This window comes from Amblyomma maculatum, chromosome 6 (genome assembly GCF_055883805.1).
Source record: "Amblyomma maculatum isolate TAMU_Amacu chromosome 6, ASM5588380v1, whole genome shotgun sequence".
Taxonomy (NCBI): domain Eukaryota; kingdom Metazoa; phylum Arthropoda; class Arachnida; order Ixodida; family Ixodidae; genus Amblyomma; species Amblyomma maculatum.
Genome location: NC_139349.1, coordinates 122,146,894 through 122,291,072, shown reverse-complemented (window position 1 = coordinate 122,291,072; position 144,179 = coordinate 122,146,894). Strand labels below are relative to the sequence as shown.

The following is a 144,179-nucleotide window of genomic DNA, read 5'->3' as shown; positions in this document are numbered from 1 at the left end:
CAGATAGCCAGGCTCCAGCAGACTCCTACGGGGCGCTCGCTTCTTAGGCGACTGGGGCTAGGTGCAACTGCGGAAATCGAGAATCGTACGGCGAGCATACCGGACGCAATTCGCCAGACGCTAAAGGTTAGCTCCCTTCCCCGGAACATGGACCCCAACTTGCATGCGGCCCGTAGAGAAGCCCGGGCGAAGTATGTACAACTAAATTTAGTTACAAGATCCACCACGGTATACACGAACGCGGCTCCGTATACAGGAAGCTCACATAATAACGCAGTGGCGGTAGTTATTGATTCCAACCTAAAGGAACTAGCTAGCGCCTCAGTCAGGGAATGCACGGTAACCGAAGGGGAGGAGCTGGCCGTTGCTCTTGCGGTGGTAGCCGGGTATCGATGCAACACGTCCCTTACCATTCTTACAGATTCTAGAGAAGCGTGCCGTAACTACATGAATGGCCGCATAGGTCGCGCCGACCTCAGGCTCCTCCATAGCACGACCCCATCAAAAGTCAAACACAACATCTACTGGGTGCCAGGACACACCGACATAGCGGGGAACGAACGCGCCGATCAGGTAGCTCGAGGGTACACGAGCCGAGCTTCCTCCCAATCGGACGATCTACCCCAGCGAGTCGGCCCTACGTACTCCGACATTCTTAACTACTATAAGGGGGTACGGATCCGCTATCCGCCGCCTCATCGGGATCTAAAACAACAAGAGGCCGTGTACTGGCGAAGACTGCAGACAGGAACATTCCTTAACCTGCATACCCTGAGCAAAATTTACCCGTCGCAATAACAAGACACCTGCCCATGGTGTGGTAGCAAACCTTCGCTATACCACATCACGTGGCAATGTAAAAATAACGACAGCTTTCGCAAAGACCCGAGTGCGGAACAGTGGGAGAGCCGGCTCTCCAGCGGCGATTTGGATTGCCAACTAGGTTTAATCCAGCACGCCCAGCGAGCAGCGAAGCTCAGCGGAGCCCTGGAATAGGCGCACCGACCCTGTGAGAAGACGGAAGATGGAACTCTTCCGCTACTAGCACAAGACCCTCCTAAAGAAACTAACGTATTTACTATCCTATCCTATCCTATCCTATCCTATTTCTGAGCAAAAGCGGCATCCACCCCAGTGGACAAAATTGAGTTCAATTGATTGCTGTGAAGAATATTGATTTAATATGTAATAAAGCCAAAGTACCATCTAAAATCTTTTCCTGTATTAGTCTATTATGAAACAAATATATTTCGATCTTTCACTGAGACATATGCCCTCGTCAATATTTCTGTTGCATGAAATAACCTGAGCACATGTCTCTGTTCAAGAAGTAGATGCGCTCGTGTGAGACGCTCGTGTCTATGTTGGAGTTCTGCACCGGCCGCTTCTAACTCCTCTTGGCGTTCTTCTGCCAAAGAACAAAACGTTGAACATGGCCTACCGTATTTGTCGTATGATGTAGCCATCTGGTAAGGTCCAATGATTCTGAACACGTGTCTAAAAGTAAAAGAGCTTGATAAGAAAAAACGTCGAAAAAGTGCGGAAACTTGAAGAAAGGAGAAAGGAAGCTTTTCTACCAAGCCAGTGAAAATCGGTCAGGAAATAAGCAAACCAGCAATGAAAACTATAACATATCCAGGTATGGCACGGGTAAAAGTTCGAATGCACCCAAATTCTACTCAGCCTAACGAAGCTAAATCATTCTGCACTTTATAGTTTGAGTGAAGCTAAAAATGTCTCAATCAAACATCGAGCAGCACACTTCTAAATACTGCATCAGGGCGACAGTTAAATGTTTCCAGAATAAATCAAAACAGCAGGAAATATTGGGATTATCTTCTATATTATGTAGTAGAGTAGCCGTTCTGATAGGGTTTGAAATATTCGCACCTTCAAGAACTGTTATGTTCAATTCGTGGCTCTTGCGTAAGATTCACAGCAAAAGCAGAAGCAAACTACATTGCACCAGAGGTGTATCCAATAGACTTTATAGCTAAAGTGACTAGCTGCTGGTATTAATCAGCGAAAGCTGTTACACCTTTGGTGCAGTCAATTATCTGCGCAGGAGTTTCACGATCATTTCATCCCTCGAAAAGGGATGGCATCACTGAGGCCACTAGAGACGAAATCACAGCGCCAGCTTCATCGCTTCTTGCTATTGTTTCCTTCCTTTTCGTCATCTTCAAGTACGTCAAGCGTCGATTGTAGCCTCTGGCAGGTCGTATGCCTTTGACTACCACCCTAACGCTTTGTATTCATTCTCTCGCGTTCGAGCCTCCACCGTCGAAAGTAGCCCCTCTACGGCTTCTTTCTTTAATAAGTGCTGCCGGCTTCTCCCCTGAACTGGAGAGGGGCACATTTCTCTTTCTCTGCTGCTACTCGGCAATGACAAGACTATGCAAATGGTTCTACATTTGCTTTAAATTCAATTCAAGTCAATTGATTCACTGTGTGTAAAAATGAAAGTATAAAATCGTTACGTAGTACACTTATTATGGCTAACATTGTATTGGGGCAGAATATGATGGAGGCCTGCATAGTTCGGTATAAATTTTCACTGCAAAACAAAATCGTGGGTGTTAAAATTTAATCTAGTGGAGTTAGAGTTCTGAACATAGCAATTTCAACAACCTTTCCTTCATTTAGTTTTCTTAATTGCGGTAATCAAAGTTGTCTATTTCGCATTGTACACGCAGTGATCCTTGTTGTTTGATTTTTACATACCTGTGAAATTTTTAAATAATACAGAATTATTTACAAGTTTCGCTTCCTCCTAAAATACCGAAATATTAAACGAAAAGGACAAAAAAGACCTTCAGCCGAAAGGAAAATTCAAGAGCTGAATGAGTACAAGTGAAAAGCTTGAAATAGTTCTTCCCTTCCTGTTCATGAAGAACCAAAATGGACATTTATTTGTAGTGTTAAATGAAAGTAAACAGAAAACATAGCTTGTTTTCTGTAGAAGGAAGATGGCAGAAATTCACGTGTATGAGTGTCACCTGCCAATTATTCCAAGTTCACTGCTGCTTTGTCTCTGCCAAAGCACGAACTACGCTTTGTGTGTCCTCTCGTTCTCAGTCCCTCGTCTTGTGTGCGCTACAGCTTGGAAGTAGGAACTACAGTTTGTTTGTATTCAGCAAGTCTTGGAAATAGATGTGCAGCAGTACCTGTACGATCGCGTGCAATATTGCATCTTTGCATTGAATCACGCCATTTGAGCTTCATCAAGAAGGTGAGAAACTTGCTGAGAGGAAGTTAAATTATGACACAATAGAGCTCGAAAGACCAGAAATGAAAACAAAAGCGGGGAATACCTTCTAATTTACTTTCGTTTGTCTTTCCTCTTTGGTGTCTTCTTCCAGTAGCATTAATTTTCATCTCGCTTAGGTCGACATGCTGCGAGTGTCTTTGTCTATTACTTAAGTCGGTTGGGGATCGAAGTAGAACGAGAGGAAGAACATGGACATTACGTTATGAAATAGCACTGAACAAAGGTAGAGGGGGGAAGCCTCAGTTCGCAGGTCGAGCCAATGTTTCGACAAGTGTACTTGTCTTTGTCTGGGCAGGGTCGATTGGTAAACTCATGCATTACATGCCGCTGTATACAGAAGCAATCTGTCAAACGTGAATCAGATGGTTATCGTTAGTTGTTCAAAATCAAAGAACAGCGCGAAACTTTGCTGTTGTTTGAGCTCTGCCAAATTGCACATGTTACAATAAAAGGAGTCAGCAAAAGCAAGGGAGCAAACATGGGCCAATTTTCCACCTAAAGACTGCTTTTGTTCACATCAAGAAAACTTCGCGTTCCAGGTGAAAGCAAAAGAAGCGCAATACCAATAAAAACAAGTATAGAAAGTCCCGAGCCTATTAGGCGCGGTAACGTTACACACAGTATGCAAAATAAAGTCCATCTTGTTCCAACATTCAGCGCCAATCTCTTTTCTTTGTGAATATTTCAGCACACATTTTGGACCTTGAATATCTGAATTCGTAGCAACAAGATATGCAACGATTTGTCATAGATGTGAGTATGATTTCTTTCACATTCCAGTTCAAAAAGGCTCCACTGGATAGGAAACATCTCTTTGATCTCTCTGAAAAAAGGGGCTTGTTAGCGGAGCAGTGGCTTTTGATGCGCAGTGGCGTTGTTAAGGCCGCATAAAACTATAAACTAAAATTACAAAGGTTGCCCAAAAAGGGAAGGGCAATACCCTGCAAAAGCATTCGATGTTCGACCAAAAGATGACATTGCTCTATCTTCAGTGAGCCAGTGTCCTTTCTTGTCATTAGGAGATTATGGAGCAGTGGCTTTTGGTACGCAGTGGCGTTGTTAGGGCCGCATAAAACTATGAACTAAAATTATAAAGCTTGCACAAAAGGAGAAGGCCAATGTTCTGCAAAAGAATTGGATGTTCGGCCAAAAGATGGCATTGCTCTATCTTCAGTGAGCCAGTGTCCTTTCATGTCATTAGGGGCGTATTAACGGTGATGCTCGCATGCAAGAAAACCAAGAAAAGGAGGTTAAGAAATGACAACATAATTATGCCATCTTCTCTCCTTCTAACGACGTGGAGTATGTCGCTCGCAAAATTCAGACATGTTATTCTTTTATAAATACGCGAAAGTTTGTATCATTCTTGGATGAAGGCACTCGTGAGAACACCCTGTTGTGTATCATTGTTTCCTGTTCGAGTGGTGAAAGAACTGCCAACATATTATATCGTTACGGGGATATGGATTTAATATTTACAAAATATACGGGAAATGCATGAAAGCTACGCACAGTAAATCTCAAGCACAGGCTCAGTAAAGCAAATACTATGGAGATTGTACTTTAACTGCGATACTAAGAGAAAGTATGTTGTGTTGCTTTGGGAAAGTGACGTTAGACAGTGCAGGTGACGGCATTTAGCCGATATAAATTTTAGACAGTGTGCGTTTTGAGGACAAGAGCGCTAAGGGTCCCACTCAGAGAAAAACTGAGCGTCACCGCAGTGTGTTTTGTCGTGCGGAGCTCAAGGCCTTACCCTTGTCTGTTTTATTCTCAATATTGCGTTGTCGCGAGTCTTGACCATATATTTGCAGCGCAGTGGGGCTTGGTATTGTTGGTTTCCTAGAAGATTTATCATCTATCAGGAATGAATTGATTTTTTAGGATAGACAGGATTTATCACTCGTCGGGCGAGGGTATGGTTCACGGACCTTCTTAAGCGAAAAACTTCACTAGGCTAGTACTCCGAGTCTCGCGCGTGCTCCGTCGTTATCTACACATAAAGCCCCGCTTTAACCAAGCCATATGAACGTGCCTTAACGGCCTATAGGCGTAACGTGAATACCAGGGTCCTGGCAGGCTGAGTGACATAACCGACTCATGTGAAACGAGAGACCCAAGTTGGCAGCTCCTGCCAGGGGACCACGGTCATGGACACGAACAGGAACACTGTACACAGGGACGAGCGGTTAAACCTGGTGTAGTATTGCTTTCGCAATAAAAGCCACAGCTGCGCATGCTCCAACCACGTGACGTCACAGGAGGGGCGCTGGTGGTCGGAGCCGCCGCTGCCGCCGTAACCACCGCCGCGACTCCGCCGGTGACCTTTAGCGGGTGCCGTGCGTGTTCACCGGGTTTTGTTTATGTCTATACAGAAGTGTAACGTTTATGGTGATGTGGAATCGGAATAAATTTTAATATTATGTGATGTACGGCTGTAATCAATGTTTCACCGTGATAATAAGCCATGGAGCATAAATAAATTTCAACCGTGAACCGTGAAGTCAAAAGGGCACGCCAGCAGGGCTTGTACGCAGATGGCTCATCCGTTCGTCTTCTTTCCGCAGATAATTGCCAGCCTGCTGCTGATACCAGCGGGACATCAAGAAGTATATCAGCCTGTCGTGATCTTCCCCGCGCATGTGCTACAGAACAGCAGCTTTTTGCCGACTCCTATTTTGCATCCCGCGGATGGGAACCCAACATCGTCTACTTCCAGCGACAGGACACTCTTCAAGCCATCCACCGTGGCGCTTCACACTTCTCGGGACATAAAAGCCGACCGCGAGCTACCAGTTACCAAAGGGCACGGCAGCAGGGCTTGTACGCAGATGGCTCATCCGTTCGTCTTCTTTCCGCAGGTAAGAAGGTGCTATGGAAAATGTTTTCGCTCCAGTGAGCGTTGTCTCGTCGTGCTGCCGTGCCCTACGGTACTTCTCGGTTCTCTCAGTGACATAGTGTATCTTGCAAATTTACTATTGCTTTCCGGTGATGTAGAGACCAATCCCGGGCCCGACTTGTCAGATCTTGCCGAACAACTTACTCAAATCGCCGCAGACATAAAGACAATAAAAGAAGAACGACTGACATCTATCGATAATAAACTAGAACGCTTAGCATGCCTTGAAAAGAATGTTTCAGCCTGCACTGAACAAGTCGCTAGCTTGCAAAAAACTAACTTCCTTAGAGCTAAGATTAGACGATCTAGAGAATCGCTCTAGAAGATCGAACCTTATTGTGTACGGCATACCGGAAGACGAGGAAGAAAATTACGAATCACTGGAACGCGCATTAAATGAAAATGTCATTAAGCATACCTTGCAACTAGAGGAAGTGGCTATTGAACGTATACATAGGCTAGGAAAACCAATGGCAAACAAAACTAGGCCAGTAATCTTTAAATTGTTAGACTGCCGAGAGAAAACTAAAATTTTGCACAACTGTCGCAAAATCAAAGATAGTGCCTACACCATTAGCGAGGACTTTTCACCGCGTGTTCGAAACATTAGGAAGAAATTGTGGGAATATGGAAAACCAAGGAAGGATTCCGGTGGTAAGGTGTCATTGGTGTACGACAAACTAAAGATTAATAGTTGTCTTTATTTTTGGGACGAGGAAAAGAATGACGTGTCACCCGTAACGTCAAATTCAAACGACACAAAAAACCAGGACATCGGTGCACGGACCCTCCGTCCGCGCCGCACACAACGTCCAAAATAAGCTTCGCTAATATTAATGCTCGAAGTGTCATTGGTAAACTCGGTCCCCTCGAATCAATATTGATAGCTTACGAACCGGCATTTATAGGAATAACAGAAACCTGGCTAAACAAAGACATCAAAGATTTAGAAATTACTCCCCCAAACTACGTCATTGTTCGCAAAGATCGTTTAACTCGAGGCGGAGGCGTTGCATTACTGATAAAAAAATAAATCCCTTTCGTTACACTGCCTGAGGTCGAAGGAGTTGAAGCCGTTTTTTGCAAACTTTGCCTTACTAATAGCACCTTCATTGTGGGATGCATTTACCGTAGTCCATCTCCTGATTTGAATGTTCTACAATCATTGCACGTGTATATGCAGCAGTATGTGAAGGGAAACAAGGTGATACTATTAGGCGATTTCAATCTACCCGATATCAACTGGCACACACTACACCACCACTCACCTTGCGCAGATACCTTATTAGACATCATGCTCTCTTTTAATCTAACCCAGATAGTAACTGAACCCACTCGCGTACAAGGATCCAGCTGTAACATTTTAGATCTAGTATTTCTAAGTGATCATTTTCCCAGTCATAAAGCTAAAATCGAAGTGTCATCTAGCCTGTCGGACCACAAACTAGTAGTATGTGCGGTACCATATCACGATTCGCTACCTTCGCAATCAACAAAAACATACAAAGACTACAGCAGAGCTGACGATACAAGCATCATTGATACACTGTCTCATGAATGTCGTCATTCAATGAACTCTCACATGATGCAAGCACAGACATAGAAATTTTATGGCAACGGTTCAAATCAGTTGTGTGACATTGCATCGCTAACTACGTCCCATTGAAGACTAAGAAAACGCACAAACACAACCCCTGGATAACTCGAACCGTTATCCACGCAAAAAGAAAAGTTCGCCGGCTCAGAAGAAACCAAAAAAGCCATCCGTCGCAACGCACAGTACAAAAATTAACTTCCGTCATTGACGAATTGAAATCAAAGATAAAGAGAGCCAAATCATACTACTTTACAAAAACACTTCCGAATTTCCTGAAGAATGCTCCCCAAAAATTCTGGCGTTATATTTAAACCCTAAAAAACGAGATGAAAGACCAACATCTACCGAAGATAACAAACATACTGCGATTACTCTGAACAACTACTTCTGCTCCATTTTTACAAGAGATAATGGAAAACTTCCCACAATGAACTCTTGCACAGGTATGAAGATGGAACCTATAATTATAACAGAAACTGGAGCATTAAATCTATTACTAAATTTAGACACTAAGAAAGGACCAGGGCCAGATAATATTCCTAACATTTTTCTGCATCGATATGCTGAGTGGGTGGCCAAATTCCTTTTTCTACTCTTTAACAAATCATTATCCACTTGCACCCTTCCCAGGGAATGGAAATCAGCAAAAATAACCACTGTACACAAATCGGGAAATAAATCTGACCCCTCGAATTTCAGACCATTATCATTAACCAGCACAGTATGCAAGCTACTAGAGCATATTATCTTGAAACACATAAATGCCTTCCTAGAAGTAAATGATATTTTAACTGCCTGCCAACATGGTTTTCGTAAGGGCCTTTCCACCATTACTCAGTTAATTGAATTAACACATGATATATCCTTGAGCATTGATAACCAGAAACAGATAGACCTCATATTTCTACACTTTTCTAAAGCATTTGACCGCGTATCACACACAAAACTTCTGGTAAAACTCGAGCTAACTTTGGGAACTGGTCCTGTTCTAGATTGGATCAAAAATTATCTTAGTAATCGCACACAGTTTGTTGAAATTAACAACTAGAAATCCGCTTTAACTACTGTTTCATCAGGCGTACCCCAAGGAAGTGTCCTAGCTCCAGTATTATTTTTAATTTTTATAAATGACTTACCAGCTTACGCTTCACATAATATTAAACTTTTTGCTGATGATTGTGTTCTCTATCAGGAAATTAACTCCATTGATGATCATCTAACCTTAAACAACGACATAATAGCAGTATACCAGTGGTGCCAGGATTGGCAAATGAATATCAATTTAAAAAAGTCAGTTCTTTTATCTATAACAAGAAAAAAGCATTCATCAGCATTTCAGTACACCCTTAACAACATTCCCCTTGGATCTGTTCATGAGCACAAGTATCTTGGTGTGACACTAACTTCTGACTTCCGGTGGAACTCTCACGTTAACAACATCACGTCAACCGCCCTAAAACAGCTATTCTTTATTAAAAGGCGTCTTAAACTAGCACCACCTGAAACAAAGTTACTTGCATATAAAACACTTGTCAGACCGGTATTAGAGTACGCTAATACCGTTTGGTTCCCGTTTACTAAACAGCTCATTAAAAAACTGGAGGCAGTACAAAGAAAGGCACTAAGATTTATATACAATAAACACTCCATTACAGACTCACCAACAGAATTACTTAAACATGAAGAATTACTAACCTTAGAAAACAGAGCTTACCTTGCAAGACTTAAAATCATATGCGAGATAATACACAATCAACTAAAACTGCCTATTACAAAGTACATGCCGACGTCCTCGAACAGATTAACCCGTTATAACCTTACGCATACATTAGGCGAATTCTCATTTCATACTGATATTTTCAAATACTCATTTTTTCCAAGGGCAACACGAGAATGGAACAATCTACACACGAGCATTACTAACACCAAGTCATTAGCTGAGTTTTGTTCCCTTGTTGCAGATGAATTATACCCATTGCAGTAACAATTATATTCCTTATTTTTATGCTTCCTTGTTCTCTTGGTATTTTTTCTTGCCTGTTGTGCCTGAGTCAAGTTGTGAATTAATTATAGTCGATTTTCTCTTTTTTAGTATTTCAAACCTTGATTGTGCCTTGACTGTTAATTACAACTAATACTGATCCCCTCGCTGTATCATCTGTAGTCATGTAATTAATATAAGTGATATTATCTGTGTTATTTGATTGTTGTAAGCTGCATGTAACACTCGACACCATGTATTATTGTGTATGTTTTTATGCTGTAGTATAATATGCTCACAGCCCTTCCTGTTACAATCCCTGATGGGATTCACAGTATCAAATAAAAAAAAATAAAAAAAAAACACAAGGGAAGCCACAACTACGCCGCTAAGCCATGGCATCGCCGAAGCTTTTTGCTCCTGATATCCAGGCTTAACCAAGCTAAGCCACTACTATTTTTTTCATTCACCTGACGGTGTGGTTCAGGCGCGCAGAAAAAGGTGCGACAAATACTGCACATTTCCTTTCCTGTAAACCGATAAATGAATGAATGAACTATTACTAGTGAAGGAAAACCAGAGGTCGTTATCAGAGGATAAGGAATAAGGGGAAAATCGTTGGTTAGGTAATAATAGTTCAACTCCAAGTCATAAGACACACGCCGCACCAAGTTTAGAAAACTTCACTAAGCAAGGCGGGATGCGCCACCTCACACTTTTTGTATCAGGCCACGTCGTCTACCATAGACAGTAGGCTCCTTCTTAAGCTGTTAAGTTCGAGAGAAAGATTTTGATTGAAGGCGATAGGATCTGTGCGTGTACTGTGTTCGGTAACTAAGGCGTCCCTGCCTCGATTAAAGAAGGGCAGTGCCATATTAAATGAAATAGGTCTGGCTTGCATTTAAGCTGGCATTACGGACATTTCAGTAAGCTGCGGTCTTGAGAAATTGACAGTAGTGATGGCGGACGATGCGGTGCTAGCCAATTGTGAAGAATGTGAGAAGTGTGCACAATGCTTATTTATGAAAACTTCTTCCGCCCGAGAGAGCTTGAAGGTGCCTGCGAGAAAACCCTGAGGGGTGGGGTCATGAATCCGAGGCGACAAGCGCTCTATAGGTTGTCCGATCGAAAACGGAGGATGGAATTGTTCATCGGGTCGCATGGAGTTTTTGGAGCCACGCATGGGATGTCTTCATTAATAGGGTCCAGCTAAGGAGTTAAGTGAGTAGAGGCTGCTTGGCTGCTTCATGAGCGGACTCATTGCCGGTCCCAGCATCACTGCGGCCTGGAGTCCATACGACAAGAACGCAATGGACACGATCTTCGAACATGGACGCAGTGCGATTGAGCGTGGTCACGACTAGGTTGGTAGTAGTAGGTTCATTTAGTTCAAGTGTGGCGACATGACATTCTGTGGTGAGTCTGATTTGGAATTAGGTTTTGCCCATAGCTAATATAGAGCTTTACTAGATATTTTGGCGCTTCATAGAGCCCAAGTAGCTTACCGTCGGTTAGAGTCAACCATGGGGCGTAAAGAGTGCGAGAATCATTGAAAGACGGGTACTCTGGGAAATTCCAGGCTGTTGCTAGCCCGTCGTCGTTTTGTGATGCGTCTACATAAATGTTCATTCCGTCTATCGCTATCGATCGATAGCGTAGCTGGTGTCAGATGGCGTGCGTCACGCTCTCTCCTGTTGACCGAGAAAAAATCAGCGTCACGCTCCTACGTCGCCTTGGAGGCGATATGAACGCTAGACAAGGAGAACTAAGGTATGTTTCTCACGTGCCTGGCGTCACGTATTCAGTTAACGTGCTCGGCTGGTGGTGGCGAAAACGTTTAATATAATATATACAAAGAGGAGTTGGGTGTAGTCGCTTGAAAGGTCGCACACTTGCAGTTGTTACGTCCCATTGGCGATTTCAGCAATCAGGGCGCGCTGAGTTGAGGCCTAGAGAATGCAGCAGCCAAACAAGGTCACCTGTCAGTTATCACGGTTTGGATTGGAGGTAGGGGGTAAATGGTGAGGTAAGATTTGTATTCCCGCTGCAGGATGATTTTTTTCGTAAAGGTTAGCCATAACCTCTCTAATATTCCGTTGAATCTCGCGGACACATACAACGGAGAGTCTCGCCCCAGCGAGATTTTCACCATGAGCCAAGTATGACTTTCGCCTGAACAGACTCGAAGGGAGTATTATAGACCGCCTCCAGGGGAGGATAATGCATTGCTGTGTGGTCCTCTGTAATTACATGCAAGCGCATTACCGCACCGTCGTTAGGGGACACTTCACGTTTAAGATCACTCGACATGCCTATATTCTCTTTTTTATTCAAAAGACGTCCATGTCAACGGTTTAGTCGCTACAACACATGGCACACATGCTCGGCTTGAGAACTTGCGTGACCTAGTTTGTGCAATAAAGCAAAAAAAAAAAACGTTTGAGCTTGAGAACTTGCGTGACCTAGTTTGTGCAATAAAGCAAAAAAAAAAAACGTTTGAGCTTTTCGATGGTTTTTTAGCTCGAAATTCAAGGGTTAGTCCCAACGTCGCCTAAGAAGTGAAATTCTTGAATATCCCATCCTACACCTACTACCATTTTCCCCCTCCCACTACGACAATTCCTGATCCTTTACTGTTTCATTCTTTTCCCGCGGCTCTTTACAATGTAATATTGTGCTACCTAAATTTTTGAACAGTGTTTTTCATCAAAATTTATTGCCGCGTGCTTTTCTTTTGGGTATAACTCTTAAAAGGAAAGATTAACAGCCCTAACAAATAGAAACTCACAAATAGGCCCACATGGCAGATGCTGACACTGCAACTTCGTTTTCGAAACACCACATAGAAACATCTTCAACAACCAAGTGCTCATGCAGCGTAAATATGTGACAGCAAAATCTTTGCAAAACACAAATATTAGATGTTTTTCAGGATTGCGGAGGAAAGTGTAAAGTTCACGTCAGACATACCGGAGCATGACTGCTTGCCTTTTTTTAAACCTTAATCTTAAGGTAACACAAGAAGATGTCTGCTGGTGCTATTTCCCAAGCGTTTTTAAGGATTTACTGCCTTATGATTCGGCCCACTCAAAGATTATTAAGCTAGCGATCACTATGCAAGCGTCAAAGGGTGCTTTTTAGAGATCTTGCTGTCAGACGATGAAAGACAGCTTCGGTAATCAGATAAAAAGGTTTCTATCAGCGGGCTATCCTGAACACCTAACCCCGCCGGGGTGGCGCAGTGGTTACGACGCTCGACTACTGTTCCCAAGGACGCGGGATCGAATCCCGGCCTCGGCGGCAGCTTTTCGGTGGAGGCGAAAAGCAAGGCGTCCGTGTGCTGTGCGATGTCAGTGCACGTTAAAGAACCCCAGGTGGTCGAAATTTCCGGAGTCCTCCACTACGGCGTCTCTCATAGCCTGAGTTGCTTTGGGACGTTAAACCCCACAAACCAACCTGAACACCTAGCGGTGCCCGTGACGGAATCAGTGTCGCAGAATATGAGGGAATACAAACGTTTGCATAAAAGACGCCTTAACGGGAAGGTCAGATCCAGACCTATTGCCGTCAATTATATACATAAGGTGGCACATAATATTGTAGCGTGTGCAACAGCAGCCGCTAGGCGGCTGCTCATCGAGAGTCTCGTGCGCGGACTCGAAGTGCCCCGTGGCGTTCGAGGAGAAGCTGAAGTTAGCTGCCGTCTCTCGGTGCTCCTTACCTGCTCTTCTGCGCCTACTAGCTCAACCCCCCGTTAAAACCCAACCTTCTGGTTACGGGCCTAAACGGCTACGTGACACTGGTGGAGGTGAGACCTTGAACTACATGTCTCAGGCCTCTCGCAGCCGCTCATCGAGTCCCAACTGGCTTCCGCTCGTATCTACACCCGTTCATCGCTGCAGCCGTCGCCTCCGGGGTCTGGCGCCGGAATTCGGTCTTCTACCTGAACCGACGCCAGCTGACCAGCAGTTGGAGACTTCTGCAATGGCCCAGGCAAGTCAGCATCAGTTGCTGCTTCAGCAGCCTCGTACGCCCCCCAGTTTCCATGGCGGTACTGGGGAAGATGTCGACGACTGAATCGACCAGTTCGAGCGAGTGGCGCAATTTAATCAGTGGAACCCGGCTCAGAAGCTGCGCAATGTATATTTCGCGCTTGAAGACTGTGCTAAAACGTGGTATGAGAATAGGGAGGCCAGTCTTCAAAACTGGCATTCCTTTCGCCAGCAGCTGCGGGAAACCTTTGCCAACCACGACTGCCGTGATCGCGCACGCCGCCTCCTAGAAGCTCGTGTGCAACTACCTAACGAAAGTGCGGCCATGTTCGCCGAGGACGTGACGCGTCTTTGCCGACGGGCTGATCCCTACATGACGGAATCAGCGAAGTTGCGCCACCTGATGCAGGGCGTAAAAGAATCCCTCTTCGCTGGTCTGGTTCGGAGTCCACTTCAAACCGTCACGGACTTCATCAATGAAGCTACCCTCATTGAGCGAGCCCTGCAGCAAAGATACCGGCTCACGGAGTCTGCCTGTGATCAGCCCTTCAGCAGTGTGGCCACATTGAACGTGTCCACTGACGATCACTCTCTGCGTGAGCTGATCCGCGAGGTAGTTCGCGAGGAGCTCCTCAAGTTCAATCTTGGATCGCCTAACCCGACTGCCGTGGCTGTCACCGAAGCCGGGAGGGAAGAAATACGTCAAACATTCTCACCGCCTGAGTCACTGTCGGAGCCACGTTCTATGAACTACGCACCGGCTCTTCGTCGGCCTGCAGTGCCCCCTGCGCAACAGCTTCGTTTCGAAGCACAGCCGCCGCCCACTTTGCAGCCACCGTTCTACCAACCGTCCTACCAGCCGCCATCCCAGCAGAGCCTCGTCATGCAGCCGTCCGCTCTTCAGCCACTGTTCTACCAGCCGCCATCCCAGCAGAGCCCCGTCATTCGGCAACCGGTTCGGAAGGCAGACGTCTGGCGCACTCCTCGCCAACGGCCGCTGTGCTACCACTGCGGAGAACCCGGCCACTTGTACCGTCGTTGTCCATACCGTGAACTCGGTCTCCGGGGTTTTGCTCGTGATTCCCCGCGTCCCCGAGTCGGCGAACGCCCTCCAGAAATCGAAGAATATCTGGCAACTCGTGCAACCTCTTCGAGCGACAGTACAGTCTTCTCTCGTGCGCTACTCGTCACCCGGACGCCGTGAGTTTAATCATGTGCCGAGGCACCGGTCACCAAGCCCACACCGGGGAAACTGAAGGCGGCGACCTCAGGGGGGCAGGTTGCTGACGAACGGAATCAATGTCCCGAAGACCCTCCCGTGACGACTCAGCCCGATGCTGTAACTACGATGCCTCCGCCGCCGCATGAACCCGAAACTCCAAATCAACCTCAAGCCGATCCCGTTGTCAGCGCGGACCTTTCCGTTCTCGTCGACGGACACCCAGTAACCGCTTTGTTAGACACCGGAGCAGACTTTTCAATAATAAGCAAGAATTTCGCAGATCGGCTCTCCAAGGTTAAAACTGAATGGCTGGGTCCGCAAATTCGTACTGCTGGCGGTCACCTTATGACGCCGATCGGACGATGCACTGCCCGAGTAACCGTCGCCGATTCAGCCTTTGTAGCCGTTTTTGTTATCCTGCCGCACTGCTGCAAGGACCTCATACTCGGCATGGACTTTTTACGTGAGCATGGGGCCATTATTAATGTTCCTCGCCGTACTGTCACGTTTTCGATGCCTGCAACGACGACCGCTGACTCCGAATGACGCCACGCACCTTTACGCATCGTTGACGCGGATGTATCCATGTCGCTACGTTCGTCTGCTCTCGTCACAGTCAGGTGCGACGACCAGTCCTGTGCTGCGGGTGTTGCCGAACAGAACACAGACCTTCTGTGACATCATGGAGTCTGTGTTGCACGCGGTATAGTTCATCTGACTAATGGTCTAGCTCACGTGCTGATTACGAACTTCGGGAACGAACGGCAACGCATCGCTAAAGGCACCACGGTAGCCTACTTTGAAGGTGTCGCAGAAGCAGCCCACGACTGCTTTGTTCTTGAGACCAACAAGTCTGCCAGCCAAACGCCCAACTTCGACCCTAGACCCCTCCGGACGCCTTGCACGATGGAGTTTACGGCTACAGGAGTTCGACATGACCATCGTGTATAAGTCTGGACGTCAGCACAACGACGCCGACTGCTTGTCTCGTTCACCTGTCGAGGCTGCGCGGGAAGACGAAGAACCAGACTTCCCCCTTATCGCAGCCGTCGACGCGCTCACTGTTTCGCAGCAGCAACGTGACGACCCGGCTCTCGCACCACTTATCAATTTTCTGGAAGCGCGCTCTACAGAAGTTCCCCGTCTCTTCGCCAGAACGCATTCATCGTTTTGCAAGCGAAACAATGTCTTATAAAAGATCAACTTTGCTCCGACGATAAGAGATTACCTCCTCGTCGTACCAGAGTCTCTTCGCAAAGAAATCTTACAGGCATGTCATGACGAGCCCACCGCGGGTCACCTGGGGTATGCTCGAACTCTGGCCCGAATTAAAAAGAGTTATTACTGGCCAAACCTTGCGGCCGCAGTACGACATTACGTGAGGACATGCCATGATTGCCAGCGACAGAAAACACCGCCTGTGAAACCGCCCGGTTTACTGCATCCTGTTCAAGTGCCAAGATACCCATTCGAACAAGTTGGCATGGATCTGTTGGGTCCTTTTCCAATTTCTGATTCGGGCAACAGGTGGATAATTGTCGCTACAGATTACCTCACGCGTTACGCTGAAACGAAGGCTCTCCAGCGCGGTACAGCAATCGAGGCAGCGAAATTTTTCATCGAACGCATCGTCCTGAGGCACGGCGCCCCGACAGTTATAATAACGGACCGAGGCACTGCTTTCACTGCCAAGCTACTGGAATCTGTCATGCAACTAAGCGGCACTACCCATCGCAGGTCAACCGCCTACCATCCACAAACTAATGGCTTGACAGAACGTCTGAACAAAACTCTCGCCGACATGATGTCCATATACGTGGATGTTGAACATCGATCTTAGGATGACGTCCTGCCGTACGTCACGTTTGCGTACAACACGGCGCAGCAGGAAACAACGCAAATGACGCCGTTCTCCTTATTGTATGGCCGCGAAGTTTCGAAAATGCTCGAAGCCATGTTGCCCCACGACGGCCGTGACCTCGAAGCTGGCGCTGAGGAGTTCACTCAACGCGCAGAAAAAGCACGACAGCTGGCGAGGGCACGCATCCAGAACCAGCAAAGTCGAGACACCCAGCGTTACGATCACCGCCACCGTGTAGTGACTTTCGAACCGGGCGATAGAGTGTGGCTTTGGACTCCGAATCGACGTCGGGGACTATCCGAAAAACTTCTGAAGCAGTACTTTGGCCCATACAAAGTGCTCCGTCAGCTGAGCGACGTCACGTAAGAGGTGCTTCCGGACGGCTTTTCTTCTACTCGTCGCCAGCAGAAATCCGACGTTGTCCATGTCGTGCGCATGAAGCCGTACTTTTCGCGAGGAAATTAGCGCACCGCCTACCGCATGTTTCTTGCTTTATTTTTTTATCTCTGCTTTCGAATTCATCAAGTTGACATTTATTTTTTTTAGAGAGGCAAGTAATGTAGCCTGTGCAACAGCAGCCGCTAGGCGGCTGCTCATCGAGAGTCTCGTGCGCGGACTCGAAGATGTGCCCCGTGGCGTTCGAGAAGAAGCTGAAGTTAGCTGCCGCCCCTCGGTGCTCCGGACCTGCTCTTCTGCGCCTGCTAGCTCAACCCCCCGTTAAAACCCAACCTTCTGGTTGCGGGCCTAAACCGCTACGTGACAATATGAAGAAAGTCGCCAACACGGCGCCAGAATGGTCTTCTCCGCCCGCCCCAAAATTGGCTGGCACGTGCGAACGAGTCACGGGTGATGTCAATAAAAAACAAGGCTGCACTAAAAAGCACGTTAAGCTCTACTTCAAGTGCATCACAGGGGTTATTTATAAAATCCTCTTAACCTGTGGCAAGGTATACATCAGGGAAACTGGCCGATGTGTGAACGATGGGACTGCAGAGCATAGGCGTTCTCTGAAAAACAGTTAAAATTTACATCTACCTGTTCGTTGCCAATCGTGCGATCTCAAGTCAAATTGTGTACGAAGTTCGCAGAAATTAAGATTTAAGGCAGAAGCAGGGACAGTCTTGCCCGCGAGCTGCTAGAAGCCTCTTACATGCAAAGACTTGGTTTGAAACGTACCAGTAAATCATCTGTATATCTAGTTAGTAGTGAAAGCCATCTTTTGAGTTTTAGTAAGGTAGAGTAGGCCTAAACTGCTATGCATATGTTGCCGACTCTGTAAGAGCATTTGGTTGTTGAAGACGTTTGTATGTAGTGTTGTTTGGAAAGCGAAGTTGGCGTGCCAGCGCCTTTCCTGTGGGCCTGTTATTGAGTGTCTATTTGTTAGCGCTGCAAATCAATCCGTTTAGAGCAATGCACCAACTAGCCCAGCAATTAATTTTACTTTCCTTTGGGTATATTTACTGTGTTACGTATCACCCACTTCCGGCTGTAGATCTGTGTCTTTAGGGCAAAATAATAATCAATAAATAGGCAAATATACTAAACTAAAGTTAATTAATTCAATTGCGTGAGTCATACAGGTTTTCGAATTCAGATTACATGTCATGTTTTAACTATTTTGAATGCTTGATATTGTGTTTACCATAAGCGTTTCGGTGCTTCGGAATTCCTGTCCCAAGTCACGTATCTACGACTTCCTTACCGATCCTGCACATCAGTGCAGGTAACGGTATCACAGTATTTTGATATTACAAAGCATTGGTAGCCAAGGCCCCGCTGTCTTCTGCACGGGACTCTCACGCTAACACGTAATGTTGCCTCCAATGATACCACTTGAACTTAGTTTTTCTATGAAGGCGCGAAGTTTGCAGAAGTAAGGTCACTTGCAGATCTCTGGCAGCCCCACACTGGCAAAAAAGGATATCGCACACAAAGATCAGAGCATTTACCATGTTTGTTTCATCGCCCAATATAGGAAAACTGCCCATAACATGAAACAATATCGCACAGTTATTATTTAGAAGCATCTGCATGCGTACTCGCTATTCACACACTAGTGCCTAATCTAACACGATTTTAAATTGTTTCAGCATCATCCTTTCTCGCATTCAGAATTCTCACAGAATAACGGTGGCGACACCTTGAAAGTCTGCAAAAATCAAAGAACGACTGGAAATCCAGCTTGCAGCTTCTCGTAGCCTTTCCAATGTTTTTTTACGAAGGAAGCCAGTTGCAGACTTCGAAAAACCCGTATTCCTGTTCACCTAAGAAATAAAGAAGAGGCAATCGTAGAAAGGATTTGATGTGAAATCTTGTTTGTGTCAAATGAAGTTTATTCAGCGCCTACTTTAAACAAACAGAGCCTCGCTGCCGTCGTTGCCCTTCTTCATCTTCCTTTTTTTTTTTCAAGAAACTTCTGCTCCCACCCCCTCCCCCTTAAATAAGCCGTTTGTTTACAGTCCTCCAGTTTCGAAAATGAAGACAAGAATGCCCACTTCCGCACGTGGCCCGAATAAAAGTGTTGGAACTCCGCTTCGCAGCTCAAGTAAATCCACCTTTCCTGTTCCCTGTTTGAACGCCCGGTCACGTTTCCCTGGGTCTACACAGAGCCTCGCGTCGAAGCTGTGGCCTCGGGGCGAGCGACGCAGAGCGGAGAATACCGTTTTTATCTTTCTATATTTGTGCTATTTCGCCTTCTCTCCGGAAACTTCTGTACGGTGAGACGAAAATTGTCTACATAGAGAATGTTTACATACAAAATATATACATCGGTACGCGCCATAATCATCACGGGCATTTGATATGAGTTAAGTGATGACATCATCCGAATGCCGAGTAACTTCAACACAGTTATGCGAAACATTCTCCAGAACGTACAGGTGCCAGCAGTGTTCTTTCTTTTTTTCCGGCTCCTTTATTCTGGAAGATACCTTGGAAGTTTGGAAAAGATCGTATTTAAGAAAATAGTAATTCGAAGGTGCTCTAAAGAAGAACTTTTTTCCAGTTAATAATAACAGGACAAAAGACAACAGGAGTGCAATCAAATTCGAAGACCTTGGCAGCCGTAATATCGATCTGAGCTTCTGAGAAGAACAGGTGACTTGTGATCGCGTTGAAAGATGTTTTTAATAACCTGACTTCCACGAGAGTGATCTAACTTATCTGCAACCGTCCATAATGGAATTTCGTAGTATCTAACTTTCCGCTTTTGTGTACCGCAAGGTAGTGTGCTGAGGCCCTTGTTGTTTAATGCCTTATTAACGGTACTATTAACGTATCACACTCCGTTGTGTTACATATAAACATTATATGTCATATAGCAAACATGTGCTGATGCAAACGAACTGCTAGCCTTTGGTATTGACCTAAACCATGTAATGATGAAGTTCAATACAACTATAGGTAGATCATCACTCAGATGCCGTTTAAATCGAATTAAATTATAAGCAGCTAAAATTAAAGCAATAATGTTTCGTGTCAAGCATAAACGCATGCTCCACAGTTCTATGTTCTGTTTTTTAGCTCAGGGGATTGACTTTGTTTAAGGGAATGGCAGAATGGGATTATATTTTTCACCTGAGTTGAGGTGGTAAAGACATCCCTTATTTTACAAAAAAAAAAAAAAAAAACATTCTTTAGTTGTAGGTGCACTGCTACAGTGTCGCAGCAGCGGCAGTCTGCCTTTAAAATGTACAGATTAGATTTATTCGCACTCTTCCTTTACCGTTTAAAATATTGCAATCAGCCTTTTTCAGAAGGTATGACGCCCTTTGGGTAGTGGTTGAAAATTCGTCATCTATTTGTTGCAAGCGGCCTTGGGAGACTCATCCGGGTGCGAAGTGCTGTATATTTACTTGACAGCAACCGCCATCTGTCGCAAGCCTTTCGCGAATATGAACTGCGCATGGCCTCCGGGATCGCCTGCGGCTGCGCCGATTATGGAGGCCAAGAACTGGGCTTTTCACTGGGAAAGCGCGCATGCGCAAAGGAGTATCTTGAAAAAGGCGGATTTGGCATGGGTCACGACAACAAAGACCAATATGGATAAATTAAAATTACTACGAAACAGAATCATTTGCCTAACAGGTAATCTTGTAAGGTTATGTCCTACAACAGATATTTTTCTAACACATAAAATTATCCGGTTCGACAATATATATGAATTCCGTCCTTTGCAAACAATCTATTCTGCTCCAACTAATAACAGCAATTAACTAGCACCTTTAGTATCCTTAGAATTGCGCCACACTTCGGTGAACAAAAGAAATCAGCATGTACCGGCAATACTATTTTACAAAACAACTACAAATTACAGGCTTTACTTCACAACGTTCTCTGTACTCCTAATACATTTATTAAGTACTGGCTATACCAGAAAGGAAAACGTGAGCTATTTTTTTTAATTATAAGTGAATGTGTGCTTCTTTGTTTTGTGTACCAATGCCTTATTTGTGACTGCACTGTGTCATCATTGTGCAACTGGGTGTCCGGTTCTTTATTCTTGTTGATTTGCTTTACTGTAGCAGTCTTTAATTTTATTTATTTACGATTTTCAGCAGAGTAACATTTGTACGAAAAATGATTTTATGCTGATGTTAATTCCTTATCTCTCTTCTTCAGTGCATATTAGGACTTTCAATATATTTGTATATATTCATAATTGCATTTTGTTGTCACTTTGTGCGGTATACGCCGTGTCTTTTAACGGTTTCTTGGACATAGTCAAGCTGCTCCAGCAGTTTTTATCCAGAAACTTTGCCAGCCAAAGTTGCAAAAAAAAAAGCAGAATAGAACTGAATACTCGGCGCAAGTTGCACTTTTAACATCCAATGCGCACGAGAAGTACAAGCAATTTTCAACGGCTGGTGGAGTATGATCAGCTTAATTAGCGCTGCGCTATCACTGCGTACAGCAAGATAGAGCGCACAGTTCAACAGGTCGAATCGCGGAAGAAGCTACCTTACAACTTCCACGAAAAGCATACGTAGGCGTCAGAACTTTCAACGTAATAAAATTGGCTGGTACTTAAGCACCTAAGGCGCTTATGAGTCCATGAGCCACCTTACTTGGAACGCACGGGCGTCCATACAAGCGTCTCCATCATTGCACCTATGTTTAAAAATATCAAGGGAACGGATCCTCACCTTGTTTTGTATAGTCTTTCATACTCCGCGCCGGTTTTCAGAGGAGCGGAGACTCTCATGCTTACATTTGCGCGGACATGTGTGTGCGATTGTGCCACATTGTCCGCAGCAATGGCTAAGAAACAGTGAATACTTGCTTGCTTGTGAACGTACAGAGCTGAACTATGTTTTTAGGTTGCTTTAAACGAAATTATATGCCTGCCGCCAGCTTCATACCTGGAATGCACTTTTTTAATACAAGCTACCTGAGACATTATAAATCGCTAATTACTGCGTGGTTCCACAAGTGCAATGAAAATCACTAGGGGGAGACGCAGTAAGGCTGCTATAACGGCCCCATGCCTGCGTAGAGAGGCCCGCGTATACTCCCCAGATCACTTCTGAGAAATGGCACATCGGGTAGGGATTAAGAGCGAAGGAAAAGTGGTTCCTAAAAATGACATTACAGGGGACAATATAAAAGGCGAACATGACCCTAGAACTAGTTTTACGCCTGCCAAACTGGCTATCTCCGTAGATTGAGAGCGGTGGCCAACTCTATTGTTCCGCCCCGCCATCCCACTTTCGCCGGAGTTCGTTTGTCAGGCAAAGCCACAACTTACTTTCGTGCGCGCAGTGTAAAAATTATGTGCGCAGTGCACGGTTCATTGCTAAATGAAATTTCGTAGTGAGGACATTGCGCTCCGGTGTATCAAGTATCGGCAAAGCCGAGCACACAAACAATGAGTGCTGAAGGTGAGGTCAGCCTCACGTCGATTGTTTTGGCGCTTCTAGGGCGCTTGGCATAAAGATGTCAATTTCTAGAATATTAGGGTTGAACTAAGACTAGAAACTACCTTTTGCTCGCACCTATATAAACAACGAACATTTTTCTAGCATATACTTTTTTTATTTTTGTCTTTTAAGAAGCAAATTTGTTTTTGACATAGAGAAGTGGTAGTGGAGACATCTCGAGTTACGTTCCAATTTCAGTTGAATCTCTGTCAACATCCTTATGTTCCTGCAGCTAGATGATTATTATGGAGAAGGATTAAAATGCGGTCACAGCCTTTATTCTGGATGTTATGCTATTTTGTCAAGGTCGCAATAATTCAGTACTTCATATGTTTGGAAGCTGCTGGTGATTGTTGCGTTTGGAAACCATAGTATCAAACGTAGCAATAAATTGCATAATGCTGTACAAAGAATTAAAAATTGTGCCTACTCATGTCACTAAATGGTCGCATCAGATAAAATATAACTAGATGCCACCAAATCCGAACAAGCTTCAGTAAAGTACAAGGTACATGCTCAATTTAGAGGCATGGAAAGAAGTGGCACTGCAAAATTGGAAATTGCAGTACATCGGTGCCACAGAAAAATGGATGCTGAAATGATTACTGATTCTAGAAGAACGAATGCTTGGTTTGATTTGACCGTATTCATAGACCGTGATGAATAAAAAACTGCGGTTTTGGGTAGCATTAAAATCATCAGAAAAACAACGCCATCGAGACTGTTTCCTTCAAATGAAGACTAGCAGAAATTTTAGTATTTATAGAACGTTCGCTGGTTGCTGTCCAAACTGTGCTTTGTAACAAGCAGGAGAAATTCAGCTCGTTAGCTTCTAAACACTTGACCCTGTAGCTTTTCAAATTGTTTCACGTCTATAAAGCTGCTTCGCTTTACCTCAGGCCGTCTCGTGCTTTCACTGTGCATTTATTGATAGCTTCAAACAGATTTCCAGGCTTGGTTGCAATTAACTTGTAAGAAAACGTAAAATAAATTCCGCTACTGATGCTGTTTGTTAATGTTGCGATGAACTGTACTAAAGGTTCTGAGTTTTATCTCTGAGTTGCCATTCATCACAGTTCGGCGGGTCCAAAAGCACCACTTTCGTGGTAGTTATTCTATAGCAAGAACTGTATGGTTTTTACTCTGTTATGTTTATACCAAGGACGCTGTAGCTAAGGTTGGAAGCATTGTCCAAGATAATCCTGAATCGAGAGATATACAAAGATATATCTAAATACTAATTCTTTGTGTTAAATATATGGCTCAAAAGTTTGTTTATAATTTCAGCTGTGGCGATGGCAGTGTTCATTCAGCATCAGAATTAATAGAACAGTAGTTGAACCCTTTATTTCTCTCAATCATCTATCGCAAAAATACACCACATATATTTATGTCTTTAAAATATAATTGAACTTACAAAACGGCTAGCTGTGAAGTTTTGTTCCCTGTAGGTTCTAAAAAGATAACTGGTCTCTACCAAAGGGTGTTTGATTTGCCCACTAAGCAGCGAAGCCATGTGATGATGGTAAAGTCTGAGTGCCTAAAACAGGGCGTTATGGATTGGATCTGCAGCTGTTAACCAGCCCGATGCTCTTGTCATGTTTCACGCTCATGTAACCGCATGTTTAATCCAATCATAAAACGCATAAAGAGAAAGAAAAGTACGAGAGAAAAATAGTATAAAACTCAGGCACACATTACGCCTATAAGGACTTATTGCGTTTGCCAGCTACCTGTGCCAAAGTTGTTTTCGGCCATTGAAGTTTCAAAAACGAGAGTCCAGCGATTGCTTTCCTTTTAACGACCCATCGTATGTCTTCGCAGAAAATACCACAAAGCCTTCGTGAGCGCTTGTTAGAATCCGAGATCTTACTGAGACATATACGTCCGGGGGGGTCGGAAAGACTGGCGGATGACGTGAGGTTGTCGTCGTTCTTCTTTGAAGATAGACAGACTAAAAGGACTCTAAATCATTACAGAACTGCAGGTGCCAGGCGGACTGAAATACCTGTTTTTGCCTCCATGTATTTCTGCTAGTGTGGACTGGGCAGGCCAAGGCGATTACCGAGGAGAAAGCTAGCGTTCGGACGTGCGCAGCGACCCCATTCCTCTTAATGGATTCTTTTCTCCCACACTCCTAAATGTGAGAGGGACAAGCTTTGTCTTTTTTCGACGAGAGCTGTATTGCTTCTGTCTGCGTACGTTATTTAGGCGACAATAGCGGGTAAAGGTGCTTTGTTTGTCATAGTGCGCCACCCTTTTGCTATTGTTGGGGCACATATTCGTCCATCAATAGCAGTTAATACTGACAACTATCGAGGTACTGACAAGTTGCAAGGTTTCCACTATTAAATATTTTGTTTGTTTCTTTTTATTGATCTATGGACTCTAAGGAAGAGATGAGCATGGTGTGTACGCAAAGCTAGAGAACAATTCCAAGCTGAAAGGAATGCAGCTACACATATTACTTACCTGTTCTGTTCACTACAGCAGCGTGGTTTTCCGAAAATGTTTGGCTGAAATACTTTTGTAACATTTATTTGGCGTTTGTTTGACTAATTGGTTACGAATCTCGAATAGAGTGTAGATCAGTAAAAAACAAAAGATTTCCTTTGAAGGTTTCATGTCAAAGAAAACTTTAATCGAGGATCATCTCCTGCTTTAAAATGGTCGTAAAAATGTTCTTTATTTGCCACTTAAGCTTTCACTAGTCCTTGCAATATTTTTTATTCCGGGTACTAAGGCCAAATTCAATGAGAAAGAGTGACGGTGAAAGTATGTTAACCACTGCAATCAATGCATAGCTGGCACAGCGGCAAGATTTATGCTCACGAGTCATGTCATACTTCAGTCGATGTAGCTGTAATTAGTCAGAGTGAACTTCGTCTTCTCGACGCTTCGGGCAGCGCACGCAATGCTCAGCTCCAATAGCAGCTTCGATCCCGAACCACAATACTGACATGAAACCTTGTTAAAACACTCGGTATATTATCTATAAACAGTTTTCAGGACTTTATCTACACATGATATTGCGATAACAGATACAGCATTCAGTCGAGCATATTCCAATTCTAATGTTAATTATACGTGGCCTTGGGCTCAAATCATTGAATTGGGCACATTTAACACGTAATGCTCAGACCTAAGACAGCAAACCAGACGAGGAAACTAATAAAAAAAAAAGCCGCCTGAGTGAATCGTGGTATATGTTTAGCAACTTGCATTGCGCGAGTTTGCTATATTAATGGTGACTTGCTTCAACAAAAGCCGTAATGGTTTGCTGCTTTAATGCCAGCCCTAACGAAGACATGAATAACAGCAAAATAAACTAATGAAGCTAAAGATAATAAATAAACTGCGACGTCCTAAGGCAGAGCATGGTATAAAATATATATGTTTAAGTTTCTCAAGTCCGATTTGCTGCATTTGGAGCAGAGACACTATTATAAAACGTGGTGCAGGTTAACATGCAGGAAACTCTGGGCATATGGTTAGAGACCTCTATTTAAAACCTTACCGGTAAAAGCTTACCGGTATCGCTAAAGAGGAAAGTATACAACAATTGCATCGTACCTGTACCTACCTACGGTGCTGAAACGTGGAGGCTAACCAAGAGAGTTCTACTTAAGTTGAGGACAACCCAGAGGGCTATGGAACGAAAAATGGTAGGGGTAACATTAAGAGATAGGAAGCGTGCAGAGTGGGTCAGAGAAATAACTCAGGTTACCGACATTCTAGTAGAAATTAAGAAGAAGAAATGGACATGTGCAGGACATGTAGTGCAAAGAGAGGATAACCGATGGTCGCTGAGAGTAACAAACTGGATTCCAAGGGAAGGAAAGCGTAGCAGGGGCAGCAGAAAGTTAGGTGGGCGGATGAGATTAAGAAGTTCGCAGGGGTCAAGTCGATGCAGCTAGCACAGAACCGGGTTAAGTGGAGATATATGGGAGAGGCCTTCGCCCTGCAGTGGGTACAGTCAGGCTGATGATGATGATGATTTAAAACATTATTTAAAGAGCCGTACACTTTTAGCGTCATCAAGGTCGCTGTCGTGAAAGCACTATGATGTCCGACATCGCTGCGGCTTGAAGCCAAGGCGCAGTCAATGAGAGGCAGCACGACCACGACTCTTTTGTGCCTGCATAATTTTTGTTTTGCGTATGCGGCCGCACCCAATGCAATGACACTTTGAAAACAGATCTTTTGCTCAAACCTAGAGTGAACGAGCTAGTTTCTGCGTGTGCTAGCGAACAGCAGCTTGACATAAAGCATCTCCTCTCTCTCCTTGGCAATTACACGAAGGCGGAGGTTTCATTCGCCATACAGTGTCACGATCAGTCGCACGTAATCCCTTTATCTCTGTAGCAACACACTGCACAAGTGCGTCAGAAAGAAGTGTACCGTTATTATTAGTAAAGAAGTCCATTCTTCTGGCTAACTTCAGCCCTCAGAACCGGCCAGACAACTATAATGAAGGACATTTTGCCCAACTAGGTCGCTGATTTCTACGTTTCTGCAACCAGCTTATTACAGCATGGCATTACTAAGAGCAGCAGCAATTTGCAGGCAAGTGCCGGTTCAGACCACAAGAAGAAGCCGGAAACAAGATTCAATTTTGTGCGCGCTCACCCTTCCATTTCCTCCGCCCGCAGCGCCTTCTTCTGGAAGAGCAAGGCTATTCATCCTCGCTGATTAATGGTGGCGACGTTGGATAGCGGCCGGCACACCGTGCATCATTGCCCCCGTTTGCCTCGAGAGTGCGTCTTCTAGTCTCCTCGTCGGCCTGCAACCCCTCTTTTGGCCTGAGCCACCAACCCTGCTCTCCAGCGCTGCCGCTCGCTAATATCTTGAGAAGCCTGCCTTGAAACCTTATCTACTCGAAGAGCTACGCCACGCAGCCTTAACTGGTCGGTACACAACCTCTAATGAGTGCTCACGTCTCTCCCCTTATCACCCGTGCTGAACGCGAGTTTCGCGGTTCGCTTTAGGCGACCATAGAGCGCGCCTACAAGACAATGTGGATGCGGTGATAAGGTGCAAATATGCATTGTACATTAAATTATTTTTTGTAACTGTGTAAGAACCGTTCTACTCCAAAAGCAGGCAAGCTTATTTAAAATGTCTTAAATGACAACCACAACTCCTTTCAGAAATGGTCGTTTCATTAAATGGCAGTTATCGAACATTAATTTTTTACCATATTGGACACTGTGGGTGTGAAGAAGCGGCAGACTTAGACACGTTGTTAGAGCCTGCATTGCAAGCCATACCAATAACTGTCCATAAAAACGTCGATTGGTAAGCTTGTGGAAAACAAAACAGGTATAGATTTGTTTTAAGGAAAACGTGAATTTGCTGTGTTTCTGAAGAAATATGCTGAATTTCAGTTTAGAAGGCTATGGTATTGCCTATATTAAGGCTCATGAAACGACATCCCGTGCGCAAGCGTTGTGCGCGAGATTTGTGCGTGAAATCTGTACGCGAGATCTGTCATATTCCGTGAGATTCCGCGAGATGTGCTCTTGTCTAGCGTTCCTACCATCTACAATCCCACATTGAATGCCCGCCAAGGAACGCCACCTGACAAGACCGATGGTCCACCGTCTAAACTCACACTTGACGTATATAGCGTGACCGATACTGCACCTTGCCTTTCCTGTAAAGCAATCATAACTATATGTGGCACTGCAACGAATGATGATAATGGGCAAACGATGTTAGGCAAATTATAAGAGAAGAAGGGTAGGCTTTCGCCATTCTCCTCTTGGCAGACATCTGAGAGAGCCTCTAGTTTTGTATTTTTTTTTTCAATATCGTTTCAAACGGATCTATAACTGGGCTCAAACATATTACTGTGCTGAAAACAAATATCCTTTTAACGAAGCCCTTTATCTAAAAAAGCCATGTAGATTATTATCTTTACCCAAGCGAATCTTCAATTGAGTCCATGTGAGTTGCAGTGTACCGAACATCAAATACTGTGATTTCACAAGGCGTCGCACAGTAGTTCTTCAAATGGAAGAGATTTTAGTATGGACAGTACTCGAATGCAGCGGTGCAGCTGAGATTAAACCCAGCTCAGAGCATTCATCTACAGCTAAATAGCTAATATATGTTTCTGGATGTCTTAATAACCTATCACCGAAAAGCAACTTTGATGAGGTTGATAGGGACGCGATAAAGGCTTGGGAGGCGAGCTTTATTCTCGGTTAAAGGCACCTACTTCAATCAAAGAACGCGAATCTGCCTGCCCTCATTATTCGTGCATTTACGTCTTATGTACGTGGCCAAATTTCAGTCAGTCACATGCAAGAGTACTGATATGTTTCCGCTTAAACATCTACGGTGCACGCAGGGCTGTCATCGGAAGCTTATTTCTCGCACGCTCATTGTATTTCTTTCTTTTCAAAACGTTAACGAAATGCTAAACTTATAAATTGGTTAATAGTAAGAATTTCTTGATAAAGCAAAGATACAGCTTAAATGATAAAGCATGGGTGAACGTTGTTACTCTAAAACATGCTTTAACCAGCTGTATGAATCAATAAACTAACGTGCTTCCTTTCTCACAAAATGGGTGCCGTGGTAACAAAGGAATAGTAAGCATTTTCTGCTCAAGGGTTTGCTTTGGACAAATTAGTATTCAGTTTCCGTTCCATTGATTGCATTGGCGATCACTTCAAAGGGTCTCTTTTATGTATACGTAGAAAGAGCGTCAAAGTATACTTTGTACTTCAAGACTCAAACATGAAATTGTCATGACTCCAAGCGGTGCGCATAATTATCGAACACCATTACTGTAACTACAAAACCAATCATATAGCAAGCAGAAGCAAGTAGGAACGGCCCAAGGCCATAGTTGGTTTACTCTTTTATTTAGCTACTGTACAGTTGCTTGCACAGGTAAGCCGAAATGTCTCGATTTCTCGCTGAACAGGAAAGGTGACAGGTAGAACTTGCATTCCCGGGCATCAACTGGCAGATCTGCAACGGTGACCAGACGCATACAGCGAGTTGAATCATGAGAGCCCATTCCAGGCTACAGAAAAAAGTTTGATGAAAATTCTACAAGCAAGGATTCAGTGAGGGCTTGAAGACAAACGCGCGTGACCAGTTCTCTATTCACTAAATATGTGCCACTTTACTTAATAATGCATGCGACTCCAGAAACCAAGACAACAAAATATATCTTTGCGACTGTTTCTGAAACCTTGAATGCATTTCTTGCTCCTAGGAGGGGAAGCCTGCTTGACATAAAACGCTTCTTTCTCCTATATGGAGCCAAATCTGTATGACATTCGCGGGTACCATTTTGCCTGCTGGAATAGCATACCAGGAACAGGCCGGCCCTGACTGCATGCTAAACGCTTTCCACAAGTGCACGGTAGCGGCATGAGCTTGATGTTAGCATCATGACACCTGCACCTGTCTGGGCTATGCACTGCCACAAGAGTACTACGTTGAGAATGTTTTCTTGAGAAACAGATCTGTACACGTCCATACGTAAGTTCAGATTACCTGTTTACATGACTCTTTCATTAAATGTGGCGGCAGTCAGATCCAACCTTTAGCGTCAGTGAATCGAACATGGAATATTTGGGCAGCAATGAACGCCATTCTTCAGAGCGTCACTTTGACCCCGCACCTGTGGTGCGGCGGTTATGGCGCTCGACGTCGGTTCCCTTTTATGCTGAATCGAATAAAGGCCACAGCGGCTGATTTTTTTCAATAGAGAGCAAAAGTTTATGCAGCCGTGTGCGTTGCCTTGTCAGTGCACGATAATGAACTCCAGCAGTCGAAATTTACCAAGCCCTCCACTACAGCGTCTCAGATAGCTTGAGTCGTTCCCAAGCATTAAGCCCCATAAACCAAATAAACCAAAACCTACGAATCACTGCGTCACCAAGATGTATTCAGGCGCCTTCTTTTTATGGCCACTGAATCTTAAGGGATATATTCATACTAAAGGTGTACTTAAAATAGACTTTCACCCTTGACTGACAGTGATCGTGCACGAAAAATAAAAATAATAGTAATTGGTTCCCGTTAAAGAAAGGCCAAGTATATGTCACAATTGTTCTGTGGACACCTGAGCCGCGGCGTAGAGAGAGGTGCGAGTGAAAGTGGAAGTGGAAGGATAGAAAGAGGAGCCGTATTGGATTGCTACGTTTTAATTCCGGCCATTTGGGGATCTTTAACCCACACTGACGTCGCACATTAAAGCTCCCAAGGTGTGTGGAAATGACACCGCAGCTCTCCACTACGGCTCTTTTCTCTCTCCTTGTACCAGGTTGTGAGATTGAGTCATCTGTAACGCCGCCATCGAATAAGTATATTAGGAATGCTGGCGGCAATGTCTTGGCAACGTTTCCAAACGACATGCTCAAGATATTTGCCCGATCGTCGAAAGTGCGAAGAAGTGGCAAGGAACGCATTCCTACATTAAAAACAAGCACGGTAGTAGTTGTCTTAAAGATTGAACTAAGGGATCAAAATTAATGACGCCGTTAAAAACCATTTAGAGTTCTTTCGACTACTTTATAGCTGTTGTTTGATAACTAGTATCTATTTAAGCTCATGGTTTGTATATTTACCGCGCTCTGATAATTTTGGTTTACTGCCATATGCCGCTTTCTACCGTGCACGCATAAAACAACTTTTGCCAACTAGGTTACTATAGCATGCTGCCAATTAAAATAATCTTTATTCTTCACTATGAAACACTGAGGGCTGCGTTTTTCTTCTAACATGAAACAGACGTTTGCAATATGCGTCAGAGACATCAAGGCTTGTTTTTTAATGACGTGAATAAAACCGCTTTTAAGCTTAGAAAAGCACTTGGTCATATGAAATCGTCTTTTCGTTCGCTCGAAATGGATCGCTGTCTTCCAAATGTCTTAATATACAGGTGTTCTTGGGAGGTCTGCATCGCACATTTACGTCACAGGAACAAAGCAGAAGCAAACACTGGGAAGTCTCACCATCGATCTGCATTTTCATGGGCCCGCCGAATTTGTAGGGGCCGGCCAGTCTTTCCCGGTTGTACTGAAATGTCCTGTTGCCTTTGCAAGTCCACGTAACCTCGACGCCGAAATATCCACGCTTGCCAGAGTGGTCCCATTGAAGAAGTGCAGTGCGTCCTTTCGGCGTGACTGTGGCATCTGTTATCGTGGAAGGACCTGAAATCCGGAATTTATCAAAATATCATAACTAGTGCGAGCACATAGCGTACAGGGCATGTCCTGACTTAGAATATAGCGCTAGGCGGCTGATAATACCGCACTTCGGCATTTGTTTTGGCGTATGAGCATTATAAAAACAGATGCCACCGGTGCTTGTTGCTGAAATGAAAGCCGCTGCTGTGGCATTTAATTCCCCAAAATGATTTTCAGTATCTTTCTTTTTATTAACCTCTCAGTATTATTACTTCTATAACCGAATTTTTATGACCTTAAAAATCTACTGCTGTCATGTCTCAGTACTTTTAGAGCAGTAACTAAAAGTTCATAATTCAGTGGTACAAATATGCAATACTACAACTTTTTCTAAAAGGGGCAGCGGCAAATAAAATGCGCCAAAAAGCCTCGTGACCTTTGCTTGATGCTCCTTTAAGGTTACGAGAATATAAAGTGTCCTTTTTTTAAACCAAAACTGATAAGAAAAGTGTAGATCTGCTGCTTAATTGGAGACAGAAATTGTAGCTTTCCCGTTATATACAATGTTAATCCAATAGCGTTCGCATAGATTTGAATGTGGGAAGGCTGCCACAAATATTTAACTCTTGTCCTAATAGTCGTAGAACATTGGGAGCGATTTGTGAAGAACCAATACTACCGCAGGTGTATATGGCTAACTTTTGGAGTAAAATCTATTTCGCTTAAATGAAGCAGCGCAAATCTTTCAGGAGAGGGTAGAGCGCAAATTTGGTTTGTTAAGGCTATTAGCGTTACGTTAAATAAAGTGAAAATTCGCGTTTTCTTACCGATGGCAAAGGTGAATTGCCTAAAAGTTCACGTGAGGACGCCTAACAGACCATAGCACGTATGAGTCGTTGCCTCTGAGGACAGGAATCAAGGCAAGGTTACTAGGCGTCTCTAAGCCTTCCTTCTTCGTCCAGTCCTAGAGAGGCCAGTTATGCGCATTGCAAAGCTTCCACGCGAGTGGACAAGGTAGCGCTACTGAACCCTTCATCCAGCGCATACTGAGGGCTTATGGATGGTGCCAGCGCCACTGTGGGCAGATTGCTTTAATCAGGTGACAAAAAAAAAATACCACGGCGAGCTTTATTGTAAACTTTTTTTTTGATTTGTCGATAGATATTGCTAGGTAAGTAACACGCCTCGAATGAGTTCACCTATTTCCAAAATAGTGTATTTGGTTTCTTAGAGTAGTCGAAATAGATGGTATTCGATAACGTGCCCAAAACTGTGAGAATAATTGTGCAGCCCTACTCATCAACGTCAGCCAGTGACATGTGACGAGAGCAGCACGGGAACCCTCGCACTATTCACATTGAAAATTACTAGATTCGTTCCCATACATGTTTTCAGCCGGGGATTACATGATACTCTTCTGTTTTACGTGGCGAGTGTGACGGTGGATCTATATAACTTTCGGCACTGAAAATGAAACTACTGCAAGTCCATATACGGCGTGGCATTGCTAACACACTCAATGGACTCTTAACCAAGCAATAGGATGACGCTGCAGGCATCTCGGCCACAACCCACAGTGCAATCTATATGGCACCAGAGCTTCTTGAGCTTCAGATTCTAGCGAAATGGCACCAGAGCTTCTTGAGCTTCAGTTTCTAGCGAAAATGATACTGCAGGAGTAAACATTGCTTACCAGAGGCCAGAACAATATCATCTGGCTGAGATCATTTTCCAACCCCAACATTCTTCGCAGAGAGTGCCAAAAGCGACGTCTCCCTAGATCCCCATTAAGCGTTTAATTCTTTTTTGTAGCTACGCCAAGTGACATTTGTTGACCCAGCAGCTCTAGAGACAGCACAAATCTAGCCACTGAGCTTTAGTATCCGGTTAATTTATCCCTTGTTATGCAGGCTTTGGTGCTCGGAGCAGCTTTAGTATAGGCAAACACATAAACTTAATTCTACATTCCAGATGCCACTACAATGCTGTGGCGCTCATAACCACTCATAACCACAGTTTTAATACTGTTACATTGGGAACAACACTGGGAACATTGTTATCCGTATGCGCATGCATCAAGATATGAAAACTCTTTAATCGTCTTCTGAAATATTTGCATAGTTTTCCGTCCAACGAACAATGCCTACACAGTGAGCTTATCTTAGGAAAGAAGATATCCTTTCATAGGACCGTCCTGCATGTAAATACTTAATAGTTGGCTTTCACGAAAAACATTTTGCGGCGTTAACGCGTAAGTTCTGTCGTTGGAAATGAATTTTGCTTCTTTACAGCGCGGTTGTTGGTGGTGAGCGTGGGAAAAGGACTAAGGCTTGGTAAATAGCTACTTAAACACTAAACGTTACACCTAGTAATATTAATAACTTAATGGTAATTAAAATATAATAATAGCTTACTACTAGTAAAACAAAATAAGTGTTCAGAATGCTCAAAATTTGGTTCGCATAAGTGCTGGAAGGAATTGCTGGTTCCGCCCAGAAGTGCCAGTCAAGCGCCTGAGATTGTGTGGACAAGGGTGCCTCGCGTGGTAGCATTCGTTCGCTGACTTTATACGTTCTTGTATAGACGTTTTTACGAGTAATGTGACGTAGTGCGCTTCTTTTTTTTTTTGTTAAGTGTCGTACTTTTTACAGCTGCTACTTCCACCCAGCAAAAAATAGCGCCTTTGGCATTTCATAGTATTTTGCGTCTATACCGCAAATCTACTAACAGGCGATAAGTATATAGAATGCTATCAAAACATCCCTTAGAATGCATACTTAAGGGACGAAGCAAATTGTGGGAGAAAATTACAGAGACCATATCTTTAAATCGTTTGGAAAGTTGCTTTTAATGAGAATTGCGCATATGTGTAGTTTATTCATCACTAAGAACTATTAGAAAGTGCCCCACTGGATAATAGGTTTTGTATTGTTTTCTTTTCGACGACATTCCTTCTTCCTTCAATCGATTTTTTTTTAAAACTGCTTTCATTCAGCCATGTTTGATTGCCAAAGAAAACAACAATGATACGGTAGCAACTTTTCTCTCCACCTACCCAATGCAGCCCCTCGTATATTGCGAATTATATATCTTCATTTTTTTTTCAGGCAGTACCTTTGCATTAGTCAGACACAGTTAAGGGACATTGCTCAAATTTAAGAGACAAAGAGAAAACAAAACTAAGCCGAGCACTAAAGAAATCTAGCGATGACTACCTGTGACAGGTCGGTCGACGATGATACTTCGTCCTTGTCCGCAGCCGTACCTATTGCAGCCGCGCAGAGACGCTATATGAAGCGACTTGTCTTTGTGGGTCACTCGTAAGTAACCGCTTGTTCGAGTAACATTACGCCCGTATTTTATGGTCACATCACAACTTGAAGATTTGTTGCAGGTCCTCCACGGCTCATTGTACTTGAACCTATACTGCACATTGAAAAGATACTGTATGAAGAAGCGTTACAAAGGATGCCCTTTAACCAGCATTTCATTGGTAATTTTTCTCGTTTATCTATCACTATTATAGGAAAGGAATAAGTCACTCAGCGAACGTTTCTTCTTCAGGCAATTATAATTTTATTTTATTTCAAGTTTGATTTCAAGGACGTCAGTGGGTCTCGAAAAGAATGTGATCCACCAGCGAAGGTGAAAGACAAACACACAGATCTATCGCTGTTGTAAAGCGCCAGATGCATAAACAATAAACGGCCACTCATCCGTACTTGTTAAATGTAATTTTATATGATTTGTCTAAAAATATGCGTATTTTGTAGACAAAATTTCCATTGTGGAGCATTCACAAGCATAGGTTTCTCTGTGTTGTCTAACAACATTTTCTTCGAGGATGTTGTACCAAGCAGAGATTTCCAGAAAACATGTATTTTCCATGCACTACTCATTATGCATGCTTTTGCTGTTCTGGGCGCCGCAGCCTGTGTTTGAAATGGTGTGTCCACCAAAGAAAGATGGCCGCGTGACTGACATAATTTGCCTGATTGGTGAGAATGTAGTTTGAAGCTTCAATATATCACAAGGCGTTTTCTATTTTTATGTACATGGTAGAATCAAGCAACCCCTTAACATGGACTCGCCTTTATATCGTATGGTTTGCAGGCCACATTTTATCCATCCGGTGTGTGGCTCACTCATCAAGCCTCTCGAGTGATGAATATGAGTCGTGGTTGTGGTGCGCGGTTGCGGCGACAACATTTTATATTGGTGAAGCGTAAGGCATTTGTATAATCGCTACCCTGATGATAGCGCTGCATCTCCTCGACGGTTTTGTCCGTCTTCATGTTTCCTTTGTGTTATTCTTAATCGTGAATGTATATTGTACAGCATTAGTACACGTAAGAGCACCAAGTGGTCAAAAGATGTCTAAAGCCCGCAACTACTTCGTCCCTGATTATTGATATCAATTTGGGCGAGGTAATTAAGTCACTGATTTTCGAAAGGCGATATTAAAAGATTTCAGTTCGCACGCGACAAATATCCTGCGTTTTATTTTATAATAATGTATTCCAAACCGGAGGTTTTACAGTCCTGGCCATTGTCTGAAAAGGGACGCCAGCAAATAAATTTCTTCGGCAGCTCCAAAATTTTCACCCGGCTATTCGTAGTCGAATGTTAGAACTGAGAGTGGAGTACGGCATTTATACCTTGAATAATAGTGCATCCATAGAGATAACTTCTACAGGTAATACAAAAAAAAAAAACACCATCAATAAATAGAGGACCGAGCGTGCCTTTTTAGCTAATCGCCTTGCAACGAACATGGGTCACTTATAACAAAGAAGAACTACGGTAAAGTATAGAACTTGAGAGTAACCCTAAAATTTCTATTTGATTACTCTTTTAATTTCATTATGGTAATGCGAAAATATTTCGTTTATCTAGGTTCTGCACTTGCATCTAATTCCGGTAGGTTAAATATTCTGAGAGCACTGTGGAATCTACACTGCACAAATGCGAAAGCCTAAGCGTTGATGGGGCACACGTGCATTACAGTTGCTCTCATTCTCATTTATGAACTAAATGCACAGCCATTATTATTGTAATGTCATCCTTTTCATTATCACTAATTGCATCGTAAATGTCATCGCTACTATCATCCTCACGGTAGACAAGGAGAATTGTGATGAGCGTTTTACGATGATGAGTGGAAATCACAATGTGCGTCCCCAGGCTGGTTACCAACGTTTGACCACTTCACTTCCCTCAAGCATTTTTATTATAATACGTGAGTCTTCGTGCAACAACTCTTTTAAATTTTATTACCAGTGTGCCTTCTAAGCTATAAAACAAAAATGTGTCTTTTCTGTCTTCTTGTTCTGTACTGATGTCGCCGGCAATAAAGAAAAAAAAAATCCGGGTGTGTGGCGTAGTTGGTTGAAGTAATCGACTGGGAATCAAGGGGACGGTAGTTCGATTCCCGGTGGAAAAAGGATTTACTTATTCATTTATTTTTAACTCCTCACGGTAGACAAGAAGAATTATGATATGTGTATCGCAATCCCGAGCGTGGCGCATACGGTTAAAAAGCTCGGCTGGGGATCCAACGGAGGGGGGCTCGATTCGCGGTGCAAACGGGATTTTTATTTTTTTTGATGACGTCATCATGACGTCATTTGATTGACAGCTAGTGTCGTCGAGAAAGCGCCGACAGTAATAGCCATTAAAGGCGCTCGCCTTAAAATCGCCATAGCCTACGGATCAAACTGACTGAAAGAATTCACTTCATCTTGGCGTCTATGTGTAGGATTTCCCCCTCTTATTACGAACACAAGACCAAAAGGTCGCATTTTTCAAAGTGTCTTTGTATTAGACGAGGCCCTATATCGAAGCAAAGTAGCGCAAGTACAAGGTGGGCAAACAAAGCATGACCTGACACTTCGCTCGAATGAGTAGCCCAATCGGGCTAAGCGGCGCTTTGAAGAGAGCAACCACACATTCTCGTGCTCGCCCTAAAAATAAGTGACCCAGAACGGTCCAAATTTTCATTGTTTTTGTTGTGTTTTTTAATTTTTTAAGCGCGGCATTTCTACTATGAAGCAACAACTAACGCTCGTTCTTCTGTTCTCGCTAATTTCAATTCGTTCACGCTTTTTGATTTGACGCTTAAATTGTTAAAGCTCCTCTTTTGGTAGGGAACTTACTTCCAAAGAACCAGATGCTGAAAAGAGTTTTTTTTTGTTTTCACTCGCGTCCACACGCTACTGAAATATAAAATTTCCTGAAGAATTTTCCAAATTCTCTAGCTCATATGAATTTTGTGAAGGTAGCCACGGTGGCTACTATAAACAAAAATACTGGATAAACAAAAAAATGACAAGAGTTCAACGCTGCTGAACCAAATATTGAGTGAAAGCATTAGGTGTGGGTGGCCAACTGTTCTTCTCTTTTCTTCTTCCTCAGCCCACATACAAAGCCCTGCCTTAACCAAGCCGTATAAACGTGGCTTAGTGGCCTATAGGGGTAACGTGAATGCCAGGATCCTAGCAGCCTGATTCTGACATAATCGTACCATGTAAAACGGGAGACCCAATTTGTCAGCTGCTGCCAACTGTGCCGTGGCTCCGACCCTGCCACGCCGACCGCTTGAGTTGGGAGCCCATCTCTCGCGTTTGTGTCACGTTGGGTGTGACGTCACAGCGTCACGTGGGTAAGACGTAGGTACCGCCGCGCTACGCCGACCGTTTGAGTTGGTAGCGCACCTGTCACCTTAGTGTCACGTGGGGTGTGACGTCACAGCCTCATGTGGGTAAGACGTACGTGGCTACCGCCGCGCTACGCTGAAGGCTTGAAACCTAGAGTAGTATTGCTTTCACAACAAAAACAAGCAACACTTGCTCGTGACTACATAATAAGTGGCTTCTTTTTATCTTACCTCAAGGTAATCTACGCTGCTCTTTGTGCAACTCCAATAGAGGAAGCATGTGCTTACATCATCTTCAATGTTGACTCCCTTCTCAATATGTACCACGGGAACTGCAGTAAGAAAGAATGTGTCGATGTTATTTTGCAAAAACAAGAAAAAAAGGAGATGCGATTCAAGAAGGCTGATCTAGTTACGCAGATCAGATGCTCGGTTAAGAATTGCTGGATGCATTTGTGGCGCTCGGTTTAAACTTATTCTTGATACTTGCTTCCACGAAGCCAGCGAGCGCCGACGGCTAAGAGCATGACTTCTACAACGTAGGGGTGCCGCGAGTCACCTGGTATCACGTCATGGACACCTTCGCTGCGCAACCGGGTGAGAGGATAAAGCGGTGCGGCTCCCCACAGAAAACCTTTAGAGGAGAGGTGCGGCGAGTCACGCGGTATGACGTCACAGACACTCCGCTGCGCCGCATGAGAGTCAAACTCTCGTTGCTAGGGGACCTTAAGGTTTGGCATTGGAGAGTATAGCTTGCCCTCTAATAAAATTTTCTTCGTCGTCGCCTAAGATCTTTCACGTCCGAAAATTCTCAACACTTGCAGGTATAGTGACTCAGGTAAATTTTGCAATTTTACAGGAAATCTTGTTAATGGCCTTACATAGAGCAGTCTGCGGAGCTTGCTGTGAGATCGCGCACTGTTTGGAAGAAATGCATGGCTCTAGACCAATGGCTATGCTTGCATGCAAATCTAATCAGCGCTTGTGTAGGCTCTTGAACTATGGATAGCAAAGAAGCACTCTGACAATTTTTATTCTAGGATGAAATAGCCGATGGACTAAGCTAACTGTGGTAACTAGAGCTGGTCGTCTTCGGGACTCGGCAATGAAATGAGGAAATAAAAAAAAACAAGAAATGCAAAAGAAGCATGGTGAATAAGATTTATGCCACTTATGTTTGGCTGTTTCAACGCTTTCTCTACGATTGTGTTTTGCTAAATTTCATCAAGAACCAAAACTATAAGTTAAGCCTGATTACCTGATTCTAGAGGCGGATTCACCTAAATGTCCTTGTTTCTTTCACTGTATCAATATAGACGACATTCACATGATATAAGAACTCTAGAACAAAAAATACGAGTCGGATGTTTGTATTTATTTATCTATTTATTCTTAGCGCAAATGCCCTTGTTCCAGCATTGAATGAGGGGTGGCGTGTTACAATTCTTTGGCGAGCCTTTCAATGAATGCTTTGTAGAGTGCGGGCTGGATGAGCGTACTACTCTGCGTCGGCGAGAAGGCGATTCCAGTCCTTTGCTGTCATGCACGAAGAAAGCCTCTAGATGCACAGTAGTATTTACGTATGTCGGGTATACTACTTTATTGTGATTACGTGTATGGGATACGTGGTGACAAGGTATCGTGGCACATTTTCCAAGTGACGAGTAGTAAAACTTATGGTAAAGACAGCCGGGCTAATCTTCTACGTGCTTCAAGGCCAAGGAGATTAGATTTTGTCTTCAGATTAATAACCACTTGTATAAAATGAATAGTCTGAATGAATAAACCTTGCTACACGATTTTGTATCAATCTGAGGGTGAGGGAAAGGTTTGACTGGTGAAGGTCCCAAACAGCACATGCGTATTCCAGTTTGAGACATACGAGCGTTAAATAGGCCAACAGTTTTAAGCGTTTTTCGGCGTTTAGATTTGGTTTCAGCTTGCCGTGCAAATATTTCGACATTACTAGCGACATTGAAGCCAGCGTGTGCCTCATATGATCGCATACGCATATATCATGTCACTATCGTTTTTCGGCTACTAAACATAACTAGATATGCACTGTATAGGAAGTTGATGTATAAATCATTTAACCGGTGTAAGCTAATTTAGCGCTGTGATAATTTTACAATGATACCAGGAACAGCAAATGAATAAAATAACTTAAATGCCTATTTCCCTCTTTGGAAGAATGAGAATGGCTTCAAAAACGCTATTAGAAGCCTAATAATATTTGTATCTTTATATCGGGGGCACAACTAGTCCCCAAACAAAATCTTATTCTTGTGAATTATAGTAAGAGTAATTTCACCTAGGAAAGCAGAAACATGTTACATGATTTCCTGAATATTTTGCTCCAGTAGCTTCACCTTTTTGCTCGACAGACTGAATTTTACGCGCACGAGGCCGAACAGGAGGAGTAAATATTTGTAAAACATCGTGACGTGTATTGCAAACAAATTGAAATCAATAGTATTTTAATAATTAATTCGCTAAACAATATTATTGTTTGGCAATTAGCTGTGCGTCTATATTGTTAATTACTGGAGTAATGTGAGCAACTTATCAGTAGAAAGGTTTTGTTACCATGTTCCATCTGTCACAAAATCAGCCGATTGGTTATTGACCACTGCCATGCTGAATATGAACACTTCACATACTCACGGTTAGTCCACGTCTTAACGACTGATGTAGCTTCAGGGCCTAGCACTTCCTTCGCTGCCGAGTCTGTGAACACTGCGCGCACTTCGATTCTGGTATTGCTTGCTGGTTTAAGACTGCTTACAGTCATATTCTTTTCTTTGGTGTAGACCAAGACACATCCGGTGAAGTTAATCGTGCAGTACCGCACCCGGAAGCCGTTGTAGAGGCGCTGGTCACGCTGAGGAAACTGCCAGGCAAACTCGAATGAACTCGCGCCTGTGACTTCTGTGCGGGTGATTATCGGCTTCGGGATAGCTGAAAGAAACAAGTGGGCTGCGTTACGTACGTAGCAATTGCAGGGCACATTGCGTATAGAAGGTAAATAGAAGGTAAATAGAAGGTAGCTTAGTCCAGTGGCACAAAAGGACAATGAGGCTCATACCGTATAAACCCATGACAATATTGCTCAGACTAGATTTAGTCTCTCATACTTGGACTTTTTCGTTCGGTTTCTGATGCCAGGGGGAGGACCTCCGATTAGTACCGAGCCGCGAGACTGAGATTAGTGGAAATTCTAAAATACCGGTGTGATGTGTATTATACATTTGCATTCATATCACCAGCAATTATGACCATATGAATGTAGTCAATTTTGCCGTCTAACCATCTAGCTATCTTTCCTTCTAGCTGCTAGCTGAATCTCCGGAGTGACAGGTACCATGTAAGAACACTTTTTTCATTTCCTCCTGTAGTGCTCGCTCGAACACGCATTTGAAAGAAGGTTGGTTAGTCTCCGTTTGCTATAGTGCTATATTTTTTTTTATGTTTTTTCCCCATCTATTTTATCCCTAAATTCTGTACCGTATATTGTGCTGCTCATACTTAAAATTTCTGACCCCTTTTCACTTGATTACTAACCTCAATGGTTATTTATAGTTCTCTTGTTTACTTCGAAGGACTGGAATGAATACTACTGTGTAGCGGAAATATTTCCTTTTTGTCTTATACCCTAACCTCTGCGTCACGTTCGCTCTAATATTTACGTCGTCTTTCCCTAAAATATTCTCGAATAATGTACTCACTCTTCTGATTTAGTAGTGATATTGACGGAATCTAATTAATGAGGTAGACACTTCCACTTCGTCGGTAACACGTCGCTACAAAAATCAGTGGATGAAATGACACTGCCTTTATGACACACACACACACACACACACACACACACACACACACACACACACACACACACACACACACACACACACACACACACACACACACACACACACACACACACACACACACACACACACACACACACACACACACACACACACACACACACACACACACACACACACACACACACACACACACACACACACACACACACACACACACACACACACACACACACACACACACACACACACACACACACACACACACACACACACACACACACACACACACACACACACACACACACACACACACACACACACACACACACACACACACACACACACACACACACACACACACACACACACACACACACACACACACACACACACACACACACACACACACACACACACACACACACACACACACACACACACACACACACACACACACACACACACACACACACACACACACACACACACACACACACACACACACACACACACACACACACACACACACACACACACACACACACACACACACACACACACACACACACACACACACACACACACACACACACACACACACACACACACACACACACACACACACACACACACACACACACACACACACACACACACACACACACACACACACACACACACACACACACACACACACACACACACACACACACACACACACACACACACACACACACACACACACACACACACACACACACACACACACACACACACACACACACACACACACACACACACACACGCTATCCAGGTGACCACCTCAGTCGCAGCGCAATACAGGGCAGCTATTTTCTACAGATAAAAAATTGGAATATTTCACAATCTTTTTAAGTAGCGTCAGCAGTAGTTACAATGTTCCGAATATGGATGGTGTAGACTTAGGGTCACATTGCAGACTGATTACAGAAATTTATTGAGTGCACCTTTCCTGACCTCTTCTAGCAGCTTGCTGCAGCTGCAAATGTCATGCTTCATGTGCGTTTGCAACGTGTCGGCGAACGAGTCATTTCTATGTTAGAAGCCGTGGTTTCATCTCGCTAGAGATAAGCGAACGTGCCGCTTTTGTTGCACTATTTTTGTTCACGCGCGAAGTTACATTCTAGCGTTTTCCACAATACTGACATCAAAAAGGCAAGCTGCATTTGTGGGGTGCATTGAGGAGGCCTGGATTCGTTCTGCGCAAGTACTGCATCACCATTAGATTTGATAGGCTCATTCAGGATGAAGATTCGTCATCATTTAGTGGCTCTGGTTAAAGCGGTTATAGAGAGGCATCTTTTGTAGCGCCACTGTAGTCTCCCGTTAAGCGAAAGATGCCCGGGGCCTTGGATGGCACCTCACCTACTGCGTAATTTTTGTTTGAGGAAGGTCAGGACTAAAGATCTATGACGGAAGTGGACACGCAAGGAGGAAGGTAAGATGTTCGCACATCATTTCCCACTTAGCACCACTGCTTATCTTGGTTCATTATTTCAGCGGAGATGACACTGCACGTCACATAATTCCAAACGTTATGCGCATCTAAGCATAAAGCTTTAAATATGCTAGATATCAACAAATTTTGATGTTGATGTACATTCTTCTTAAGAAAACCAAGAATTTCATTGATATATTTTATAAAATGTAGGGAACAGATCAACAAATGAGAATTTCTAAAGCTATCCAGCTAGTGTTTCGTCATTTCCTGCTACGGTGACCGAAGCAGCCGTCGATGCTATCAGGGTTTATCTGCATTCGTGTACGCGTTGCAAATACGTTAGTGAATGTCCCGTTAGAAATGCAAATGTTTAGAGGCTTATGCTTACCTTTTGGTGGTGTTCGAAACGTTGCTTTAACAGCCTTGTTACAGCTTTCTTCGGAGCAGCCTTCCAGACTTACCTCGTAGTAACCCCATTCTTGAAGGTCGGTAGGTAGGAAGCTTTGCGTCGTATTAATTGTATGCTTTCCGTCAAATTTTTCGGTGCCAAAGATGCGAAAGTCGCTCCTGCCCTGAATGGAACAGATGATCGCCGTGTGAAGACAATACTACAGTAATGCAAAACTTCATCACAGTGTCACCATTTTAGGGAGCCTTGCGAAAACACTAAGCGGAGATAAATGCCTAAAATAAAATATTATTAGAGATAGAAAAATTTTGATCGACGATATTAGGTGATGTTAGTCTTCAGCAGAATAATACAAGCTAAAAAATCGTTCAAGTTTCTTCGCTGCAGTATGCGCTTCAAGTTATTAGATTATTTGTGTTCTCAGATGTGTGTTTTTATACGAATAAATAAGAAATCTTCATTTAACCATTTTGGAGAAAAATATTTCGTAATATTCATCAGCGCTTGTATACCTAAATTATCCAGAAGTTTGTTTGTTGCTGCTGTTACTTGAAACGCAGTAGTAGATGACAAGTTTCCCGGAATTATCGTCTCTTGGTGGCAGCACTTGTTCGGAGATGACTGTGCAGTCATAAGATGAAATTGTAAAGGATAACTTCTTTTGGGGAGTTGGCTATGACTGCGAAAATCCAACAACCAATCTTTCACGCTCTGCGTGGCAAAGAAGATGGAACCATTGCAAGCAATAATGAATTTTCCAACGAAACCTTCATCGTCTGAGTGATTCATGATCAAATATAGCCTTCCGAAGAGGTCAAAGTTTCGCACCGTTAATCGCCATCAGCTAAGTACCTATACGCTATAATAGTATTTTGAGATATCCTGTTTTAGTACGTTGCGTCATTCAAAAAGGACGCTTTAGTGGGTTTATTTTGCCCGATAAAAAAACTAACAGTTCCTCTAACAGATCTGCTAGAGCTGGGGCCTTCATGTAAAGCTTTACGCTCAAACAAAACCTCGGCTCATACAGGATGTGTAAAGTCGCTTGTGCGACGCATTTTCGCAACTTCACTCCACATGGCTGAATGTTCTCATCGATTATATGGACGCATCATAGCGAACTGTATACCTGCATATCGTTCTATGGCTTCATATTACTCATCACAATGAAGGAAAGTGATGACAATGTCCGAAACATGTGGCGAAATTCTAGGCGTATAAATATTAATTGGACAAAGGCAAACCTTTGGTGAACAGTTTTGAACATTAGTTTTAGTTCTGAGAAATCTGTGGGAGATTGTAAGTTACTGTCACGCATCTATTGCTTGGAATTATGTTTTCTTCCCTTAACATGAACATAATGCTTAAGAAAGAGGGCGTGTGCCATTTGTGAGGAGTTAAAACTACTAAGCAAACAAACTGCTTGAGTTATCTCTAAAATCGCAGAAACGCAGAATGGTCCCTAGGGTGCATATTTAGATATTTTTACTATAATGGCCACTCTTAATATTTAAAACAATATAATGTCAGCAAACAAGAGCCGCGTAATATATTTGCTAGCTCGTAAACGTTGGTGATGCTTTACTGTTCTTAATGCCGTATTACCACGGTAGAAAAGTCCACGTACTCACTTCATCAATGTAGGTGGTTACCTGAAATCAAAGACATCAATATAATTACGAAAAAATTTGGATTGTTATTCGGCGATTAGCTAGTCAAAGCAACATTTCACGACGCTATTGCGGCAGCTCATCTAATTGAAAACAACAAGAGTAAAGCTGTCGACTTATATTAGTAGTGCGGTCTCGACATAAGGTTTCAAGCAACGTGGGGAAAGGTTGAGGAATTTAGCAAGAGAGGGGCAAGTAAACATAGATTATGATTGTAATTTATATTTTTCTGGCAGCCTCATAAATATAATGCTGGAACACAATATAAAACAGGGAAAAACTGGAATATAAAATAGAACTATGAAATGGGAAATGCAATAACACATACTATGTAGTACGTTATGAAACAACATCAGTGACGCTTTCAGCACACCATTATCAAGTTCTTGCAATAGGAAATAGTTCGTCGCAGGAATGGCATTTAAAGCAGTTAATAAATAGCGGAAAGTAGGCGATGTTAGATGGTAGCTTATTTACACAACAAACCAAACAAATCTGTGAGTTCAGTTGTGCAGTATTTTGATCATACAGGTACTACATGAATTAATATGGCAGTTTTCTCTCAGATATTGTAAGGTGGGGTTTGCTTAAAATATATCTTGCTGATAAGAAATCTTCGGAAATACTTATATGAACCAAATATTGAATTTATTCCTGCCTTTTTGCACTAACTCGTTCCCTTCAACCGCGGTGAAAGATATGCGACACAACAGCAGAAGGCATACGCCCAATGATTCGCCTTTGAAGGGACGAGTATACTCGCCGTGGAAGCTAATCCCTTAAAGAGCCCCCACGTTAAGTCAGGGTACATCAGGCTCAAAGCGACGACGGTGAACATGATTATGAAAACGCTACCCTTCGCCTGCCTAATGGACTCCAGCACATGTTGAGAAAGAGAAAGCGAAAGACACTACCGGCCCAAATGGGCTCGCATATCAGTTACCCCTGATTACTAGACCGAAAGGTTAGATTAAATTAATTTTTTAGTGAGTGTTAGCATTCATGATAGTTTTCTTTCGAAACCTAAGCAGGCGGGCTTGCGAGCAATTTCTGTTTTAGTTGTAACGTGTTACTGATGTTCCTGGCAGTTATAATGATATATTTTCCAAGCAGCAATTTTTTTATGCCTCTCTATGTACGCCATATTCAGTTGAATGAATGGGTCACACGATGCCTGCATGATTTCAGGTAGACAGAACTATATGTTTGTAGGCAAGGAGGCGGATAGATTGGATGAACAACCGCAAATAGTCTTCTCATAAAAACAACTTATGAAAAGCGTTACACATTCCGATACAAATATGTCTATTCCAGCTAAGATCGTTAGAGTTACAGAGCCTTAGATTTTCATGAAAACATCTAGGTATAGTCGGCAATGACTGCCCTAAATATTTCATCCTGAGCCTTAAGGTGTCGCAAAAAGCGAATTTTAAAATTTTAAGCCTCATCCCGTACGCTTTGGCTCAGAGTGTAGAGCGCTTGACGTCTGAACCCGGATATCCAGAAGTGCACGTGTATGAATGCCATGTGTTTAACACTATCCGGCGTGCTTCAGTGCCGCTGCCCCGATGTTCTGAATTTCTTTGTGGCCGTAAACCCAACGAACAAACAATTTTACTCAACGGAAACTCTCTTGCACAAAGCTCATTTCTTGCCCCCGCTCTTCTCGTGAAGAGGGATTAGCACAAGATATATACTGCAGTCACCTGTTTCTGAATGACTGCTCAGTGTACGCTTTTAAATGAAAGTCCTTAAGAAAACCGGTCACACATTTAAAAATTTTAAGTAATAAATTTAATTTCAAACAAACTAAACATGTTAATATATTGTCCATAATGTTACCTCGTCTTAATAGATGGTTTTGGGAGGCTCCGATATGAGCTGCCTGCCATAAAAATTTTATACAGGCGTCGCTTCATTATTTAAACTTAGAAGTTTGTTGACTATCAATAGTGGTTGGAAAGCGAAATTGAGGTACGTACAAGTTCTTGTCCCTGAATTATCTTAACTCTATTCTTTTAGTAACAGCTGAACAAAGCTTATGGGCGGTAGTTTTTTCGAAATTAGTTGTCACATCTGAATACGCTCATCACATTCGTTTCCATGTGTAGCTGCCAGTTCTTTTTGTCTGTACCGTATGATACTCAAATATGTTCACTTGATGGGGCTGAGAGACTGAGTTATTGATGGTTTGATGTGTGCCCGGATGGCCACTAAGGACAAGACCAACCGCGAGTAGCAAGAAGTTTCAGCTGAAAGACTTTTGGACTCAACAAAAATACTGACTTTTTTTTGTGTAAGAAGTCGTGACCAAAGGGCCAATCTTTTTTTACCCTAAAAAATTTTGATCAAATGAACTTCTGCCAATGACACTAACAAACTAAAAAAATTATTGATCCTTAACAAAGTAGAACTTGACAAGTGAAGCAATGCAGTATCATCATTTTAGACTGGGACAAGATGATATCAAAGGATATATGTATCAGGTCTTCGTTACTGAAAGTTTTTCAAAGCACGGGGATTGAATATGCGGGCAGGAGGGATAGCTTTCTCAGCTGAAGGAAATATTGGACTGTTTTGCTAAACTACAAGGTAAAATATTTTGTTTAATTGAATAAGACACCCGAATATAAGTGTACTTTCAGCAAATTATTTGTTCATGTCGAAATTCACGCGATCATCATCACATAGCAAGGTAAAAAAAAGTATAGAGGTGACTCAAATACGTCTTATGGTTAAGGAGTTCAACTTTTAATATTGCCAGTAGCACAGATTCTTTTGATGAGAATTGCTTTTTCGTTTGTAGCAATTAGAACAATAACAAAAGAGTACCTGGATAGATCTAAATGGCTTGAAACATTAGACTGCTGCTTTATTACCATGGCAGCGGAAATGATGTAGCTGTCTTTATTCAGCACCTCGCTCTTTCGATGTGTCCCTTCCTTTTCGTTTGCTTTCCAATCAGTTACAGGACAACCTTTGTTGATATTTGGCTGGTTAATCCCTTTTTAGTATACCCTAAGATGAAGTAACAGTTTAGTGAAACGAAGAAAATTACCTGATATAAACTGAAGAAAAAAATATTATCAGGCATGCACTGATCCCATTGCAGGACCGGCCGAGAAAGACAACGCAGGTTTCAAAACATCACCGAGAGTAAATGAGAAGGAATGAAGAGTGCCTTTGTGCAAAATATTTTAATTACACCAAAATAACACAGCAAAATGAATGCATGGATTTATAGAAACTTGCGATAATGCACACCAACAGAATGAAAACAGTATGTTCGTTATTATGGCTTACTTTGAATATGTCCACTGACTTCGAGGCACGCCAAGAGACGACTGCCTCAGTAGAATCAAGAGCATATGCCCACACGTCGTAACCATCTGTAAATGGCGAACTGAAAATTAACTGCTGTAAACGCCTTGATCTAAAAACAAGTATTACACTTTTGTCTTGAATATATTTTTTCCGGTTTATATATGGCTGGAGGTGCACAATAATTAAAGTGGGGTTTAAAAAGCATACATTACTTTGTCTTTTATACTCAATGCTTCTATTGTGGATAAGGTCTACTCTCTACCACTTTATTCGTTCAGAAAAAAGGAGATAAAGTCTCTCGTCACAAAACGTTGTTTTGAACACTTTACCAGCCGACATAAATCATACTCCTCTGTATTATGATGGCATAAAAAGAATGGGTTTTGGGGAAAGTAGTAATTTCGTGGTGTGCGGGTCTTACCAACAGGGACGTCTTCCTCGATCTCCAATGCTGGCCCTCTCACTGCTTGCCCCGAGGCGTCGGTACTCATGCAGTTGACGGATATCCGGTATATCATGCCTCCAGGCAGGGGCAACGTGGCGTTCACTGCGTTCACCTCGGCAGACACCGGAATATCGAGCTCTCCGCGTGGCCCATAGTGCTCTCTGGCTGCTTTCCAGCTGACGTGGAAGCCCACTGGGTTCCCATTCCAGGCCGGTGGACCAACGATGTAGATCACTACCTTGCGTTGCTCGGACGACAGGACTGATAGAAAGCGGGGCTCCTGCGACTCTGCAGGGGGGGAATTTCCAGGCTGTATTCCTCCCACTTTCGACTACGATTCGTGTCAGGGTTTATTGATAAATATTTCCCCTCTACTTCAGTCTCTCTCTCGCTCTGCTTTCACTCAGCTTGCCGAGCGGTATTATTATCCCTTCAATTATTTTGTCAGTTATACCACATAGATGAAAGTTACTGTTCAAGACGAGCTTTAAATAAAAATGTAGGTTTAAAGATGACATCGACCTTTGTAGGCATATTGCGGCCAGTTTGCCCATATTTTAATTTCCTATTTACTCTTCAATTTGCGGTGCATACAGTCGTGTGTATAAGCCCTACTCGCCGGCAGTATACTGCCACCAACTATGTTGCCCTCAAAACATCGCACTGACAGCAAACATTCGGCCGTCCTGGTGGGTGGTGCTGGGTTGGTTCACAGGAAGGGAAAGGCGCAGTATCTGTCACACTTGCTCTGTGGGCACCTCAACCGCTCCGGTAGGGAAGGGAGGAAGGTGAGAGGGAAAGTGGAAAGAGAGAATGAGGAGTCGGAGTGGAGGGCTGCGGAGTAATTTCGATCACCTAGGGATCTTTAACGTGCGCTCACATAGTGCGGTGATATAAAAAACAGTCTTCTTATGAGTAGCGTTATCAATTAACATCAAAGAAGCATTTCACACTTTCCTAAGGCTTTCAGATGCTATTTAAGTGAGAAAAAATTCTCCACAATACACCCAATTCGCAGTGCACCATCTGGTTGCAATCTGCATCGAAAAAATATCACCACGCGTTTAGCCGGCGTTTCGGCGTGGTTATCGGCTCTTACCTACAAAATTACTCAAAGCGGTCCTACGTGTAACCTAGGATAGCATGAAATATCCTCTGAAAATGGCTTGCTACTTCGAACGGGACACTGCGTTTAATATCTGTAGTAATGAGAGACCCCCTCACACTCTCATTTGGTTTGCCGACTCTAGGTGGAGACTTGAAGCCTCTTTTTTTAGTGGCAGCTAAAATAGCTGGTGACTGAACTGAGTTGCCGGAGTCTATAAGACGGCTATCCTTTCGAAGCTATTCCCTTTCTAATCGTATTGCGGCCCTCGTATTGCGTATTCCTATGTAGTAGGAAAGTAGCTCGCAGTGAAGTTTACACCTAGGCCGCCTGCAGTGCAGTGAGCACGAGTGGTGATTCAAAATTTGTCTTCAAGAAATACAAGCGCTTCAGTGCCATCTAAATTAAACAAAATTGCAGAAAAAAACAGCCTTCGAAGCATGCACTTACCCGTCGTATTCAGAAGAATGAAAAGGAGAACCAAGCACTCTACGCGCATCTCGTTCTCAAAGGACACGTCCGCACGCTTTGTCAGCTGCAGTGAATCCAGAGAACTGGTGACGCTTCTCTGGCGAGCCGGTGATGTCAAAACAAGAGTAAACGTCCAGAGGCACGTAGCTTCTAGCTCTTAGAGATAGTCCGCGAGTTAGACGGGAAGATGACACTAGTATGTTTTCGCAGACAGCCGTGTCGCCAAGACAGACGGAGATGCGTCTGGTGTATCCAATTTCGCCCCACCCGTTTTAAGCGATAGGGTAAGGAGCTCGATCTGCTGGAAACCCGGCATCCTCGTTCTTTGTCGGGCTATGTTAGTCACTAAAAATGACAGAAACTTGAAATATACCTCACGAATTGGGGGAAGGTTTTTTAATTATTACAAATTTGTGAAGAGGCTCCTTCAATAGTAGTATTTCAGAAAAAGTTACTTCCTTTTTAAAAGACGACTTGCATTGGAAACTGACCAGGAACCTTCGTTCCAGGCGGGCGCAAAGAGCCGTTGGTTGCAGCTTGATAGAAGCGCACAGACTGCGCAATTGTGCTGCGTATGACTTACTAACGGGCATTTCAAGAGTTCTGGTTTTAGAGTAATGTTAATAAAATAAATTAAACAATAAATCAGATAAATAATCTTGAAATAAAAAGGCTGCGTTATTGGCCTTTAGTGGACGAAAAAAATTGTGTTTTCGTAACCGAGCGTGTATTGGCATGGCTTGGAATAAAGTGTAACCCGGGGAGTGTTCGGGGGTTTTAACCGATAAATGTGGTGGGCGAATGGTTATCGGTAATGTCATCGCTAATTTGTAATGTAATCGATGGCAATAACTGCTGTCGGGTAATGACGATTTCTCGAATTCGCTGTTAAATCGGGGCGTCAGAGCTTTCCTAATTTGTTGTAAAAAATGTATACCGATGGGTAGGGACGTGGCCGATTAGGTCTACCGCCATCTTACGTAATCACTATGTGCTGTGCAACTGTTTGGAGGAGGCGGAAACTGAAATTTTACCTGCAGGAACATCTGCCGGTCCCAGAAAGAACAGGAAATTGAGCCAATTGTCGTATTTGGTACAAGAAAGGCAAACAAACCCTCGAACGAAATTATCACAGAAAAGGCAAAATCGCGCGCCACCGCTAAGGGAATGTAACAAGTTTACATAAAAGCGAGTACCTGCAATGGTTGTGAAGCAATATGGGTCAAAGAAATTTACAAACCGTTGGCTGTAATTCTTGTACTTGCAGCAATAAGCTGCCTATGAATTATGCTCCCTCCATGCCGCCATGAAAACCATGCAGGCTTTCGAGCCAGCTCCAAAATGTTAATAGGAGTCATGGTTTGCGCTTTGTAATACTCCTGCCGAATATTGTTACACATGTCGGAAGCCACCGTCATCAGAACGGAGGCAATGTGTTTATTATACTGCCTGAATGTCAAACATTCACTTTTACTTTTTCTCAAATTTTTCTTTCTTTCCAACCACTGTCATTAGGTGATAACGTTTCTTACTTGCGACGTCAGGAACTTCTCGTTGGCATTTTCCGCAAAAGATCACTTTACTGTTTGCGGGAAGGGCACTCATCCTGTTACTATGCTGCCATGTTGTAGACTGTTCAGTAGGTGTAAAACGCCATACAGAATGTTTTGTTCATGTTCAAAAAGAGCGTGGCCGACAACGTCGAAGACTTGTTTGAACTTCACTCTTCTCTACTGGACGTTCAGTAGCAGTGCGAAATATTTCTTCTTTTTCGTGATCTGGGTGAATTAAAGCGAAAAATAAAACTGCTATAAGACAAAAAGTACAATAAATTCCCAATCAAAAACGCCTCAAATGGGTTGAGATTGTTTTGTGAGAAAAAGTGTGTCTGTATGCCGCGTAATCATTTTGTGTACGCTTGGTTACTATCAGATAAAGTTATGTTAGGCGAGGTTTACCATCCCTGAGCTACCTTTCTATACACAGGACTCAAGAGCATCCGGTTCCGTCATCTCAAAAGGGAAAAACTGCAGTAACAGCCATTGTGGCTCGAGCAAAAAGAACACAAACAAAGCAAAGGCGGCAACAGATACGCTAGTCATGTCAAGTATAACCGGAACGCAAACGCGTGCTGTGTCGTTGGTCCTGCAGCGTGTGTATGTTAATGTTCCAGCAGGAAAGTTTGGACACGTTAACGAAGAAGCCTAAGTAAGAGTATTGGCTATTAGTGCCAATACTAATAGCCCGCGTTTCATTGAGGCTAGACAGAAGAGGCTTATGTGTGCAGTGAGATATCAGTGTACACCCTTACAATTTTTTGCGTTATCCGCGAGCGTCCGCCGTTCGCTTGATCAGCACGATATGACGGAACGAGCAGGCAAACTCGTCGATAATTGCCGCATGCGCACGAAGACCAGGCGGCTACGGTGACCGTCTTCCCCTAAGCTTTTCCAGGAGTTAATTGCGCGCAGCCCCGACCTTTTTTTTTCGCTAACCGCAATACCTTGCATTGCAGCTGCTAACACAGTGAAGGGGTAAGAGAGATTGCTTATAGTAGCAGTGTAAGCACTCTTCAAACAAATCTCACTATTTGCGTTTAACGCTTATCAAAATCATGGGCCATAGCCGTATGCACAAACAACTGCACACAGTACAAGAGCAAAAGAAAAATTCATCGCAAAGTTCGTTAAAGAAACACTGAGTAGGCTAGTTGCAGCTGGGCGGCACGTGACTTCTCCTGAATATCGGGGGCGTGTGCCAGCGTTATTACGATCAAAGGAAAAGCTAAGGGGCTGCGCGCATCTCCTAAAACAGCACAGCAAGCAACAGCCACCGTGGCCTTGCCTCGGTTAACATGCGGAAACTCTTGGCGAGCTTGCCGGTTTGTTCCGTCATAGGGCACTGATCCCACGAACTGTCGACGCTCGCTTGATACCGTTGAAAATTGGGTGGGTGTACGTTAAGCATCCCCAGGTGGCCGAAATTACTCTGTACAATTTTACTGTGACATCTATTTCTTTCCTTCTGCGTTCAATCCCAGCCTTCTCCTTTCTTTTAGAAAGCAGTTGATTTATTCCCCGGGATATATGACAGATACTGCGCCTTTCCTTTGCTAAAAAAAAAACAAAAATGTAGCAGGAAATGGAGACCGTCTTCTCTGAACGACTTCTACCGGCTTATGTGCATTGTCAAGTGCTAATGAGCAGCCTTCAGAGTGGCCCCTTATTGACGTATGATTCGCGGTCGATCTCGAAACAGCATCAGAATTTCGCAGTTTGTAGTGGCTGTGACGACGCGTTTTGATATGCGGCCGCTACCAATATGAGCTGAGCATTGTAATTCACAACTGCCTGTTTATAGCAAGAGGACAACACTCGCCTAGAATGAAATTTGGTGGCACATTCTGTGTTCAAATAAGGCTATCCCTGAAGGAATCGAGGGCTGCATAAGCGCGTTCGCCCATTATCTGCAGGCTGTATAATGTGATTATCTTCTTTTAGCATGACTTCCGCAATATATCCACACCCAAGTGCGCGACTTGCTTATCTTGTATAAAACTTCGCCTTTGTGCCCTTAGCTTCAATCCGCTGAGAACTGTTCCCGATTATTTACCGCAGTATTTTCCAAATATTGCCTCATTGGTCAAGGCAGAGTTGTGCAAATATGCGGATGCAGATTCTGGTAAACTAACGCGTTATAAATCAAATGACTTTCGCAGGTGGAATGTCTTCTCTGTGTCACCTTCTACAGGTGAGAAGGAAGCGAATCGGCAGGGGCAAAGATCTAGCCATGGGAGTTTCCTAAGGGAAGTACGGTGTCAGCAGGTGTGCACTCGCGTAGATCCTGTCTCTGTCTCTTCATCTGCGTGCGTGTGCGCGTGCGTGCGTGTGCGCGCGTCTGCATGTGTGTGTGTGTGCGCGCACGTCCTTGTTAGTCACTCTAATGCTAAAACTCATTTTTTCCATCTTCTTAACGTCATTGAATTAATGAGAGCTAAATGACCTTAAACCTTGAAAATGAACAAAAATGTAAAGAAATTGTGCACGGAAAAAATATCGCTACAAAATGTATGAAGCCGTTTAAAAATATGCATTAGTAGAGAAAATACTATATACTTCGTAGGTGCAGCAAGTATGAGCTCTAGCCTAAGTTAAAATTGCGGCAGTTTGTACCATCCATTAAAGGGCGAGCATCCGCAGTTGTTGTCCTTGGAGAAATCATTATTACATCTTAACCACCTATAGAAGCCACATCATGAGCATGCTCCACCATTTAATCCGATATTCGTAGCATCTTTTGCAGAATGCATTGGTTCTACTTTCCAGAATAATTACTCTAAATTTGAAGGAGATAACCAAGACAAGGCTCAAACAAGGAATACGGCTTGCCCCTAGTGCAGGCAACCTGACATTCGAAACAATTCGTTAAAAACAAATGTCTGACATTCGCCACTACCATAAACGTAAAAAGTGAACTTTATCAAACTGAACGCAGCTTTGATTTGGCACAACCAATGGGAAAGCACAGCGCTTCGCATATATGTATGCTATGTGTTTCCTCGTGTACGTTTTGTTTTTCTTGACCTAAATGTGTCTACCACAGCAAGCTATAGACTGCAAAGCTCATGAAGCACCGTTGGCGTGGGAACAAATGTGTGCGTTCAGCGCGGTACTAACCTCGGTTTGGACAGAAAGGGGCTAAATACGAGAAAACAGGAAGGAAACGAACGAGGCGCAGAAAGCCGCATTTTTATTGCGTAGGAAGGGCCGTAAAGCACCGCCAACCTGACGCGCTTAAATGTCTTGGTGAGGCACCCGCGGCTTTTTTTACGATGGTGTACCGCGACGGGCCAGCAGGATATAGTGGTTGTGTCCCTATGCCGCCTGTGATTTCGTTTGCCATACATTGTTTTTTCTTGCCGTGTGCTGTCATGTTTTCTTGACTATACGCTCGTAAGCGCTGAACGGAAACGACATATAGAAGTTAAGAAAACACGCAGTTAACACTGTGATTCGTTCTGCTTACCCAGTTCTGCATTCACAGGGGGCAGATATAATAATCAGATGCCCCCTGTAGCAAAAGAAGAAGGCGTCTCTAGGCATTTATTGAATGTAAAACAGGGTAAGAAGAGGATCTAAACTTAGTTCAGTGATCACTCTTCATTTAGTTCCTCGATATTGCCGCGAAACCTTCAAACAGTAGTTTTTTTAACAGCCGCCGGCATACAGGCTTATCACTCTGATTCTGGACCGCGTATCAGTTCCGTAATCTTTGTTTGTTAATGCTCGATGTCGCAAGTCACACCTTTATCAGTTTTGTTGTAGCGAAAGATGCACCGCGATCTGTCTCGAAGGTTCCGGCCACTCGGGTGTCTTTCCACAATGTTCCAGCCCGTGCTGGTAGCTGTTTGCGACGTTATCTAGATTGTTCTGTGCAGCCTTTAAATTGAGCGTTGCCGAGTGTGACGGGCATTCTTTGTTCGACGATCGACGAGCACGTTTGTTTCTATCGCCGCCGCCGAGTTGCTTAGTTCTTTTGCGGGCGCAAGTCAGCCCAAATAAAGAGTTTCTTTAGTGCAATTATCGACCCCTTCATTTGTGTCGTCGACCTCGTCACCACTACGTGACATCTGGTGGAGGTGCTGCCTTTGGTCCTTCAAGCGAAGACCCAAGCCGTATTCCTGTCGCCCTGGAAGACCAGCCTACAGGTCACCGAGCCAGCCGCCGACTTCAAGGCCTACAACCCGAACACGGTCCCATTCGATCTGACCCCATTCGATCTCGGAAGGAATTGACGCTGACAATGGCCCAGCCTACTACAGCAACGGTTGTTTTCGTCCAACCCCGTGAGCCTCCCTGCTTCCATGGACGATCGGATGAAGATGCGGGTGACTGGATGGACCTTTTCGACCGTGTGGCAGAATTCAACGGTTGGAACGACGCTGCGAAACTCAGGCAGGTCTACTTTGTTCTTCAAGGACATGCCCGAGTTTGGTTTGAAAATCACGAGACTTCTTTCAAGGATTGGGAGATATTCAAAGCACAGTTCTTGATGGCCTTTACAAGTTCTGTCAGAAAAGAAAGAGCTCAGGCCCTCCTCCAATCAAGAATTCAACTACCAAACGAGCCCGTCCTGGCCTACGTAGAGGAGATGAAACGCCTGTTTCGCCGCGCCGACCCTAACATGACCGAAGATGACAGAGTGAAATTCTTAATGCGAGGCGTTAAAGAGTCGCTTTTTGCGGGGCTTGTCCGGAACCCGCCGAAAACTGTGGAAGAATTTGAGAGTGAAGCATCGACCATCGAGAAGACGTTGGATACCCGGATGCGCCACTACGAGCGACCACTTCAACCAAACTACTCATGCCACTACCCCAGCACATCTGCAAGCGGAGAGAACCTTCGGGACCTAATCCGGGAGATCGTGCGAGAGGAGCTCCGCCGAATGTTGCCATCATCGCAACAACCCCAGGTGGCGACGCTCGCGGACGTCGTCCGTGAAGAAGTTCAGCAGGCGCTGGGCGTTACTGAAGCGACGGCTGTGACTGTTCCAGCACAAAAGCAACAGCGATGAACTACGCTGGTGCATTACGTCGCCCTCCGCCCCGACGTGATGACTTTCCCAGCCCTCGCCGCTACCGCCCTGTTCCTGAAAACCGCCCCTTGGCCCCCGCCCGCCAAGCCTACCAACGACCCTCAAACCCCAGGAAGTGCGACGCCTGGGGGACAGCGAACAACCGGCCATTATGCTTGCACTGCGGTGAGGCCGGCCACATTCTGCGGCACTGCCCGTACCGTCACTTCGCTTACGAAGAACTCCGGTTCCTAGGTCACATCGTTAGCAAGGACGGTATTCGCCCGGACCCGGAGAAAACAGCTCCAATCGCACAATTCCCACCGCCTGCCGACAAGAAAGCTGTGCGCCGATTCCTTGGGCTGTGCGCTTATTATCGACGATTTGTCAGAAACTTTTCGCGGATCGCCGAACCGTTGACGCAGCTTACAAAGGCTGACGTACCTTTTAAATGGGAAGCGCCGCAATGAGAAGCCTTCGACGAACTCAAGCGCCGCCTGCAATGCCCTCCCGTACTTGGCCACTTTGATGAAAACGCCGAGACCGAAATTCACACCGACGCGAGCAGTGTGGGCCTAGGAGCCGTTCTCGTCCAGAAGAGTGCCGGACAGGAGAAAGTAATCGCCTACGCTAGCAGGTCACTCACAAAAGCCGAAGTAAATTACTCGACGACCGAGAAGGAGTGCCTTGCAATCATCTGGGCCACTTCTAAGTTTCGTCCATACCTATACGGCCGACCATTCAAGGTGGTAAGCGACCATCACGCGCTCTGCTGGCTGGCTAATTTGAAAGATCCTTCCGGCCGCCTTGCCAGATGGAGCCTACGACTTCAAGAATTTGACATGACTGTAGTCTATAAGTCGGGCCGAAAGCATTCCGACGCAGACTGCTTATCCCGCGCTCCCGTCGATGCTCCCCCGAAGAACGATGACGACGACGCCTTTTTGGGACCGGTAAGCGCCAGCAGTTTCGCAGAACAACAGCGATCAGACCCTGAGCTGAAAGCGCTAGCCGATTACTTGGAAGGAAAGACCGCTTCCCCTCCTGGTGTGTTCAGGGGACATTTATCATCCTTCACGTTAAGCAATGGCCTCCTCGTGAAGAAGAACTTCGCACCCAACAAGACCGCGCAGCTTCTCGTAGTGCCTAAAACCCTCCGGCAAGAAATTCTGCAGGCGTTGCACGATGAGCCCACAGCAGGCCACCTCAGATTTGCGCGCACGTTGCGTCGAATCCAAGAGAAGTATTACTGGCCGCGACTGCCTGCCGAAGTTGCCCACTACGTGAAGACGTGTCGTGAGTGCCAACGACGCAAGACGCCACCGATCAGACCAGCAGGACTGCTAAACCCGATTCCGCCCCCAATCCTGCCCTTTCAGCAACTTGGGATGGATCTCCTCGGCCCCTTTCCATCTTCGTCTATGGGTAACAAGTGGATAATCGTGGCCACTGACTACCTTACCCGTTATGCCGAAGCAAGAGCACTACCAAATGGTACCGCGGCAGAAGTCGCCAAATTTTTTGTCGAACAAATTCTCTTGCGACACGGCGCCCCAGAAGTGCTCATCACGGACAGGGGAACGGCGTTTACGGGAGAGTTGACGCAAGCCATCCTGGAATACAGTCACACAAGCCATCGACGAACAACTGCGTATCATCCCCAGACCAATGGCCTCACGGAGCGCCTGAACAAAACGATCGCGGACATGATCGCTATGTACGTCGACGCTGAACACAAGACCTGGGACACCATCTTGCCGTACGTGATCTTCGCGTATAACACGGCAGTCCAGGAGACGACCAGAGCGACGCCGTTTAAGCTTGTGTATGGCAGGGAGCCCACGACGACGCTCGACGCAATGCTGCCGCACGTAACCAGCGAAGACAACCTTGACGTCGCCGCCTACCTGCAGCGTGCAGAGGAAGCCCGACGACTCGCACGGCTGCGTATTAAAGACCAACAGCGCACCGACAGTCGACGATACAATTTACGACGACGCCATGCAGAGTACAATCCAGGAGACCAAGTGTGGGTTTGGACACCAATTCGCCGTCGCGGATTAAGTGAAAAGTTGTTGCGTCGATACTTTGGGCCATACAAAATCCTTCGCCGCGTCGGACCACTCGACTATGAAGTCATTCCCGACGGAACGTCAGCATCACAACGGCGACGCGCACGCCCAGAAATTGTACATGTTGTACGACTGAAGCCATATTACGCGCGTTAAAGAATCTGTGGTGTTTAAACTTTGCAGTGTTTATGTTTAAGTTTCTTTGTTTTGGAACATCGAGGCGATGTTTTTTTAAGGGGGGAGTAATGCCGCGAAACCTTCAAACAGTAGTTGTTTTTTTAACAGCCGCCGGCATACAGGCTTATCACTCTGATTCTGGACCGCGTATCAGTTCCGTAATCTTTGTTTGTTAATGCTCGATGTCGCAAGTCACACCTTTATCAGTTTTGTTGTAGCGAAAGATGCACCGAGATCTGTCTCGAAGGTTCCGGCCACTCGGGTGTCTTTCCACATTGTTCCAGCCCGTGCTGGTAGCTGTTTGCGACGTTATCTAGATTGTTCTGTGCAGCCTTTAAATTGAGCGTTGCCGAGTGTGACGGGCATTATTTGTTCGACGATCGACGAGCACGTTTGTTTCTATCGCCGCCGCCGAGTTGCTTAGCTCTTTTGCGGGCGCAAGTCAGCCCAAATTAAGAGTTTCTTTAGTGCAATTATCGGCCCCTTCATTTGTGTCGTCGACCTCGTCACCACTACGTGACAATATACATGTAATTAAAACCCTACAGGACAGGAAAAAAAGGTTTTTCAGTCAGCTGAAAGAAATTCATGCTTTTAGTATGTTACTGTATGGAGCTTTGAGGTTGATATATCAAATCACCATACATATTACTTATATAGGGAGGGGTAATGGGAAGCACTCACATAATTTTATTTCTTGCACCTGGAAGCGGCCTAAAAACATTAGGAACTTCATGAGTAAAACACGCTGAACGCGGTTTCTGCAGTTCGGAATAAGCATAAGAAAACGCCGACAACAAACAAACTGTACCAACTTTTTCCTTACACTACAAACTACCTAGAATATAGAATTGAAATTGGAAGCGTTAGCGTGAAATGAAAAAAGGCTGTGAAGTAAAATGACCGAAACTCGCCACATATTCCTAGTCCGTAACAGCTTTCAACAAGCTGAGGCCATGGTTGTGGTAAACAAGCGAGTCAGGAGCTACCTCCTCTGAGTTATTAGCGCTTCAATACCAAACTGGCATTCCTTATTCGTGCTTTCTACCTTAATTGTGTGTTGGTGTTGTATAGATGAAAACAGCGCTTAGAATAAAAGACGCATTTTTAATTTAAGCTCTCGTTAGGAGTTTAATACAGGGTTCCGATGCGGATATAAGATAACAAATGCCTGATGTATGGCAAAATACAAAGCACCCGTTTGTCAGTTTGCGAATCAAGAGGGAGCATAAATGAAAATTAGGGCAACGTAAGGAGGGAACTCCTGTGGAACATATTAAAAGAAGAAGGTATCGGTTATGAGATGATAGAGTTCCTACAGGAAATATACCGGGATAACAAAGTAGAAATTACGTGGGAAGGGATAAGAAGTACGGAGGATGTCAAAGTATGCAAAGGATTAAGACAAGGCTGTCCTCTATCACCGGTGCTGTTCATGCTTTATATGACAAACCTGGAACGAAGGATACAAGACAGTAACCTAGGTTTTAACCTGTCATATAGATTAGGTGGAGAGGCGGTAGAGCAGCGCCTCCCCGGTTTGATGTATGCAGACGATATTGTGCTGCTAGGTGAGAGTCTGGAAGAATTGCAAACTCTAGTTAAGTATTGCGGAGACGAAGGGGACGCTCTAGGCTTCAGTTTCAGCGCCGTTAAGTCGGGGCTCGTGATTTTCAACGACTCAACTGATCAGGGTCTTAAAATACAAGGCCATGAAATACCTAGAGTAGCTGAATATAAATATCTGGGGGTATGGGTAAACGAAGGATTGGCATACATCGGAAACCTTGAGCAATCACTTAAGGCCAAAGGGAGAAGGAATGCCGGGATAATGAAGCATAAGGCATTGTGGGGATACAATAGGTATGAGGTTTTGAGGGGTATTTGGAAAGGAATTATGGTGCCCGGACTTACTTTCGGAAATGCGGTTTTGTGCCTAAAATCAGAGGTACAGTCGACATTAGAAACAAATCAGAGATCCATTGGACGATTAGCACTAGGTGCCCACGGCAAAACTACAAATGAGGCGGTACAGGGAGATATGGGCTGGGCATCTTCCGAAGTACGGGAAGCTCAGAAAAAAATATTATATGAGGAAGGCCTGAGGAAATTGGACAGTAACAGATGGGCAGCTAAAGTATTTAAATACCTGTACCTAAAAAGCGTTGACTCACAATGGAGGAAAAGAACTAGGAAACTAATTAGTAAGTATGCTAGTAACAAGGACGGAGAAATAAAGAGCATTAAGCAACAGGTGAAAAACACAGAAGGTAAAAATTGGATAAATTCGATGGAAAAGAAACAGAGTGTGGATTTATACTGAAAGTGGAAAATGCAGATCAGGAAGGAAGAGTTCTTTGATAACTCAAGAGGCAGTGCCCTACTTTTTGAAGCTAGATCAGGGTGCCTTAGAACACGCAGCTACAAAAAGAAATTTAACAATGGAGATGACGCATGTGCTGTATGTGGAAACTCCAGTGAAACAATTGACCATATTATACTCGAATGTAATGCTATTCATCCGGAAGTTGGTGCAGGCGCAATCACTGTTCCTGAAGCTCTGGGGTTTAGAGATAACAGTGGCCGGGTGAATAAACCGGCGGTGGAAACTAGCAAAAAACGACTGGAAGATTGGTGGCTTAAAAGCAGGAAAGTGACATAATGTTAGTAATGTCGGAAAAAAATTTAATAAATAGAATGATGGTTTAGTTAACCATTCTAAATCAATAATTAGGATACAGTCACAAAAATGAGCATGATAGCTACTGCTACCACCCCTTTTTCAAAGGGGACGCTCCTATATTCCACCCATCCATCCATCCAGGGAACGTGTAACATTTGGAATCATGGAGATGACCGTCTACATTGATATCTGATGGATAAAAACATCAAGGCCGAAAAATGATTTTTGAAGTCTGCCGTTGCCCATAGGCTGTGAAAGCGGGAAATAGCTCAAAAGAAACACGGATGATGTGCGAATTTCAAGCTCAGTGCGATATACGGCTTTTTAAATCGATTAGGTTTTTTAAATTGATCAAAAGGCACAAACATAGAAGAGAAAATTACGCATTCTAAAACAGCGCAAAAGAACAGGGACGAGAGAACGAAACGTACAACACGAGCGCTCGGGTTGTATGTCTCGTTCTCTCGTCCCTGTTCTTTTGCGCTGTTTTGGAATGTATACATACCAACTCGCCCAGGCTTCTATTTTGGCAGAAAATTATGGTTCGTGAATGGGTTTGCGTCGTGTCTCGATTCGCACTGATTAAGCAGTTTGAACAAGTGAAAATGTAGTCCGTGTAGAAGCTCTGCAGTCATTTTTACATATCTTGAGCTCGTTTATATAACGGCACCTTTGCGCTAAGACTACACCTCTATTTTTACAGGGCTTACATGAGAAAAACCTGGCATCATCGATTGTGTAGCATGAGATTTCGCATTCAAAAAGAAGTTTAGCAGGCGGGGTTTTGTCCTTAGAAAATAATATGTCTTACAGTTTCCATAGTTAGAATTTCTAATAGCTACCAGTTTCATTGCCATAAATGGAACACCCTTAATCCTCCCCCTAACAGCGCCGTCAATCGTATACCTCCTTGAAGGTAGTAGACAGTGATGTCTCCTGCGTGCTCAAGGAACAGCGCATAGAAGCGATATATTGTTATTTATATGTGTGCACGCCTGAGTGCATTTTAAACATTGAATTGGGAGGGCACGTATATGTAGCTTAAGCAGAAGGGCTACATACACCCAGAGAAAACTTGTAATGGTTCAGGTGTTGTTAAGTTCGTTCTTCCAGCCGTATAGTGCGGAACGTCAGTTCTTATTGTGGCCTTGTTCGGCTTCGACCGTCTGTGGTTATTTTGCTTGAGAAGATAGAACACAACCTGAACAACATACACCAGAAAATTGTGTGAAACGTTTTGATTATGGGAATTAATGATAGGTTTCGGATCAGTTTTGAACTCCTGTAAAACATTGCATTGGTACGTTGTACCAAAGAAACTGCCAGTAAGAGCCCTTTATTTAATTTTTTTTTTCATTTATGTTGTGCACTGCTGGTCCATATAAAGTGATACTTTACCAGAGTAACGAAAATACAGCTGTCGCCAGGAGCAAATGCATTCCTTTTCAGGCAACACACTGGTACATTACCGATAGCAATCTTTCGGAGGGAAGGTATTCATTTTAACAATGGATTTATAGTGTTTAATTGGAAGCAGCTGGAAGCAGGAGAGTGTATTTTTCCTAAATTGTTTGGAAGGGGATAAGCCTTTCGGAGTTGTTATAAAAAACATTAAAAGAGGAAGTTTAACTAGACTTGCTTGTTGGAGTTCTCACCCTTTTGAGTTGTTAAATGACAAGGTGATGTAGCTCGGAAGACATTCCCGACCAAGATTGTTTTCTGCGCACGAAAAATGGGTCGCTAGCAAAAACGTTCCCTGGAAACTGCCGAGTGGATCTTTAGAGTAACGTCCTGTGCGGCGAAAGTTTAATCTGAAGAAGTCCGCCCATAGCTGGCTGATTACGGACTCCCCAGTTGTACAATATATTATTTATTTTTGTTTCTTTGCTGGTTGGTTGAGTGGTATGTCTTGACATGACAAAGCAAGCCAGTGAAGGCAAAACTTTATCTTCATATTATTCCTTCTATTTGCCTCAAGGTGAAGCTGGACAACCGAAAACTCTCGTTAGGACATTGTCGAGGGAGTGAAAACATGCCACATATAAGATTTTCTACTCTGCCTCTCGACCTGCGTATACGCCTATGAATCCGCAAATTAAGGGCTACTATCATGGAAGCGAGAATGTACTTATTAGGTACAACATTGGGTGTCTTTCAGAAAGCGACTGCATCCTCAACGTAGCGGCTTTGAAGAGTGCACTAGATGTAATATGGGAACAGCTGACGTGGACTTACCAGTGCCTGCAAGTCCACTGTTCTGGGCCCTCTCAATGACGCCGTCATGTACTGCATTGCTTGTCTATAAAAGCCAATGTTCCATTCTTATTTTTTTGCGGTCCATGCAATGCCATCTTCAAGATAAAATTATGAGCCCGTGTGAATGACGTTAAGACTTCTGTTGTTAAAATGAATGATGTAACTGTTCTTTTACCGAATGCCTTGCAAGGGACATATGCTGCCATTTCAAAAGCCTCATGGAAAACTTCGACGAATTCAAAACTGTCGCTGACTCATTGAGATGCGAGGACAGCAACTATCCGACAGCAAAATTTCTATTCTGTGCAGTGATGTCTATTGAGTATTAATTATTGATGACAGCATCAACAGAAAATGTCGAAGAGACGCCGAACAGCACTGTGCTTAGCTCACTCTAGCGTTTCTGTTCACGCGTCTTGAAAGAGCTTAATAGCAGGGACCAATGAGCGTCAACTTTGATAAGGGGTTAGAAGCAATCTGATGTCCCCGAGAGTGTCTCTCCGGCTGCAAAACTTCACGGCCGGATATTCAATCTCAAAAATTACAGATAAATACAAAGTAGAGGCCCCTTTTATATTTTTTCGCAAAGACAAGGTTAGCTCTAATGGAGGTTTAATTTTGAAACTCGTCCTGTGCGAAGTTTACTGTACCTAAATTTCCAGTTTTTACCTACGAAACGTTACCTGCAGGCGCGATGTGGTTGAGATGAGGCAGGAGGAGAAAACGGAGGCAGCAAAACTATTTAGGGCCAAACTGATTATTACGCGAAAAGTGAATACAAAATATACAGATGTTGATCACGGTAAGTAGCGCATTTTATAATGTCCTATACATAGGCTGGCTGCCCTAAATAGGCTCTCGGCAAACGGAGCGTGAAAGGCAGTGCTATAGAATTGCTTTAAATATATTATTGTCAAATGGCTAAAGTAAAATTTAATCCTCCGTGAATAGGACAGCGTGCAAAAGGCGACACAAATTGCTAATTGCAGATTTATTTATTTTTCACAGGTACAGAAAAACAAGCATTGCAGCAATATTTGATACCTTTCTAGCCTCCTGCACAGAAAACTTGAAATGCTGAGCTGTTGCTGAAGATTGCAAAATTTAAGGTTTTGAAAAATTTTAAATGTCGCATTATGCCCCAAGCTCTGGGACAAATGCGACAGGCCGTAGGGCAAAATGAGACGCTCTTAAATAACTAAAACCTGATCCCTTATTTGCAACAAATATACACGTAGTTCACTCAGTGGGTACCAACACAATCTACGTGAGCCCATTGCCCGCATGAACAACATTATATCCGAACACACCCCGGATCTGTTTACTCCATGGACCGCCACACACTAAGCAATTCCAATCACCGCGTCACCGCGGAAGAAATATCTGTTCTCCTTGAAGCTCTCCAACGCTTATTTCATATTTTCTTCTCACCAACTGCCAATTCTTCTCTTTCTCTTGTATATCCAGAGCTTCCTAAAAAACGAGAACGTACACACAGACCTCAAGCACCAGACACAAAGCCATTATCTAACATGCGCCGTCACAAGTCAACTAAATAGGTTTTAAAGATTGATGGAATTTTTTCTCATCGAAAAGAACACAATGTAGCTTTGTGCCCCATGCGAAGCCACCTACTAAAATAATTTCATCGTTTCAACAGGCGGAAAAAAAACTCCGAAACTTCGCATAAATAAAGAAGGATAACCAATTGCAATAAATAAATACTTACGTGCATCCAGAATGTTTGGAATTTCAGCTTGCACGATGCCGAAAATTTAGTCATGCAGAAAGCCCCGTCTTTTTCACAGCTTTCGTGTTCACCCAAGCGCCTTTGTGATTTTTTTTTCTCTTAAAAAGAACCAATCCCGTCTACCTTTACAACGTATGCAGCTGACAAATGACGGCACATGTTGGATAAATACCAAGCCATTATGATTTTATGTGTGCACACTAGAGGTCGCTAAGCGCTAAAATGTTGCGTTTTGCCCTGCTCTCGCCTACGTAATAAACATCGTCAATCGCTTTAATGGCACAACTGCCTGCATTGAGTTTTTCGAGTGTAGAATATCCAGTCCACAGTGACGTTAAGACATAAGGATACCCAAACTTTCGACTGAAGCTATTATGAACTTTCAGGGATGGTCAGCTGTCTGTACAGGTGCGATAGCTGAAGTTACCTCGTTCAAACAGAGCGCAAAGTAAGATATTATAAGCAGAATATAATGGGTTTCCAGGCTAACTTTAGCCAAGCGTTATAAAAAAAAGTTTGATTTAGGCCAGGGAACCCAACTGAAAACAGCGTCCAGCCGTCTGGCACACCACAGGTAATTTATTATTAATAAATTTGCTAAATAGTAATTAAGATCATTTCCTTAATTTGCTATATATTGCCTTTAGACAATAAAGTATATTTGAAAATTTGGCGAGCCCTTCTGAAACCCCATTCCATTTTTTTCCGACAAACAATGCCTCAAGTGGTTTTTTTCTACTAGCTCTAAACAAAGCCCACGAAATTCAAAAACTATCACATTACCAGTGCATTGGCGGATCATGAGAGTGGTGTTCTCAATCCGTTGTTTCAGTGAACGAAATTAGCTGCGCTCGTGATTCAATGGCCGAATTCCAGGGGTTGGCTGATATTGGAACGAGTCGTCGCCTATGCCAGCCGGGCAATATGTTGGGGATAGTTGAAGCGAGCACGGCGAGCTCGCAGCAAGTTGCATCGTGACGTGCATAGCGTTAATACAAACAAGAAGAGAGAAAACGGTGGCGTCACTTCCATTTAAACCCTCTCCAATTCTTCGGTAACCGTGTTCGCAGCTATCATAGTACTTCGCGCATGGTAGCCACCATTTTTCACGAAAAATTAGGGCCAAATTTAGCCCAACTTACGGCGTACAAATCTGGCAACGTTGCAAGAATGCTGACTACGGAGGCCGTATGCATTGCAGATAGAAATACGTGAAGTTCGGCGCGAAGATTGGGACGGTACTGCGGCGCAATTCAATATTGTTACTTCAATTCGAGTGATTCATTCGAAATGTTTTTTCGACTGTGCGAGTTGGATGGTTGGTCAAGGTGGCGGCGAGCCTTGGTGAGCGGGATATGATAATCTATGCAGAAATGCAACCGGTAAAGACAATAAGGTGGGGAGATAGGCCCATTTGAAGTAGAGAAAAAAAAACAGTATTCGCTCATGAAAATAAATTCCTGATTGCGTTCGGCATCTTGTTTTGGACACAATGGTGACCTGGGGCTGAAACTCGGTGCCGGAGAGAGCGGTTGGTTGCGCGGCGCAGATAGAGCCGCAGTGCGTTGCGTGCTTACAGCATGTGCTGGGTAAAAACATGATGAGGTCTCTTGTGCAAGTGGACGGTTGTATTCCTTAGCTTTCGAGTGAAGGTAGGCCCAATGTCGCATGGGCCACTGACTCTATCTAGCACAAATGTTGGTTTCTCTGCATTTTTTAGCATCTGCTTGGACGCCGAGAACGGGCATTTAAACTGCCTACGGCCATGAGAATCGAGTTACTCGCGCGCGATGAAATGACTGGCGCACAAAAAATACTATCAACCACAGGGCGCACCGGAAACAACGCGCGCAGTACATTGCGCATGTAGTATAACTCGGTGCGTACAGCAGACGAAGCGATACGAAACCGTAGCAAGTGTACTTTTACCCGCCTCTACATCCCTGAAATTTTACTACTATAAAAATGCAACGTAAAATATTTTTTTCAGAAACCCAATGTTGTATAGGTTAGGTTTATAGATTCTTTTTTTTTGCGAGTAAAGTGAATATAGTTAAGTACTTTTATTTGATAAAGCCCACTGATAAGTACATGTACCCATGGGACTGCCATGATGACGCTACACGAGTGTAGCACAACCTACTCGACGTGCATTACCCCCCTGGTAACGTGCGCCGAGTGGCTGATGCGGGCGAAGAAACCAACGCAGACATATCGGCCTGCCGCTGCAGCGGGGCCACGGAGCCACGGTCTCAGCTGATTTCGGTCACGCAAACCATGATTGGAACAGGTCAGCCGCGGTGCGAGAATGCGTCAGTCACGCGATATTTTGTATATTGCGGACATTCTTTGGAGATAGAAAATAAGTTACACGTGAGGCTTTCTTTACCGCAAATAAATGGAACGGGGATTTGAGCTTTTTTTCGGCGCTCTAAAACTTTGCGCATCACGTGTATTGTCTAAAGTCTACATTTAATAATTTAGAAAATATCTAAAATGCCAATTAATTTGTTGCAAAAAAAATTTCTGCGGTGCGCAAGACGGCTGGCACCTCTGCGCAAATGAACCTATACCTCAAATGTTTTATTTTTTAATCGCAGGCTATAGCGTTAGCTTGGGCATCCTATACAGTGCCTTTTATACAAACAGTCAAAACATTCGGAGGTCACTTTTGTTCGTAGTTGAAACGTGGCAGTGACAAAATCAGTCTATGCAGAGAATAAATTTTCATTGGTAGAGGTGAAGAAATCTGATATTTGAACGTTTCGTGAAAACACACTATACCTTGCATTCTGCATTCGGGCTCCGACTACAGCCTGAAAGTCGCATTTGAATATCAGAAATGCTTATTTAAACTGCATACTCTTTGGTGCTTTGTGCTGCATCGTAATATTCCTATGCCCTCTTCTCAAACTTGGTCGCTTCATATTTGCTGTAGTATAAAGGCGCAAGCCTTTAATAGCTCATAACTCAACAGCGTGTCCGTCTCTGCGAGCGTCCGCGAGAAATGGCCACATCTTCTCAAGATTCGCAGGATACCGCGAAATTGTAACGCGATCACCTTGTGACGTCATCGGCTCTGCCAATTTGTTGCGTCAATATGACGTCACGTCTTGTCATCACCGATGACATCACCAGGCGATTCACGCATGCAAAGTTGACCCCACCGGGTGCCCGATCCAGGGGCTTTCTTGAACGCCGCACAGCTCAGCATTCAGAAGCAGGTGCAGTAAATAAGAAATCAGCCGCACTCGAACAAACGCTTTCGTCTCATCACACTTTAGTGCACCAAAGTGCCTGCTAGAAGTTTTATTAGTATCTTCGTTTAGTATGGCTTCTGTCATTTCTTTAGAGCAATTCCTCATAGCATTGAAGGTGTATTCATTATCAGTTCTCTGCGAGTTGACATTTAGCAAACCGAAATTCTTAAGTCATATCTACGTGATACCAGTTGACTCACCTTTCCTGGTACGTAACATAGGGATTAAACACAATTGGGGTTATATTGAACAATTGAGAGAAAAGCGAGTTTAACAAAACATCAGTGGAAATGCATTGTGATATGTAATAAATTATTGAAAGAAACACGCGGCCGTCCTTGACTGAAGGGCGGTAGGACGTTCTGCCTATGAAAGTCGGCGGTTCGTTAGCATGCCTTGTTATAGCGGGGCATTATGTTGTTGTCGAGTTGTTTTTCAGATAATGTAGCACCTTAAGGCTGTATCGTAATGTGAATTCAGGAGATAATGGGGGCGCATATTAAGAAGTTATTAGTGCGAAAGCATTAGATGGCTATGTTCGCTAAGTAATGTCGGCAAAATGTGTCACCGGAAATGAATATATGGTGTCGTCATCACCTAATTACGTCATGAGTATTGCAGTGCTGAGTCAGTGCCATAGTCATACGTCATGAGTCATGTGACTTCATAAGACGACGGCATCATTAGGTGTGTGACGTCACTGCCAGTGACGCCAGTGGCTTGATGACGTCACTCAACCAGCCATTCAGAGGCTACGTCAAACTTTGACTACCGCGAAACACCGATGTCTTTCTCCAAACGTATTCTAGGAGGCACTTTGGCCAAAGCCGGATGGGAGACCAACCAGTGCTGTACTCGATACAAAGGAACTGGCCAACATTATCATCAGCGCGCGATGAGGCGAAAGCTTTGCATGAAACGCCGCTGATCCCTCTTCGTGTATGACTGAAGAATATTGTTTGCGTTTCTTCGACTAAGTTACCCGTGACTGTACTTCAAGCCTCGTCATTTCTATCTGCTGTTAGTATCGTTCGATCTATAAGCAATTATTCTAATTGCTCGGCTTTCATTCTTTTGCAGACAATTTAAAAGTGCATGGTGCGTTCCTAGGAAACATTCCGTAGGTGATATAGAAGTGGTTTATTTCATATTATAATGGCATCAGTGCCGTAAGTGAAAAGAAGGCTCGTGCCCTGATTAGAATATGTATGCCATATTCTAGATCATTTTTAATGTGAGGAACTTGCATATGAAGGTTTAAGTGCGAATACAGTTTTACATCCAAGTAGAAGCAGTGATCGCATGTTGTACCTATATGCGGGCCAGCTTCAATAGGTGGTGGGGGGGGGGGAATTTAATAGTTGCCTGATGTGAGGTAACTAAGAGGAAGGAGGGTTTGAAAGGATAAACCTTTAGCATATTAGAACATTAATTAGAACAATGGTTTAAATTATGAACAAGGTCCTGGTTAAGATTACTAACTACAGTCGATACGAAAGGGAGATTGTACTATGGTTGGTCTACTGACTGCTATATGCATCATATTTCTTCTGCCGACTATTAGTTTTGTTACACTTATGGTAAAGTTACAAAAGTAGTTGTCAATAATAAAGTCATTTAAGGCAACATTGCTTATGATAGAGCACCTAATGCTTAAGGCCATTGCAGCTGCCGCTGAAGGAGAGTATTATTGCACTCCTTCATGACGAGGCTGTGGCCAGTGCGCAGCAATCTCTGTGAATCCGTCTTACGAAAACTTATTTCCGGCTCAGGGAATAAAGCAGAATTTAGAGCACGCCAATTCTTCAACGTTCGCTGCAGTTTACAAAAAATACCATTCCCCAAAGCCCGAAAGCGATAAACTGCTTAAACGGACTGTTCTCTTAATTTTGCATTTGTTGCTTTTCTACTTGATAGCTATTCATTTACCATTTTTTTTTGTTTTGTTGTATCCATTGACTTCAAAGTAGCGCCAATTCATTTCGCCTTACTGTGGCTGGGGCGATGACGCCACAGTGATGACACAACAGAGCGAAAGAGTAAAAGCGCCATAAATATATAATTTTACTTCCCTACCACAATACATCAAATGATGTCACCGTAGTACGGTCGTGACCGCCACACACGGGCTTCATTGTGAAGTAGCTTCTCTTCTTTTCGCTTGCCACTTCTTTGGGAATATCGGGTGTATGTAAAAACGTCCCCAGAAAAAAGGTCACCGGAAGATACGTCCCCGGAAAAAATGTCTACGCATGGTCTACGTCCTATAGCGGCAGACTTGAGCACCGTTCGGGGACATTTTTTCCTACTTCGCCAATAGGGACATTTTTTCCGGGGACATTTCTTCCGGGGACATTTGGTCCGGGGACGTTTTTTCCGGGAACGTTTTTACCGGATCCCTGGGAATACCACAGCCGAGCTCATTCTTATCTGACAATTCAGACTTTCTCACTCGTCTCACCCTGGAAGGCGCTTATCGAGCGTTATGCACCGCTACCAAGAGTCTAACTTGTTTGTCGCCATCCGTGATCGTAGAATGATTGCTTACTTGCATGTAGAGTCCTAATCAGGCACAAATATTAACCTCCTAACATGTGAACCAAACCCTGATCAATTAACCGTCGCGTTTAGTAGCATTGCTTCAGAAACAACCACAACAAGAGCAAATGAACGTTGCGTGAGCGTCTTCGAACGAAAGGCGGTTCGTGTGACCTCTTGAACAAGGATTAAAATGCGAAGCCAGGAACTATGTCGACAGAGGTACTGATAGAAAGCAATGAACGGGCAAAGTATTTGCTGTAGAAGGTCTGAGCAAAATAGGTTGATAGAACAGGAGTTACTGCAAGCACCAATCAAATTATAAATTATTGCTCATGCATCCGGCATCTCCCATATACGGAAAATGTGAGAGTTAATATCGGCGTGTACCATTTTTGAAAACAACGACCACTATTATCTGAGGAGCAATTAAAATATTTTATTTCTTAAACTGAGTAAGGACAGCGGCAGTTTTTTTACTCCACTATGCTATTCCCTGTTATCTTATTTTTCACATCATAAAGTGCCTGTCAGTAGGCAAACACAAATGCGTCCACAAGAAAATTGAGTCTACGAGTATTTAGTGCGAGCGCTACGTAATACATAAAACATTTCTTGGGCTTTACGCTGTATAATACACAAGTTGGACACCAGCTTTCCTTCATCATATCCCTCTTGGGAACCCTTCTGGCCTCTATAAACAATCTCGCTGTTTCCACTTGGTCCCTATACGTATAGAGACAAGAGCATTCGCTTCCGGTCGCGGCTGGAATGAGAGAGCTCGAATTTCCAATTGGGGATGCAAGTACATCCGCCTTCCCTGTTCTCTGTTTGAACGCCAGGTCACGTTTCCCTGGGACCACACAAAGTGTCACGTAGAACCTGTGCCCTAGGGACGGGCGCTCTAAAGCGGTGATTCTTGCGGTCTCTTCTCAGCTGTTAAGCTCTCTTCCGGGTAGGCATGACAGCGCCCATCTTGTAATTTTGTGTTCTTTGTTCCCGTGTTTTGCACTGGTCTTTTTACGTACTAACTGTGAACCAACTGGCACAAAAAGCTATCTTGATCAAACGAATTAAACCTTTTATTGGCGGAAGTAGCACAGAGTAACTAAAAATGAAAGCGAGAAAAACATGCTTTATACAGCGTGGACACTGAGGAAGAAGGGCCTGTGGCATCACGTGGGTGTCATTTTGACGAGATGAGCCACAGACCCAGTCGTTGTCGTGTCTCCCCATACAAAAATTTTCTATGGTCAGCTATAGAAAATCCTTTGTATGGTCGGCTATAGAAATTTGGTTCAAATAGCTGTAGCCGCTTCTATGACGGTCTTTAGGTTTTTCTATAGTCTGTTCTATAGAAGTCTTTAACCTATTCTATAGACTTCTGGTTCCCTATGTACTGCAGTCTTTAGCATTTTCTATGTTCAGGTATAGCCATAGACAATCCCTTGTATGGTGGGCTAGAGATATTTGGGGCAAAAAGCTATAGCCTGCTGTAGAAGTCTGTAACGTATGGAGTAATTCTGGTGTCATAATGTATTGCAGTGTTTACCATTTTCTTTAGTCAGGTATAAAATATTCGCGCGCGCGCGTGTGTATGTGTGTATGTGTGTGTGTGTGTGTGTGTGTGTGTGTGTGTGTGTGTGTGTGTGTGTGTGTGTGTGTGTGTGTGTGTGTGTGTGTGTGCGTGTGTGTGTGTGTGTGTGTGTGTGTGTGTGTGTGTGTGTGTGTGTGTGTGTGTGTGTGTGTGTGTGTGTGTGTGTGTGTGTGTGTGTGTGTGTGTGTGTGTGTGTGTGTGTGTGTGTCATGCTCTATATCTTCGGACGTTTATTTTGAATTCGAAGCCTAAATAACTAAGAATTGGCCAACAGTCGCCCCACGACTAAAACCATCGTAATTTGGAGGTACTAACCGCAGGCGTACTTTCATGCGACGGCAGTGCTCCCACAAGTTATACCAAGATTGTGACTCAATCCATTTGACGTACAGCATTGCGGTTGGTGACATATGTTTTCTCGTTGCATACAGCACGCAACTCTTAACCAAGCTAGAGGACAAGTTGTACGAGGGATTCGAACCGACGATATATGTACCTTCATAAAAGGATGTACGCCTACTGGTCTACACCTTTTGGTACATACAATATTCTATAGCCAGCTAAAACAGGTTATATGGCTTGCAGTCTGTAGCTTTAGAGGCATGGACATTTCTATAGATGGCTAAAGATAACTGTATGGCTACTAGTCTATATCTTCGGGAGCATACTTTTATATAGCCAGTTAAAACAGCTTATATGGCTTGCAGTCTGTAGCTTCAGAGACGCTGACATTTCTATAGACAGCTGAAGCTAACTGCATCGCTATTAGTCTGTAGCTTCGAGAGCATACAATTTTCTATAGCAAGAAAGCAGCTTATATGGCTTGCAGTCTGTAGCTTTAGAGCCATTCAAATTTCTATAGACAGCTAATAGTCTATAGCTTTAGGGGCATACACTGTCCCATAGCCAGCTAAGCAGCTTATATGGCTTGCACTCTGTAGTATTAGAGACATTCGCATTTCTATACAAAGCTAATCGCAACTGTATATCTAGTAGTCTATATGTTCAGGAGTACACACTTTTATATAGCCAGCTAAATCAGCTTATATGGTTTGTAACCTGTAGCTTTAGAGGCATTCAAATTTCTATAGACAGCTAAAGATATCTGTACTACTAATATTCTATAGCTTCAGGAGCATAAACTTTTCTATAGCTTGCTAAAACTGATTCTATGGCTTGCAGTCTGTAGCTTTAGAGGCATTCAAATTTCTATAGAAAGCTAAAGACAACTGTATGACTAATCGTCTATAGCTCCAGGAGCGTACATTTTTCTATAGCTTGCTAAAACTGATTCTATGGCTTGCAGTCTGTAGCTTTAGAGCCGTTCAATTTTCTATAGACAGCTGAAGATAACTGTATGAGTAATAGTCTAAAGCTTCATGAACATATGGTTTTCTATAGTTAGCTAAAGAGATTTTATGTGGTCCTGAAGCTATAGACAAAGTGGTATAGAATTTTTTATACCTGCCTATAGATATTTCAATGGAACTTTATAGCTGCCTATAAAAGTACATAGATAGACATAGCTGACATAAACTTTTCCATTGGAGCACATAGACCATTTTTGTATGGGTCAACAAATGTATTTGGCAAGACCCGCTAAGCCAGGCGGGAACGGGACAGCCAACAGCCGGCATTCAGTTCAGCGACCCCGAAAACCTATCTGCGCGTGCTTGGAAGGCGTGCTGAGGCTGTCGTCTTCTGCGGCCGGAAAACGACGGCATGCTACAGGGCCCCTCCTCTAGCGATGAAGCCATGAGCGAAAGGGAATGGCCAAAGTGGATTCTGTTGGTGCTGATTGTAAGCGGTGAGGGCTAGCATGGTCAGGAGGGAATACAGTTGCACAATTTTCGACGACGTCTGTGTCAAAGTGGGTATGTTTAAGACGTTCAACGAATATAGTGCCCTCCGGGCAGTTGATGCACAGTAGAAAGTGCTTAGGAGCACACCGGAGCACATTGAATGGACCATCGTATGGTGGCCGTAAGGGTTGGCCGTTCGGCGTCGTGGCTAAAAAGACGTGAGTGCACCACTGAAGATAGGCAGGTGGAGCACGTGTATACGACGAGAATGCTGGCGCTGACGTGGTAGAACGACAGTGCTCATAGCGCTACGTAAACGGCAGGAGTAATCTGTGACGTCAGCAGGCATGGGTGGCGAGGGCTCGACAAACTCGCTAGGGACACCGAGAGTAGTGTCGAACATTAGCGCTGCTGCGCAGATAGAAGAGTTACTGCGAAGTGCGGTGCGGAGACCAAGCAAGACGAAGGGTAGGCGCTCAATCCATGGTGAAGGGAAAGCAGACGCCATAAGTGAAGCCTAAAACTGCCAGCGAAAATGCTCAATGATACTGTTGGAAATCGGGTGGTAAGAGGTCGTCTTAATGTGATTGACGCCGAGGAGCCTAGATATGTTTGCAAATAATTTTGACCCAAATTGACTACCACGATCAATCGTAATAATGGAAGGGACACCGTAGCGGCTTGTCCTGAGTGTGATGAGTGCTCTCGCGATCTACTTAACCGCTGTCTTGAAGGGGCATCGCTTCAGGTCGTCTCGTGAACCTGAGGCTGGGGCTGTCTTCTTCTGCTGCTGCACCATGAAGCCATGCTATAAGATAATTTAAAGTCTGATTGGAGTAAGGTGCTTAAAGGTATATAGAAACGCGGCACTAATATAAATCCCATAAAGCTACAGTGGTTCGTGAGATACTTTCAAGCGAATAAAATATACAATGGTCGATAAAATAAAACAGAGCTTCACATATACTTCAGCGAAGAAGATTGCTGGGAAAGAGCCAGTAACACATTGCAAGCTGTTGTGGCTCTTCACAGTTACATTGCATGAAGATGCGTCTACTATGCTAAGTGAGAACACGAAGCATTTCCAAGCGATGTTAGCGATCTTGGTGCCTGAATTGACACAATCTATGCAGCATGGTCGCTTATATGTAAAAACCTGATGGCAAATAGGACTGAGAGTGCATAGTTATCATCATTGAATTCGCTCAACCACATTTTTCTCAATGTCGCCGCTTCTAAATGCTCTCCGGTCAAGTAGTAAAGAAGGCATTACTCTCAGTGGAATAAGTGAAGATTTCAATAAATTCTGCACATTTGTTTTTCCAACGTTTGTCTGTCGGAACTCTTCGTACTTCGTAATGTTCAAAGCCGGCCAGCAATGGTGCTTATGCCTGTGTATTGAAAAACGAAGGTTGTCCGTAGTATAAATACGATAATAAAGATGAAAGTAAAAAACCGGAAAAATTCGAAAGTAAGAGAATGAAACCTAATGGCTACTGAAGATTGATAAACTGATCGCACGATATGATGAGCAGCTGTGTAAGGTGTCCGCCTGCGGCAAATGTAACGGTTTTAACGCCTAGCCTAGTGCGTTACTTGTTAATCGAGGCGGTATGAAATGACGCGTAAGCATTATATGTGAAACACAATTCCAAGTGACCACAGATAGCATCATTCTTTTTGAGTTCTCTGAATGCAATACAGTTATCATCATCATCTTAATGAGCCTGACTAAATCTAATATAGGGCCCTTGAATTCATTTAACCAACACTTTCATGTGCCAGCTGCACCAACCTTATCCTCCTAATTAACCCCTGGAACCTCACACTCTGCGGCTTCCACAGCTAAACTCCTGGTTCGTTCTTGTTTTTTTGGGATGCAGTATGAATAAGAGGCAGCCCAGAAAGACAAGGGCGAACACAAGACTGCATGAATTAAGCTGTACTAACAATAGTGTAGTGAAAGCAGGGAGCAGCATTTGTACCCAATGCACAACCCATGTTACAAGTAACCGAGCATAACCAAGAGACCAAGAGTAATCTATGAATCTGTGTGTGTGTCTTGCGTGTGTGCGTGCGTGCGTGCGTGCGTGCGTGTGTGCGTGCGTGCGTGCGCGCGGCGGCCACCGCATTTGGGGAGTCCTGTTCGCTGGCGCTGCCAGTTTGTTTCAAGTATTAATAGCTTTTGAAGTTCTGATGCAATACTGCGAGCTGTCAGTCGAGCCATATTGGACGTCTCCAAGTCGATTTGAACCATTTGGATATTTGGAAAAACCTCCAAGATATGAGCACTGGGAAGCTTTTACCCCTGCTCAGTGTAAAAGCCGCCACTCAACCTTAATGTCAAACATTTGAGTGAAGCCATAGCAACACAAGTGTTATATAGTTGTGTAGCTTATGAAACACTGGAATAATTGGAGGTCTCGATTAAGCAGTTGATTAAATACTGCCATTCAACTTCTTACTTTATACGGAATCATTGAGAGAGAGAACAACTTTATTTGCCTCAGATGTCGTGAATTAGGGCAGGTGGCTCATGTATGGCCCCCAGGTGGGGGAGCGACATCCTGGGTCCACGAAATAAATACAATTTGTGTGCTCTTGTCTGGCTTGATGAGGAGTTGGTTCCAGCTTTCCGCAGAGGGAGCTGGCAGGTGGGCCTTTGGGGGCGGGTTATTTTCGCATCCCCAGAGGATGTGCGCCCGAGTGGCGCACATCCTCCGTTGTTGCAATTTGGACATGCGGGGTCGTATTTCCCGTCAGTAATTACTGATAGCCTGGAATGACTAAGAATTGAGTGTGTCTGTAATCTGCGGAGCAGGGTGGCTTGTACTCAGTCGAGGTCGGGGTGGCGAAAATTGGTAATTTCGGCGAGTCTGGGGGCTTCAGCGAGTGTGACATCATAGAGTCATGTATCGTTGGATATCTAATGACGGGTATACTTCACGACTTATTCTAGGTCCTAGGTAATTATTACTTAGTAAGTTGCCACTTAACGTGGACTGTACGTTGTAGCTTTGCGTGGTACATCTTTGGATAGCTTATGCCGAGTATAATTGCACTGCACTATTTAACATCATAAATAATTACTGCTAATTATTTACGTGACTAAAATATAGATTTAGGATATATTTTCAGGTGAAATAATCTTGCGTATCTCATATATGGTACGGTTGTATTAAACTAATGTCATTGTGCTTCACTTTGGTTCCAGCTATTATGATTAGGATTATGATTATTATTGAACTTACTCCCTTGAAGTCATATATCGTTGAAATGGTTTATACGAATACAGTCCAGACTCGAATGCTAAAGAGCCCAAAAGGCATGTAAGAAAGACATAATGATCGTTTAACCCAGTTCAACCAAACAAGAATGACCATCTAACTCGGTTCAAGCGAGTTAGAACTTGTGTAGAAAATAATATGCACATCAATTTGCTTTTCTTTATATTATTTAGTGCATTGTCTTCTGGTGCGGAACCGAACAGTCATGTAAATTTTCAAAATAAAAATAATTCGAAGCAAGAGAAATAACAATGAATGCAATAAACCAGAGTAACTATTGAAATCGGTACTTTGAACAGAAAGCAAGAAAAAACGCAGCACAGCTTCTGATGCTTCACAGAAATTAACACATACTGCAGTAAATAATAAGCTGATCATCATACCTATATGCAAGCTCTATAAGCATAAATACTTGATGGCACCTAATAACGCTGTAAACTGGCTTTCAAATTAGGAAGCACACAGATTAATGTGCGCTATTTTACGGTGCATATACATACTCACATTGCGCCTTATGATTCCCGGACAGTATTCATTTTTAAGCTGGAAACGAGCAAAGTTTGCTCTTTACGCTATCCTTGATCAGCCATATCGTTGCTATTTAATTTACAATTTGCAATACAGTGCCGTATAGGGAATGCAGTTCATCGATCTGCAGCTTCCAACATTTTTTTAATATACTAGTAGGCCTAGCTATACTGCTGTATTTATCGTTTGTTAGTACAATATCTCCCTGCCCTAGCCCATTCGAACTGTTTATATCATTATAATATCATTATAATATCATTATAATACCTGTCCATTTATGCACAGCCTGTAGGATTGTATTATTTAGCGGTCGTCTCCGTTGACGGTGCGGGAATGAAATAAATAGTTCTGGCTATGTTTGGGGCTACTTTCTTAGTTTCTCTTATAGGGAAGAAGTTTTTATCGCGTTATTTGTTTTTGCAGGTAAATAATCAGCTGACCTCCTTTTAAAAAACTCCTTTCCCAACTAATGTAATTCGGTAAATGTAAAAGATGAAAGATATGTCATTTCATTGATTCTCTTCTACAGTCTCCTGGTCTGCAATAAAACAATTTCAGGCGAATCAATTAAACGTTTCATATTTTTATTACCGACTGTATAGGATTTCAATGAAAATTTTGTTTACCCGTCAATGCGCATACAATAAAGCTTTTCCAAAATAACCGCAAATATAGATAAAGCAATGGTGTGCCATCAAAACTTTATTAATTAAGAATTCTTCAGGTGTTTCAGTTCTTAGATAGTAGATGTTTTTCCAGTGTTTCACTGTAGCGCCAGAATTGGGCAAAATATCCTTTTAAGTAATACTGAAAAACGAAGTATTTCAGGGTTATACAATGAAATCGAAAAAGAGATAGAGAGAATGGTTGCAACTTAGTAGTTCATTACACATTAACTCGAGGTTTATTTGAATTGGAAAAACAGCCAGGCAAAGCGGTTCCGCAAACACTCTATTTTTATCATTTTGTTTACAAACGCCCTAATTTCTTAGCACCCAGCACTCTAATTAAGGCTAAAATGACCAAAAATACTACTTTGTAGACAATTTGCGGCAAACTGATTTTTTTCTGTGAGAAACAAGAGCATTAAAATTTTGAGACAAATGCGAAACCGTTGAGAGCGTCCCATGTGCGGCGTTGGATATAGAGAAAAGCGTTCATCACGGCGCCCTTTAAGCTCCTCCCAATATGGCTGACGCCGGCACCAGCTTTTGAGTGCCCTTTGCACTCCAAGAGTTTTTTTTTATAACCTTTTTGTTGCGTGCGTATGTGCACGTGGGTGTGAGTGCATGTGCGTGAGTGTGTTCGTGTTCATTTCCACATGTTCTATGCTCTTCTGAGAGTAGAGGAGCCGTTGTGCGCTCGCTAAAACTAGTACATTCCTACCGCTCTTATCTTGAAACAGCATTCACCCAATAACGCAGAAATGCTGGCTGGAACACGCTGGCTTGTTAGAAAATGATTACGAAAAAATTGTATCAAAGTTCTATGCCCTAAGATGGGTATGTTGCATTGAAGATATGTCGTCGTCTTACGAGGAATATTGAAGTGTTAGGCGTGGCCAAACTTACTGTCAGCAATGCTGTTGTTATCGTGTATGCGCTGTTAATACACATTTAAATTGAAGAACTTACGTAGATTCTTAATCTGGTTCCACATACGTTCCACTTATAACTGGAACCTCTGTGGAACGAGATTAAGAGTGTAGTAACCCGAGTACCTGCCCTAGCAAGCCATTGTTAAGTTTCCAAACGATTATGCAGTTGCTTGAAAAATTCATGTAAAATCAGCTAAGTACGAATTATGACTGGCTTTTAAAGCATTTCACTTGGTAGATGAACCTTCTTCTAAAGGAATTCTGATGACGTCTTGATATCTCTTCTCAAGCAGAAGTTTCACTAACGCATTGTCTTCCTAGTGTTTGAGAACGATTTCAATCTGATTCAGTTTAGTTGTGTGAAAAGTGTCGCAACTGCGTCCACAGAAGGAAGTCTGACGAAGCATGGCGGACAAATAAGGCTTAGAGGATCCAGGGAATCGCGGAAGCTTCCCCTCAAAGATTTTAAGGAGTTCTTTGGGACAGTTCACTGCTTCTGGAAAGGGGTAAAATACAGAACTAGAAACGGCAATCTTTCTTGTGACGGCTACTAAACGAACAGTTTGAATGACATCCGGCTTAAGGGCTTGAAAGCATTTTCCGGTAAACCTTTCCGGTCGCTGCCGTGCCACGCCCCATGAGCCAGGGTTGATATGTCAGACAAGCTGCTATAAAGAGTTTGCAAGCGAAGTTCCCAAAAAGAGGGGTCGTAATGAGTCGATCTAAGCAACAAACAGCACATTTTCTTTGCAAGAAGGAATGTGCTAAGATGACATTTTCCACTTTCCAATTTCGATATCCCTAGAGGCTAGCAAAGCCTGCACGTAGTGGCTGACAACGTGCCGCTCACTTGTTCTCGACCTTTTCTTGCAGTATGTATCTGGCATTGTTTTGTACTTACCTTTTGACTTAAAAGCGTTTCACTGTACCTTCCCGTCCTAAATGAACCATGGAATTTTTATTAGAGATTTCTCAATGAGCTCTATATATAATGCAACTACTGCATCCAAGAAGCAGTGTATACAATTGTATATAGTAAAGATTTTATTGCATCAACGTTTTCGTGAGCTGTCAGGTTTTTCGTGATTTGCTCTTTCACGGAAGAGTCGCTTTTGGTGTATTGCAACAAAGTGCAACTTTGCCTTCCCTTTCCTTCTGCACTTCTCGCCCCAGCTTGGCGTCTAAAGTTATAAAGTCGTCATGGCATATCTGATAGCTTGACGGGTCTCATGCGGCTAAAGAAGGATGTTTCTGTCACTTCTATTAGGCTGCGCTCTCCAGAATGTGTAGTTTTAGTTTCGAGTTGGAAATGGTCGGCAGTGCTTTCTTGTGTGTGGTGATGTACTTCAGCTATTGCCTTGTACTTTTCAGACTCAACTTGGCTGTACAATACCGCTTGATATTGCTTTATTTAGACGACGTGGTTTGCGTATTTTTTACGAAGGCCCTGCATGTTATGTAATTGCCTATTGAAGCGGCTGAAGTGAGCCGCGTCGCAAAATTATCATCATAATCAGCCCGACATATACCCATTGCGGGGCGAACGCCTCTCCCTCATTCCTCCAATTAACACGGTACTGTGCTAGCTTGCATCCACTTGACCCCTTCGAACCTATCCTCTTCCGCCCACTTAACTTTCTGCCGCCCATTGCTACATTTTGCTTCCCTTAAGAACCAGTTTGTTACCCTAAGCGACCATCAATTATCCTCTCTTTCCATTACACGTCCTGTCCATGCCCATTCCTTCTTTTTGATTTTCACTAGAATGTCAATGACAGCAGTATTTCTCTTACCCACTCTGCACGTTTCCTATCTGTTAATGTTACTCCTACCATGTTTCGTTTAAAAGCATTCTGCGAAAAAAGGGATTCTCTGTAAATATAGTCGTTAATGTTTTGCTCCTAATGAACCTCACTCTTACACGCATAAGAACGTCAGAGCTAGAAAGGATTGCAATGAGCCATATCGTCGACATACACCATCGGACTTACGGAAGCAAGTAGGCTTCTGATTTTCTCGTCGAGCCTAGCGTTGCTGCTTCACGCTTCTTGAAAGTAAGAATCACAGGAGCAGTTCTACACGAAAACCTCACTCACAGAGAGGCGCCCAAACCAGCGAAGTGCGCACTAGCAACTGGCGCTTTGTTTTTATGATGAAGAGAGAGGGACCCTTTCCGTCTCATACTTCGTTTTCTTCAAGTTTTGCTCTTCTTCCCCTTCTTCTTCGTTAGTCATAGAAAGTTTTCTTATTTTCCTTTTTTTATTTGCTATAGATATATACGGCCAGTTGGAAGTGCCCTCTTCGCCTTTGCGGATGTCTTCTGCGCTCTCTCGTGTACGTGATGGAAAATCCAGCGCCAGTATTTGAAAGTTTGGTTGTTCTGCCGTTGAACAAGAAATCACTGCTTTTTGCTTGTGAATGACACGTAGAACAGGAATGAATTGAACTTTCTTCGAAATATGAACTGTTCAGAGAAAGAACATTAAGGTACAATTTTTATTGACTTTTAGTATTATCAAAAATGTTTTGAGCAGCGCGTATACAATTAAAGGTGGAAAAACTATTATGAATTAGAATTTGCAAATAATTTGCCTCTATCAAGGCATGATAATGCTTTTTTCCTGTGGTTCACTAGAAATGATGCAGTAGGAAAATTCACATCAACACGCCGTGTATCAGGAAACTTCTAAATATAGTCTTCGGTGACAAAATAATGCTAAATGTTGTTTCCAGGAAGCTTATGGTTACATCGTAGACCTTGAGAATTTTTGTGTACATGCTTCTTGGAATATTTGAAAGACATTACATAAAGCAGGAGTTCTTTTTTGCTTGTTTTAAAATTTTTGGGAAAAAAAAGTGGTCTCAAAAGCAGTCGAGGGCGATAATTGTAATAGTTTTTCCTCTTGAGTTATCCCGAAAGTGCATCAAGTCCAGGTAAATTACTAGCACTTTCAGCAGCCCACTGTAAAGGCGCGCTTCTATATAAGCGTATGGCACCTCCAGTCATTATCCTTTAAGCCAGAACACGTTTTTTTTTTTCTCTTTTGTTCAGGAGAAATTCAGTTTGGGTGCAATGAAGTGGCAAGAATACTGCGATATATTTTATAGTCGAAAGCACAGTAAGTATTTATTGGATGTGATGTTTCTAACATGAGTTGTCGATGCACATCACTCCGGAATTTTTTTTATCAAAAATAACCATTTTTATTAACGGAGTTTCGAAAGGCCTACCCGGCCTATATTTTTTCTAGGCTGCCTAAATAAATACATGGCGTTTACTCTCATCGAAGGTGAAGCTTTGTCGAAAATGATAGATTTGTAATGAAATGCTTACTTTCTTGTATTTTTTGTGTTTTTTCTTTATTTACAATATAACGCAAGTCTTTTGATGGGCTCTAGCAGGAAGGGCAACAATAGCAATATTGTCACATATCAAAAATGTACACTAACCACAAAAACCAAAGCAGCCAGGGATAAAATAACGGAACGCTTTCAACAATAATCGAATTATTACGTCAATGAGCACGCCAACGGAACAAGCAAAATCGTGATTCCAAACACAAAGAGATATATTTAAACCAACAGCAACTGAGCTTGTTAACGGCCCATAAGACTCAATTGGGTAAATCGCGTCGACGCTATTTATTAAGCAAGGGGGCGTTGGTTCGAGTCTTTCACTGTACCAGGGAAGAAGAAATATTTAAATGCGGGTTGTGTGTACTATAGAATTTCAAGGCGTTAGCTGGTTCTCGCACCGATTTCTTCTGAGGGGGCGTTAAGCGATTTCAGAAAATGCGTGTAGTTGATTAAAAATTTATTGTGCTTCAGCAAGAACATCAACTCAAGTCTTTGAAGCTTTATTCGTTATCGATGAGCTTGGTTTGGTTGGTGAGTCCGCTGCTTGATAGTCGAAAAAAAAAATAAAGGAAACAGCTTTGCGTTGAATTATTTCGAGAGCGTGAATGTTGAGTTTTGTGTTCAACCCCCCCCCCCCCCCCCCCCCCTTTTTAGATATATGCATGGTTTGGGCTTAGACTTGATGAATAGGCTTACAGCTATACATCAGGCGGAGCTTGAAGTAATTTTGGATGTAGAAGAGAAAGCTTTTGAAGAGAAGATGAGCGTATGATAGAGACATGTCGGTTCCAATTAAGTTGATTACTCCTAGTGACTCCAAGGCAGCTGTATTCGCTGACTTCGGCAAAAGCTTCGACGCTTGCCTGCACTGAAATTATCATGTGATTCGCTTATTCATTTTTTGCACTAAGACTCTTTTATCTATACTAAGTTTCATATTGAATTCACTACACCATTCATGGATTCTATTATAGCTCGAGTTAAGGAATAGTTGATCGCTGTTGTTGTTACCTAATATAAAAAAAATCGAGTAAAAATGTAATAATTATATCATTAGTTTGAATAATATAAACCAGTTCCTTCGATAATATGATCACAGAGATGAGACACAATATTGGCCCTAGTGCGCTGCCCTGCGGCCTTCCTGATGTTACTGGTTGTAGATTAGAGAAACGATCGCCAATGCAAGTAGCTTAATTTTGGTTAGATATGTATGATGGCATCCAGCTATTATTTAAGATAACAAGGTCAATCAGATGAAGTTTATACATTAGATTACAGTGCGAAACTTGGTGAAATGCTTTACAAAAACCTCAAAACAGAACATAATCTGGCCTGACTTGAAAAGCTACGAATAACAGAGGTCAGCTGATTTATAGTAGAAAACCCCTTCCTGAAACCGTGATGAAAAGAAGAAAGTATGATATGTTCGCTTAGGAATTTAATTCTTTCATTGGTGCACTTTTTTTTTCAAATAGATTAAAGCAACTTGATGTAATAGAACTCAGACGGTAGCTGGATACCATCAGTGCGCCTCCTTGTTAAACACCGCACAACGCGTGCTGTTCTCCAGTCAAAAAAGAAGGCAGCGCTATGATATCGAAGCATTAAAATTATAACTACAAATCTTGAAATTGCATCAGTATAGCGATGAAGGAAAATGTTCCCATGAGGTCCTTGTGATGTCCTTGTCCTGGGGTTTGGCAACTAGCAATTACCCCAGAAGTCGGTACGATGCCTGAGACAAATTTTCTGCTCGTTTTCTGCTCCTCTTCACTGTTTTGCAAACCTCTCAGAGGGGGTCGCACAGGACTTGGAGCAAATTTGCAGCTACGCGATTTTTTTATGTTAATTCTTGCTTAATATCTGCACACAAATATACAAAAATACAGTATATTTAACAACTAATCTAACTTTAAACTGTGCTCGACCTTCAATAAAATGATTTCTCAAAGAAACCAAAAGATAATATACATACTTAAGCACACGATTTGTTCTGCTTGCCGCAAGTGGACCATATGCATCTCTTGCAATTTTGCAGGTTCTTGCCAAACTTCTAGATAATTCTACGATTATTTAATTATTCATAATAACGTCATCAAATCAAGAAACAGAAAGCTTCTGTTTGTCTCTCATCTCTAGGCATTTCATCGCAAAGCCTAGCGAAACATTTGTCCATGTGTTTGTTATGAAACGAACCAGCAAGCAGCGGTAATAGAGTGGTGCGGATTATACACCATGCGCAGCGCCTATAGGGGCGCCACTGAAAGCCGTGTAGCGGCGGCCGTCGGAACCCGAGGCGGGCCCCATGCGGCGAGCGGGGCCGTGGTGCGCGCGTGCGATCTGCCGTTTGTGCGCGTCTTGCGAGAACTTCCGCAGTAACAGTGTGCGCAAGAAAATCGCACTGTATAATAGTGGACATATGTTCGATATCACGGTCGTCTAAGACTACATCGCCTCCATATGCATCAAGTATCTGCTGAAGACGAGCGTCAACAAGGTTGCGTACGAAGTGGAGCTCATTTTGAGTTCCCCGATTTCATTACAACGCCTCGCTAATTCGTGCATTCCTTGACCTATGAACCAATGTTCTTTCATTGCTTAATGATACACGTTTGCTTCATTTACATGCAATATATCGCTACAATAAACTAGGCAGCATCGTGGAAACTGCGAGCAGTTTCGTACCGCTGCTACCGCATGGAAAGGCAGCGAGCTTGCGAGCCAGCATTCTGAGCATCAGATTGGGCTCCTGTAGCAAGAGTTCAGATTTTTCATGCTTGTGCTTTATCATGGCCTGTACAGCATGGATTTCACGTCCGTCGTCAAAAAGGCAGAGCGGGTAGACACTTTCATGGCGGAGTGAGATACTAGCAGAGGAATTATCTGAAAAGCGGCATCACAGGTTAGTCAAGGGCATATTAGAGTTAAATTTTATATCCTATTTCATTATTGTAGTATCATCTTCATTTCATTTGTATTACCCTCGCGCCCAAGTGCAGAATTACAGCGCGCTTTATAACCAGTTTTAGAGCTCTCAGTCTTAATAGCAAGTGCAGCGACATGTTATGCTTTCGTAATCTTGCCAGACAAAAGAAACACTGGCTCGGGTCTTTAAAGTCATTGCATGGCAAGTTTCAAAACGCATATTGGCAAATTGCGGTTCAATATCCCGCCACAGTGGATCAGGCTACTGAGGAAGATCGAGTTATCGGGACCGAAGTCGACTGCACCGCCCGCGTTTAGGTGGAGGCGAAACGCAAATGCAGCCATGTGCTGTGTGATGTCAGTGCACGCTTAAGATCGTCTGGCTAAGCGTTTCACTCATATAATGCATATGTTACCTGAAATTTTCAGGGAAACCTTCCAGCATCCTTCTAAGTTCCGCTTTCTGGAATTCTGGAAATCAGTATATATACTCAGTCCCTGCTTAATATGCCGCTTCGTTGAAATTTGTGCTTCATTTATTAGCAATTAGAACATTTAGGCAACTCTTTGCGCAGTTCACTAACAGCTATATGTGAGGATTCTTACCCTTTCATTTCGGCGCTATAACTCTGAACAAACATTATAATAGTCAATTATCAATAAGTTTACATTCTGGATAGAGCTGGTGGGTCTCCTCGCTAATAGCTTTAGTGTACACCTTGGCTTGCTCCAGCAAACCCATGTGCGCAAAAGCATACGAGTGGTACAGAAATGTTCACATATATTAGTGATATTCATAAGCTAAATGTGTAAAATGATAAGCTTGGTCACAAAATGTAATTTTAATGTTTCAAAAGATTAAGCAGATGATCCCTTAAATTTTTTATTCACTGACTTCATCTTCTGCAGTGACCACAGGAGAAGGTTTTGTTATATATCCACATCTAAGACAAAAATCTTTGGAGTAGGTCGAAGAAACGAAAGCCGCAGTTTTTATACATTTAATCAATTAGCAATATACAAAAAGCTTTGTGTTCATGTAACATATTTGTGAACAGAAGAGAAAAAACAGCTGAAACGTACACGCGCAAAGGGGGTAATTTTTGGGAGCTTTATTTCATGTTTCGCAATTCGGAGATTTCTTGCTAGATGACATACGGGTGGTGAATTTGTTGCTCCATGAGACCAAAACTTGTACACAGAACATGTCACATACATACCCATTGGTAATTTAATGTCTTTACGTTTGCGAGGTTTTAACATGAAGCCAAAAAAGGAGGACAGTGTAGAAGCTGCCTTCAGAATGACAATGAAATTGCAAAAGTATTCTTGTAAGGTGCAACATGTTCCTCCGGTGGTGTGCAGATACGCGGATACCCAAAATTGGCATTTCTCAGTGTTGGCTGGCAATCTTTCAAAATGAGTAACACAGGCTCAGGAATCTGCGTCCTTCAGCGCTATTTAACGTCCTTGAGCAGTTAGGCTTAATTTTGATGCGACCTCTAAAGGCCAAGTGTGTGGCTCCTAGCATCATCATTCATCAGTCGGGAATTTCTCTCGCAGTTGTAGGTGCTATACGCGGATCATGAAAGCTCAAACTTTCACAAGGGCACACCTACTGAATTACTCGTGGATGCTCCCCTGGGTTCACATTGCCGACTGACTGCTTTATAGTGCTAGCAACCTAGAGCAAAATTTGTGCCTACAATTATGACTCTTCACCCACTGAAAATTTTCAAATATGTAAAATAAATCAATGAGTTGAAGTTTGATATGTGATAAAAGTATTGAGCGGCAGAGTGTATGCGAACCTTGCTAGGCTCGACACAGGTATAAATAATAATGACGCCAGTGAGAAGAAGAAAAGCTGAAAACAACGAAGTGCCTCGTCTCTCTCTTGGATCGAATGTTCTTGGACAAAGCCCACACCGCATATCTGTATTAAAGGATCTGTTGTTTTTACAGGTCTTTTCGCTAACGTGACATCTGGTGGAGATGCTGGGTAGACCTATCATGCACGGCGTGTCCCCTTCAAGTCCCGACTCCAGCCCAGGTCGGACTCTTAGGGCAGTCATGCCCTTTCACCGGACCAGAAGGCGTTTACATGGCCTGTATCCCGCATTCGGCCTGCTTTCTAAAACGTGGTTGACAAGAACAGGCACTGTAACTATGAACCCATGAGCGGTAGCTGCATTAGAGGATGCCGGCACTTTCCTGTTCCACCCGGTCAGCACTCCATGCCAGCGCACGCATGTGCTAGGATGCCGCTACCCTCCTCCCTCTCTTTGTAGCGAGCACAGCGGCGGAACATCTATGAACGGCGCAGCTCGTTGCCATGGGGACAGCGCATGCGCAGTAGAGACTTGTGTCACGTGACACACCACGCTGCGGAGGCGCCGTTGGTCGGGGCGCCGTCGCACTCGGCTCCGGCTTAACCGGTGTCGTTGTAACGGCGCATGCGCAGTAGCGTTATTTGGATACACCGGAGAGCTGCGCAAACTTCGCCCATTGTAGTTCATCTTCTAGCTATGCTAGGCTTTCTTTACAAAACATTGCGACAGCTTGGGATTACCCATATATATATATACCACTTGACACATTTGATTGCACCAAGATGTACGTCCACAGCGAGAGCTCCGGTGAAAAGACGAACCAACCTGGCAATGTTTCTTTTCCTAGCTGATTGCTCAAGGGACGTTTTAATGGGTATGGACATCCTGACAGAAACAGACGTAATCATCGATCGACAATCCCAGTTCGTCCAGTTTTCAACACAGAATATGCTGAAAGCGAACAACGTTTTGCCAGCACCGTTGCACATTCCCGATGAGAACTTTATGTGCTTCCTCGCGCGAGTAAAATGTTGACTTCGGCGCGGACACCCTCCGGAAATCCGAAGGTTGCGTCGAGAGTAAATCGCCTTTGCTTGTAGACCATGTCATTACTTTTGCTCGGGCTGTTGTATTTCTGGAAGATGGCAAAATAATTTTCCCACCAACTTAAGCAATGAACACCAGTATCTAAATAGCGAGCAACCATTGCTCATGTTGATGTCATCGGTAAAACTAGATGCGCGAAAAGTTTAATTGAGATTGCCGAACCGGACAAGTGGAACTCGCCGACATCAACTACGACGTCAACCCGACACTGCCGCAGAAGGACATCCTGACGCACCTTCTCAATCGCTACAAAGCCATATTTGCATCGTTGCCGTGGTTCTACCGAAGGCACATTGTCGACCATCTTATTGTTACGGACAACGCAGTAAAACCACTACAACAGCCTCCATCATGTTTTGTATAAAGAACGTACCGAAGTTTCCAACCAAGGTGAGAAAATGCTTCATCACGACGTTATTCGACCATCGCAGAGGCCCTGGTTGCACCTGTCGTCATTGTAAAGAAAGGAGACAGAAGATTACAGTTAGGTGTGAATACCAGCTATTGAAAAATGTCACTAAAAGGTTTTTTACCCCCTGCCCAGAATCGATGATGCGTCACATCGTCCATGCTTCACCAGGTATTTCTTCTTCATGAATCTTAATTTTGGGTAGTGGCAAATGGAGGTGGAATAGAAAGATCGCGAGAACACTGCGCTTATCACTCCACACATGTTGTAGAAGTTTCAAGTCATGCTGTTTGCCATTTTCTCCTTTCCAAGGGACTTTCGAAAACTTCTATGGACCCCACCTTAGGCGACATGAAATACCGCACTTGTCTCACTTACCTGGACAATGTGATCGTCTTCGCCCCAAATTTTTTAGAGGACCTATTTTAACTCGAGGCAGTACTGCAAGCTATAAAATCATCCGGTCTCACTTTACAAGTCGACAAATGTCACTTCGCGTACCCTGTATTTAATTTTAAGGCCACGTCGTCAACAACGAAGGGGCCTTAAGGGGATTCTTGTAAAAACCGACTGCATCGAAAATTTTACACCGCCACGAAACTAGAGACAAGTTCTGCGCTTCCTTGATTTATTTGCCTGTGCTACTGTTGTTTTATCTCAAATAACAAACTGGATTCCAAGGGGAGGAAAGCGTAGCAGGAGGCGGCAGAAAGTTAGGTGGGCGGATGAGGTTAAGAAGTTCGCAGGGGTCAAGTGGTAGCAGCTAGCTCTAGACCGGGTTAAATGGAGAAATATGGGAGAGGCCTTTGCCCTGCAGTGGGTATAGTCAGGCTGATGATGAACTTTTTTGAAATTGCCGCGCCGCTTACTTATCTTACCAAGGCAGATGTACCAATCTATGTGAAAAACACAGCAGCAGCAGCAGAAGGCATTTGAGAACCTCCAAAACCTCTTTCTGGCACCCCCAATTCTGGAGCACTTTGATTAAAACTCTAATACGGAGGTACACACCGATTCATGCAATAAAATGGCTCATTGTCAGGAACTTCAAATGCTCACAAAACTCAAAACACGGTTTTCCAAAAACCCGATAAAGTAAGCTCCCGATCCGCAATAAGTGGTTTTAGTATGTTAGCCCTCCTACCTTGTCTTCTTTTCTCTATCTATACGCTGGTGCTGTATTCTTTGCATTTAAAATACGAGTTATTATTGTTCCCAAACCATTAACTTGTCAGAATGTTGGACGCAGAGTAATTTCACTATTATATGTAATTATTTTGTCAACGCTTTGCGGCCCTTACCCATAAGCGCGCAGGTCCAGACTCTACGGCTCTCTTTGGTTGACTTGGGTAATTCAGTAAAAATTTAACACGAACATATGCAGAAATCTGTCAGGTTGGTTCCTGAAACAAAAGTTGAGAAAATACTAACACCAACTAAAACTTTTAAATAAGCCCATAGTATTACTCAACTATTCAGAAATGCTTTGGGATATTCCTTTCTGTGTCCTGCAAACTGCACTAGAGCGTTACACACGCTCGCGCGCACCTTAAAGTCCATAACCAACCCAGCCCTGAGTGCGGGCTCGGTCTTTTCGAAAGCCCCGTGCCGAACGCCCAGGCCAGGACATATTATTTCGAAAGCACGAATACATACACCGCCACCGACCGAGAATCTCGTCCGATGAAGTTTTTGCCATCAGTTTGATTGGCTCAACTGATTCCTCAGGTTACGATCCCATGACCTCGCGCTGGTATTTGAAACTAATGCTCGTATAGCCGCTAAAACGGGCGAGTCGCCTCAGCAGAAGTTTCATGTGAAACTGCAGGTGAAATCCTGGAAGTCTGAAAGAATTATGCCTAGAGGTTTTGTGACTATGTACCACATGCGCACCTAATAAATATTGATGAAAACGAACAATTTGGCTTTTTTGTGTGTATGTATACTTTCAGGATGCTGTATATATATTATTACTGCATGCAAAATGCCTGCACAAAAGCAAACTCAAACCTGTGTTTGGCGCATGATGGCCTTGACTGCATCTGCGCCGTAACACTCATCAAATAAAAAAATTGCTACCAAAAAAAAACTTTCAACGATAATAGGATTGCCTGAATGCCAATGATGCAAAGCCAGTGGACAAACTTGGGTGGGCTGTGTTGGGCAGTCGATGAGCCTAGCTGGACAGCAGTTCTTAAAAGCCAGTGAGTAAGGTTGGTTGCAAATATTAGATAGCCAGTGACAGTGGCTGGATGTACGTTGTATAGTTGCAGTCTGTATGCTTGGGTGGATGGTATTGGATAGCCGTTGAGTGAGGCTGTACGTCAATATAAGCTTGTCTGCCATTGGTGGCCATTGTAGGAAACCTAGTCTAGTAGATTGAATCAAGTCTTGGCATGGGTAGTGCCCCAAATGAACGCCATTAAGAGTCTCAATATTGACGCCGAGTTTTCCCAATATTGGGCTGATGGCGACCCATTGACGACGAGCTGCTTAGGACACAGCCGTAATGATTAAAGACGTGGTTTTCGCACTATCTCAGTGGCCGGAAGTCTCACTGGTAGCAGAAAAGTGAAAAAAAAAATGGTTCTGCTGGAATGCTACCGGGGCAAGTGACTGCTTAAAATAAAAGCAGATACCATTGTCACGGCTAAATGGCTCCACCACAGCGATTATCACCGCGTTCACGTTTACCTTGCAAACTCCACGGATTCCATAGTGCCGTGTGCCCTGGCAAACTTCGCTGTCGGCTATCGGGCCCCTACCCGGAAGATGCAGGCACGTATTAGCCTTCTCCACGCGGCACTCGGAAAGCGCAAAACGTCTGGGTAGTACCTGGGTGTATTTCTATAATACCCTGTGCTTACTTCACAAAAAATTCGTATTCATTGTATAGTGAAAGAAACGTTATCCACAAAGTCGGATTGAAGGCCGCATAATTAGCATTGCTGCTGCCCTTCGTGCATGGTGCTTGACGTGCGTGCAAAGACATTTCTTTTGTAGTGTGCAGTTTTTCAGTTATTTGAGACTGAATTCTCTTTACAGAAAACAAACTAATGCGCCGTCACCTGAACAGAGATTGTTGGATTATATTAAGTCAGCTCATGCAGCGACTGAAGGCGTGCTGACGGCATCGAGTGTTCGAATTAAGTCCTGCGAGGAGTCTTTTACGCTGTATATTTTTGCCTGCGAATAAAGGGCTTTGAATACGGGAGCAGCGTAAAATCTCCGAGAGTGCAATTTCGGTGCGCGCAAACAGCCTTATCCTGGTGAGAGGCTTTTTTCTTTGTCTTTTTCTTCGTGCAAAGTGTCTGTGAATCTTAGGGTAAATTGAATAGCTCTTGGGTGATAGCAACGAAACACTGAGATAATCCTTTAAGCCGTTTTATATTGGCTCTATTGCCACCTTACATAGTGTTATTCAAATTGCTCCGCTCTATAGAGAGCGGGTTTCCGCAGAGAAAACCTTTTGCAAGAACATACTGCATTCAACCTTCTTCGATGCGCCGGCTCGATTTTATCAGATGCTGGTGTAAAAGCAGATTACCGCAACAAAATTATATGCTATAAGTATAGAAAACAAAAGGTTATGGGTCTTGTCTACTTGCGAAGAAAACGCTTATACAGCTAAAACATATATCACTGTGAAACCTCATACAGCTCGGCTCAATAGTGTTGCAGAAATGAAGGAACTTGTCAACGAGCAATACACACACCATAATCATTCATTTGTACGCAGGAATTGAATAGTAGCTTTTTCCAACTTTCTTTCCACATAAAATAATTTCCTCTCCGGCTGTTTTTCTATAACAACTGCCACTAAAGTGCTGCCTCTCAGGTTTGCTACTTTTATTCGAATACTCCATACTGTTCGCACTGCATTTCCCGTGTGTAGGGCGCTTGACAGGCGCACAACGTATAAAAAAGCGGTAGGCTGCTACAACTGCTAGGCTTCGAGCTATGGCTGCAAAAAGTGATATTCCACTCAGGAGCTTTGTTTGTTTTTTGTTATTTGGCTATCCCTGTCGGACCTATCGATTCCTTTTCTCGAGGCCTATGTCATAGCACACTCATAGTCTTTCGATTAGGACATGTGCTTCTCATAAAGAGGAGCGGTGCCTGGGAGGCCTTCACCGCAGACGATCGTCGTGGCCAGGGAACTAAAATCTTAATTTCACTCAATGGGCGCCCATCTAGATGCTCCAGCGTACGGCACAGACACCGCCTTTCCTCACTGTATATCGGGCACTTAATATACAGTGAGGAAAGGAGAGCAGTATGCGATTAAGGTAACTTGGCAGCCGCAATGGAGCCTCTCTTGTATGATACATGTGTGTTGTCACATAAAACACGTAGAACCAAATTAAAAACAAACTCAGAGCACAGTGTATGTACGAGTCTCTTTTCGGTTTTATTTTTAATGTTTACATAGTCATCCACCATCGCAAAAGTGAGAGATTGCTTTTTATAAACGAATGTTTATAAAACTGTCAACGTGCCTAGTACCTGTAGGTTTGTGTTTACTGGTCCTTTCTTTCCGAAAAACGCTGGCTATAGTAGTGCGCAGCCTACTAGTGAGGCAGTGAGGGTTCTCTCAATAAGTGCTTTTTGTTGCCATCAGTCTTGCGCAAATTGCAGCAAGATGGTTCGTTCCAGTAGATGACGACAAAGGTAAAATCGGCCTCCGTACAAAGAAGGCCAGTGACACGGAAGAACAAATGATGGCTGTAGCGAGAAATATTGACTGTGCGGACAAAGATGCGGTTGTGTAACGGTGGTACTAAGGTCGTTTTTCTGCATGGTAAGAAATAGAACGAAGAACCGGGAGCAAATGTCCCGTGTGCTGCCTTTGTTCCGACGTGTCCCCAATCGGAGCAGCGTTGCTTTGTCAATTGTCCCGATTCTGTGTGCTCGGCAATAAGCATTACAACACGTGATTAATTCCGCTCTACCGCACGACCCTTGATATATTTATAAGTTTGTCGAGGGCAGCTTCGTTGTTTTTTGTTTTTTTTCACACCGCTGTTTTTGAGTTGCTAAGACAGGAGGTAACAGTTATGTACTTATAAGCTGTCCCTGCTTACGGTTTCTTTATTTTCTGCGTCATTGGTATGTCTCGACCGCCTTCTTTAAGATAATCCTTTACCACATACGTGCATCCCAGTCATCCTCTCGCAGTAAAACTTCACTAATGAAATTATTATTAATTAAATAAAGAACGATTGATAACAAACACTTTTGTTTGCCTAAAGCAACAAAACGTCCTGTTGAAATCTCATTGTATTAGAGGGAAATGAAAATTCCTTTCCATATCTCTCCCTCAGTACCGGTCTCTATCGTAACTATAAATTAAAAGCATACAAGCAGCTGCTCTCGGGTCAGGCGCAGAAATAATGTAGATAAAAAACAGAGGGCGTCCAATTTTGCATAATTTCTGCTGGACGCTAACTGAAAGAACTTCTGACTTCTGAGGCTGCTCACTATTATAATTCTTTATAGAGAGTTCTCGTCGTCGCCAACAGCATCTTCAAAATAATTTAAGCCTTCTTCAGAAGCTAGGTTAATGAAAGATGCTCACAACGCGTGTATGCCCTTCACGGCACAATAACGAAGCGAATGACTCAGACACAAATCTCGAATCCGATTTTTCGTTTTCTTACTGTTAAATTAAGAGGGCTGTCAGCATCATTTATAGCCAACTAGGCCCTTTACCGTTGCCTTTGTTCGAAAAAGGTGCGAAAAGCTCTGCATTTAGTCCCTAGCTTTTTCATGTATCCTACCATCGCCAGTTATTCGTTTGTTATTGTTCCGGCCGTCCTTTAAGCACCCCATTTCGGGAAGCGAACTTTACTCAAGCAGATGAAGCCAGCGCGGTGCAACGCACAAAAAATAAATGCATCCTGAAGGTAGGTGGCCAAAATACTCCGTTGGGGGGGGCTGGCATTATGCACACGGCGTCTGGTCGGACGGATTTCCGCTGCTCGAGCACAGCTCCGTCCCCACATCGGCCATCAGCCATTTCAGGAGTCTAATATGCGGTATGGAAAGCAGATTGGCTTCAATTTGTTTGCTGATTGTTGGCAAACGGTAGTCTTCAGGTGACATTAGGTGAGGGCGCGTACACGTAAAACCACAAAGAGAGACATAGACAAGTGTTTGTGCGTGTGTCTTCGTCTTAGAATTGCCATTCGCTTTGGCTCACTTTTCTCCTTTAAAACGTGTGTTTCATAGTTTCCTAGCGTAATTCATAGTTTTACTCTAAGCACTCCTGCTTCATGCTTAGAGTAAAAATGTATAATCTTGAAGGTTTTATTTTAATTTAAGTTTGTTTGTATTACTTTTTTTCTTTGACATTCTAATTCTTCGCAGCGTTTTATAGCCAAGACCTTCCTTACTGATCTGTCCCTTCGTTTTTATATGCATTGAATATTTGTGTTCCTATTACTGTGCTTTATCACTCTAAAGGCGATAACTTTCAAAATTCCCGTTGCTCAAAGAATCCTGCCTTAGGGCACGCGTCGAGAGCGAAGGTACAAGAGAATGAGCCTTGTAAGCTGGCGGCTAGCATGGCCGGGTATTGATTATATTGATATACTTATATTCACAGAGGATATCGTTTTAGAGGGAACCTCTTTGTGTCCGTTCCTGCGTTTCGCGTCGGCGTCCCCGTTGTCCCTCGTACTCAGCTCCGCAGGCGTAGAAGCGAGCGCTCCTGTCGCCACCGTTCGCCGCTGCGTGTGTGCGTGCGTGCGTGCGAGCGTGCGTGCGTGTGTGCGCGCGCGCGTGTGTGTGTGTGTGTGCAGCGGCAGTGGCGCTGCACACACACAAACACACACACACACACACGCACACACACACACACACACATGCACACGGACGGACATACGCACGCACGCACGCACGCACGCACGCACGCACACACACACACACACACACACACACACACACACACACACACACACACACACACACACACACACACACACACACACACACACACACACACCAAGGCGCAGCACAATAACACCGTCGCAGCGTGCAGGGTACGATGTTGTATACAAGAACATGCGTGCCTAATTGATCTGGTGATGCTATGTCCCTCCCTTCCCCAACGACGACATCTTCAGCTATGTCTCCCTCTCGAGTCGCAGTGCTGCTGTGAATGATCCACAGATACATTGCGTAACTCAGGGAGAAAAGATAATATTTCTATTTATCTCCAAATTCTTTGCTGAATATTGGTGAGTGCTACGTTGCTGTACAAAAGAAATGCCAAAACGAGCCTTGTTGAGGCTAAAAGCACACTTTGCTTGGCAGAGCTGAAAGTGGGCCTGGGTTCATCCCTGCGCACAGCAGGAAGGAAAACGACGACGAACTACGAATATATCAGTGAAAAAAAATCGATTAAAACGGGAGAAAGAAATCCTGTTAGCCGCAACTAAACCTTAAGATAGAAGTGGTAATGAAGGTTTGCTTACGACCAATTGAATTTCAGCGAAATGCGGATATCTTTCTTCGTCATATGTAGCTTTCCAACAAAATGTGGCGGCGCCGCAATATACCCGGGTGCAAATGATTATGAATTCATTAATGATGGAAGTGCGGAGCCCGTATTTATTCAATAGGCAACAGCAACGCCCTTCTCTCGCCGCAAACAGCAAAATGAGTACAAATTTTGTGTTTTATCGCGTGTAAACATATATTTCTGTTTGAATCATACTAAAACTGGTGTTTTCCTCTTATTTTCTTGTTCCAAGAATGCAAAATATGAGTATTGTTCGATATAAAATACACATTCTTTTAGGGCCCAAAAACACACGGACGAAGGCAGGAGAGACAAAACGAACGCCGCACCTCATCGTATTTTTATTTTACAAAGAGGCGTATATATACAAAATTGAATAGCAAGGCCATAAAAGTATATACTGTAATCAGAAACCAATATCTGAGACATACATATCAGGTACTAATGCCATGTGACTTTTTTCTCTTTTCTTGTTTCTCTCTTCACATCAGCACACCTATCGCCTACCTGACTGATCCGATACATTTGCCTTGAGGAAATCCGTTTCTTTCTTGCGCACTGCCACAGAAGGGCCGCTAACGCAGTTTTCTACTATATTTATTACACGAAAGGGTCCAAAAACGTCTCGGCTCTTTTGATTGTTAAACTTGCGCATGTCTTATTCAAAAATGTCTTGCATGGTGTCTTGTGTGAGTAACAGCGAATGTGGTCAGCTAGGTCACCTGCGCCAGTTAACTAATGAGCTGTCATGTGATGCTGAAGCAAGTGTTCGTTAGCGCAGCGTCTCGTCTGCCCGATGTACCGTCTGCCACAAGCGGGAGGAATGCGGTACACCACTCCAACCTCGCATATAACTAGAAGTTTGGTGTGTTTACATTTGCACTTAGGCCTCTCCCTGGTGTCATTTACCAGGCAGTACATGCGTACCCGTTTTCCAGAGGCTGAAAATACAACACGCACTCCGCACTTGTCGCCGAACTTCTTGAGGCGGTATGACAGCTGATGTCAGTAGGACACAACTACAGGTCGCTGTTATGAACATGCGTTTCCAGTTTGCTTGTGCCGCCTACTAGACTTCACCTCACGAATCTCGCTTTAAACAACAGAGGCCACAATTCTGTTGGGAACCCAGGCTTGACCAACAGCCTTAGCTGGACAGGGACGCTGTCACGCACTTGACGCTCGCAAGTCATGGAAGGAGCAGAGAAGATACTATTTGGCGAAAAAGAAGAAGAACTGTCTGTGCTGAGGTGGCTGCTCATCGCTTGAGAAAACCTTACCTTTCGCGCAAATACGATCCTTACATCAAGAGAATTGACTTCTCAGAGTACGAGGAAGTTCCAACCGCTCATGTATCCTCTGGTAGTGTGGCATTCATCACATAATTCCTGCAGCTGAACTGCGCTCTGGGACTAGGCCTAGTGCCTTCCGTGGCACGCTGACGGAGGTACCTTCGTCGGCGCCGCCTGTCTCGACGGCATTACCGACCGCACAATTGACATCCGTGCCTGGGTCCCAACTCCTGGTTTCTGCTCCTGGTCCATCGGCTGCAGCACATATCCTGCCGTCTCAAAATGCGCATCAGCCCGTGAGTGATCTGTCCCGAGGGCGGAGGTCGGGAATGGCTAACCAGCTTCCACTTGGTGATTGAGTTTCCACCCATGTGAGTGAGCAGCCGAGCACGCCAATGGACGTGTCTTAAACGCTACCATCTGGACGGGCGGCACAGCGCGGTGCTCAGAAGCGTCCTTCAGAAGACATTGCACCGGGATCATCTTCCGCAAACAACAGTTCACAAGGCAAGCGTTCCTGTACAATGACTGATCACCCGGTATTTTCAGCACCCGGATCCCCATCCTAAAAAGTGACCATTAAGGCTCTGACAACCAAGTGCTTACTGAGATACCGAACAGAGTTATTCAGGAGAATCTGGACGCATGTCTTGGAACCAAGGGTTTCCGTGGTTTCACGGCCAGGAAGAAGTCGAATACCATTGCTGTGTGGCTCCCGAGTTTGGCTGCTGTTGAGTGTCTTCAAACTCTTAAATGTATTTCAGTAACAAGCGAAATCTCGGTTCCAGTCGAGGTTTATCTTGTTGATGGTTCCGATCTACAACGCTGCATTGTCTACAACGTAGACGTTGACGAGGACCAGGCTACACTTCAGCGTGAGCTCTACTGCCCTACTCATCGTGTGATTCAAGCTCGTCGCATGGGAAAGGGGCGCTCTTGCATCGTCACCTTGCAAGGCCCCATGACTCCTCCAACTCCCCTATAGTATTATGGCTGCATTCTAAGCGCTCGACCATATAAACCAAATGTCGTCTACTGTTATACCTGTTTCCGACCTGGACATATGCATAGGTCCTGTCCTTTTACAACACCAGATGACGCTATGCCAGAAGAAACAGTATCTTACCGATGCGGACTTTGCAAAGTTAACGACCATAATATCACCTCTCCAACTTGCCCAACAAAGCAGAAAGCAACTCAAAAGGTCCGCTCAACATGTAACTTCACCACCGATTCAGACATTCAACAGATTCGAGGCTCTCCAGTTGGACGACGATGAATGGCCACAGCTATCTGAGACAGAGCCACCGGCAATCTGTACACCACATGCTTACAGCGCTAATGTGAGTGCACAACGTCGTAACAACAGAGTACAAACGTGAAGGACATGCCGGAACCTCCGCAGGATGATGTGACAGCAGTTGACGACCAAACTGAAAGGCTTTTAGCGGAGGTCTATAAGCTCCGCACACATCGTGAACTGCTTGCTCGTCGTAGGCGAGCAACGGAATCCCAGACCAGGAATATCAAAGCTGCCTCGCCAACGATTATGTCCCATACTCCCATGCCGTTCACTGATTCCCAAAAGTCTTCTGCTGCCCGGCCTGATAACTCTTCGAAATCGTTACTGAGGTTTAGGGTCATCAGTTATCTAACCTGACATCTGTTGCTTTTGTGACATCTGGACTCATAACCAAGATGGCGACTACAAGTTATCGCGGTGCGCTTCAGTGAAACTGTAGAGGGCTCTCCACAAAGGTTGGAGAGCTCAAATCCCGTCTTCGCATGAACAAGCTTCATGTATGGGCCATGCTACTGCAGGAGACCAACGCGTTGCCACCCATTCCTGGTTTCAGTGGATACGTGTCTCCTTCCATGGGCGACCGACGTGTGCTCACGGATACTCCTCCGGGAAAGGTGGCTGTGTATGTTGACACACGGTTTCCTCAGGTACGCCTAGCTCTGAAAAATTGGTGTACTTCATATCAGGAGGTTGTTGCAGTGGCAGTCAAATTTGGTAAGGCAACTGTTGTAGTTTTGTCAGTCTATGTAAGACCTGGTGGTGGCTCTCCTTCCCGCATAAGCCTGGGATGGTTACTGAATGTTAGGCAACAATACCCGGGGTGTCCAGTTTTAGTTGTTGGTGACTTCAATGTGCCTCACCCGGACTGGGGATACCCCATCTTAAGTCCTCGCGGCAGGCGAGTGCGAGACGCCTTTACGGATGCGCTGTTTATTCTCCTGAACCATCCAGATACACCAACAAGGACTGTGCTTCATACTAGGAGTGGAACATACGCTCCAGATCTTACGTGGTGGTCAGGAACCGGCACCACCTCGTGGCACTTAGAGCCGGACTCCTGTGGCAGTGACCATCATCCTATTGTCATCGGTCTCTATCCATCACATGCCCGACGATTACGCCGCAAGTGTACAGTTGTCCATTGGGACAATTTCCGCGCTATTCTTCAAAATCACTCTGTGGAGTCGGCACCATCGCTTTTAGACCGCATAAAAAGCGCACTAAATGAGGCTACAACCATTACCTGGGTGGAGGTTGGTCGACCAACACCGGATGTGCCTCTGCTCAACTTGTGGGCTGCTCGTCGACAAGCGGAATTGACTGCAACCAGAGTCCCAACTTCTGCGCATGCACGTACAAGACTAAATTACAACACTGCTAAGGCTCGAAGGTATGAGCGTGATCTCTCACGACGACAATGGCACCTGTGGTGCGAGCAGTTCTCCACACAGTAATCGAATGCTCATCTTTGGCGAACTTTCCATGCCATGGAGCACGTTTGTCATCGTCCTGATGCAGCGGTCACAGCATGCTTTGCAGCAAACTTGTCTCCGAATGATTTCGCAAGGCAAGCAGCGCGCAAGTTTTTCCCGAAGTACGACGTGTTGCCTGCACCAGTTACAAGAACTTACTTGTGGGGCATGCCAGCCCATGTCGATAAGCTGCCATCTGCTGCCGACACCGAGGGAATCGTGAGACCATTATCCATGCCAGAATTTCTGGCAGCTATAGATCAAGCCAACCGAAAGACAGCACCCGGTCCGGACTCCATTACGTACGAGGTTTACAAGAACCTCAGTGGTGATGCACTTCCTCAACTCCTTGACACCATTAACAAGGTATGGCTAGACGGCGATGTACCAGACAGCTTGAAATAGGCTATTGTGATCCCTATTCCAAAGCCGGGGAAAGCACCAACAGACCTAAGCAACTTTCGACCTATTTCCTTAACGGCAGCAATTTGCAAGCTTGCTAAGAAAATGCTCGCCACACGAATCTCGTGGTGGCTCGAACATCACGGTTTCTACCACCCGGCCCAGATTGGCTTTCGACCATCTATAGGCACAGAAGACGGATTGGCTGTCTTGGCGTCCTCAGTATTATCATCAACACGCAGCCACAATGTACGCACCGTCCTCGCCATGGATGTAGAAAAGGCTTACGATAATATCAGTCATGCTGCCATTCTGTACTCAATTGACATGCTCCATTTACCACTTAGAGTATGCAATTTTGTAAAATCTTTCCTTGAAAGTAGACAATTTGCAATACGCCTCAGTAGCGAGGCCATAGGATCATTTGTCCCTCTTCGCAGCGTACCCTAGGAATCTGTGTTGTCACCAACATTATTTAATATTGCGTTTATCTCACTTGCATGGCGATTGCATGAAATTTCTGATGGTAAATTCTTAATATACGCTGATGATATCATGGTGTGGAGCACACACAACGACCTACTGACTCAATCATCGGCCCTGCAATCAGCTTTAGATATTACGTGCACATATGCATCTTCCATTGGCCTTGAACTTTCCGCCAGTAAAACTACGTTCATATCAGTCGCCAACCGCTGGGGCCACTGTAAACTATCGGCAACACCTATTCGTCTACATCTATCCGGAACCCCACTTCAGGAAATTTCAACAGTAAAAATATTGGGCTTAACAATTCATGAGTCAGGAACTGGAACTACATGGCTGTCTGGCGCTAAAAAACAGGCGTTACAGACACTGGGTCTGATTAGACGCATTGCTCCAAAAATGGGCGGCGCTCGCTGAGATGTTGCGAGACAATTGATGCGGGCAGTTGTGCAACCGCGCCTTGTTTATCAAGCCCAATTTCAGCATTTGACAAGGGCACAATGGGATCGACTTGAGGCAATAAATCGAGAGCCAATGAGGGTCATCACCTGCCTCCCTCGCATTACACCAATCGTGGCGCTCCAAGAAAACGCACAACTAAACACAATAGATGAACTGGTGCAGCAACGACGTGATGCACGCAAGCTTAAGGCCACACTCTCTCACGCAACGTGCGCTCTGAAAGCTTATGCTTCGACACATTCACTACTACCATCGCCACTGCCAGTTCTTCCTCCTTGGCGTTTTGTACAGCTGAGCAATAACAAGCCAACTGATTTACGCCGACCGAGAACACAGGAAACGGCGTCGTCACTTCGCGACCGAATTATGGAACAAGACGCCTGCTTGCCACATGGTTCCATTATAATTTACGTCGACGCAAGCATCAACGCCTGTGACTTGATAACAGCAGTTTACTGTCCTAGCAAATCTTCATTGAACAAGACGTGAACATTTCAATTACCGGAACCTCCATCTTCTTTTTGTGCGGAACTGCTTGCAGTGCAAGAGGCGCTTCGCTCTGTGACCGCCATTCCCATGCTTCCCACGGCCCGTATTATCATGCGTACAGATGCCCTCCAGGTGACAAAGCTACTTAGACGCGTTAGTAGTAGCCCGGAAATCTGCCAGAACATACACAGTCTAGCGGCTCGCATACCAAATCCAATTCGTATTGAATGGACCCCGCGTGACCTTTTAAGTGCTCAAAGCCAAGTGGATTCTGCGACCCGCCTTTCAAACTCAACCTCGACATCACCAAACCTCATAAAATTGGACAATGCCACCCTGCTTTTAACAAGAAAGGAGCACCTCCGGTGCCGTACACGTGCTCTTATACCTCCGTGTATGGTAAGCCTCCCCCGCGGTCTAACCCGTGCAGAGGAGGTGGCGCTTTGGAGGATTAGAGTTGGGGTGGCCCTAACACCAGCAGTGATCCGAAAGTGGCCACAATTTCGGTATTCATATCCACACCCTGGGTGCCCAATCTGCACGTCTAGAAATATAGAAGCTGACATCCATCACCTACTGTGGGGTTGTCCAGCGTTGAAGCCACCGCTGATCCGGCACCTGGTGGCAGCTGGCCTCTCCCCCCATAATCCGCAGTCATATGCTGTTTGGACACTGGGACCGCATCGTCGTTCACTCCTCAATTTCATTGCATCAGCCAACCTTTTTTCATTTATTTGACCAAACCCTTCATCCTTCATAGCATTCCTTTTATGCCCTGAGGCAATAAAATTCGCAAAACAAAATACAATTTTTTGCTATAGCTCTATTCGCGAGTTGGATAAGAATTCGTTTCTTCGACTGTGGCTTGTGCTGCCAGCACACACGCGTTTCTTCATATATAATGCACACACCTAGGAACTGAATGCTGCCTTTCTGCGGCAATTCGCAAGTCCACTTCATGCCGAAAGCATTACTGGAAAATATTTCAAGAATGTTGTTCGCAACTAAACCTCTTTCCTGGGCATCAATCAGTCGTGCGGTGGAAGAATGTCCCACACTTGTAATGGAAACCAATTAGCGCAGCCTCCTCAGCTTAGTTAAATGCACAAAACAGCTTGAGCGATTTCCGCGCGACAACGATTCGACTTTCTGCGTCTTCCCGAGTAATAATTTGACGAAGCAGAAACTTGGGTATTAACTGAATGTGATGTGTTGTCAAAGCTAAGATATTAGATGATCGAATTGCCTTTGCATCAAGTTTGATACGTGGTGTCACGATTGCGTATGCTCGGCATACACGCCTGTATTCGGAAATCAGCCATTTGTTTGCTTGTGTGAGGAGACGATTAGACTCTGCGCTCCTATCAAGAAATCCCGCTGCGCTTCGGTCAAACGCGTTCTTATAGCCTTCCTCTGCCTCCCGAAGCACACATGCGTCACAAAAGTGCCGAAGGTTGCCTGGCGAATATTACAGATGTATTCCTTCACAAATCACGCCTCCAAGGCCGACGCCTATTCTGTGTAGTACACCTAAATCAGTTGTTTATGCCGGAAGAGAGCCGACCTACACCACATATTGTGAGCAGATCCCACGCCCCACCCCCGTCCCCCCGCGGGACCTGCAGCTCCCCACTTGCAAGGAGCGGGATGCTGCATGGTCAACTTGTAATCAATTTTTAACCAACGCGTCATCTAGTGAGCAGCTAAGATTGCCAGAGTCGGAGGGCTTCTCTTCGCTGGCCATGTAGACGTAACGACGAGGACGTAGAGAAACATCCAGAACATAGAGCGCTTCTTTAGACATTAGGTTGTTCTAGACATTCATGTTCGAGAGTAACACTGCCCTGTAATTGATCTGAAACCTTAAGTATCGCAGTGTCGCTTACATCCAGCGAATTTGAGAAACATGACAGTCGACGCATTTTCATCTGGATAAGGTTTCAGTGCCACCCCATTAAATCAACCCAATCCAAACAAACAAGATGATATTGTTACGTGGTTCGTGCTAGGTCCATGGCACGAGACGCAGCATAAAGAGGGAGACAACCGTCCGTCACAACAGAGCACAGTGTGAACGACATGCGTCAGCACTTTGTCGTTTTCGGTCCCCGGCTTCGTAGCATGACCCCCCGACAGGGAAAACACCATCCCGGTGTCAGTTGGGCAGTTCTAGGACTCGCCGAATGATAATGTTGTAGGCGCGATACACACACGCTGTCCGACAAGGCAGAACTGGACAGCGGTGGCCAGATAGAGCACACGGTATGGGCAAGTATAACGACAAGTTTTTCTGATAGTCAGATGCAGCACGTTGGTCTCTAGAGCAAGACGAGGGACCCAGGAGATAGAAACCCTGCGGTGCCGGTGGGTGTAGGTGTCCTGCTGCGAGGCTTGTGAGACGACCAAGCAGTAGAGCGCTAGTTGACGGGCATGGTCGGCACGAGCAATGACACCGCGGGCGCATGCAGAAGGTGGAGCAGTAGACGTCGGAAGCATTATGTCGAGATGCATTTGTGGATCGAAGTGTGTTTCGAAGTGGTTAAGGTAAAAAGGGAGGTGCATAAAGCAGGTTTTGGCAGGACTCTTTAGCGAGATGGCATTCATTTTAACAGAAGGGTGGAAGCAGAGATCGGCTGGCGCCTGGTAGGCAGGGCTGTAGCTTTTTTAGGGGGTCCGCGTGGGCTACGTGCACAGAGGTAGTGAGAAGTGAAGCAGAGGAAAGCGTAATAACGGAGGCTGAGCCCGAAAAAATGGCAAGGAGGAGGTCGAGAAAGAAAAGGACAAAAAAGAAATTTAACACTAGGATCAGCTACACAAACATGCAAGGAGGTAGAGTAAGAGCGATATGGCTAGAGATAACAGCAGTTGAAGGATGACAAAATAGGTGTGTACGCTCTATGCGAGACTCGTCTCTGGGATCTAGAAAATCTGCCGTTTATAGAAAGCTACGTCTGGGAAGGGTGCAACAGACCTAGAACGGAAAAAAGTTTGGAGGGGTAGGTATGTTGACCCATCAGGGAACAAATTAGTAAAGAATGAAATCAACTTGTAAGGAACATATCTGGGTATCAGGAACAATTTCCGGAATAAGGATATGGCTAGGGGTAGTTTATTTAGGAACAGGACACCAATGCAGGCAAGAAAACAAGGATCTCCTGAATGTTTCAGTGACGATATAAGCCAGTTTGGAGACGGGGCCGATATTATTCTGCTGGGGGACATGAACGGCTCCATTGACAATCTGAATGGATACACTGATTGTAACAGGAAGCTATAATGCTAGATTTCTGTGAGCGACACAACCTAGGTATAGTAAATAGAGAAACGAAATGCGAAGGACAAATCACGTGGGAATTCCGCAACAGGCAGACAACTATGCATTGACTACTGTCTAATGTCGAAGGGAATTTATAGCAAGGTTACAAAAATGGAAATAGACGAACACGAGAGTGTAGTCTGGGAAGTGGTCATAAACGCGTCTTAGTCTGCAGATGGGGCCCTTGATGAAAAGAGAAATGACACTTAGACAAAAAGTAAACACAAAATTACAGGAAGATTAAATAGTGCAGATAGCAGCAGACATAAAGGAGGCAATAGAGAAATGCCCTATGGAAGACTGGGATTATGAACAGGCAGAACTACTCATAAAGAGGAAAATTAAGGAGGTTAAAGTAGCAAACCGCTGGACCGGAAAGAGGAAGCCACGGAGCTGGTGGAATAAGGAAATTGGGGAAGCCATTGAACAATGACAGGCAGCTTCAAGGGAACACCGAGAGGCAAAGAAAGCACAAGTACCTCAGGAGAAAATCGACCAAAAATGAGAATGATATCGACAAAAGAAACTTGATGTACAGGTCCTCGTCCAAAGTAAAATAAAGCAGTCCACCCATCGCTGGATGGCTGACATACACGGTGCTTCTAGAGGCGGACCAAGCAAATTCTGGAACCATATAAGCTGGCTACGTAAAAAAAAAAACAAAGAAAGCAGGACCGAATTCAAGATGACGATGAAAATTGGTTAAAGGGAGACAACGCACGGAACTACATTACATCATTTATAACCGATTCATTTAAGAGCGACGAGAGGGTAATGCCTGCAAATCCGGAAACAACACAAGATAGCAGAATACAAAGCAGCTAAGAACTGACCAATCTAAACAGGAAAAAGGCAGAAAGAAATATTCCTAGAAACACATCTACAGGAATAAATGGAATTCCGATCAAGCGGATTCATGTATTTGGTCCAAGAAGTAAGGAAACGTTGTTAAAATATTTGGAAACAGTCTTAACGAATAAGAGAATTCCAGACAGCTGGCGGCAGAGTAAAATGAATTCTATTTATAAAAGGAAAGGAGAAAGGACGCACATAAAATCCTACAGGCCGATTACCATAACATCTGTTACGTACAGGTTGGCCACGCAGGCGGTGAAATATAAAGGTGCAAGCATGAGTTGAAAGTAACAAGATATTCGGAGAACTTCAGAACAGCTTCATAAATGACAGGCGCTTAGATGATAGCCTGTTCATGCTTACCCAATGCATCGAAATATCTAGAGTAGAAAATAGACCTTTGTATTTGGCCTTCCTGGACATACACGGGGCGTACGACAACGTAAACAGGGAACTCTTGTGTGAACATATTAAAAGAAGAAGGTATCGGTTATGAGATAACAGAGTTCCTGCAGGAAATATACCGGGATAACAAAGTAGAAATTACATGGGAAGGGATAAGAAGTACGGAAGCTGTCAAGGTATGCAAAGGATTAAGATAAGGTTGTCGTCTATCACCGCTGCTGTTCATTTTTATATGATAAACCTAGAACGGAGGATACAAGAAAGTAACCTAAGTTTTAACATGTCATACAGATTAGGTGGAAAGGTGGTAGAGCAGCGCCTCACCGGTTTGATGTATGCAGATGATATTGTGCTTCTGGCCGAGAGTGGAAGAATTGCAAACTCTAGTTAAGTATTGTGGAGACGAAGGGGACGCTCTAGGCTTCAGTTTTCGCGCAGTTAATTCGGGTCTAACGATTTTCAACGGCTCAACAGATCAAGGGCTTAAAATACAAGGCCATGAAATACCCAGAGTAGCAGAATACAAATATCTGGGGTATGGGTAAACGAAGGATTGGCATGCAGTGGAAAGAATGAGCAATCACTTAATGCCATGGGGCGCAGAAATACCGGGATAATGAAGCATAGGGCAGCTTTGGGGTACAACAGGTATGAGGTTTTGAGCTGTATTTGGAAAGGAATTATGGTGCCCGGACTTACTTTTGGAAATGCGGTTTTGTGCCTACAATCACAGGTACAGCCGACATTAGAAGTAAATCACAGAGCTGTCGGAGGACTAGCACTAGGTGCCCACGGCAAAACCACAAATGAGGCGGTACAGGGAGATATGGGCTAGGCATCCTTCGATGTACGGGAAGCTCAAAGTAAAATATTATATGAGGAACGCCTGAGGAAATTGGACAGTAACAGATGGGCAGCTAGGTATTTAAATACCTGCACCTAAAAAGCATTGACTCACAATGGAGGAAAAGAACTAGGTAACTAATCGGTAAGTATGCTGGTCACAAGGACGAAGAAATAAAGAGCGTTAAGCAACAGGCGAAAAACACAGAAGGTGAAAATTGGATAAATTTGATGGAAAAGAAACAGAGTGTGAAATTATACCGAAAGTGGAAAAGGCAGATCAGGAAGGAAGCTTTCTTTGATAACTCAAGATGCAGTGCCCTACATTTTAAAGCTAGATCAGGGTGCCTTAGAACACGCAGCTAAAAAAAGAAATTTAACAATGAAGATGTCAAATGTGCTGTATGTGGTACCTCTAATTAAACAGTTCACCATATTATACTCGAACGTAATGATATCCATCCGGAAGTCGATGCAGGCGCAGTCACTCTTCCTGAAGCTCAAGGGTTTAGAGATACCAGTGGCCGGGTGAATAAACTGGCGGTGGAAGCTAGCAAAAAGCGACTGGAAGATTGGTGGCTTAAAATCAGAGAAGTGACATAATGTTAGTAATGTAGAAACAAAAATTCAATAAATAGAATGATGGTATAGTTAACCAATCTAAAACAATATTTAAGATACATGAAGAATATGAGCATGATATCTGCTGCTAACGCCCCGTTTAAAAGGGGATCGACGCTCCTATATTCCATCCATTAAAGGGTAGGCAAAATTTCCTAAAAAAATTGATTCTTTGTTTTTGAGTAATTTAAAATCTCTATTCTTTCCTTAACATAGCCCAGTCTTTCATTAGCGCGCACGCGAAACATTTGCCTCAAAATCAACATTTTTCGAAACCTAGGCAGCAACCAGCCCCACCCCCTTTTACACATGCTCGGGATCTGTGCGTTTCCTAAGCTAAAAAAAAAATTTCAGCGCCTATTTTTTTGTCACGTTTAGCGGAATGGCAGTCACTCATCTGGCAACAGTGAAAACCTAGCTAGCATACTTCACTTAGCCAAACGAATCCTAAGACGCAGCTGGATTACTCGCAACGCGCGGCATTTTGCTCGTGTTTCGACGTGTTTTCGCGGACATACGAGTTTGTTTATACCTTTGTGCTGGTTATTTAGCGGTAATGCAACTTTCAATGATGGCAGCATTGCTCGAGCCGAGATTCTGAGGTCATTCGGAGTTTCTCCAGGACGGTTTTACAGTCCAATGGTTGCGCGAAGCTGACCGGCGGCGACTGTACTTTGCAGAGAGGGCTACACGATTGGTCAGCCCGGAAAACAAGAGAGCTAGTGGACTACCAGGCTGGTGGCTATTGAAAAAATGCGTGAGAATTTGTTTCTATAGTCCTATATTGCAATAAAGCTCTTTCTTCCACTTCAAAGCCAATTATCTCAAAACACCAAATTTTGCTGCATTTGACCCTTTTTTTAGGAACTACAGGAGCAAGAGAGATAAAATTTTCCAGACATTGAGCAAACAATACAGGTAGTCTACTGAACTAGGATTATAAATATTATTGCAGACGAGTTTTATTTACAGGCTATTTACTGCAGATTATGGCTCTAAAATTTGGTGGGTGCAGTAAAAAAAAGATAACAAAAAACTCACCTTTAAAAAGAAATTATCCTAGTTCAGTAACACTACCTAACATTGCTGGTTGCAATGCCACCAATGTTAATGTTTTAACCCCAGCAGATCACGAGGAAAAGGGTCACGAACATAGCCTAAAATGCATAGCAAGAATAGGACCTACCCTGTCCCCTTAATCCCTGTATGGCGTAGAAAGAGTCACTCTCACTAAAGGCACAGGCCGCAGACGCGCGGGACAGGTTACTTATACCTTCGAACAACGAGAAGTAAGACTAAACAGCTGCCGAAATTAACAAGCGCAGAAAAAAGCCCCCGATCGAAGCGGAAGCCCCGTATGTGTCTCTAGCCGATATCTAATGTTCTTGACGTGGTTCGAGGCAACCTGAACATCTAAAAACTTTATGTTCTCGGAAACAGCCTGGGCAGTGATGTCACTATGACGTCGGCTTCTCCGGCTTGGTAGAATTATCTCGGAAATAGAGCTTTATTTAGAAAAGCCTCGAACTTGCGGGTTTCGAGAAGCAAGAGATGATAAATGTGGATGGATTCCTGTAAAGAAGACCAACTGTTTATCATGTTCTCGCTGACTGCCTCTACGTATGAATGTCAGGTAACGTATTGATGACAGCTACATAAGAGGGCAGTTTGGAGTAAATTCCGTGGCTAATTGGCACGGCTCCGAAGAGCCAAGCTTTCTTTTCGTGGCTGGGAAGATGACCACCAACGCCACGGTTAAATTGTGGCACGAACGTAAGGCAACAGGGCTATACAAATGCATAGCATAAGTAGACATACAGAATATCTTTTGTGATCAGTGCCCACTGGTCTTTTTGTTTTCTCTTACGGTGGCGCAGAAGGCCAAAAGCTAAATAAACTCGAGGTGAATGTATACCTATGCACATCAGGTTGTTACTGTGTTGTAGTTGGCAACGCATCAGGTCGGGCTTCTTATGTCATACGCGGATTGATCACAGCTGATACACTAGGGTAGTAAAAGAAACGAAGTCGATATTCACTGTGAAGAACCGCAACAAAGAAAATAATTCATCAGTACGTAAACTCGAGCCTAAGAAATTGCGAGACTATTGAGAGAATTTTTTAGGTTTATTCTTTCAATAGTAAATGTTCTTTGCAATGTGGCAGCATTTTGCTACCTCCCGCATTGCCTTACTGCAGGGTGTGTATAGCACTGTAAATGAATCAAATCTTATTGAGCCCCATTTGCGCCTGAGACAGCGCGCTGCAGTTAGTTAGCCAGGGTTGCTGTATTCTGAGTATTTGCTATACTTTCCTAGGTATGTTTCACATATTTTCTCTACTGTCCTCTCTGCTGGGAAGCGCTTTATTCTGCTGAGAAAATACGGCGGCTTAAGTACTGTCAGTAATATCGAAGCTAATTAGTGTGCACCGGTTGTCGTTTTCAGCTAATGTTTTCAGCATGACCAGAACTGTGGGGAACTGTGAATGCTAGGGCAGAGGAAGCTCCGTAAATACTGCGCCGATTCGCGTTTTTTAGAAATACAACTACTGTTTATTTATTCTTAATGCTCCTGGATGGCTAGGCAAAATATTTCTACGACTGCTTATTCTCTAGTGCCGTGTATGGCATGTCGCTTGCTTGTTCAATGTTTTGCATCAGCAGTGACTTCAGGAGCTGGAAATAGATGGTGGTCTGCAAAGGGCGTTTGCATAATCCGAGGACTTTACCACGCTGAAAATCTAAGCGCTGTGCACCTAAATTATTACAGTATCAATATTGGCGCACCAAATTGTTCATGATTTCTGCATCCAAATATTTCAACAACAGCTGCAGACCACGTAGAGGGCTTAAAACAGTTTTTGTTTCATATTTGAGAGAACACTTTAATTATAGATATAAGTAGGGTTTCAGTTACGCAATACTGATCGTTTGCTTTATTTACAGCATTTAAAGTCTAATAAATGACGGTGGTCACTACAGTCGCGTACGTCATGAACGGGAGAAGATTTACGACGCTACCCTGAGTAACAGCGGAGTTACTGATTAGTGCCCTTAGAAATGGCACACTTACTGGCATGTATGTAAGTGCTTCAAGTTTGGTACATCAGTGTTCGGTGTCCCTGCCAATGTGTTCGCCCTCTGAGCGAGCCGCAGCCTTGTGGAAACACTGCGCTTGTGTCCAGTTGTAGAGTTCAGAATATTATGTCACTGACGTCTTCACCCCACTCATAGCGAATTACTGTTGAAAGTACTAGGGGCTGGCACAAGTTGCATAGTGGACGCCATCATGTTTTTATTGTGCGTTTACCCACAGGTTAGCATTCCAGTTTCCAATCTGTGCCGTAAATGTTTACAGAACAGCAAAATATAAAACAGATTGGAGTTTGCTCAATCTGAAATCCTGCCAGGTATAAATAACGTTAATTCAGCGCGCAGGTTCACGAACGTAGCCTTAACTCCTCCTACGCTCCCCTCGCTTTCCCTTGATCATCCCTGTGCACGACTCCTTTCGTTCCAATGGTCTTCCGAGTCGTCTCCTAAATAAAATAAAAAAGAAAGAAGAGCTCCCACTTGCGCACGTGGGCTGAATCAAAGAGCTCGAATTTCCAATTCGTGGGCCAAGTAAATCCACCCTGCGCGCTTTCTGTTTGGACGCCCGGTCACGTTTCCTTGCACCCACACAAAGCACCACGCTGAATCAATAGCCTCTGGCCCCGTAGTGTGAACTGGTGGTTCTCGTTTCCTCTGCGGAGTAATTCGCCCCTCTGGCGTATCCGCAGCACAAAACAAAACTTGATAGCGAGAGAAGTAGAACGTTGTAGAGCAACTTGAAGGCGGAAGGAAGAAGCCTCAAAACTGTGCGTTTCCAGGAGGGGGGAGGGGGGGGGGGGGACGAGGAGTAAGTTTGCTCGAAGTTATTATGAGAGTGTACGTAAGGAAGCCGTGAAGCGAAATTGCACGTACCGCCACAGTGAAGTTTTTGCTTCCTTTTTACAGCAGCAGGATATGTTTGAGATTGGAAGATTTGCTTCCAGAATGAGGCTAGGGAAATGCGAAATGTATAAAGCAAATACTAAGCATAAGAAGTTTTAAATTCCTTTGGTAGGAGGAAAATCATCGCATATAATGAAGGCTCAAAAAGGTAGAGAATCTTAACGCTGATGTCACAAGTGCAAACGTCTGAAGAAGTTCTCCAGTTAGATACATATTCACAAATACTTACCCGGATATCTGGGTTGAAGAATTCGATTACTAAAATCAATTTTTAGGCTTAGTTTAAATTTTTTTGCGGAACAAAGCGAAACTCTTTCGTGAGAATTTGAAAATTCGAATGTGAGAGCTTAAATATTAAGATATGAATATTCTAGGCTGGACTATATTCAGTGTGCGGTAGCTCCAGATTTTTACTCCCTACCTGTTCGTATGGGTCGCCAACAAAAAGTTTAATGGCCGCATTTAACGCCCAAATGAGCCGTGTGTCTTGCGTTGAATATATCCTAGCACTTTGACGGCATGTTATTGGCAAAATTACGGGGGTCGACCACGTTGGTAATGCCTTCAATGACATTTGCTTCCTTTCTTCAGTGCCATTACCGTTGATACGGTGATGACATGGGCGATATCATAACTACAGCATTATAACCACTGATGAACAGCAAGCTGTTGAAAACCTTATCCGACAGCCGGTGTTTTACTGTCGACCCTTACATGCGAGCCGTCGCGCACTTATTCATGAATAGCTTCTCGCCCAAGTTACTTCGCGACACCCTGGGCTTGAACAGCCAAGCACTTAAAGCTTCTTGCTAGTGGCGGCTTACACGGCATCAATAAAGATAACTGGGCCCTCTGGCATGTATCTTGCTACACAGGATATCTGCCACCTGTCCATTACGCGCATATTCCTTTCACTACGATTGCAACTGATTGTAGAGTGGCTGCAAAGCTGACACCTACCCGCTACCATGTAGCTGCACAGGCCTCAATTGCCTCTGCGCCACTGTGCAAGCCGGTCTTACGCACAGACTGGCCAGCGTGTTCTTACTGCGCGTACAACGGCCATAGCGCGCTGCGCTGGCATAGTTAGAAAGCCTTGCCTCGCATGCAGGAAAAACCGTGGTTCGAATTCATATGCCACGAATTTCTCCACCTGAGTAAAAAGATCCCCGCGTCGATGGAATTGCGCATACAGGCGTCGGGTGCGACCTGATTCCGATGTATGAACACGTGTGGAAGCGCATTACCTCACAAGAACAGGATTTGGCAACACTGATGTTGTAATTAGCTATCAACTCCTATGGATACTTCCATAAAGCGCTATCCCTCAGCTGTCAGCGGCTGCGGACAGCAGAGCGGGCTGCCGACCACAGCGTCGGCAGCTCTCTGACGCTGCGGAGATTGCTAAGAGTCCCGGGCTCCAGACAAGCCGCCATTGGAGACTGCTCCGTAATGTTTAACGCGAGAAGACTGGCAATCAAGGTTAATTAACCAGTGCTATTTGAGATACTAGCGGGAGAAAATACGATATCATAGTTCGTAATGAGGTTAGGAGGTCATATGCAGCATAGGCTATACTAAAAGAAGAGAATGCGCTCTTTTATCGAGGTTTAGGTATAGGAGAGATTGGAGAAGGGTATGTTGTTAAAACTTAATTGCAGCTTGGATGGATTCTATACCCGTTTGAGACAGTGGCAGCGCATTTTATAATTAAGCTTGTAAGCAGTAGAAAATGAAAGTTGTATAGGCATATGCACCTTCATTTACTAATAATTATAGGTAGTTAAAAACGTCTACAAAGTTGTACACTCAGCCATGTGACAAAGTAAAAACACAGTAGAATGCGTTCATGGTCGACGTTAGTGCCAAGATAGGTAAAAACAGGCTGTAGACCAGGCAGTAGGGGAATATGGCAGTGGCTTTAAAAGCAGCAGGAGGGGTTTGTTAGCCGAGTTAGCCGAAAGGAATAGCTTCTGAATCATGAATACCTTCAGCAAATGAAAAACCGGAAGTGGACATGGAAGAGCCCTAATTGGGAAACTAAAAATCAAATTTCCGTCATAACATGCTTTAAACTTGGAATTGTGCGCAATATACAACTAATCCAAAAGATGCAGTGCAGTGGCCACGGGATAGTATTAGTCTAGATTAGAACAGAGAGCGGAACAAATTAGTAACAAAAACTCTATAAACAAATTAGCAATAAGGCGGAAAGTAAAAGAATTCGGGCTCTCGCTGCAGAATAGATATCGAGTTCTAAAGAAGTAACCGAACTTAATATGAGAGCAATAAGGAATAATTTGAGACACATCATTACCGAGTGTACGGTAGAAGCAGCCGCTGTAGGATAGCTGAGGAGAATACCAGTAAACTGCCTAAGAAGACGAAAGATCAAATGAATACACTCGCAGCTATGAAAGCCGCCAAGCAGTCTTATGGATATTACAGCAACTGAGCAAGCGACTGTAGTTACTCCATTTCAAAAGTACCTGATTCTAGAGGTCAATTACAGTCATAGAAAACCAAATGATAAATACAGATTGCAATAACGCCATCTCGCTTGAACTGCATTACATTGATCCGTTGAACATTTTTACTCGCAGATAATATTTAACATTGATTGCAATATCAAAGTTTCCAGGGCATTTTGATCCTTTCCCTGTGAAGACATCAGCCGCAACGTTGACCATTGTCTAAATATAAGCGCTAGAATGTAGAGAAGTTCAATACCCTACAAACAACTTGCGCACCCGCTCACAGTTGCCAGTGCTTCAAACGCACTTTGTGCATCCTCTAGGACTCGCCTCGGTAGCTCAGTGGATAGTGCGCTCTACTTCCTAACTCAAGGAAGCGGGACAGAATCTTTTCCTGTGAAGAGGCTTTCTGACGGAAGCAAACGAAAGGCGCCCGTATGCTGTGCGATGTCAGTATAATATAAAAAACCCCATGTGTTCTAAGATTTCAGGATTTCTCCATTACTTAAGTTGCTTTGAGATCTAAAACCTTAGAAACCAAACCAAACATTCTTTAGGAATCGCCGCGCTTCGCTGCTGGAGCACCGAAAAGGCACTACATGAAAGGTCACCAAAAAGGAGAAAAAATCGTGCCGGTGTTTCTTTAGGTACTTGACATGTAGCGTCTCGTGGGCTGGTGGAACATCCGTCGTTGTCTTTCACTAGACAACCATTTGGTATTAATACGAGAAATTGTGATAGGGGTCAGAAGAAGCTACACCAAGAAAAAAGGCAGCCATGCGCACCACGTGCAACATCGTGGGGCCGAACACTTTGACATGATAGCATTATCACAGGCGCTTCACCCTTGCAGTTTGCACACGAGTAATAGACGACTAATAATCCATTATCCCCCTTCATGGATCACTGCCTTCTCGTGGCGGAGGGGCTTGCGAAACTCGATGCAGTCGTGAGCTCTGCTGTGTAGGGCCACCCAAGATAGACAGGTCACGGCAATGGCAACCCACTCCAGTATTTCCTGCCAAGAAAACCCTATGGCCAGTCACAATACCATTAACGATATGGCGCCGGAAGATGAGCCCCCAGGTTGGAAGGCGTCCCACATGTTACTGGGGATGAACAAAGGGCGATTCCTAGTAGCTCCAGGACGAATGAAGCGGCTGGACTAAAGCCAAAAGGACGCTCAGTTGTGGATGTGTCGGGAAGCGACCGGAAAGTCCGATGTTGCAAGGAGATATATCACATAGCAACATGGAATGTAAGATCTATGACGCAAGGTAAACTGGATGTTGTCAAGCGAGAAATGGAGAGATTGAACATTGATATCTTGGGTATCAGCGAGCTCAAGTGGACCGGAATGGGAGAATTTAACTCCGGCGACCATTATGCCTTTTATTGTGGGCATGAATCCAAGAAAAGGAATGGGGTCGCTCTCATAGTAAACAGAAGAATGGGCAAAGCAGTGCTAGGGTACAACCTCCAAAAACGACCGAATGATTTCACTTCGGATCCAAGGTCACCCTTTCAACATAACAGTTATCCAAGTATATGCACCGACCACTACTGCTGAAGAAGCTGACGTTGAGAGATTTTATGCGGACCTGCAATGCCTTTTAGACCGTACTCCATCATCAGACATCGTTTTTCTCATGGGAGAGTGGAATGCTATGGTCGGGAGTGAAGAAATATCCGGAATTATAGGCAAGCTCGGTCTTGGTGAGCCAAATGAAACTGGGCAGAGGCTAGTAGAGTTTTGTCAAGAAAACAACCTGACTATAGCAAATACTCATTTTCAACAGCACAAGAGGCGCCTGTACACATGGACTTCACCGGACGGTCTGTACAGGAATCAGATCGATTATATTCTTTGCCGGCAGAAATGTAGAAGCGATATACAAGCAGTAAAAACGAGGCCTGGGGCCGATTGTGGCGCCGATCATCAGCTTCTTGTTGCCAAAATTAAGCTTCGATTGAGGAAGCCACAGAAAACTAGAAGGCCTTTCAGGTATGATCTGGATCAAATTCCATTAGAATATGCTGTGAAAGTGAGGAATTGATTTCAAGAATTAGATCTAGAAGACAGAGAGCCCGAAGAGATGTGGAGTGATGTTCGTGATATAATACAAGAAGTTGCTACTAAGGTAGTTTCAAAGCAAAAAAATCGAAGAAAGCAAACTGGTTATCTGAAGAGGCTTGCAAATAGCTGAGGAAAGGAGGATGGCAAACGTTATGGGGAAAGAGAAAGATACAAGGTTCTGAATGTGGATTTTTAGAAACTAGCAAGGAGAGATAAGAATGCCTTCCTGAACATACAGTGCGAAGCAGTTGAGGACAACAGCCAATTAAGGAACACAAGAGTTCTGTATAAAACAATCAAAGATATCAAAGGAAGCTTCTGTGCTAAGCTAGGCGTGATACAGGACAACGAGGCAAGGACCTCACTGAAGCCTCAAAGATAACGAAGAGGTGGCAGGAATACACAGAATAACTGTACAAGAATGACCCGAATGTGCAAACCCAACATAAGACAGTTGTGATTACTGATCTCGAGCCGGGCATCCTGAAGAGTGAAGCTGAATGGGCCTCAGCCAGCCTTGCTAAGAAAAAAGCTAGCGCAATTGATGGCATTCCAGCTGAGTTGCTTCAAAACCTCAACCATGATGCTGTTAACATTCTGCATACATTATGTCAGAAGATTTGGACAACCTTGCAGTGGCCACAGGATTGGAGGAGGTCGGTTTACATCCCCATTCCAAAGAAAGGCAGTGCCAAAGGTTGTTCCAACTACCGCACGATCGCGCTTATTTCGCATGCTAGCAAGGTGATGTTGAAAATCCTCCGAGGTAGGCACAGCGGTATGTGGATCGGGAGCTTCCGGACGTGCAAGCTGGGTTTCGCGAGGGCAGAGGAACTAGAGACCAAATTGCCAACATTCGCTGGATCATAGAAAAAGCAAGATAGTTCCAGAAACCCATCTACTTCTGCTTTATTGATTATGCGAAAGCGTTTGACTGCGTAGATCACAGCAGATTGTGGCAAGCTCTCCAAGAGATGGGAGTTCCAATTTACCTCATCTGTCTCCTTAGGAACCTGTATGAAGGGCAAGAGGACACAGTCAGAACTGGGCATGGTCTTACTGATTGGTTTCCGATCGAGAAAGGAGTGAGGCAAGGCTGCATACTGTCGCCCTGCCTATTTAACCTATATGCAGAGTGCATCATGAGGAAGGCTGGTCTGACGAGTCTTCAGCTGGAGTGAAGATTGCTGGAAAACGTATCAGAAACATTAGATATGCGGATGATACCACTTTAATGGCAGAACGTGAAGTGGAACTCAAGATACTTCTGATGCGCGTACAAGAAGAGAGTGAGAAGTTAGGGCTTAAACTGAACATTAAAAAGACAAAGATCATGGCGTCTTGCCCTATCAAGTCCTGGAGCATCAATGGACAAGAAGTGGAAGCTGTGACAGATTTTCTGTTCTTGGGAAGGAGACTGCAGCCATGATATTAGGAGAGGCCTGCTTCTGGGAAAGAGAGCAATGGTTAGCCTTGACCGCCTAGTAAAGAGCAGAGACATTAGTCTGCCAACCAAGATCCGTATAACTCGTGCTATGGTCTTTCCAAGTTGTGATGTATGGATGCGAGCGTTGGACTGTGAAAAAGGCTGACCGCCGAAGAATTGATGCGTTTGAATTGTGGTGCTGGCGAAGATTCTTGAGAGTTCCTTGGACTGCCAGAAGATCAAATCAGTCGATATTGTCGACCATAAACCCTGACTGCTCATTGGAGGGTCAAATTCTAAAGCTAAAGCTCAGGTACTTTGGTCATCTGATGAGAAGAGAGGAGTCGCTGGAGAAAGATGTGATGCTGGGAAAGGTTGAGGGTCGCCGGAGAAGGGGTAGGCAGCGAACGCGATGGTTAGATGGCATCCTCGAGGCACTGCAGATGAAGTTATGTGATGTTAGGAAGTTAGTGAGAGACCGGAAAGCGTGGCGTGACATGGTCCATAAAGTCACGAATAGTCGGAGATGACTGAACGACTGAACTGAACTGAATCCATTACCAAAAAATATAATTGGTTTGCCCGAAATGTTACTGTTGGAAAAACTAATCAATTAAATAAGACGCTTCGCCTCTGTAGCCTTTTTTGCAATGAAATGATTGATGAGTGTTAATCGATTATAAAAAAATATGATTGATTTACCTGAAACGTTACTGCTAGAAAAAGGAATCAAATAATTTAGAAAACTTCTGAGAAATGCAAATTACCAATATTCATAAAGTGTTCGACATAAAGGAGTATACGTCGATAAAATCCATCATGCTCTAAACAAGATGGTATTTTTAAAGCGGTGAAGATATTAAGCATGGGCAAACTTCGATGTACGCGCTGTGAGACAGGGAGGGAAATTTCATCTTTTAATATGAACAAGTTAGTCAAAAACGCGAAGGAATTCTATGCTGACCTATAGAGTTCAGCGCATTACGAGATTTGTAGTAGGAAAGAGCGGTGAGAAGTGCCACCAGTAACATAATGATGGTAAGACAGCTATGGAAGCCATAAAAATGGGAAGAGCAGTTTGGGAGCAAAATATAATTACATAGTTGTTGACGGACGGCGGAAATATCGTACTAGACAAACAGGCCACCCTTTAATACGCAATGGCTCGTTACATCTAGAGTACTGGAATCTGGAAAGTGCGCTAACTTTATCTTAATTCAAAGAAAGAGAGCGCTAAAGACTTAAAAATTACAGACCAATCAGCTTACCATCAGTTAGTAAAGGTATTTACTAAGGTAACCGCTAAAACAAACAGGGCGACCGTTGAACAGAATCAACCAAATTGTCATGCAGTTTTTCAGACTACTGTACCATTGACAACATCAATACTGTCAACTATGAGATAAAAAAATGGTCTGAATATAACCAGCCCCTATATATAGAATGAATTGATTGCGAGAAACATTTGGCTCAGTCTAAATCTTGATAGCCGTGCAGATATTGCTAAATCATGATGTAGATGAGGTGGGCACATCGGGCACAGTGGGCACATCGGCTGGCCGTCTGACAACTTCACCATGAATCCCTTTCTGCTTTTTATGCAGATATTGACGTTTGGAACTGCAGTGACGAACAGTTCGACGGATGAAGCAGTGTACCAAATCTTATCGACTTACCTGAATGGAGCCTGCGCACACGAAAAGTCGCGCCGAGTCAACGCCATCGACTGGACACCGACCCCTCGCACGTCATCATCTTCCCCCACTTAAGGAGCGGTCCGATCTGGGATTCCTTTAGTGGGCACACCGGCTGGCCGTCCGACAACATCACCATGAATCCCTTTCTGCTTTCTATGCAGGTCAGTAACAAATATGGTTGTATTGGAACGAGTGATCATTTCTTCGTCCAGCTGGTGTGCCCCCACAGTGTGTGTACATTATTTTCGTGCATCCGCAATGATTTTGTTGCTCTTATCATGCTTAGCGGTGATGTCGAGTGTAATCCTGGGCCTGGTAATACGACAGAGCTTCTCCAGCAGTTACTCGAAGGACAGAAAACTATCCATAACTGGCTGGATGGCATGAGATGCGAAGCTAAAGCAGGTAGAAGACTCTGTATCAACGATAAAAGAACTAGGCGGCAAAATCACTGGCTTAGAAAGCACTATTCAAAGCCTAGAAAAGAAACTGGTTAATATCCAGGATAGAAGTCGCCGCAACAATGTTATTATATATTGCATGACCGAAAAGGACGATGATACTTCTGAGTCACTCTCAGACTGTAACCAACTTATTTCAGGAAACACTAGGGGTGGAGGTCTCTTCGATAGAGAGAATTCACCGAATAGGGCTTAAACAAGCTAACAAATTACGACCAGTAATTCTTAAATTTTTTGACCACCGCGAAAAAGTGAGCATATTTAAGAATTGCCACAAATTCAAAGGAGAAAGCATCTCTTTATCTGAAGATTTCTCCACTAGTATAAGAACTATTCGAAAGCACATTTGGGATAGTGCAGCTCAGGAAAGGAAAGAAGGCAAGAAAGTAAACCTTCTATATGATAAGGTTAAAATAAATGTATTTCAGTGGGACAGTACTCTGAAGAAAAGGGTTCCTGTAACTGAAGAACGCCGCAGTCCAAAAAGGTCACAATTAATAGATGACTGCTCTAAAATGACCTTCCGTTGTATCAACGTCGATGCCCGAAGCATACTGAATAAAGTAACTGATTTAGAGAGCATGGTCCTTGCGCATAATCCCCACATTGTGGTCGTGACCGAAACGTGGCTGCACCCCGATATTCGCGACTGTGAAATAACACCATGTGGTTATAATATTTTCCGTAGCGACAGAAATGGCCGTGGTGGTGGCGTCGTCATTATATACAAAGAGTCACTGCAGGTGTCAAGGTTGCCAAGCATTGACAGGATAGAAAGTGTAATACTCAAAGTATTCCTTGAGAAATATCATTTAATTATTGCGGCATTCTACCGCCCCCCGAATTCTCATAACATATTCCCAGAAAAGCTTAATTATTTCTTATGCCGGAACGAAATCCGCTCAGCCAATTTGTTGTTGACAGATGATTTCAACTTTCCGTCAATAAATTGGTCGCCTGATACTCCAGTGGCTCTTACTGGTTCCTCCCAACTGTTTCTCGGCGTAGTGTTTTTTCATAACTTGACTCAGCTGGTCACCGAGCCTACCCGTGTACAAGATGACTCACAGTCAATTCTGGATCTTTTTCTTGTTTCTGGCAACCTGCTACGCCAAACGCCTCGTGTGACTGTCTTTGAGGGGATTTCAGACCACAAAATGCTACATCTAACTTTGGAACTACACCCTACATCAAAGCTTGTGCAGAGAGAAGTAATTATCCCGATATTCTCACGTGCAAGCGATGTCGATATCCTAGATCTACTAGACAGCTCATTTTCTTCTTTTTCCCAATTGTACGGACTACAGAGCACATCAGTTGAGCGCATGTGGCGTTTAATTAAAAACGTAGTTCACCAATGCATACGTGAGTTTGTACCAAGAAAACGGAAAAGTTTGCGCAGTAGCAATCCATGAAGAAAAAAAAGTATCGCGCGCCTTCGACGTAAAGTAATGAAAGCGAGACAGCAACATTCAAAACGTCCTTCTTCGCGGACTGCCGATAAGATTTCCGTGCTACGCCTGTCGTTGCGGAACGCTATCAGTAAGGCTAAACACAATTTCTACACTGTTCGTTTGAAAAACTTCCTTGTTTCTTCTCCAAGCAAGTTTTGCCGATATCTCGCGCCAAGAAGAAATCGATTCTTGGTCTTTCTACAGATACTGCAAATATGGACGATAAGTTAGAAAGAGCACAGGCGCTCAACCAGTACTTCATCTCCGTATTTACGCACGATGACGGCTGCATCCAACAATGTTCTTGTTTTGACGATTTGTCTCCAATCAGTGACATTTGTATAACAGAGGAAGGTGTGCTAGTTCTCTTGCTTAACTCAGACGTAAAGAAGTCGCCAGGAATTGACGAAATACCCAACACCTTTCTAGTACGATACGCGAAATGGTGAGCAAAATACTTAACTTTAATGTTTAGAAAATCTCTAGAACGCTCTGAATTGCCGTGTGATTGGAAACTTGCAAAAATCACTCCGATTCCTGAAGAACAAAACAAATCAGCACCTTCTTCCTTCCGGCCGATTTCCCTTTTGTGCACTTCAGTAAAACTGCTTGAACATATCATCAGCAAGCACTTGACTAACTTTCTCGAGGAGAACCACGTCCTTCATAATAATCAGCATGGGTTCCACCGCGGCCTCTCCACAACAACACAGCGTATTGCAACAGTTCAAGATTTAGCGGCAGCATTAGATAGGCATAATCAAGTTGGATCTGTTTTCCTTGATTTTGAGAAGGCGTTTGACCGTGTGTCTGATCGGAAATTACTGTAGAAGTTAAAACCTACACTCAAACACGATTGTCTTCTCTCATGGATTGAAGCCTATCTTTCGCAGAGACGTCAAAGTGTGGTTATTGATGGTATCGTTCTGATGCTGTTCCAGTAGAATCCAGTATTCCGCAGGGCTCAGTCTTGGGGCCCTTTTTCTTTTTAGTATTTATTAATGACAGTTCAAAACGTGCATGTTAAAATACGACTATTCGCAGGTGATTGCATAATTTATCAAGAAATTAGTGGCCCTGACGACCAACTCCTCTTAAACGATTCTTTATCTGCAATATAAAAATGGTGCTCCACGTGGCAAATGACTCTAAATTCCAAGAAGACTGGAGCAATGATTGTGACACGTAAAAAGAAAACTTTAAGTTTTACATACCGCATAGCCAATGAACCCCTCTTAGTTGTATGCACTTTTAAGTACTTAGCAATTCACATAACCTCTGATCTTCGATGGAACGAGCACATATCGTATATAGAAAAAAAAAAGCTTTAGGACAACTACACTATCTGTGAAGAACGCTGGCACAATCCACACAAGAAATAAAGCTTTTAGCTTATGAAATATTTGCTAGGCCAATATTGGAAAGTGCTGCAACAGTGTGGGACCCTTGGACCGAAACTAACAAACTTAAATTAGAAAATGTCCAACGCAAAGCAGCCAGGTTTATATTTATTTGTTACAGTTGAAGGTTTCTTCAACAGCCCTACTGAAAACCGCAGATCTTGAAGAACTGGCCTTGCGTCGTCATCGCGAAAAATTAAAGTTGTTCTACTTATTTTATCACAGTAAAATAAAAAGAGGAAGGAATTTTAGTTGAGCACACATCTCGTCGCCCCACACGCTCTTACCATTCTAAAAGAGTCGCCACGTTTTCGTGTAAAACAAATGTTTTTAAATACTCCTTCTTTCCTCATACCATCACTAAATGGAATAGTTTAACCGCCGACATTGTCAATTGCGAATCGTGAATCTATTTTTACAAGCTCTTAATGAAGCATAGGGCTATTATGTTTCCCCGTTTTGGGCCAAGTTGAATGCCTTTGTTCGTTGTCAACTTATACGTTTGTCAACTCTCTGCACTCGGTTTTGTGTGGCATGCTCTGGTTTTGATTCTGATAGTTTCCTGCTTCTGTTGTAATGCTCATCTTGTTTTTACCAGGATGTTTGTACCCCACTCCTGCCTGAGGCCTGTGACACAGGCCGGCAGTATTTGCTAAAAAAATAAATAAATGCATAAATATGTCTAAGTACTGGGAGATATGAAAGTATAGTGGCTGCACAGCAACCATGCATCTCCATAAAGAAAGTAATGAAATTCCCACAAGGGACAGTGATATGGAAAGAGACGATATATCTGGTACTATTCACCGCTTGCTTAGAAGAGCCTCTTAGGGATCCAGAATGGGAAGTCAGGTATGTTTTTATGGAGAATGTCCTAATAATCTGCAATAGGCTGATGACATTGCTATGTTAAGTAATTCAAGAGAACAATGCAAAGAATGACTACTGATCTGGATAATTAAATCCGGAAAAAATAACCAATTAGATTAGCAACTTTCTTTTTGAAATGCAAATAATTAGAAGCAATCAATTACGTACAAATCTGCCTTCAACTCAATAGACAGGAGAGAACTTGCAGAGCTATAAAAGCTACTCAGTAGGTGCAAAGTGTCCTACATATAGAAATATAACATGGAAAAAATTGAGAATGCTCTGGTCATAATGGTTTCATTAAACCGGTGGGAAAGTTACACATGTGCCAAGTGAGATGTACGCGCTCAGAGATAAGGCGGCAATTGCATTATCATTAAAATGAACGCATTCCTTATGATTAATATGCAGAATACTCAAATTATATTGTAGAGCCTCGGAAGAAACAGTAGTTTACGATTACGAAGCACACGAAGGGGTACAAGAATATTTCCACTTGGGGCAGGTTGTAGCTGTAGATCCGGACCACGAATGGGCAATTGCTGGGATAATAATACTGATATAAAGCGCATTTGGGAAGCGCTCGAATATCGTGACTAGCACCTTATCGGTATCGCCAAGAGGGAAGAACATAACATTTTCATCTTGCCTATGCCCATCTATAGGGCTGAAATACGACGGCTAAGGCAAAGTGTTTAGCATACGTTGAGAAAAGGCAGAGCTATGTAACGAAAAGTGTTCGGTGTATTTTAAAAAAATCAGAAGTGTGCAGAGTTGTTCAGAGAAATAAACCGAGGGAATGACATTCCAGTCGAAACTAAAATGAAATTAGAATAGGGTAGATATGTTGTGCGTAGATGAGATAAGCGATCGCCGTGGAGAGCAAAAACATTTAATTATATCGGAACGAACGCCTTGCAGGGGGCGGCCAAAAGTTTGTTAGCGGATGAGATTGCGATGTTTTCAGGGACAGACAGTTGGATGCAGATGTCAGAGAATGAGGATGATTGAAGAAATATGGGAGAGGCCTTCGCCCAGCAGTGAGAAGTCCGGCGCATGATGATGTTGGGGAACACCTGTACAAATATGAGGTATTATCCAGCAGCCACTTGAACGATGAGCTAGCATGTCAAATGCACTTTACAGGGCGAACCGCATCGATAGACCCTCTTGTGAGCAGCCAATATAAATTACCCGGATTCATTACTAGTGCATTATGTCATATCAGTCTAATACACAAAGACTGCCCGAAACAAAAGCTGCAACGCAGCCCGAGCGCCCCTGAGGGGCCTGTAACCGTTTTATTTATTTATTTATAAATTTGCGTATTTATACATGCACTTATATATTTATTTGCTCAATACTGCCACCCGCTTTTGCTGCCCAAGGCAGGAATGGTAGAGACATACATCGTTTAAAGCTGCTTGCATTTAGAACTTGTTATCGTTATTTTAAAACTTTCACAACATATCACCTAATTCGAGATTAAATGCATACTGTGAACATGAAAAAAGTGCGACACAGCTGGATGTGCGAGAGAAGTACTCCGCGTCAACCTTCAGTCGCTGACGTATTTACGATTGCGCAGAGATAGGCAATGCGTGTTATGATAAGTCTCACTCCAACTGCATCAAACATGAATCGGCGCTTCCAAATGGCCTCAGCTTTCTGTTATATTACCCAAGGAATGCTCGGTGCGTGTGCTCCGCTACCACCACTCGTTTCACAGCAACATCGCACTATCTCTGAGGCAACTGTAATAGATGTTGCCGTGGCGCCTTCAGACTATATGGCTTCAAACAAGCTGTGCGCACGAGCATTAATCTAGTGTACCTTTCTCAGGAACACGAGCAGTATGTATCCACAATGATACCAATAACATAAAAGCAGCCACATCATGAAGCAGCAGGAGAGGATTGCAAGCTAGACGGAACTTTCTGCAGGGCAGCTATTCAATTGGCAGGCACGATACATTATCCCCTGCAGCGGAGGGTCATTCATCATCCCTGATTTATGATCAATGCCGTTGATGGAGGGAAGTAAACCATGCATTACTGTCACAAGAGAGAGTGCAGACCAATTTCAGCATCCGCCTGGAGCGCATATGGCCAGATTTACAATCCCAGTTGGACGCGCTCGGTTATGTCTTGAGAGCACCATTTTTAGCATATTCTACAGATCTCTTGCTTTGCGCGCGCATTACATCTGAGTAGAGTCCTTAATTACTGCTCGCAGCAGCTCGCCTCGTGAGCGCAGTCGAATTGGATGGTTAGTTCGGTGCTACAAAAAACAAAAAGGCGTAGTTCTTAGTATTGCGTGGAGACAGCGAAGTAATTAAAAACGCGCGTCAATCTTAACTCAGTGTGAAAATTTGTGGAGGGGCAAGGGATGAGTTATAGAAAGAATTGTTTATGTATCTTCCCCGCATTCTGCATTGCCTTGCTCCTTTATGAATCTGTCCGCTTTCTTCTTTGCCTTGCTGCGGAGTCCTAGCTTGTTAAAGGCAAGTGTGCTTGTTCTCACGAAGCAGGCGAGGGTGCCTTCCACTTTGGTTAGGCCCGAGCTTACTGTCGTAGCAGCCGCCAACTAGCCCACAGCGGACCTAGCTGAGTGGCCAGCTCAGCTGCCGATGTTTAAAGCCAGCAATCTGCTTGTGATTTCTCATTGTGAAAAGTGTATGTCACAGTATCCGTGCATGTCCCGGTAGCACTATAGTGACAAAAGGCGCAGTTAAAAGTAGAACAGGGTTGTCTTGAAGAGCGCGGCTCTCTTGGGCTCCAAAATGTTCATGTCCGCGGTTCGAAACATTGATACCTCCTGCTGTTCATGTTGCAGTCTAACTGATTTGCGGAATGTAAGGCAATTGAGGTAATGAATCCGACAATATTCATTTCTGTGACGAAATTCCGGTAAAAAGGAAAATGGGTTGTCAATTGCAGACCGTACTGCAATATGCAGCGACGCAAAGCTGACAACAAGGTTTTATGAAAATTACGCCTCAAATAAATTAAATATTCAGTTTCCTATGACACTAAACCCAGTGCGCTGTAAGGAGCGAAATGCGGTAAGTGTTAATCTCATTTGTCCACTGGCGCCAGTTGTTAGAGGTTATTATGGAAATGAAGGTAAAATATGCCGGCGATAATGACTAATGTAGAGTATACACTTCAAAACTGCCGAATAGAGCAGTTGTATACTATATTTACGCAATTAGAGAACTGGGTCGATACCTAGATATCAGGGCCTTACATAAAACGTCAAATTATGCTGCAAGTAAATGATATGAAAACAAAAATGGTTGATTTGCCCCAATTTAACAATGCACGTGCGCACACTTTCATCTTTTGAACTCTATATATTGCGATTAGGCGGCAATTTTATTGGCATTGTGCCCATATTTACGAAACGTTCTCAGGATCGCCAAGAAAGCGAAATTGAAAGTAAATATTATTTTGGTTTACGGTCCCAGAGATCTTAATCTAGGAATCTCGCCACGTAAAACCACAAACCTACATAGCCTTCTTAGGGTGGTTAGTGCACCTACATCACTAAATTAATATCAACGGAAAACTATGGAACTAGCCATATTTGCTTTAAAGTTTTTGCGGTACAAGCATCACTAATCCAAAAGTCGCAAAAGGTCTCCCTAGCCCCGAAGGGCACAAAAATACATATTGATTGCTTGCTTCATAAATTTCATTATTGGTGTTCCCCTGGCACTGCGGCCATTACCCCAGGCCACCGAAAATTGAGCCCCTACAGCCTAGCCTTAAAGGCTTATAGATCACTCAAACTAAAGAGGATATCATCTCAAATTACAGTTTTAATGGCATCATCTGGAAGAAACTTTCCTCGAAAGTCTCTCTTAACGATAATTTCAATCTATTGAAAAGTTTCAGCAAGCAACTTTGTAGTGTCTAGCCTATCTCCATGTGAACACTTTGCCATTATTTCTATTTAGATAATGAAAATAAACAATACATGTGATGTAAACTAATTAGTGCTTCTGAGTGCTAGCACTTAATTGAAAATAATGACAGGCATAAAAATTTGGACAATTGAATGATCATTCAATTTTTAGTGCGATGGTACTGAGTCGAAGAACGTAAAATTTTTAGGAACCCGAGACATGCCTGTCTTTTTTATTCTACCCCATATAGAGCTACAAATGCTCTACCACACTCTTCGTCTTTTTTGCACTTTCGAATGTGCTCGCTGCTTTGCCATATCTCACAAAGTGTCACATAAATTCGCTTCGTTTCCTGCTACTGGTGATGTTGAAATGATTTTCACGGGCGCTATCATTAGTAAGATAACACGGTGGTGCAAATTTTAAGAAAGCATTATATCTCCTGATCTTTTGTGTCCTCGGGACGAAATCAGCAGATTGCGTGGACACTTGGACGAGAAAATGTAAAATTTTGAACTCGATATTGTCAGTACCTTTATTTGAGGTTACTTGTTTACGTGGTCAAATATACGCACATTTGTAGCAGACAAAATAGATCTCTACCTGATATTCACTAGGCGCCGAAAGGTTCAAGACTTCGGATAGAGCCAGGACCAGTCACACAAATTCCTTCATACACTGCTTCGAGTGTAGGCGAGCAAGATCAATTCTAGCACCCTATCCTGTTCTGCGCTCAGACATATCAAAGAGCCAAAGACGAGTTGCAACGACTGTTTTCGCGATACACACACTAAAGAAAGAAAATCGCTCTTTTATGCTTTTTGCTACAGCGGGGTGCCTTTAATACAGCGGAGCACTAGGGTCGCTGGTTGTAGCCGAAGAAGAGGCTCAGAAGTAATATACTGATGCCTTCTTACTCTTCACGAACGGTATCGCGCATGAGAAGATCCTCAAGGCCGGCGCTCAGAGCTTGGTGTCGATGTCGCGTTGTCCCTTCCTTGCTTGCTTAGAGCTGTTTCCTATTTCTGTGACTTCTGTGACCGAAAGATGGAAGAGTCTCTACTGAGCCAAGTTTAGCAAGCTTGGCCTTGTATTCGAAACGTCAGACTATAATGATAAATGAAGTGCACCGCTTTAAGAATTTCACTATTCCTAAAAACATACATGAGAAGAAAAGGCGGGGGCTGAACCCGACATCAACTCGGTTAAAGGAGGGAATGTGCCCTCCGTGTTGGCGCTGTGGCTGAGGTCCTTGGCTATCGAGCGCGAATAGCCGGTTTCGATACCGACTGGTTCGAAACCCATTCGTTGATTTTTTTTAAACGTACTACTGGCGGAATAATTAAATCGGCACTAAAACGAATAAATCATATCTTGATCTTGTAAGGTGTTAAGTCCGTCGTATCCCCATTAGGACGCTTACGAAAAGACGAGTTGGGGCCTCACAAAGACCTCAAGGTGGCTTTTCGACCTCAGGCGAACTCTGTTGTGGCACCCTGGATTCTAGAGATCCCATTTTAAAAGCAGAAAACTAGTACTACCGAGTATGAGCCCAAATGAGGTTTGTTGCTTCTTGCCTTATGCATTGGTTTTTCATTAATTTCTGGATGTAATTAGCTTTTCTCTCAGGTACGAGTTGCCAAAACCTTGAAACTGCCTGTCTAAAGCAGCCTTGATCCCAGTCCAGTTTTCTGTCCAAGCTGGGGTGAATCAAAAACAGAAATAAATGACTGCAGCATAGTTTTATACTCATACTGCATATTTTTAGACTGAAGGTAGAAAACGCCCTCTTGAGCATAACTTTGAAACTTCGCGTGCTCTTAAGCTCCTTTCATGGTACGAAAATCGAAAGGTGCAGGACAAACATTTTCAGTGGCTGGAGTCACAGTGTTCTTGAAATGTTAACTGAGTTTGCTAATTATATTTTAAACACCTCTTTTCAAGTGCAAATGTTTTGATTTTGCTATTTCTTTTCCAATACCGGTTAAAATCAAAATTAAGGAAAGCTTTCAGGCTGAATACATTTGAGTACACATTTGTTTAAGCCTATCTACATCTTCTGCCTTGACAACTCATTCCTGATATACATTACTGCGAAGTTTTCTGATTAGCACTTCCTATTCAACAGCGTCTAACGCTGAGCAATAACTGCAGAGTAGGCAAGTTACAAAGCGCAGCTGATTTCACTAGGCTATACAGTAAACTATTGCTTTCGACCCTAGGTTAGTCTAGGTAGTTATGTTTGGCTATGGAATGTATGTAGTATGCTTAAATGATTCTATATTGTGCAGATATATGAAACATCAATAAGGAGCTAACATAAAATTTCTGTCTCGTATTTTTTTTATGAAGACCTGCGAGCACTGCGGCGCACGTTTCCTGGAAATAAGTGGAGACGTTACACCGCCATGCTCACAACATCGGCGCACGTGATGCGTACGATGCAGGTGCAATCAAATTATATGGAGTGCTTACGGCGTGTGTTATATAGTGCCGCGAACTTTTAAATCTTCATTTGTTCCGGTTGGACAGCCGCTTGCCTGCGGCCTTATCATTGTTATTCTGGCGCGCTAATCAATTCTGTATCCAGTGTTTGTTCATGATCGTTGTCGCGATACGACGCGTTATCATTTTTTTTTGTCGCGAACGATGCGCCGAGATTTGTCTCGAAGATTCCGATCACTCGCGTATGTTTCTACAAAGTTCCAGGTTGTGCTACTAGCAGTTTGCGACGTTATCTAGATTTTTCTGAGGAGCCTTTAAATTGAGCGTTGAAGAGTGCGACGGGCATTCTTTGTTCGACAATCGACGAGCATATTTGTTGCTATCAACGGCGCCGAGTTGCTTAGTTCTTTTGCGGGCGCAAGTCAGCCAAATAGAGTTTCTTCAGTCCAATCACCGACTCCATTTATATCGTCGACCCTGGTCACCACCATGTGACATATGGTGGAGGTGCTCTCCTTGATCCTTCAAACGAAGACCTCGGCCTTGTTCCTGACGCTCTGGAAGACCAGCCTGCAGATCACCGAGCCAGCCGCCGACTCTAAGGCCTACACCCCGAACACGGTCTGCTGCCTCACCCCGTTCGACTCCGGAAAGCATCAACTTTGGAAATGGCCCAGTCAACAGCGCCAGGCGTCTTCGTGCAGCCCAGGGGGCCCCCCATCTTCCAAGGATTGCCCAGTGAAGATGCGGAAGGCTGGATGGACTTCTTCGACAATACGGCAGAATTCAAAGTCTGGAACGACGCCGCGAAACTCATGCAAGTCTGCTTTTTTCTTCAAGGACATGCCCGAGTTTTATTCGAAAATTATGAGGCAGCTATGAAGGATTGGGAGATTTTCAAGAAAGCGATTTTGACTACCTTTTCAAGCGTTGTCCGAAAGGAAAGAGCCCAGGCCCTCCTTCATTCAAGACTTCAACTCCCTAACGAGCCTGTCCTGGCGTACGTTGAGGAGATGAAGCGCCTCATTCGTCGCGCCGACCCTAACATGAATGAAGGTGGAAGAGTCAAATTTTTAATGCGAGGCGTTAAAGAATCGCTTTTTGCAGGTCGTGTCCGAAATCCATCAAAAACCGTGGCGGAATTTGAAACGGAAGCGTCTACCATTGAGAAGACGTTGGACACCCGGATGTGCCGCTACGAGCGACCACTTCAACTGGAGTACTCAAACCACTACCCCAGCGCATATGCAAGCGGAGAGAATCTTCGGGATCTCATCCGGGAGATCGTGCGAAAGGCGCTCCGCCGATTGCTGCCATCATCACAACTACCCCAGGTGGCTACGCTCGTGGAAGTCGTACGTAAAGAAGTCCAGCAGGCACTAGGCTTTCCTCAAGCGACGACTCCGACGGTTCCAGTGCATGAATCAGCAGCGATGAACTATGCTGCTGCATTACGTCATCCTGCATCCTGACGCGACTTCCCAAGCCAACGTGTTAGATTTTACAGATGCTAACGTGGAAAAGAATGTACAAAAAGGATAGAAAGACGGACTACAAGTTAGTTATTGAAGTTTAATATATAAATACACACACTGTAAAAGGGTAAAATACTAAGCACGATTTCGCACAACGAACCGCTCGCGCACACGCTCTGTCCGCTTCGCCCGTTTTCCACACTCCTCTCTCCGTGCAAAGAGGGTGCTCTGGTTTCCATCAAAGTTGACAGTCTCGCCCTTAAAAGCTGAAAAAAAATACAAACAATCCCCGAAAACGCAGAAACAGAGAAGGGGCGCACACGTGCAAATGTCCTCTTCCGAGAAACGTAGGGGTGGGAGCCGTCCCGCGTCTGAGCCAAGGTCGCTTCCTCGGAATCGGCAACACTGCGTCGGGCCCCTCGCGCGCACGGACTCACACAAAGAAGGACCTCACTTCCCTTGACCGTAAAATAAGAGGAATGACCATTAGAAAAGTGAACACACAGAAAGAAACGGACGCCCGCTACACTTGCCTACACTCGGGCATCCTGACCTGTTTGACGTCCTCGTTAAACTGAAGAAAGAAAAAAAGACCAATGCAAAACAAACAAGTGCGAGCGGTACAAATTTCACATAATGCTATGCACGCAAATGGAAACACAGCATACACACTCCTTATGGACATCGTGTAAAACGACACACAATCGGGTACACACAACGCACAATGATAAGCACTGGTTCGATCTCGTTCGAAAAAGTGTTTTCTCGTGTTTCCTCAGCTTGACTGGAATTTTTCAGGAGGTCGTCGCGATCGCTGCGGTCGGGCAATCACGGAAGCTTGCCCTGGGGCACCGCACTGATTTTCGTCGTCGTCATCTTCCTCTAAAGTAGAGTCATCTCTGGCGATGCAGTCAGTCATAGGCCATCCTTTCAGCTGCGATGCATGCGCAGTCGTCGCAAACCGTTCTGTGCCCCGTCCAGCCAAATCAGCTAATCGATAGGTGTCCGACGGCAAGGTCTTCGTTACAACAAGCGGACCCCGATATCTTGCTTCTGTCTTTGTCGGCCTTCCCGATTTCTGAGGCGCTCTCATAAAAACCAGCTCTCTCACATCGTACAGCATTGCGTGCAGGAAAGTAACTGTCGTAGGCACTTTTGCTACGCTCCTGCTCCTTGATAATACGAGCTCTAGCCTCAGCCTGAAGTTCGTTTGGGTCTTCAAACGCGTGCGTGGTTTAATTGAGCTGATTCGATGCGACAAAAAGCTGCGCTAACAAGACAAGGTTGAAGGAAAGGCTGCACACACAAACAGGCACGCAATCGACGACGAGTCGCTTTTCGCCGTTCTTTTTCTTCACCAGGATCAGCGGACGCGCGTAAGGAGAACGGGTCTCTCTCACAATGTCCTTCTGCTTCCATTCCTGAACCATTTCTCTCATTGTCTCTCTCCCTTCTAAGTTCGTCTTGTAGGGACGGACTGCCACAGGTGAACTTCCGGGAGCTTCCTGGATGTCCGTTTCAAGCAGGTTTGTGCACCCCAGATCTTCGAGGCTCATCGCAAAACCGTCTGTGTGCTCATTTAGCAGCTTCACTAGCTCCGACTTCTGTTCGGCGGTGACACACTCTCCAACATCAACTTCACGCTCCAGAATTGGCCGCCTTACTGAGATCGTGCGCACTTCCTCTGTTTTCGCTCAATGATTCATACATATTGCTTGGTGCTCCTTTGTTTTCCTCGGTCATGTCAACTGACACCGCACGCCCAAAGGTTCGTCCTCTCTTCATGACCGTCATTTTACCGTCGAACGGACAGAGTGGCAGCATCCCCTTACCACCTATTATATCGACAAGGACGTCGCGTCCCAAACGGCTCGCGACAGCTGGTCCTGTAAAGTCGCTTTCTGTTGTGAGAGTGACACAGTTCACGAATTCATCTTCTGGTTGGGGGTCTTCGGATGTCACGAGCCGCAGTCGCTCTCTTGGCGCTGCTTCCAGGTGGGTGAAGGGGCATTGGTTTCTCGGCCAAAAGCGGAAACAACCACGTGCAAAGCGGGACGCACACGTGCAAATTTCCTCTTCCGAGAAACGTCGGTGTGGGAGCCGTCCCGCGTCCGAGCCAAAATCGCTTCCCCGCATCGACGACTCTCTCGACCGGCTCTGCAATGCAAAGTTCTTCTCATCGATGGACCTGAAAAGCGGATATTGGCAAATTGAGGTCGACTAAAGAGATCGCGAGAAGACCGCATTCATCACACCGGACGGTCTTTTTGAGTTCAAGGTGATGCCATTTGGCCTCTGCTCCGCACCAGCCACATTTCAACGAGTAATGGACACAGTCCTGGCAGGCTTGAAGTGGCAAATTTGTTTGGTATATTTGGACGATGTTGTTGTCTTCTCGTCAAATTTTGAAGACCACCTAAAATGACTGCAGACAGTGCTGGAAGTCATGAAGTCATCGGGACTAACGCTAAAAGCAGAGAACTGTCACTTCGCCTACGAAGAACTCCGGTTCCTAGGTCACATCGTTAGCAAGGACGGTATTCGCCCAGACCCGGAGAAAACAGCTGCAATCGCACAATTCCCACTGCCTGCCGACAAGAAAGCTGTGCGCCGATTCCTTGGGCTGTGCGCTTATTATCGACGATTTGTCAGAAACCTTTCGCGCATCGCTGAACCGTTGACGCAGCTTACAAAGGCTAACGTACATTTTAAATGGGAAGCGCCCCAAGGAGAAGCCTTTGACGAACTTACGCGCCGCCTGCAGTGCCCTCCTGTACTTGGCCATTTTGATGAAAACACGAAGACCGAAATTCACACCGACGCGAGCAGTGTGGCCCTAGGAGCCGTTCTCGTCCATTGTAATGGACTGGAGACAGTAATCGCCTACGCTAGCAAGTCCCTCACAAGAGCCGAAGTCATTTACTCGACGACCGAAAAGGAGGGTCTCGCAATCATCTGGGCCACTTCTAAGTTTCATCCATACCTATAAGGCCGACCTTTCAAGGTGATAAGCGACCATCACGCGCTTTGCTGGCTGGGTAATTTGAAAGATCCCTCCGGCCGCCATGCCAGATGGAGTCTACGACTTAAAGAATTTGACTTGACTGTATTCTATAAGTCGGGCAGGAAGGATTCCGACGCAAATTGCTTATCACGTGCTCCTGTCGACGCTCCCCCGAAGGACGATGACGACGACGCCTTTTTGGGATCGGTAAGCGCCAGCAGTTTCGCAGAACAACAGCGGTCAGACCCTGAGTTGAAAGCGCTAGCCGATTACTTAGAAGGAAAGACCGCTTCCCCTCCCGATGTGTTCAGGAGACATTTATCATCGTTCGCGTTAAGCAATGGCCTCCTCGTGAAGAACTTCGCACCCAACAGTACCGCGCAACTTCTTGTAGAGCCTAAAAACCTCCGGCCGGAAATTCTGCAGGCGTTGCACGATGGAGCCCATAGCAGGCCATCTCGGGTTTGCACGCACGTTGCGTCGAATCCAGGAGAAGTAATACTCGCTACGACTGCCTGCCGAAGGTGCCCACTACGTGAAGACATGTCGTGAGTGCCAGCGACGCAAGACGCCGCAATCAGGTCAGCAGGAATACTAAACCCGATTGCGCCCCCAGACCTGCCCTTTAAACAAATTGAGATGGATCTCCTCGGCCCCTTTCCATCTTCGTATATGGATAACAAGTGGGTCGTCGTGGCCACTCACTACCTTCCTTTTTGCATATTGACGAAAACAGCACTCGCCGAAGTCACAGACGAAAAAGAAAAACAAAACATAAACACATTGACGTTTCGGCACCGCTATGGGTGCCTTGTTCACAATGGAAACGAAACGAGATGGGCCGTTGCTTATGAAGTTAAAGTGTTGCGTACAAAGTGCATGTACATCTCGGGTAGATTTCCCCGCGTCCTGTTTATCGCTTCGCTTGTCACTTGGATGTGTAATGATTCCTTGAATAGGCGGGTAGATAACAGTTTTTCCCTTTCAAGTATCTGCGCGGAATCCCAGTCAATCAGGTGACCCGTGTCTTGATTGTGCTCTGCTAGAGCGTTAGAAGTCACTTTTTTGTTCCTTACGTCGCGTTGGTGTTCCTTCAATCGTCTTCTGAAGTCGCCAGTTTCGCCTATGTAGGAAGCGCTGCAATCTTTGCAAGGAACCTTGTAGACGACGCCAGGGTAGCTTGTCTTCTCCAAAGGGTCTTTGACCCGTACCAGATGATTTCGGAGCTTGCTGGATGGTACATGGGACACTTGGACGTCGTAGGCAGCGAATATCCTGCATAAGGTTTCGCTGACGCCCTGGGCGCAAGGAATGACAGCACGCTTTTTCTTTTCTCTTCTTTCTCCGGTTGGAGGGGCTTCAGCGCGTAGTTCTTGCGAAAGGAGGACTTGGGAAGGGTATCCGTTTTCTTTAAGGTCCTTCCGTATGTGGCTCAGTTCACGACGTGTTTTTCTTGGGCTTGAGCAAATACTGAAGGCCCTATTACGCCCTGTTACGCCGAAGCAAAAGCTCTACCCAATGGTACCGCGGCAGAAATCGCCAAATTTTTTGTCGAACAAATTCTCTTGCGACATGGCGCCCCAGAAGTGTTCATCACGGACAGGGGAACGGCGTTTACGGCAGAGTTGACGAAAGCCATCCTGGAATACAGTCATGCAAGCCATCGACGAACAACTGCGTACCATCCCCAGACCAATGGCGGACATGATCGCCATGTACAGTCGAGCGCGGTTTGAAGGTTATCGAGCGAGCGTCGACCAGCCTAGCACTCCAGGCACCTGGCGGCCGGTTTTGGAACAGGAAAAACCATGATTTCGCATTCTTTTTTCCCTCATTAGCTGTTCCATATAACAACCATCACCCCCGCGACACACTCAACGCCCTTTCTCCCTATGCTAAGCATTCCATTTGTTGCGATGAAGAGTCCAATTTCAGATAATACCTAGAATACGTCGTGCGCAATACGATAACTGCCTGTTCGCAGAAAAAAAAAAGAAACTGATAGTTCAGAAGGGAGTGACGGCTGCTGAAGGAACAGCAAAAAGAGTGAGGGAAGCTGGCCTGATGCCTCCCTCGCCTCGGCAGAGAATTCTGGGCCATGGCGCTGTTCATGTTCTCGGTCGACGCTCGCGCGATAACCTTCAAATCGTGCTCGACTGTATGTCGATGCTGAACACAAGCCTGGAACGCCATCTTGCCGTACTGTCACCCGCAAAAGTTTGCGGGATCTCCAGCGCGTGGCTGAGCGGCGGGAAACTGCATTCCTGCGCCATCTGCCGTCAAAGAGCACGGCGTCGAGGCTCACGGAAATGGCGCACCAGGGGCGCTTTGCGCATGCCTGTCCTTTCTTCGCTATCAAGCATGTCTCGTCACTAGCTTCCCCGTGACAACGTTGCGCGTCGAGCAAAACACACCGGCTTGCTTCGTCGTTCATCTTACCCGCCAAAGCAGACACGCGACGATGATGACGCGGCGCATCAGCGGCTGCCGCGAGTGGCAAAAGCGCATCACGGGGAAGCTAGTGACGAGATATGCTTGATAGCGAAGAAAGGGCAGGCATGCGCAAAGCGCCCCTGGCGCGCCATTTCCGTGAGCCTCGACGCCGTGCTCTTTGACGGCAGATGGCGCAGGAATGCAGTTTCCCGCCACTCAGCCACGCGCTGGAGATCCCGCAAACTTTTGCGGGTGACAGTACGTGTTCTTCGCGTATAACACGGCAGTCCAGGAGACTACCAGAGCGACCCCGTTCAAGCTTGTGTACGGTAGGGAACCCACGACGACTTTCGACGCAATGGTGCCGCACGTAACCAACGAGGACAACCTTGACGTCGCCGCCTAACTGCAGCGTGCAGAGGAACCCCGACGACTCGCACGGCTGCGTATTAAAGACCAACAGCGCACCGACAGCCGACGATACAACTTACGACGACGCCACGCAGAGTACAATCCAGGAGACCAAGTGTGGGTTTGGACTCCAATTCGCCGCCGTGGACTAAGTGAAAAGCTGCTGCGTCGATACTTTGGGCCATACAAAATCCTTTGCCGCGTCGGACAACTGGACTGTGAAGTCGTTCCCGACGATACGACAGCATCACAACGGCGACGTGTGCGCCCAGAAATCGTAAATGTTATTTGTCTCAAGCAATATTATGCGCGTTAAAGAATCCATTAGGTTTAAACTTTGTAATGTTTCTATTTAAGCTTTGTTTATTTTAGAACATCGAGGCGGATGTTGTTTTAAGGGGGGAGTAATGCCGCAAACTGTTTAAATCTTCATTTGTTCCTGTTCGACGGCCGAATTCTGGCGCGCTTATCAATTCTGTATCCCGTGTCTGTTCATGCTCGTTGTCGCGATACGACGCGTTATCGTTTTCTTTGTCGCAACCGATGCGCCGAGATCTGTATCGAAATTTCCGATCCCTTGCGTATGTTTCTACAATGTTCCAGGATGTGCTACTAGCAGTTTGCTACGTTATCTAGATTGTTCTGAGGAGCGTTTAAATTGAGCGTTGACGAGTGCGACGGGCATCCTTTGTTCGACGATCGACGAGCACGTTTGTTGCTATTGCTTCCGCCTTTTTACTTAGTTCTTTTTCGGGCGCAAGTCAGCCCAATAAAGAGTTTCTTCAGTGCAATCACCGACTCTTCATTTGTCTCATCGACCCTGGTCACCACCACGTGACAATAGCATGAATCGCTTCGGCATGTGTAAACACATAATTGTATTATATAGCTCCCCGGGAACGTAATTAGCTCCAACGTTTACTGTCATTGGCAGTCTAATAACGTTTTCTTTGTAATTCAGGATGGTTTCAAAACAGGTTTTTTATACCAAACGCAACTACTTGAATTTACTACAGATGTCCATTTTAAATGAATTTTAACCTTCAATCTGATTGCATCTTTCTTGATCATTGAAAAGCATTTCATCCTGTAATTCGTTGCCTGATGTCTAAAATTTCTGCTCTCCAGCTTGATTTTCTCATGTTATCATGACTTCACAGCTTGTTGTCTCTGCGCCAACAGTTCAGCGTTGTCAACAACGCTTTATCATCGCTTCCTTATGTCACATCAGGCGTACCTCAAGGTAGCGTTCTAAGACCCTCGGCTTTTTATACATAACAGTTTTTATACATAACTATGCATAGGAACATAGGATCAAGTATCAGTCATCTTGCAGATGACTGCGTCTTGCACTGTCCCACAGACGAGCGTTGATGCTTACATCATAAGCCATTGTGTAACTGCCCAATGATTTTAACAGATGATTTTGAGTGTACGTAAGTGTCAGATAACTTCATTCATCTGTAAGCTGGATAATACTTGTTCCCATTACCAACATAACGCAAATGTTTACCGTGCTTTAACGTACAAATGTCTTGGCGTTCATCGCGCAGCAAACTACACCTTTTTCCACATTACAACCACCTTCGCTAAATGTTCTAAAACATCAGAATATTTGCGCCGATATTTGCTTAATTCACGTCTATCATCCGCACTTCGTCCAACCTAATGTCCCTTATTCTAATTTGCGTGGCCTGTTTGTAGCTGCGACCACCATTACTTATTTAACATGTTTGAGCGGTCTAGAAACTTTCCGTAAGATTCATAACCTAACACGATGGTCTCTGTTCAAGCAAAATGCAAATAAAACGTGATGTCAGACGTGATTTAGATACTATTCATCGTTCAGTCTCTCTTCTTTGCTTTATGGATGTGTGCGCAGCATCATCCCTTGTCAAGTCTACTCAGTACTCCTTCACGAACATGTCCTCGTATGCTGAATTGAAAAAGCTGTGCGGTCATCAGTTGCCCAAAATTCATCTGCGCAGTCTCGACACATAGTAAAATGATCTTCCTGAAATCGTTTCCATTGCTGACAAAGACATATTTCGAGAGAACATATTCCAACATTAATTACCATAATGCCATTTATCAAGTTTACAGTGTCTATGGCCCACGGTTGGTTCCGTTCAATTGTCACGCTGACTTTCTTTGTTTACGCAGCTTGCCTTCTTATATTACATTTATTCCCTGTATTGTACAGCGCATTTCTTGGGTTTGCTGTTGATGGTTTCGTTTCAGTTCCAGCGCTGTACTTGCCCATGTTATGTTTCGGCCTAGTGAACTGTATCTTTAGTTTGGTATTCAGCTGTTAATTCATTTTACTCTCTCTGCGTTTCATTGGTGCCTAATATTTGTGTTTTATGCTACTCTGTACAGATAAAATGTTGTTACCCCCTTACGCTATTCTCCCAACTGGGGCCTGTGATGCATTTTGTATAAATTTATAAATGAATATATGCCAAGGAACAAATGCAGAAAGCTTTCAACGCGAAATATATATTCAACACTTACTGTTCTTCACATGAAACCTTGAATATAAAGAGGGCCGTCTAGTACTCCTAAATATATTCTTACGAAAGTTAGTTCTATTTTGACATGTGCATTATATTTTCTTTAAGAGAACATAGTTGGGCTGCATTAGGCATATCATCTCAGGCATATCATTATAAGGGTAGGATTTTCTCCATCATTTATTATTATTATTATTTCGAAAAGGGAGCTTTTAGACAATGTGCGTTTGTTGAGAGCGCGCAAAAGCCCCTACATTGAGAGCAGCGAGCACCCGCGCTTTTGTATAAGGCCCGGTAAGCCTGTCCCTTGCTGTAGCTAATGAGAATGGGACATACGGTCTGAGAACAAACGCCATGGAACACGAGAGAACAAATGGCAGCCACGTTGAGAAATATTGACGCAGGGTCAAAGGAGCGGGTTCCTGATTGTTGTACCGGGACCATTTCTGGGACAAATAGAAAATGTCCCGTGTACTCTCTTTGTTCCAGCATCTCGGCCATCGGAGCGCCGCTGCTTTGTCAGTAACCCCGAGGTTCTCTGTTGGCAACTAGAGCGCCGGCAGCTCTCATTAATTCCGGTCTGCCGCACGACCCTGTTTGTACAGTCAATATTTTTGAAGGCCTGGATTTCTTGCTTTTTCACAACAAGTAACGCCTTGATTTTATTGGCGACGTTTGGCTTTTTATGTGACTATGTAGTTCTTGTTTCTTGTCTTCCTTGTTTTTATATATATTGGAGAAAAACCTTTGAGCTTCATTTTTCGATGACATAGTATAGTTTAGCGATATGCATAAAGCTGAGTTGCATCTTCCGCTTTTCATGTAGATTATGTTTTCGTGGAGTCGTCAGTAGCATGCGAAATTCGTCACCGAATAATCCAGCTTGAAACATGACAAAACTAGTGACTGCTGGCAAATGTGGTTCGGATGTAGTGCCCCAGCCTCTTTACCATGCTTAATAGGCATCGTCCGGTTTTGTTTCATTCTGGCAACTTATAGGTGCACTTTGCTGAACCTGACTTCACGACCACCACAGTGGCCTTTACTCTGCAAAAAAAAACATAAATTCACAAAAGAAAACAAACAGCTAGCACAAGAAAAAAATTCACTTTCCTGGTGTATGGTGATACAAATTAAGGCAAAACTTTTACGATGTTCTAATCAAGTTTCAAAAAACAACTGGTTCGTTTCTTGAAAAAAAAAAAGTCAAAAGACGAAGGAGAAACAAGAAGGCTAGGCACACATATCGACTTTACTAGCAGCTGTTCTTTTTTGAAAACAAATCATTCTCTTAGGAAAGATAACAGAGCATGCGCCGCTCATCGTCCAAAGCAAACACGCCAGGTTCTGGAGATGAGCGATTCATCTAACGCCACTGCGAAAGAAAGCAAACTTGCATACTGCTTCACAAATTTCGCGCTCCACCTTTCCCTTGCCTCTACCAACAATACTACCAATTGAAACCAGCGGGTAGCAGCCACATTCCCGGCAATGGCGAGGCAGGTTCACTCCGTCGGTAGGGCTCAGAGAGTTGTGCTCGCGCAGCCTTTCATTGATACACCGACCTGTTTGGCCGATGTAGACTTTTTCACAGGTCAGCGGGTTCTTGTAAACCATACGAGTGGC

General features: G+C 44.1%; 1 protein-coding gene across 1 annotated transcript; it reads right to left on the bottom strand.

Annotated features, from left to right (window-relative positions):
* Positions 1 to 29,599: 29,599 nt before the first annotated feature.
* Positions 29,600 to 135,748, bottom strand: LOC146186690 (uncharacterized). The gene is made up of 12 exons (XM_084608085.1): positions 135,499 to 135,748; positions 134,366 to 134,458; positions 51,262 to 51,438; positions 49,683 to 49,994; positions 49,154 to 49,326; positions 45,899 to 45,919; positions 44,247 to 44,430; positions 41,216 to 41,509; positions 38,783 to 38,883; positions 35,112 to 35,322; positions 31,723 to 31,920; positions 29,600 to 29,725 (listed from the first exon to the last, which is right to left on the bottom strand). Exons 1-12 carry the CDS (start codon positions 135,746 to 135,748, stop codon positions 29,622 to 29,624), a joined length of 2,118 nt encoding a protein of 705 aa, XP_084464211.1. The 3' UTR covers positions 29,600 to 29,621.
* Between the last annotated feature and the right edge of the window lie 8,431 nt (positions 135,749 to 144,179).

Bases quoted from the DNA above. Each gene is read 5' to 3' on its own strand.
- LOC146186690 (XM_084608085.1), bottom strand. From the start codon at position 135,748: ATGAGCCTCGAAGATCTGGGGTGCACAAACCTGCTTGAAACGGACATC. The intron at 51,439-134,365 runs GTGTGCGCGAGC...ACTATCTCTAAG, and splicing joins ACGGGCGAAGCGGACAGAGC to AGCTAGAAGCTACGTGCCTC. The intron at 31,921-35,111 runs GTAGTCATCGCT...TCCGGATTTCAG, and splicing joins CGTCGACCGACCTGTCACAG to GTCCTTCCACGATAACAGAT.